This window comes from Pararge aegeria, chromosome Z (genome assembly GCF_905163445.1).
Source record: "Pararge aegeria chromosome Z, ilParAegt1.1, whole genome shotgun sequence".
NCBI lineage: Eukaryota > Metazoa > Arthropoda > Insecta > Lepidoptera > Nymphalidae > Pararge > Pararge aegeria.
The window spans coordinates 23,234,836-23,379,014 of NC_053208.1; the positions used below are offsets into that span (position 1 = coordinate 23,234,836).

General features: G+C 36.8%; 1 protein-coding gene across 1 annotated transcript; it reads left to right on the plus strand.

Annotated features, from left to right (window-relative positions):
* Positions 1–1,008: 1,008 nt before the first annotated feature.
* On the plus strand, positions 1,009–108,918 carry LOC120635992. Its single transcript, XM_039907213.1, has 86 exons — positions 1,009–1,225; positions 6,312–6,476; positions 11,418–11,595; positions 23,121–23,178; positions 24,437–24,627; positions 26,207–26,345; positions 27,004–27,197; positions 29,127–29,302; positions 30,116–30,295; positions 31,052–31,174; positions 32,357–32,520; positions 33,158–33,285; positions 33,956–34,163; positions 35,364–35,596; positions 37,129–37,260; positions 38,460–38,576; positions 39,619–39,676; positions 39,967–40,118; positions 40,566–40,639; positions 41,646–41,771; positions 43,357–43,556; positions 43,879–43,982; positions 44,473–44,747; positions 46,059–46,132; positions 47,349–47,370; positions 51,098–51,223; positions 51,603–51,721; positions 52,069–52,181; positions 52,905–53,091; positions 53,688–53,804; positions 54,779–54,842; positions 54,975–55,117; positions 55,483–55,597; positions 55,678–55,724; positions 56,238–56,358; positions 57,222–57,322; positions 57,462–57,629; positions 58,027–58,139; positions 59,748–59,874; positions 60,705–60,861; positions 61,091–61,222; positions 61,580–61,690; positions 62,784–62,934; positions 63,536–63,657; positions 64,283–64,379; positions 65,025–65,238; positions 66,221–66,401; positions 67,129–67,268; positions 68,014–68,152; positions 68,520–68,646; positions 69,212–69,327; positions 70,048–70,232; positions 70,993–71,133; positions 71,527–71,719; positions 72,413–72,585; positions 73,186–73,262; positions 73,552–73,736; positions 74,645–74,760; positions 75,390–75,478; positions 80,513–80,643; positions 80,960–81,123; positions 81,989–82,114; positions 83,442–83,553; positions 84,041–84,217; positions 84,632–84,787; positions 85,189–85,290; positions 85,379–85,470; positions 86,039–86,231; positions 87,231–87,386; positions 88,555–88,711; positions 89,380–89,522; positions 90,255–90,329; positions 90,787–90,841; positions 91,386–91,495; positions 92,268–92,379; positions 94,436–94,590; positions 95,167–95,401; positions 95,780–95,997; positions 96,683–96,818; positions 98,809–99,016; positions 99,773–99,843; positions 101,709–101,896; positions 102,839–102,997; positions 104,618–104,713; positions 105,687–105,758; positions 106,004–108,918. Exons 2-86 carry the CDS (start codon positions 6,384–6,386, stop codon positions 106,172–106,174), a joined length of 11,676 nt encoding a protein of 3,891 aa, XP_039763147.1. The 5' UTR covers positions 1,009–1,225; positions 6,312–6,383; the 3' UTR covers positions 106,175–108,918.
* The last annotated feature ends 35,261 nt before the right edge of the window (positions 108,919–144,179 follow it).

Genomic DNA, 144,179 nt, shown 5'->3' on the forward strand with positions numbered 1-144,179 from the left:
CAGTAATTATGGCATTCATCGTAATATTTTTATTTCTGCACACAAGCGTTGACGAATTTTATCGGAAGATATCCCTTATTTAAAGGCGTTACGAATAGTATAGTTTCTATTGGTATCACGGTCGACGGTATATTCACAATCTTTTGATAAGAACTTCAATGCTTGCATGTATGTATCAATACTCTCATTTGAACTTTGCTTTCGAATAGCGAGAATATGTCTAGCTAAAATAATATAAGTGGGCTTATATGTATAGTGGGCTAAAAGTCTTCTTCCAATGCTCCCATTCTCTAGATGAATTGAGTGCCGAGGTCTTAAGTATTTATCCATTGTTTTAATAGGATAAATTGTAATAATAATTCATAATCCTATAAAAATAGGTTTATTCTATTAAAATTTTACACTGGAATTAATATTAAATATGACGTTGACATATAATTATTTCTTCACTTTCTTATTTATTACAAATGAGTTTCTATATCACTACTATATGATACTATCATCATCAATTAAAAAAGTGTAAAACGTTGGGAATTTTCTTTATCTATCGAATTACACTTGTTCCTCGACTCCCCTTTTTTCATTACGGTTCCTATTTACAAAGTCACACCCATGGGACAGCGTGACTCGATGGGAAAATTATCCCAACACAGTATGACACGATTGAGTGTGACTGAGAATTCACCGATGAAAAACGCAAGCAACCCAAGACCGTGAATCTTTCCAATAGATCTATGCTGTACTGTACACGTCAAAAGAATATTGAAAAATGACTTTACGTTACACTAAAACACAAAGCCCAAACAATGCTATTTCAGGTGAGACGTTTCGTCATTGTGATAAAATGAATTGTTATGTTGAACATTATTAAATTTCAGTAGATAGACAAAATGTAGACAACTTTGGATATTCTGTGCTATGCTAATGTCACAAATGTCAACATAAAATTGAAAATCCAGTGTCGAGACTACAGTCAAATCGTTAGTTTTCCGGGATAGATAATTTTTGCGATACGAATAAAAGAAACCGCAAAATTTTTAAAATAATGTGCTCTTCTTAGACTTGAACCTGGTGATTGTGATGACATTAGTGGAACAGGACTTTTCAATGAAAATAGTGCAACCATGTTTAAGTACTAGGTACTATTGAGTATTGATATTTTCCTCCCCTTGCTTCAGTGAAGGCATACGGTCTCCAGTGTTAGTGCAGAAAACACCGAAAAATTGTAAGTTTTAAGCAAAGTTTATCTTTACCTATACTTGGCTTTGTATTCTTTCACATTTCACATTATAAAACAAGATAAATCAAGCAAAATTGAGTGGAACAAATATTCTGCACATACATAAGTATGTAGCCAGGACCCCACCCATTATCTTGTTCTCTTAAAATCTGTTGTGAAGAAACAAATGGTATTTAATAAAATATTGATTTGAAAGTGCAATTAACAGCAAAACATCCAAATTAAAGAAGGAAAAGCCCAGCTTAGCTGTTTTCTAAATTGGTCTTACTTTGTCAAAGTTATTGATTTTTTGGGTGTACATTGAACCTTGACATTTTGATGACCTATTTGGTTCTTTTCAAATTATCCCAGAGGTTAATCTTGGAGTTGCTTCCCAATTGGTTAAATTTATTGGTTTTTTTGCATTTCCAATCCAATTGTGGATTTTTGAAACCCTTTGATCCTTTCATCTTAGGTATTGATTTGGGGTGTGGCAGCCATTTTCTATGAATCTTTGTGTCCTATATAAGGCAAGAGGTACTTTACTGAACACCAACTGATAATTTTATAACAGTTTGTTGCTTGTGTAAGGCACTGTGAATCCAGCAGACCCAGATTTACTAAATAAGGATTCATCACTTTTCCCTAAGCTCTAAAATCTTAATCATTGTCATAAGGTAGCAAGTTTTTGAGTTTTTGTACAATATATTTCAGAGAGTGTGATCTTGAGTTATAAAATTTTGTTCCCTCTTCACAATATCACTATCACACTGTAAGTACCAGCCTGGTTTTCATTCCTATGTTCTGAAAGCCCTAAAATCTTGCATAGAGTGTTTGGTATCTTTGCCTGTACATATGGTTTTAGTTTGAACATACATATATCCAAATTTCTGTACGTAGCTATTAAAATATTTTTGGTATAAAGATTCTTTATCCTTGATGATGTGGCCATAGTATAGTCTCTTGCAGTTGCTGTATAGTATACCTGTATGGTATTTCTGTATTTTCTTTATGTTTTCAAAATGTTTTGTACCAATTTCTTTATTACAGATTAGAAGAGACAATTTTGTTAACCTCTACACTTAATAAAACTTCATTTTGTTATTTAGTGGAGTGAATCCCAGGTTAACAGGAGTATGCTAACTTTCCTCACTTTATCTTTTTTGTGCCTTTACTTAACAAGTTCCTAGTCCTAGTTCCTAGGAGAAACTCAATATATTTTACCTCTGTGAACTGGAAAAAAACTGCTATGGCAAAAAATTATCAAGCAATGATAGCCCACTGTACAACTTCTAATTCACTTTTCGTGTTTGAATCCCAGCACATATATTTTTAAGTTACGAGTATTTTAAGCTTCACTTGCTTCAATGCTGAAGGCAAACACCTTAAGGAAACATGCATTGTGGAGAGTTCTCCACAATGTTCTCAAGTGGACTCCACATCCCTCTCCACAATGTTCTCAAGTGGACTCCACATCCACCAATCCATACTGAGCCAGTTTGGTGCATTACAGCCTTAACCCCTTCTTATTGTGGGAGGACACCCTTGCCCTGCAGTGGGCCGGTAGTGGGTTGATTTTGGGTTAATTTCTGTTTTTTGGGTGTGGTCTGCGAGTTTATTCTCATCACACCATCTCTCAATGAGGCACAATGCACCTTCTATGATTTTGCATTGAGTGTTTACAAATTTGCATCTGATGACATCTTTGTAGCCTATTCAATTCAGTTCTCAATCTATTCCTGGGCCTGTCTCCACATTTTGTTGGCCAGAAACAATCATTATGGACTATTGTGTACAATGCCTCCCCATGAGTGTAGGATTGAGTGACATTGACTGTGGCGCTAATCCCAGTGCTTTGATTTTCAAATATTACTTTGTCATAGAGCCTTTGATAAAACATTAAGTACATTTGGTGATACAACTTTTAAATGTCAAAAATGTAGAATGTGATGTGTGGTTTCTTTTAATTGAGATGTTCTGCAGATTTGTAGATGAGGGAAGGAGGAAAATCTCTCTTCAGTGCAGGTTCTTGCAATAATCTCTAAATCTTAAAACAGGATGATTTTTTTAACAAAAAATTCATGCCTTATTTGTTGTATAACTTGACACTGATAAAAATCAATAATTTCTACACTGATGATGGAACTACTACAAACCAATAACACCTGTAGATTACCATACCTTCACTCTGATATGCATCAAATCTTTTTATAAACCAACCACCTGTTTCAAACAAATGCTCTATATGATTCTTTAAATATATTAGGGATGTTCACTTCATTTTATTGACAAAAATTCAGACATACCATATATTTTTTTAGATATCATGATTTGTTGTTTTCATTGTTATACAAGTTTTGTTAATTGTTTGTCCATTAATTATTTAAGCATATTAGTGGTGAGGAAGCAAAAATTTGGTAAATATTGTGAAAACATTTGAATTTAGTGCATGTTATCCAGTAACAGATATTATATGAGGCAGTTAATTGACCACTGCAAAATCTTTCGTTTTTTTATATTTATGGTTTAAATATGACTATATCAGTGTATTTAATATTTAAATTATGTAAAGTAAACCAGTGTATCAGCCTTATAAATTTAGTAGGTATGTATACAGGCAGAAAGCTTACTTGGAAGAAAAATGATCAACTAAACAGATGATGAGCTATACTATAGAAATGGTCGATTTGTTTGGCTTGGATGAAAATTTTGATGACACTTATATGACAAATGTCTGTGGACTTGAGCAGAAGAAAGACTATCAAACCGACATAAAACCAAATTAAACATACAAAAGCCAACTACATATAGGTGTTAGCAAATGGTGACTTTAATATAAAATATTTATGAATAACAAAATTACTTCCAAATAATAATCCAATTCACCAAGGTTTCTGAAATAATTAAGAACCAAAATTATCTTAAGATCAGAAGAGTTGAAGTCACAGTCAATTTACTAGTCTCTACTACAGCAAAACAGACTTGATAGCCACCCACATAACCTGGAGGTGCAAATGATCACACCTGAAGTGGTTCATACATTATAATGATGGCATATAATACTGATTCAGCAAATTTGATCATAATGTTTGACAATCATTAGTCTAAATTCCATAAAGGCCTATTCACTTTATGGCTATGATTAACTTACAAAACATCAGCATAGTAACAACGTCAAAGAATAAAAACTAGTGATGTTATATTTGTTGAAAGTGATATTACTGAGGTCAACTAAATTGCTGCAGGGAATTATGTGCATTTAGAATATTTTTTCCTTATATGCACAAACCAGCGGGATATGTTACTGCTATATTAGCAGCTTACTGTGTCTAGACTCTGAATCGGTCATCTTCTGATACTGAAAGTTGTACTAACTGTACAAAAAATACAAGATCAAGTGGTACATCAATTTCACAGTTTACTCAGTCGAAGCTTACCATCGAGTCAGAGTCAGCACTTTTACCTACTTACTGATGTGAATGACCTGAACTTCCTAAACTTACAAGAGCAAAGATTGCAATGTAAGATCTTGATAAAGCATATATATGGGAGAAAGTTAATTAACAGTGGTGCCAAAATGTTCATGAATGGGACATTTTTAACTCTGCATTTGTTAATACATGCTTCTCTAATGTTATTTTCTTTTTGTTTGCCAAGCTATCCTTACTTATTGGAGCCTAAGACTAGTCTGGTATAATCCTGACAGAATTACTAGGCAAAATAAAACGAATCACAGGTTATGCTGCAATGGCTAGAAACATGAATCGATTTCCTAGAAATTACAAAAGAATTAGAAGCTGTTTTGAAAACTGGAACTTAAATCTGCAACTTGTACAGGCTTTCTTAAGATTTATACATCACTAAGCTAGAACTCAACTGGAATCTTAATGGAGCATCCTGAGAGATTGAAATCATTACTATCTATATAAAATACTAAATACAAAATTAGGGAAATGCATCTGATAAAACTTAACAAGGAAACACATAATATGTACTTACTCAATAGTGAAGAATGCCCTTGGCCAGTGATGCTAAATATCATTTAATGGACAATGAGGATCTATCCGGTGTTTGTGAACTTTTAACATGTCAAGTTCACAGGAAAGTTGACATTTAAAAATTAATAAAGGGGCTTCTGCAATTATTTTATGCTAACTAAAAAAAAAAGGAAATAGTATAGGTTGCATGATGCGTACATTACATGAGAATTACACGGTACTGAGATGATGATGATGATGATGGCGATAACCATATTCGTAAACTTAAAACTAAAGCTACGAGGGTTCCAAACGAGTCCTGGTCTATGAAGAAGCCCACAACGAACTTAGACCGATGTTTTTTTTTTGTTATCACCATCTTACATTATCATTTAAATTATTAGTAATACTGTACTGTGTTAACCAGCCACAAACATTTACTTAAAATTATAAATATAAAAATCAAATGATTTATATTTGATTGCCGCTGTTGATGAGGATTAGGATCAGGATTAAAGAATGTTGCTAATAGAATAGAAAGGTTTTAGCTCAAATAAAAGAAGACAGCAAAAAATATAGAAATGTTTAAAACTAACCCAATCAGTAGATTTGAACCGGTCAAGGTGTTGAGCAGGGTTGCCTGTCTAGTCACTAAGTGTAAAACTGGTAGAGTTTTATTGCATTCTTGAACCAATCGTCTAAATACAATACAGCCTAACTCTGATAGTAAAGAAACAATATAATACAGAACATAATAATTAATTGATTTTATTATCAGAACATTTAAGGAAGTTGATCAGAACAGAATAGATAATAATCCTTTTATTGAATAACCACATACTGAAGAATGATAGAGATATTAGGCAAGCCTATTGGAGAAAGCTGCGTGAAATCAATGGAAACGTTCAATCATTCTTTATTTTTTATCAGTTTAAATCTTTAAACTATCGAAATAAAGTTATCCTGTTAAAATTTAAGTGTATATATTATAATAGTACATTGTATTATTTAAACATATTTAGGGTAATACTTACAGATATATTCAAAGCATGTGATGTATTGAAATTGTATCATTATTTCATGGAAATCTGTGCTAATGTGCTGTAAACTTTCAGGTACTTCTAATTGCAGTGATGTAATCTGAAGAATGTTTTAACATTATCCAAGTTGTGTTTTTTCACTGAAGGATGAATTTGTTAAACGCTGAATCATACATTACACCTATACTGCTTAGCTATGTGGATAAATATGTACGAGATTTCAAACCAGCTGACGCCCAGGTAAGTTTAATCTACTTATTTATAATTATAAAGACAATATTGTATTATGTGGTCTGTAATACGTAAATTCGTAGATCCAAATATGGCGGTTACGTAACTGCCATACCGACGCTTAACTGTCTTAAATCATACATTCCAAAATATTGCTATCCCTCTCTTTATCTCCAAAGTTTACAAATGTATTTTAAAACACTTCTGAAATTAGCACAGCTTGTTAAAAATCAGCAATAACTAACGTGCGGTGGGTTGGTTTAGGAGAAAAGAAAAATTATGGAGAGTCCAAAGGAACAAGCGGCGGTTTTTGTAATATCGGCAAATAGGAACCGTGTTTCCAATGAGGCGATTAATGACCGTGTTTACAACGCGGGGTTCGCCACTCAAATCGGGCGGGTTGGCTGTCCGCTGTTGCGAGTGTACTTGGAGGCTTGCTCGCTACCAATACCCTCATTTATCGCTTCGGTACGGAAATATTTAAATTATTTCCTTTGTATATGAATTTCCAGTCCGGATTTTAATAGGTGTTCTTTTTGTGTTACGAAGTTCACAGGATCATCTAGTCCTACTATCCTACTAATATTATACATTTGAAAGTAAAGTAAATATTAGTAGGATAGTAGATAGTGGATAGTAGATGTTTGTAACTCAATCACACAAAAACAGCTAAACGGTTTTATATTAAATTTGGAATGCATGTAACCTTTGACATGGAAAAGAACATAGGCTACCTTTTATCCCGACTCCTTAAGTAGTTCCCGAGGGAAAATTCAAAAATTGTTTACGAGCTTAGTCGTGTGCAGACAGGCTTGAAATTCGGTATGCATGTCACCTATGCTATGGAAAAGGACGTGTACTTTCTATTCTGATCTCTAATAGTTCCCGTGGTAAGATTAAAAATTGTTAATGAGCGCGTCGCGGGGATAAAAACCTTAATCCACGCGAACGAAGTCGCGGGAATCAGCTTGTCCTATTATAAATGCGAAAGTAGGTATGTATGTTTGTTTCTGTCGTTCACGTCTTACGCAAACAATCAACGTAACTCTGATAGTATAGAAGTACGGTGAGTGACATAGGATACTGATTATCCCGAAAAAAAAAAAACAGTTCCCACGGGATTTGTTGAAAACCGTAATATACGCGGACGAAGTACTCGGGAAACATCTAGTATTTAATATTTTATAAACATACATGACACTAAGAAATAATATATTTTTGGATTAGAATGAAAAAATGGATTTACCTCTACGTAGTTTACAAACAAATGGTTTTTTTTTCAAGGTACAGTTCTGTTCTCGTTGCGGGGTAGAATGCTTCCAGATGATTCACTTTCCAATGTACAATAATATTCAAATAGTTAACATCATCATAGAGGTTTGAATATCGGCCGCTTATTCCGCGCCGTCATTTCGTGCGTGTTGCCAATGCGGTGACACCTGACTACATCATATTGATCTATTACCGGCTCACTACAGGGCACGGGTCTCCTCCCACAGTGAGAAGGGTTTAAGGCTGGCCACGCTGGCCCAGGGACCACGCTGGCTGGTTTGGTGAACTTCACATACCTTTGAGAACATTATGTAGAACTCTCAGGCATGCAAGTTTCCTCACGATGTTTTGCTCCACCGCCAAAGCAAGTGATATATTTAATTACTTATAATGCACATAACTTAGAAAACGGGCACCCGAAACTGAAGTCGAGTTCTTACCCACAGCGCTTTCACCGCTACTACAGCTCCTAACCACTTCGCTATCACTGCTTCTACCAACGTTGGACGAAATTAAGAGATATATTGATTCACGTATCCTAATTAAGTTGCCAAGGTTTATAGCCCGTCGGTCACGTTTTCAGAAGCAGGCGTCTCTGTTTTTTCGCAATACGCAATTTAATAGCGAAATTCTTTGATAGATCGTCACTCGTAGAACGGACGTGACGCAATTTAAAAGTTTAAAGCTTTAAGGGTTTTCCGAAAGCGCGGTCACACGGTCCCCCACGGCTGATGGTGATGAAGATAATTCAAGACTTTTTAATATTATTTTACTTTAATTTTATATGAAGCTATTTTGTATACTTGTAACCGATGGCCGTGTGGCGCAGTAGGTAGCGACCCTGCTTGCTGAGTCCAAGGCCTTGGGTTCGTTTCCCACAACTGGAAAATGTTTGTGTGATGAAAAGGCCTCTCCGGCGCAGCGGTGAGCGATGTAGATTTAATTTGGAGGTCCCGGGTTCAGTTCCCGGTCGGGAAAATTTGGGAATTTATAATTTCTGAATTTTCTGGTAGGATTCGGCCGTGACTAGTTACCACCCTAATGACAGCGACGCGCTAAGCTATTTACGTTCCGGTAGGATGTCTCTGAGAAACTGATTAGGCGTTGGATCTAACAGGTTAGACTGCTATAATCTTAGAATTCACCATCACTTGCCAGCACGTGAGATTGCAGTCAAGGTCTAACTTGTAGTGGTGATAAAAAAAATACTATATATATTGTTAAAGCTCATTATATTGTTAAAGCTCACCCATTGGAAGCTCTGACGTCTTCTCTCCTATGGCAGATGAGACCTGTGCAGTGGTACATTGCTCAGCTGAGAATGCTGATGATATAGGGTCGTCTTCGAATTTACTGCCATCATGCTAATGAGCTGCCATATGACAGGTGTCTGGCGCAGTGGGCAGCGACCCTGCTTTCTGTGTCCAAAGCTGTGGGTTCGATTCCCGCAACTGGAAAATGGTTGTGTGATGAACATAAGTGTTTTTCAGTGTCTGGGTGTTTATCTGTATATTATAAGTATTTATGTATATTTTTTATTAAACTATTCATCAGTCATATGGCGGTGTGTGTATTGACTTACTATTGGAACGAAGTTCCTTATCGCGCGTTGTGAAAGGGGGCTAGACGGAAAAAATTCTAACGAAAAGTTGTCACGACACTTTTTGCTATAGTAAGCTATATTGTAAGCCGTGCGGCGTGCGCATGTTTCTCTGTCTGTCTCTCTCTCTCTCTCTTATAGAAAGCAAGCCAGTTCCCTGATAGCCACACTTACAATAAAAATACTCGTAGTATAGAAAGTTCAGTCAAAGTTAACGTTAAGTTTACTCCAAGACTTGTACAGTAAAATTTATATACAATTTGTGTTGAAATTGTATAGTAACTTAACGTTGGAAGATTTTTTAATGATAAATTACTGTAACTTTTACTGTAAATATCATAGAAAAATTAATATTACTTCAAGTTCTGATAATCTGCCATATCAATAAGTGTTTTGTCCAACTTCACTAAAAGTTCATATTAAGACTTGTACTACAAGATATTGAGAAAAGTTAAAGTAAATTTCCGGTACTAGATTGTGCATAAGTTGGATTGCATTTTAAAGTTAACGATTACGGTTGGATAGCTATCAGGGCTATTTTCGTTTTTTCTTTCTAAATAAAATAAAATTTTATTACAATTCCTTCACTAATTAATCGAAAGGAACTTCGTTCCAAGTTCCACAACTTAGGAACAACTTGCCTCAGTTTACTCACGTCATTCGAATGACGTCTGCAGACCATTGCTTTGTTTTCTAATAAATGTGAAAGTTTTTTTTAATAACTTGTAAACTTTCCCCCTAGCTAAAGTTATTTTTATATTTGCCTCATAGTTATTGCGTTTATTTGAGACAAGCTGTTGCCCGCGACGTCGTCCGCGTTTGCTTTTGATTTTAAAGCTTATTTTTAAGTTAGTGGGTTTTTTTGAAAGGTTACCTCTGGACTCAGTTATTTAGAAAACGGGTTGGTACATTATTTACTTTGTTTGAAATGTGCGGTGCTATTTTCATCAGTCTATATAGTGCAAGATCTATCAAAGGGATCCTGGAGTATTGAGGGAACTCTTCAAATATTATAGGGGCATTTATAGCGAACTCAGTATTTCTTAAAGTATCTTGAGCACTTGCTTTCGAAAAGTGAATCTGACGATGAAGATCACGGGTGGCCACTGAAATTACACAATAAAAAGTATTGCAAGTTTTCCGATTCGATGATTCGATGATGGTATATGTTTCGCAAGCAATTTATGCTGGTTACAATAGCTTCTGGTGGTGAAAAGCCGCAAGGACACCCCAGGCATAACCGGGTTTATGTGCATTTTTACACGCTTTATATTAGCTTCACTTGTATGTATGTTTGTAACCGACTTCTTTGGGCGCGATTTTGACCCACTTTAAACGGTCAGATTTCTTTCAAACTTTGTAGACATATCGAGGACCGATGAAAATACACTAATCTGAAAAGATTATCCCAATTTTCACTTTAAAAAATAAGATTTTTTACTAATTACTACAGCGCCATCTAGACCCAAATGTAAAAAACCTATGGCGTACGCGTACCTAACAAATTCCACAAAAAACATTAAGCTACTAGATAGTAGGGGGCGTTAGCTGTTACTTTTTAATGGCCTGTTTTAAATAATAATTAGAACTTGCATTTCGAGAGACGGGCACACTAAATCAAAAAAAAAATATTTTATCTATATTTTATCTCTTTAATGTTGGATGGGTTACCGATTAATTTTGCTCTAATAAAAATAATAGATCAAGAAAAACTAAACAAAATCGCTGTTTTGAATAAACTAAAAGAAAGAAATCAGTTTTGTTTTTTATACCAAGCGTGTTTTTTAGTTTGTTTGAACTATTTAATTTATCTGATGTTATTTTAATTAAATGCATTTAACATCACTTGCTTTCACGGTGTTCGTAGTTCTTCATAATGCTCTCAAAGGTGTTTGAAGTCCACCGATACGCAGTTGGCCAGCCTTGTGGACTACGGTCTAAACCCATCTCATTCTGAGAGGAGATCCGTGCCATGTAGTGGGCCACTAATGGGTTGGTGATGATACTGAATCAGGTCGTGTTATACTCTTATCTGTAGAATTCTTGCATTTGGCAATAACTTATAATGTTCTTCCCAGGTATCGCTATGGGCTGGCGGTGTCACACTCCACAACCTGGTGCTTAAAGCAGACGTCTTGCAAAAGGAGGTGGCCCTGCCATTTACACTGGTCTCCGGGCGAATCCACGAACTCCGTATACAAGTCCCGTGGACAAAAATTTTGTCCGAACCAATTGTTGTTACAATTAATACTATCGGTGAGTTTTAGTTATTAGTTTGACTATTTATTTAAAAGAGATTTACAACGATTCACGATTTGCTTCGTTCGTTATTTATTCTGTAGGAAATCAACGAATCAGGTGGATAACTGATTTGTTGATCACCTTCATGTTGATCGATTGTTGAGGTCTTTGGTGCGATGTATTATGGCCAACGCACACAAATCGCGCCCGGACAGAGCACTATCTATTTCATCATGATCATCAGCAGTTCAATTCCAGCAGACTACAGTTCGGCTGTACTCCACCACGCTGTTGTGTCTTGAACAGCACAACAGCGGACTTAACACACACTTGATAACTTTATGGAGAACTCTAAGGCATGCCCGTTTCTGCACTATGTTTTTCTTCACCGTTAAATCTAGATAGACGACATGTGTTGGCGCACCTTGGCTGTAATTCTTCACGTATGACGGCGTAACGCTGTAACGCCCCGCTGCCCCTTGAGTGTGTGCAACGACATCGCGTATTTTACGGAAGTGTCATCAATCATCTTCTTCTTCTATCCTATATCTTCTTCTATATATATATAATGAAAATGGTCTTCGTTAGAGGCTCAATCACGCCTAAACCACTGATCGTATCGACATGAAACTACCACCATTCGATGCGAAATTTTTCCTAGATGGTTTATGGCTATCTATTTTTTGAATTCCAACATTCCTTCATTTTTAAATTGCTGTTTTACTTTTATGAACATTTATCCCGCTAATAAAAACAAAAGATAAGCATTTTCTCTTGATTCTTTTGTTTTCATGGATTTCAACAGAGTGTATTAAACGGATTATGGTTTTTTACATTCAGCTAAGAATCTACTCACGGTAGTGGAGGACGGCTGGACCAATTGGGCTTTTTATCTTCAGAATTGTCAGGAGAAAGTTTTGTATGTAAGAAAATTTTAAAAAAGCCCGATAAAAAGTTAAAAATTTCGATGATAATCGAAGAATTCCCATCTATATAGTCACTCACCACGAAATCTCGGAAACCATAAGACTTAGAAACGTGAAACTTGGTAGGAATATTACTTTTGCTATATAGAGGTCAGCTATGAATAGATTTTAAGAAATTCATTCCCCAAAGGGGATTGCGGGGGCGTTAACAATGAACAATTCCCGTTTTTAAACTATAGCTCCTATAGACTTCAAATTTGGTAGGAATCTTCTGTAAGAGGTGTAGAAATAGGCTATGAACGAATTTTACGATAGCTCACCCCACAGGGGGTTGCGGGGGTGGGTATTAACAATTAATATTTTTAATTTTCCAGCTACAAGCTCCAAATTTTGTAGGAATTTTCTATAAGTGATGTAAAAATGATTTATGAACAAATTTTACGATATCCCACCCCAAAGAAGATTGCGGGGGCGTTAACAATGAAAATTTTCAATTTCCAAGCGATAGCTCCTATAGACTCCAAATTTAGTGAGAGTGTTCTATATGTAATATAAAAATGATCTTCGAGCGGATTTTACAATGAATCACCTCCAATAAGGTTCGCGGGGGTGGGTGTTAACAATAAAAAATTTCAATTTCGAAATATAGCTTCTAAAAATTCTAAATATGGTAGGAATCTTTTATGATTCACATAACGAACATCTCAAAATGGATTTCAATAAAGTCTACTTCCGACAGGAATTGCGGGGGTGGGTGTTAAAATCAAAAATTTTTATTTCTAACCTGTAACTTCTACAGACTCCAAAATTGGTGGGGATCTTCGTGTATGTAGGGATATTCGTGTATTTCCTTACAACAATCGTCTTTTTGGCAGCGGAGAAAAAGTCATTGAGAGGTTTCAAAAACTTAACTTTACATGTAGCTATCCAATCAACGGACTTTTGCAGACGACATAACCGACGAATTCTTTTATTGCGGGATCGCGGAAATGTAACAGATTAAAATGAATGCATTTTCCAAGCACATGAGATGTGGAAAAGAAATTTAGTTACTTATTCCAATAGAATTCATAAAAAACATGCACAATTAATTTTCTATAAAAAATTGATGTCACGGAGAAAATTTTAGTTAACAGAAAATTCGTCGCACTTGAACCTAGACAGATTTCAACTTCACATATGAGACTTAGACCAGGGTAGAAGCCTTTAAAAATAATGAAAAGTGAAAAAAAATTATAATAGAATGAAACCCATTAGAAAAGGAGGGAAATATGATAAAAATGAAAGGAAAAATAATTTACGGGCGATCTGAGGTTGGGAAGGGGATGGGGGTGAGTTTTTAAGGGTATAAAACGGTTTTTCTCGATTTCCGGCAAAACTAAAAGTCCTATCGAAAAAAGTCAAATGGAAAAGTTGTAGATAATAAAAAGATCTAAAACTTTTGTATTTACACTTTTTTCACATAACCTCAAAATTTATGTGAAAAATTCAAAAAACCAAGTTTTTGGTTTTTTATTTTTATCTTTTACAAAAATTTTTTTTTTTTAACGAAATTTTGTGAAAACTTACCTTTTTATGTCCCAAATACGCTGTAATTTATTTAATTAAAAATATTTATTTTTTCACCTTATTTTGAATTAATATCGAAAAAACACCCTAATTTTCAATCGAAAATTCACCCGTCAAAATATCAGCTTTTTTCAAAAAGTTGGTGTGGTTTCTGTTCGTTAAAATCTCTACTTTCCGATGGTGAAAAAAAAAAATATATGTTACTATGGTAAATCTTCTCAGAAAACGCAAAAATTAAAAAAAAACTTGAATTTGAAAAATTTTTTTTAATTATTATAAATAATTTTTAGCTATTTATTAAAATTTAGACTTTAATTACTCGAAAAACGTTAGATTACATGTGACGTTGATAACAAAAAAATTGCAAATAAAAATATACTACTATAATTAACAAACAAATAAGTTAATTAAATTAATATTTAATAAGACATCTACAATATTTGGAGAAAGTTGTCTAATTTTCTTTAAATTATATGCGTAGATGCTTATTTATAACTATTTTGAGATAAATTATATATATACCTGAGTAGATATACCTGAGTGACCTACGAAAAATTGTAGCCCATCAAAAGGTATTTCGTGGAGAAGTGGGGAAGGGGCTAGGCGGGTCTGGGTCTTACTACATACATACCTACTATTATATACTATATATTTCGTAGCAGCTGTTACAGCCGCTAGCCTAACCAGTATTCGAAATACAGTACAGTATACAACATCGTTTATAAAAATACACGTGCACGCTGAGTTTCTTGAAGATAATTGTGACAAGTTTACTTAAAAAAACAAAAAAACTTTTCGAATCTGCATAGGAAGGTAAATACTATCTCTATTTTTATCTGTATCAATCAACTCAACCATAAAAAATTTTTCGAATTCACGTTTTTTTTGAATTTTTGCATTTTCTGAGAAGATTTACCATAGTAACATATATTTTTTTTTTCACCATCGGAAAGTAGAGATTTCAACGAACAGAAACCACAACAACTTTTTGAAAAAAGCTGATATTTTGACGGGTGAATTTTCGATTGAAAATTAGGGTGTTTTTTCGATATTAATTCAAAATAAGGTGAAAAAATAAATATTTTTAATTAAATAAATTACAGCGTATTTGGGACATAAAAAGGTAAGTTTTCACAAAATTTCGTTAAAAAAAAAAATTTTTGTAAAAGATAAAAAAAAAAACCAAAAACTTGGTTTTTTGAATTTTTCACATAAATTTTGAGGTTATGTGAAAAAAGTGTAAATACAAAAGTTTTAGATCTTTTTATTATCTACAACTTTTCCATTTGACTTTTTTCGATAGGACTTTTAGTTTTGCCGGAAATCGAGAAAAACCGTTTTATACCCTTAAAAACTCACTCCCATCCCCTTCCCAACCTCAGATCGCCCGTAAATTATTTTTCCTTTAATTTTTATCATATTTCCCTCATTTTCTAATGGGTTTCATCCTATTATGATTTTTTTTGGTTTTAAAAATTATCGACCCTGGACTAACTTGCAATGACTTTAACTTAAACTTTCAATGCTCATTTCAAATTTTTTTCTTCATATCAATTATTATTAATTTTTGGAAGAAAGGCACGGAAATGTTATAATGATTGCACATTGAAAGTTACAATGAATATTAGTGAGAAAAATCACCTGGATGAAAGATACAGGCTAAATCGATGGAATTTGGAATTTGAGTAAGTCTAAAAAATATCGATGCTTACAGTTCTATCCGCGGGGCCTATTTATGTTCATACAAAAATAAAAAAAAAGGAGAATAATAAAAATATGAAAAAATAAATAAAAATGAAACATAAAATGTAATTTATTTCCTTTTTCAATTCGCCCAGCGAAGCGGGCGGGAAACGGCTAGTCATATTATATTATAGAAATGTTGTACACCTCTTAGAGGAGGATTTCAAAGAGGGGAAGATTTTCATTATTTATGAGAATGCGCAGGCCTTAGTAAATCCTTTGTTCTAATGGTGTTATAAATTTACTCTTATTTTTCTATTCATAAATATATATTCTGTATTTATTATAATAAAAATAATTATCATACCATTGAGCCGGTTCATTCTGACCATGTCATGGCTGTTGCACTTAGAGTTAACGTCCAGCGCGCCAACGGCCAACGGCTAAGAGCACAAACGCGAAATTGTACATATGCGTTCAATTTTATAGCCTACTAGCTGTTGCCCGCGACTTAGTCTGCGTTTGATTTTGTTTTTTGATGTAGCATTAAATTTAGTTGTAGTTCTAAAAAAAATTAAAGTATTCAGTATCGCTAAGCCTTAAATGAGGGGTCTGCTGCTGTCCGCTGAGGAGTTCTGTTCTCTATCACCAACCACAGTTTGGGCAAAATTGGACACATATTATAACCTCTATAGCACAAAAAAAAATATCTAAATAATTTGTCGGAATAAGTTATGGTGTAAAAACGTCAAACACTTTCATCCCCTCTCCCAAAGGAACCGAGCTTAATGTCGGGATATAAAATATCCTATATTACTTCTAACACTTCCAAGAATATCTGTACAAAGTTTCAAGAGGATCGGTTAAGTAGTTTTTGCGTGAAAGCGTAACAAACAAACTTACATTGACATTTATAATATTAGTAGGGATTGAGGGAATTTCTCAACGGCTAAAAGCACAGTCATGAAATTTATACACGCATTAAATTGTGATAGTCACCATTAAATGGTTATTGGCTAAGCGCTAACATAACATGGGCACAACGCTGCCGTCAGGGTTAAAAGCACAGACATGTAATTCTGTAGACACATTCAATTGTAATAATCAATTCTAAGCATCACAATGACATGGCTGCTGCCATGACATGAATTCCGCGACGGCTAAGAGCACACACAAGAAACTACGTATTGCCATTGCCCTTTCCAAATACCACCATGACATGGTTGCTCCTCTTATCGTTGGCTTCCAATGAGCAAATTCTCCAACGGCCAAGAGCAGAAACGAAATTACACGCATTCAAATGTCATATTACTAATAATGTTAACGTACATCGGTTAACAGAATCTTCGAATATATAACATAATTTCTTTATTGGTTATTATTTATCACTAGTTGCTCCCAGCGGTTTCGGTCGCATTCACTGTGGTTACAACTTAATATTAAATTACTAATAAACAGCAGCAGAAATAATACTTATAAACGTAAATTTCCCGGCAGGGGAGATTTGGGATATATGTACAGTACCTCTGGATAAAATAGCTTTTTAAGCGTAAAATCATTTATTAAAATTGGTTCAGTAATTTCAAAGTTTATCGATTACAAACTAACAAAGAAAGAAGGAAATCCTTTTTTATAACCTCTTCCATTATTTTTCCTCCCTCAGAACTATGTCATTTGTATACCAATTTGATTTTTTTTATTGAAAGAATATACTTTTCAGATTGGTTGAACAAAATAGTTTCAGACTTCAGTAGTTAGATTTTTAATTTAAAATTACTGGAAAAAATATCCAAGTAGACGAAGTTGTGTATTTTTTTTGGTATCTATAGAAAATAGATTACATTACTAACAATGAAGTCGGTTTTATATTTTTTCAAAATCCTATTGTTTAATATGAAGTCAAGACTATTTACTGCTCGCTTTATTATTTTTTTTGAACTGAAAGAGCCAATTATATAAAGTCTAGGCCACACATTTAATTAATAAATATATGAATAATAGAAAATAACTTGTGTGAACTGTGAACTGTGTGAAAAGTTATACTTCTTTGGCGTGACAATTGTCAAAATATTTTCAAAAATGTGACTTTCGCCTTATTCTGCGTTTGTAGAAAAGACTACACTAACAATAGAAAAAAGTAATTAATTTTAGAAAAGTTTTAGTATAACGCATTATCTAGATAAAATAATTTTATTTACTTTTATCATAGGTACATGTACAAGTAAGGTAAAGTAAAGTAATTATAATAGGGGCGATAAATCGATCAAGCTGGGATTCATTTTTAGAAAATGTAATTTTATACGTGTTTTCCGGTAATAACCGATTTGGTGCAGACGAAGTTGCACGGGTCAGCTAGTGTTTGCTTATATAAGATAATTATATATATATAAATTTGTTTAGCGCGTGTCTGTTGTGTGTGTATGAGTGTGATATCTCTTTTGATTTTATTGTAAATTCTAGAGCTAATGATGTAGTACTGCCTAGTTTACGTATCACAAATAAATACATATCGTGAATACAGTCGTCAGTTCTCATGCAAACATACGTAGATGTCCAAACTTTTACTTTGTTGACTATAGTTAACTTCGGGGTGTAGGTTTTTTGTACGCGCATCGTAAAAGTTTGTTCTCATTATTTTTCACGAATGCGCCAAAAGAAGTACTTATAACACCAAAAAATTAAAAAAATCTCCGACTTCCAATATAGCACACATTATTGTACTAGTCTAGCCCTTTCATTTAATACCCATATTGAAGCATTTGTTAAAAATTCCGAAAATTAAATCAAACAATAAAAAAAACCCGTTCGGAAATTACGATGACACAGAATGACACACAAACTTATAAAACCCCGTCAATTTCGCGTCGGGGGTTAAATCAATGTACAAGTTGATTTATAACATTTATAGACATCAAAAACATAATTTATGTAAAAAATTTAAGTAAAGTTCCATATGATTCCAAAATTTCGTTTCAAAACACTATATTTTCTTTTCTTTGCTACAACATTGTTTGCTACAAGAAAATATATGTTTAGAATAAATAGAACCTCTATATTTGATGTACAACTATTTGACTGCAAAAGAAGAAGTATATATGTATATAGTATATTTTACTATTTTAAAAATTAATTTTACTTACACTTATAAAAAACGATCATAAATCGCTACAATTGCTATAAAACTAATACAAAAGGCATTTAATAATTTCAGAATCGGTGGTTGGAGAGCCGTAGTTTGATGATTAAAGCGCTCAGGCCGTGATTGCTAGAGAGTCGCAGGTTCAAATCCTGTCGGTTCCGAAAATTTGCATTGCATTTGAAATTTATAAAATTGAGGATTCATTATTTGATTTATTTGATAATTTAATTTAATTCAGATTTGGGTCATAGATTTACATAATATTTGTGATTTTGTGTTACTACGTTCCTTAATTCTTTAAAGAACTTTGACAGACGGCCGATAAAATGCGATTTAACCCAAGTTAAACCTAAAACCTCGCTTCGCTAGGTCAATTATTAATTATACTAAACCCTAAGAAAAATATAAAGAAATACGAAAGTGGGTGTTTGCTCTTAAGCTTTGAAAAGCGCTAGGTGTGACTAAAAATCAATTGTTCAGATATAGTTCACTGATTTCTGATGCTTACCATTGTACACAACTACCAAGCGTTTTAGACTTTGATATCTCAATAACCGTTGAGAGCTGTATTTATGAAATTTGGGGCTCTAGTTAATCTTAGGGGCTTCAATAAATAATTGTTAAATAGATTTTTAGTTATTGAGACGACGAAAGTGGCTCATGGTTCGTGTAATATTACACACGGTAGCGGTAGAAACGCTTTGCGTGTCTGATTATGAGATTTGCAGATTACGTATGATTTCTTTTTATGGGGGTTTCGTGCACAGCATTAAGAACATACAGAGACACGACAAATATTGAAACAACTAAAAACACTCCACTTTGTAGTGTTTCTCAAAAATGCGGTCAATTAGTTCACTCCATTTAGTAGTTGACAGTAATTATTTTACCTCTAATGTTTTTAACGTTTACAATGAAATGGGGGAAATGGGAAAGTTTGTGAGCTAGTAAACACACGCGGGTGTGCAGTTAGACGTGCGCTGTGCGATTTCACTGTTTTTTGACATGTTTTGCATTGTGCCCTGCATGCAAAAAAGGTGGAATGAGGATTCTATATGTTCTTAATTCTGTGGTTTTGTGCTACTGTCTGTAGCCTTTTTAAGTCTTGAGTTTTTCTATACACAGCTGAGAGTCGTTGTTTGCTTTGATGATAGGTAGGTAGGTACGTGCTTTTAGGGCAGTTTGAAAAAATAAAAAATAGACGAGGGCTTTTTATGTTTTTGTTCAGCTAGAACAAAAAATATAAAGCCCTTTAAATTCAAGTAACTGAAAATAAGTTTAATTTGTTGTGTAGTTTGGCTGTTTTGCAACTTTTTTTGGTTTCCTTTTGATATGGAAACATAAAGCGAGTGACGCAAATTAGCCGAGTAACGTTAAGAAAGCAGTTTTCATTTGAATAATAATAAAACAATCTAATTGGTCAAGTGTGTGGCGACACCTTGGGTTCCGTAATAATAGTTATAGCAAATGGTTCAAGGTTATATAAAATGCGAATTTATTTTTTTATTTTTAAAACTTGTTGCAAGTTTACAAATAAGACTGGACCCGCTCATCTGTCTAACTTCCATAGACGTTTGACGATACTTGTGATTATATTCATTAATCTGAGAGTGGCATCCATCCAGTACTGTCTAATTAATATAAAGTAACAGTAGGTTTTTTCGAACAACTGTTTATTCTTACACCGCGTCACACATGTTGTGTGAAAAACATGCGCCATGGAGAATGGCAAAAATGGACCGAGCTATTTTAGAAACCGTTCAGACTCCGAAATTATTAATTTGGTATGAATACTTTTCAAAGTTGGTATGAATACTTTTCAAAGTATATTTCTGTGCAAACGCTATATTTTAAGAAGTAAAAGATTTAAAAAAAAAACGTTCTAATTGCAGGGTCAACTTTAGGTTCCAAATAGCATTGTCCAATGTCAATTGTCAACTGACAACTCATTCAAATGTTATTCGTGGTCTTTTCCCATTTTGACTGTTTTGTGCTAATTGCGCATTATAGTGGATTCTTGGAATGTTACTGATTTTGTGACAAATTGGCGTGATTTTAGACTTACGATTTCACAGAATAAAATAAGTTTATTAAGACATTACAAATCTTTGGATTTCTTGCCTTTTCTCTTAATATGCATGTATATACTGCATAATATAAACCTTACTCTTGAATAACTGGTATCTATTGCTGAAAACTGCATTAAAATCCGTTGCATAGTTTAAAAAATCTAAGCGTACCACGAAGGGAGCGACTTTTGTTTTATACTGCGTAATGATATTGTGCCACTGGCAATTAAAATAGAAAAGCAGTACACTAAAATAAAGCATATTCTCTTGGTAATAAGTAGTGAGACAGGTAATAAATAATGGCCATTTCTCTTTTGATGAAAGGTATACGTAACCTTACTTAACAATTATATAAATGTTTTTTTTCTCCCTATTTGCTTTGATTGACTTCTATTGATTTTTTTGTTAGTCCGGTTGAGTACTACTAAGTAGTATAATTTTTACTCGTGAACGTGGATTTTTAATCTTGGTCTAAAACTATATGGGAACTCGCCATTCATCTTTTATTTGGCAATAAGCCCAGGTGGTAGGACTCCGACTTGACTTTCGGGGGGGGGCCGAGATTGAATCCCAGCAGGCACCTGAGAACATTATAGAACTCTCTGGTATGCAGGTTTAGTCACGATGCTTACTTTCACCGTTGAAGTAAGTGATATTTAAGTAATAAACACGCATATAATTTAGAAAAGTTCAGGCGCGTTCTGGCATTCGAACTCGGCATTCCAAGAGTGAAGTCAAAGTGCCACTGGAGTATCAACGCTTCTCAGTAGAACTAACGTTCCAAAATTTATCTTCCACTCGCTATAGGAGTTTTCTCTAAAGGGCTGTCGTAAGACTTGTTGCAAAAGTTTTCGTGCAGATGTAAATGTGTCCTAACGGTGAAATATAGCAGTGTTAGTAGTTTTAATGGCTGTGACATAGGTACAGATAGATCGATGGATTGAAATAAAGAATGGTTCCTCGCTTTACCGTACCCTAAAAATAAGAACTTAATTGTTTTCAGCTCCGTGTTCCAAAAAACAATAGCGTCCCCGCTTACTCAAACCACCAGTTTATTAAAGGCTTAAATTGGGCGTTCAGCTCGGTATTGTCAAAGTATATTTGTGGGTGGCTCTAGGGGGTGCAAAAAGTTAAAGGTGAGGGAGGTAGGAAAGGGGTACATAAACAGCGCTCGTTCGAGGAGTTCCTCACTTTACACCTGAGCTCCGGCACCGGAGCATGATCTTCAGAAAATGCTCCGGTGCCGGAATTTAGTGTGTCCCGGGGGAAAGGGGGGGGGGGTCTGTGGTGCGTAATTTTCTTGTACTAGTGTATACTATTTCTTTTTTTTCTGGTACTTAACTACCGCGGCCTAGTTCTTCCTGATTTCTGACGTCATCCTGTTTTAAGTCTCATCCATGGCCCCGGGAGCGTACGGACATATTCTTAGTCCAGTCCAGTCTATGGAATAATTCTTAGTCCAACTTCTCGCCCTCTGCAGCTTAACTACCTCATTGGTCTCGTGTACCATTCCAACTTCTTACATCATTCAGCCATGGGTCTCCTCCACGGTCGCGTGGGCCTAAGAACTAATTCTAAGTTCAACTCCTATACCTCTGCTGCTCAACTGCCTCATTGGTCTCGTGAACTTCCCAATACTTAATGTCATCCGGACATGGGTCTCATCCAACTAATTCTTAGTCTAAGTCCTTTCCCTCTGTTGCTTAGTTGCCTCATTGGTCTCGTGTACTTCTAAATTTCTATCGTCATCCGGACGTGGGTCTCATCTGCGGTCACGGGGGCGTATGGACTGATTCTTAGTCCGACTCCTCTCCCTGTGCCGCTTAACTGCCTTATTGGTCTCGTGTACTTCCTAATTTGTAACATCATCCAGACGTGGGTTTTATCCCTTAGAATCCTTAGACGATCATGCTCACTGTTAGACCAACGTGGCAGTTGTAATTAATTGCATTTGATATTAATTAAGTGCAGTAAAAAAACAACCATTTAGGTAATCTGACCGCTGCCGCCTACCAGGTCCAATTGTCCGAAACGACCGCAATATGTTTCATAATAGTCTGTTGATTACTGGACCTTGATTGATTATTTTGCTAAAACTACTGGTTTTGATCAGTGAGTGAACATTTTTTTTAATCCACATTTTTCTTTTTACAGAATGCATCCTCAGTTTAAATCCGCCGCCAGACGAAGGCCCCGCGCAGGAGACTATCAAGTAAGTCGTAGGAATCGTGCTCAGTACTTACAAATATCAACTCTCAGGGTCTAGATTCTATTTCTCATGTCGATTTTTAACGTCATCCAGATGTTGGTCGCATCCAAGGTCACGGGTGCGTTTGTCCGAATCCTAACCCGAGGCCCAAGCCTTACAAGAAGCATCCTTAAAGTTAACGTCACCTCCTTCCCCCCGCGGTCGTCGAGCTCTAGGGCTCCACTCCAGGCGTACTTTGCCTCCCGACCCCCATTACAAGTACCAACTCCATCGATTGTCCGAGAAATGTGCCCCGCCCATTGACACGTCAGCTTTGTGACTCTTCTTTATCTGTAACTCTGTTTCTTCTACAAATCTTCTCATTTCTGCAGAAGGGGTATCCTTTATTTCTTGGGCATTTAGTTCAGCTTGATCCGCATTCCATAAGAAGGATGTCTATTTAGCTGTTGACGCCTGCCTTGATTGGTCATGTCTCGGCCTGAGAGGCACTTGCGTTAATTATTTGTTCCTTTTCTGGAGTGCTGGATTCTAATCTTTGGTCACGCTAAATATAGTTTTATGTATTGGACTTTTCTCTCTGAAAATTCTGGACGTGAAATTATGAAATTGATAGTATCCACTGCATTGACTTGCAGAGCATCAACCGTATGACCGCCCTTTGCTGTACATTATCCGACTAGTCGAGTCCTTTTTTGGTACCCATATTGAGGAAGTTGCGAAAATAAGATATATGTTTTGCCATTTTCTGGCGGCCATCTTGTATAATAATCTATTCAAGCCCCTTGATTTGATACACATATTGAGGGAGTTGAGTTAAAATATGTAATCCGCCATTTTGGACCGATTTCGTCAAACATAACTAAGAAATCTTTAGAGTAATTTCATCTATCAAAATCAAAATCGGTTCATCCATCTTGGATTGTTTTGTGGGTTCGGGTTATGAAGTGAGACGTGCGCGAGGCTTTTCACTGCTGTAGACACAATGCACTGTATGCAATAGTGGCTGAAAGGATGTTTGTCCTTAATTCTCTGACATAAACCATGGGCGCTCAGGGGGAAATAATATGTAAATAACATACGTGTAAAAATAACCTGGGGTAAACTTCTCCAATTCCCTGTTGTCGTGCTTTGGAAGGTGGATACGTTAATTTTATCCCTTGTCAGGGGATAAAATAGATAATACACAAAAAGCAGAAGAATAAATTATAAAGATAAGTGCAAAGGCGGCCTTATCGCTAAAACGTTTTTTTTTCTGTTTCAGTAACCGCTCTCAAGTGGTAGAAGCTCCTTCGGGGTACATTCAGGACTTAGTGCGTCGGATCGTCAGCAACATTGCAATCCGAGTTCACTCTCTTATAGTGAAATATGTTCATGATGACATCACACTCTCGTTGACCATAAAACACCTTGCAATTGATAGTGTCGGGCAAGCGTGGAAGCCAACCTTTGCTGGTATGTTCTATTCTTATTAATTGCCTCTTCTCAAAGTTTTTTTTTTTATCAATTATTAGTGGAAACTATCATCTATAAACAGAGCATCGCTTTGAAGAGCATGCTTGGCTTTTTAAGAAAAGCCTGACCAGGATAAAAAAAAACCCGCTCTGGTGGCGCCACCTTTGCATGGAAATACATTTTACAGAGTAATTGTACAAAAAAATAGTTCCATTTTTATCCGCAATATTACACCGTCAAAAAACAGACTTGTCAGAATTATTAAGTAAAGCCTGACCAGGATAAAAAATCCCGCTCTGGGGGCGCCACCTTTGCATGGAAATACCACAGAGTAATTGTACAAAAATATAGTTCCATTTTTATCCGCAATATTACACCGTCACAAAACAGACTTGTCAGAATTGTTAAGTAAAGCCTGACCGGGATAAAAAAAAAACCCCTCCGGGGGCGCCACCTTTGCATGGAAATACATTTCACAGAGTAATTGTACAAAAACATAGTTCCATTTTTATCCGCAATATTACACCGTCACAAAACAGATTTGTCAGATTTGTTAAGTAAAGCTTGACCGGGATAAAAAAACCCGCTCTGGGGGCGCCACCTTTGCATGGAAATACATTTCACAGAGTAATTGTACAAAAAAAATAGTTCCATTTTTACCTGCAATATTACACCGTCACAAAAGAGACTTGTCAAAATTGTTAATTAAACCCTGACCAGGATAAAAAAGCCCCGCTCTGGGGGCGCCACCTTTGCATGGAAATACATTTCACAGAGTAATTGTACAAAAACATAGTTCCATTTTTATCCGCAATATTACACCGTCACAAAACAGATTTGTCAGAATTGTTAAGTAAAGCTTGACCGGGATAAAAAAACCCGCTCTGGGGGCGCCACCTTTGCATGGAAATACATTTCACAGAGTAATTGTACAAAAAAAATAGTTCCATTTTTACCCGCAATATTACACCGTCACAAAAGAGACTTGTCAAAATTGTTAATTAAACCCTGACCAGGATAAAAAAGCCCCGCTCTGGGGGCGCCACCTTTGCATGGAAATACATTTCACAGAGTAATTGTACAAAAACATAGTTCCATTTTTATCCGCAATATTACACCGTCACAAAACAGATTTGTCAGAATTGTTAAGTAAAGCTTGACCGGGATAAAAAAACCCGCTCTGGGGGTGCCACCTTTGCATGGAAATACATTTCACAGAGTAATTGTACAAAAAAAATAGTTCCATTTTCGTATCCGCAATATGGCGAATTATTTTTATTTTCCTCGTCAGGCTTTACCTTAAGAAATTTTTTAAAATCAACAGTTTGTTATCATCATCATCAAGCCAATACCGGCCCACTACAGGGCACGGATCTCCACTTAGAATCAGAAGCTTCTAGGCCGCAGTCCACGACGCTAGTCAAGCGCAGATTAGAAGAGAAGCAGTTAGACTTCGCACACCCTTGAGAACATTCTGGAGAACTCTTAGGCATGCGGGTTCTTCACGATGTTTTTCTTCACCGTTACAGCAAGTGTAATTTAAAACGTTTTTAATATAATTATACCTATAATCCAACAGACATAGACCAAGAGAACCCAGTCATCCGGCGGCTAGTGCGCTTGGATGACTTGACATTATGCCTGGACAAGAGTGATTCCGATGGCAAAATCCGGTTCTTCCACGAGCCGTTGCTTTACCGCTGCCAGCTGGAGTTAAGGTAAGTCCTATTTCATATTTCCTAATATTATTAAGAGGTTTTTCAAGGATAACAGCTCGCTTGCTAGCTATAGTAAAAAAAATATTTGCTAGTTTCTCTGGTACAGCATCAAGAACATACAGAAACCTTGTACATTACTAATATTGAAGCATCAAAAACCGCTTTTTCGAACAGGCTGTTTTTCACTTCATTCTATTTAGCAGTTGACGGTGATTATTTTGCCTCTAATATTCTAGCCGCTTACCATAAAACGGGAAAATAAGAAAAGTTTGGGAGTAAGCAACATTCTGCGGGTGTGAAGTCAAACGAGCGTGGGACGCTTTCGCTGTTTTTTGACATAATGCACTTCATGCAATAACGGCTGAATAAGGGTTCTGTATGTTTTTAATTCTTTGGCTATAGGTAACTTTAAAAATTTACTTAACTTTATTTAAAGGCTAGATACCACCCTAACGACAAAGACGTGCCGCTAAGTGATTTATCGTTCCGGTGCGATGTCGCGTAGATACCGATTAGGAGTATGTTTTAAATGTAACTGGCATACAACCTAACAGTTTAGCCCGCTACCAGCATAGACTGCATAATCACGTATCACCGATTATAGGAAAAAAAAAATTTTTTTTTCATTATTTTCATAGTAAACTTTATTATTGCACAGAGTGTTGACGCGCCTTGCATCGGCGAACACACGTCGCGCACGCATCATCAGCATCCAGCTCTTCTCCAGTAGGCTAGCTTGGGACGTTCACAACGAGCAGCTGGTATTGCTGCTACGTTTACTCAGGGAGCGCAGCCCTGTGGTGCCGAACACACCACCACCTGCACAAGCTAACGTTCAGGCAACGCCACCTCGTATGTACTTTTATACTACTACTAGTTCTAGCCCACGTTCTAAGACCGCCTTTATTACGGTTTTTTTTAAATTATAAAATCCCGTAGGGATATATACAACGTGTAACCGAATTACGAAATACCGTTGAAGGGTGCATATGTATATTTCACAGCGAATCACAAGGTGAAAATATTAAATCAAAAGAAGCATATTTATTTTGCCATAAAAACTAATTCAAAATATTCTAAGTGCTTACTTATGACACGCCTATTGAAGATGAAAGACCGACACGCGCTTAGTACCTGCGCTACGCGACGCGTACCTAATAAAGTGACAGTAATCAATTGATTTTAATTTTGCATTTGATGTCGTTACCTAAATAAATAAAAAATAAATTTAAACCTGTATATTATAAATAAAAAATACATTGTTCAAATCTCAATTACATTACGCTAATCTTCACTATGGAAGATTTTTGTCCTCGAGAGGGTTGCACAAATATATATTAATGTAGGAATGGTCTGGGTGAACTACCGCCTTGTAATTTTTGCACGTACCCTGATTTCTTTCAGTAAAAAGCTATGAAAGTGGTTAACTGAAAAACTATGAGCGTTTGAGTTTCATGGATAAGTCTCAGAGACAGTACAGTAATGTACATCTAAAGCCTGTGAATTATTATTTCGGTTTTCTTTTACACGTTGTATAGTAGTATATGTCACACACCTTCCTTGTAACTAGCTTTTTCCCAAAAATCAACTTTATTGGTTGCTTAGTTAGAACGTAAAGGTAGTACAAACACACACACTAACAAACACTTTCGCATTTATAATATTAGTAAGGATGGGTAGTTCTCAGAAGGGGGTGTGCAGTGTGGTGACGGCTGATGAGAATACAGTTCACCAACCCACTTTTTCCGCGGGTGTCGTACGAGCTGACTAAGGGAATATAACGAAGAACGTGCAGCAGCGTTATTTGTGCTACTACTACCATCTTCTGTGATAACCAACCCGTCGGCCCAGCGATGTGATTATGGGCAAGCCCTCCCGTTGGGAGAGGCCTTTTGTCCAGCATTGGACGGTTTTAGGCTGTTGATGATGAGTTAGATGTTAGTGTAGTTTTTTTTAATAATTTTTATTCCATTGCAAGTTTCCAATTTCACCTTGCGGTAAGTGATTATACACACTTTTTTTCAAGTAATAGACCTATTTTACGACAATTTTAGAAAATAGTTCGCTATGCAGTTTTCTTCACCTACAATCGTCACTGCTCTTGCAGAACCGTAACATCAAGATGCGCTTTTTTTGTTCCACTACAAATATGGTAGTGAGTACCTTAATTATAATTATTTGCTCATTATACATTATTTCGAGAATTAGTCATTAATCAGTATGTTAAATTATTTATCAGATAATTTTTATCGTGCACTCAAGATTTTAAGAAACATGGTAGATTGTATGGAAACATGGCAATGTAATCAGAAATAATGCTGGCTTACTTGGAGCGAATCTGTAGCATCACATGTCTCTGTGTGTCATATATTATCTCAGAAATTTAGCAACATAAAAACACGTTAACGCTATGTTTAGAAAGAGTAAGAGTCCAAAATGTTTTGACCCTACACGGACTTTAACTTTAGCCGGTGTTCCTTGTGTATTGTTAGACCTGATGACAATAGGACCACCTGAGAAGTACACGCTTTTGAAAAAAAAATCCATATCGGTCCAGGCGCCTTTGACAAATCATTGGACGATTCCTGCATTGCTCCGTGAAAGGAGGCCAAAGTAATAAACATAATTCTGTGAATTCAGGTAGGCCTACTTGATAATCACTATTGACGGTTAAATATGTCTGTTGACTCTACAAACGGTTCGGAAGGCAGGAAATATTAGGAACTTCTGCTTCACTGTCGTTTTCTATGTTAAAAATATGATTCGTACCTTCTACCACAGATACCTCAACATCCAGCTCTGCAGACCGCGTTGGAAATGAAAGCTGGTCAGAGTGGGCCTGGTCCTGGCTTCCTACTTGGATGGACCGTGAGGGCGTTGAAGAAACACGGGCTACTGCCACTCCCGCAGTTCTGGCTTTTACCGCATACTTTGAACAAGTATCTTTGGCCTTCTGGGTAAGTGGTGCCCGACAAACTTGTTTCACCGATATAAAAACAAAACGAAAGAGCAATTTTATTTGATGATATAACTCTTCCGTTTATTCCGTTTTAATTTATTTATTAATTAGGTTCATCTGAAACACACAGGTTATACACTGAAACTAGCTTAGGAACGACACAATTGAGAAACATTAAGTTGTAGTGAAAACCCAATTACTGGCAATCTGGCATGCGTATCTAAACAAAACACAAGTGCGGGTTCGCTTTAAGTTTACAATGATACTATTGTTGTAACGAAGGAAACGCTGTATAATGAATGAAGTTTAAAACAGAAACAAAAAACATAACTTAAATTAAAACAAAACAAAACAGTTTAACGAAAAACATATTCGAATTGGTATATAATTCGAACAGTTGCTTTAATAATCACAAAAACGCAGTTTATTTTTCCCGCAGAAACGACGGGGTTTTATAAGTTTGAAGCGCCTAGATGTGTGTCTGTCTGTGGCATCGATTTTGATTTAAAATGGCGCCGCAAAATGGCGGATTACATATTGTTTCACAACGCCATCAATGTATCAAATAAAAGGGCTTGACAATTAGAATAATGTTCATTTCAAATCTAAAATGGCCGCCACCACAAAATAGTTAATTACTTATTTTATTGGGGATTACTCTTTTTATTGGGGATCTATTAATTGGGGCGGCAGGTTTTTAAATTTTGAATGTAATTACTTGCTTAATACCATAAACACTAAACATTGCATATCGTTACGAAATACTGTAGATCGAATAGACGGTAATATAAAAAGGTAATTTATCTTTTAGATTACGGAAACAGATGGCGCCGGTCGCAAACGACGTCGTAGCATCTGCGAACTGACTGCCACAGACGCGGTCATCAATTGTAGAATGCGCTCGCCATCTTTTTTATATTTAAAAATGGCCGCAAGGAATCTAACTCTTGCCTCGCACGGAAAGTGCGCGTGCGGCCACCTCGACAATACGGTAAACATCTTTTTTTTTATTACCAACGAAGGAATAGATGGAAGCGGTATATGAATAAGATATTGATTCCTTACATCATTTGACGGCCGATTGGCGCAGTTTGCAGCGACCCTGCTTTCTGAGTCCAAGGCCGTGGGTTCGATTCCCACAACTGGAAAATGTTTGTGTGATGAGCATGAATGTTTTTCAGTGTCTGGGTGTTTATATGTATATTCTAAGTATTTATGTATATTATATATAAAAAATATTCATCAGTCATCTTAGTACCCATAACACAAGTAACGCTTAAATTGGGGCTAGATGGCGATGTGTGTATTGTCGTAGTATATTTATTTATTTATTTATCATTCGCCTATATATGTATGAATGTAATAAGTATAATCTTTGATTGCATTTTCATACACTTTTGAGATTTCCTACGCCAAGAACTTACGCTGTCCTTGCAATGCAATGCGCTCAGCGATATTTAAAAACGCAGCCGCGAATGTTATCGGCGAAGATGTTTTGAACTTTCTTAACATTTTCTATGTTCTTGCTACAATGAGCTATGTCCAGGCGTCAGTCGTGCAAAATATAGTACCTTTCGTTAATAAACAGGGTGAGTTTTCTTGACGGGATCGTATCGCAGCTACCCAAAACATTTAAGATTTGAAGAAATGCTTTGCATTTTATCGGCTAGCGCAGTAGGAATTCACCTTTAAGTTCACTATTCGCTGATAAACAATGTATTCATTTACTTTATCCATTGGTACACAGAATGATGAAAAACCAACAGTATACCTGGAAAAAATAGTAGATCCCAACGAAGAACCCTGGAGTTGGGTAGAGGAGGAGTTGAGTAACCAAGCGGTTGAGGCCGCTTTGGCCGAAGAGGAAGAGGTAAGTGTAATAGAGAAAACTTTACTACTGAACTTACTTATGTACTTTAAACCCTGTACGGGAGCTGGGAAAATGGGAAGATCTTCCTCCGAGCTGGTATTGTGATCGGGACCTAATGTGGTCGTCATCAGTGAAAACTTCAATAGCGCGATGTAGGATCCTGAGGCACCATCTAGCTAGATTGCAGTGAAGACCGCCACAGGACTCTCCTTCGGAACTGGAAAATAGCAGTGCTTTAGAGATAAACGTCAATGTGGGAGAATCGACCATCGCTGTTAACGTGCCTCATGGTCGTGGAGCGACGGCGATGCGTTGCCGGATCAACCGTCATTGATGTACTTCAAAGATCGAACGACGTCGATGTGCACTTTTTGTGGTGTGACTCTGTCTAACCAATCGTGTGTGTGCGATGTTTGCGTCAGGAGTACATAGTGCGTCGCGCGTGCGTTCGTGCGTTGCGTGTGTAGGTTGTGTGATTCGATGATCACGTCGGGGTCAACAATTTACGGGAGCCATAGTAATGCACTCGACGGTAACAATGGGAAGATCTTCCTCCGATCTGTTGTTGTGCTAGGGGACCATATGTGGCCCTCATTTGTGAAAACTTCGGTAGTGCGATGTAAGATCTTATGACGCCAACTAGCTAGGCTAATGTGGAGACCGCTACTCCCCCATAATAGTAAAAGTTGTATAGCATGTTTTGTCACGTTCCGACATATGAAGGTGCGGTCAGTTGAAGTGTGACAAAACAGGGCGTAACTATTTTGACGTGACGGTACGATAAATAACAAGAGTTATTTAGCAATATCATTTTTACACAAGTGAAAACTTGAAAATTGCCGACTAATAATTCTATTGTCGGAGTTATGTGCCTTTTTAATGTAAGGAATTGAAAATGTCACTTGTTTGTGTGTGCAGTCTACCAATCCGTACTCGGCTCGTGGTGGAATTCTCCTCGTTCTGGGACTAGATCCGTGCCCTCTAGTGGGCTGGTAATGAGTTGATAATGATGATGATGATGATTCATCATCATCACATCAACCGATAGACGTCCACTGCTGGACATAGGTCTTTTGTGGGGAGTTCCAAGTTCCACGGTTTTGAGCCGCTTGGATCCAGCGGCTACCTGCGACGCGCTTAATGTCGTCTGTGAGATGATGATTATGAACTTGTAATTTATAGTTGCCAAGATTTTACTACGATGAGGAGAGTGAGACAGAGGAAGACATGGATCCTTTTTGGCAGGACATGAAGCCTGTTATTTATCTTGAGTTGAATCACGTTAGAGCTCCACAATCGAGCATTTCAATTCCGAACGAAAAACCGATATGGGATTTTGAATACAGGTGAGCTTCTTTATTCTTTTGTTTAAAAACTCTCAAATTTTCAATCTCCCCGACATGACGCAGTGATGTGATTTCGATGTTTTCACATTATACGTAGAAAATGTATTCAAAATGCAATATGTAATCTGGAGTGTCTTTGGTAGGAGAACACATTTGGGTAGCAGGATATATGTAAAACGTTTCATGATTAAATATTGACATGACAGAATTGTAAGGATGTTCGGGCTTTAATACAGTTTTAAATAAGATCAATTGTACTTCGACTTTCTAGTATTGCGATGCTTGAATACGACGTATTAATTGCGTGCAAGCAAGCCTATGTTCTATTAAATATTTTATTAGCTAGCCCTTTACAAAAATCTCTTACCTTTAGGTAAGTAAGATAAATCGTAAGTCGTAGGTAAGTAGATGCAGTCTAAGATAGTAGCGGGCTAAACTTATAGGGGTATGTTCTAATTTATCTTACCAGAGGGCTACATCTGTCAGTAAAGTGGCTAATTATCTAGTAACGTCCGAAGAGCTACCAGAACAGACCAGAGAAAATCGATAACTATATCTCCCGCTTATCAAACAGTGCCCACCAGTGCGTCAGGGGCTAAAATCTAAGGCGGTTGTTATATTTATTATGTTTTTTTAGTGACTGGGAGGAACAGAGCATGTTGACTATTCGAGTAAGACCAATGCTGGTCAATATGTCCAATGGATTGCTGCATCGACTGGCTGTAATACGGGATGCGCTTAGTGAAGTGCCTCCAATAGTCGAAGGTATGTAAAATTATGCTAACATCAGCCTTTGTTTGTCTATTCATACTAATTGCTATTCGCGTACTTCGTCGGCGTTTATGTGCTTTTATATTCCGTAGGAACCGTTCGTTTTCAAGTTATGCCAAAAATCAAGTTGATTTGGTGCTTATTTAGGGCATGTAGGAAGGACATAAAATTTATAGAGTATATTGCTTCTTATGTAATTTATTTCTTCGCGTATATCAGCAAGAGTAATGTTTAGAGGCTTTAGCCTCCATTTCGGAGGAACCGCGTATTTTCGCCGCCACGAGCTCGCCTCTAACTTTTCTGAGTTATGTGCGTTTTTAATTCAAAGCAATTAAAATATCACTTGCTTTATCGTCGTAGGAAAACATTGAGATAATAATATTTTCAAATCAGTGTGAAGTCTATCAATCGGCACTGGGCTAGCGTGTTGGACTACGGCTTAAGATACCCGTGCCCTGTAGTGGGCCAGTAACGTGTTGATAATGATCAGTTAATTTAATAGGAAGACTTTACTAAAAAGCTTAAATATTTCTATAACACTCTGCCATTTTGCTTTGATTTTATGTATTGCTGTTAAATTAACTTTGCACCGACGTTGTTTTTCTTTTCTTGTCGTGCAAATTATAGATAAGCCAGGTAATACTATTTATTTGTTATCCCGTAGAAGTACAAGTGCGTACTCTCACAGTGGAAGAATGCGATGCCCTATCAGAGAATTTGCCTCTAAGGCATATTAACTTCCAATTGAGGGGTTTACATGTCCGTGTTCTGCCTACTGAGCATTCGGAGAAGCTGATCCAATCACCGCTTGTGTTGGACGTGCAATTTCCTTCAGCTGTCATATATTTTACTGAGCCTCTGTATCCTAACAGGTGAGCACACTACTGAATTACAATAATTATAACTATTTTATAATAATTTACGTGTATCAGAAGGTTGCGTGTTCAGATCCTCGGTTCAGAAGTCGGGGTCACCAGTTTTTGGTGTACCGATGATTCCTTAGGTACCCTGGGGTGTCACAGCTAGTACTCGAAATAAAAGATGTTAATGCGACCCACATGTATGATTAATACACCGTGCTTCACAAGCAGAGACGCGCCGAGTACTGTGGTATCGCGCGCAGGCGAATTAAATATTTAAGTACAATCCACATGTATCCACAGTGACTATAGATCAAAATACAGTTGTCACTATCCCGCGGGTGTTGTACGAGGCGACGGAGAACGGGAACGGGCAGCGGGACGTTCTTTGTGCTGTGCTGCAGAGCCTCTTTCTGGCTAAGCCTTCGAGGCCACGCTAACAAGCCCGCGTTACGCTTTTAAAATCATTGAGGATAATCAGCTACACAAAATCCGAAAAAAAGTGCTACTTATTCCATCGATTGCCATCACTAGTGAACCTAACCGACGTGAAATTACTATTATTCTAGTTAACACAATACTCACGATACATAAGAAGATAAAAAAAAAACGTATTTCTTTTTTACAATACATTTTATTATATTTAATTAATTAAAAAGGAACTTGTGTTAAAAAGTACTTGTTAAGTACCTTCTATTATAGAAGAAACAGATTATATATATTTTTTCACAACTTCATCAATATCGACATCAAATCAAAGAGCTTGACTAGAAAATACTATAAACCAAGATGGCCGCCAACATAAAATTATTAATTACTTACATATTCGCAACTCTCTCAATATGGGCATCTTATAGGCTCACTTTGTTAGTATTACAACTTACTTTGTTTGTTATTACTAATAACTAAATATATATATATTTAAATGTAGGTTTATAATAACTTTACAGCACCTATTTGTTCTCGCTAATGTTGTTCTAATCCGATAAGGCCGCCTTTTGTATTCTATTCCAGTCTTTGTGTTTCTCTCTATTCGTACTTTCTTTTCCTAACTGTGTAACAGTATGTAAAGTTTAGATAAAATAATAAGAAATTATATTGATTTCTGATGCTAATTATTCTATATATCATCTTTGGTATGTTGTCCACTTAGGTTAAATCAAATATTCTATCCCAATCGCTTTTACATATTAATATTGCGTCTCTTTGCAGAGTGTCTTCGGCAGCATGTCAGATGCCTGACGACTCGTCTCCGCTACTTCAAGGCGCACGTTTCCACACGTCCTCACGAATAAACTCCATGCGTGTTAGCATATGTTCACCACACGAAGACAACCCGAGGCCTTGTGCTAGTACTTCGCTGGAAATGGGCACTCATTCTTTGATAAACAAAGCACTCTTCAACCACCGAGAAAGTATTCTGTTCAATTACATCGTCGGAATAAGTAAGTGTTTATTCGGTATCTATTCAGTATTTATTCGGTATTGATCTTGTTATTGATCGGTATATGTATTAATTTCGGTAACTCAACCGTAAAAACTGCACGGCCCAGTGACGGTTTTTGCATATTCAATCAAAGTGATGATGCAGTCTAAGATGGTAGCGGGTAACCTGTTAGGGGTGTGGCAGTTACTTTTAACTTAAACCCCTAATCGGTTTCTACGCAGCGTCGTACCGGAAAAGCCCACAAGTCTCCCACCAGACCAGACCAAATGCAGAACTTCTCAAATTACAGATCTCGAATTATCGGAATAAAATATATATAGTGAATATATAGTATATTTATTATAAAATTTATGATAACAGAAAGTAAAACTCTCGAATCCATTAACTCTCAATGTCCATGAAAAAAATGGCGTCATTGCGGAAAGAAGACGCCAAAGAATTTATAATATAATTCTTCTTCTTATACATCCGGTTGGCGCAGTGGGCAGCGACCCTACTTTCTGAGTCCAGGGCCGTGTGTTTGATTCCCACAACTGGAAAATGTTTTCATTGTCTGGGTGTTTATCTGTATTTTATAAGTATTTATGTGTATTATATTCATAAAAATATATAAATATATTCCCATACCACCAGCTATGCTAACTTCGGGGCTAGATCGCGATCTGTGTATTGTCATTGTATATTTATTTATTATTTTTATAATATATATTCTACTTATTGTTAATCTATTAGAGGTTGGCCGTCAGCTTAGCGAACTTCTCGCGTTCTTGCGCCAAGCGAAAAAATGTTTCCACGCTAGCGATGATGATACATTCACGCATGGTTCTTTCTTCACAAACAACCAGATTTTCAAGTTGACAGAGATTGATTCAAAGATAATATGGCCTTCAATCATAAACATCCTGAAAAAACTCATTCTTAAAACATATTTCAGACAGCGGTCATAACGTAGCCATTGATCATATATTCCACACTTGCGACAATGGCGATACATTTGGCGAAATTTTCACTTAGTAATGCTTTATTGTAAAATCAACCTCTCCTGAGGATGCTCCACTGTCAGAGCGGAACGTGCGTAGAGAGCACACTAATAAAAAAAACCTCTACTTTAACCATTAAACCATCATTAATATGTAGTAGTTGGGATCGCTCAGGACGTGGCTCAGACATTCGACTTTACTCTTCTTGATGTTTTTTTATACTATAATTTATTATATGTGTATTTTATTTATTTAATTATAAAAGAAAAACAAAAACCACTATTAAAAGTTTATATAAAAAAAACCACTCCTCTGCTTGAGGGGCTCTTGAGTACCCAAGCAAACGGTCGGGTCTCCAGAGTGAGGAACTCACAGTACTTGCCGTTCCACATTGCCTGCCTTACGTATACGACCCATGATCCAAAAACCAAGCGAAAGCTTCTTAAGATATTGGTCGAAGCTTTTTTTTTTTTTTTTTTAATATTATTGTTATTTATTAAAGGTGGTTTCCGTGAAGAGTTTTTTTTAAATATTAATATTTTCTTTTTAGGTGAAGTGAACGTATGCGGCTCGGCACCGCGCTTACAAGCAGCAATCGAAGTGGCTAAGTCATTTATAAACGAAAAATTGACCAGCCCACTACGTGATACCACGCTCGCAAATGACGCTCTTAACGATAAAGGTGCGTATACTAATTCTACTGCCAATAGGTCGTAGCCCTATCTAGGGAAGCTTTTTGATGTTGTTTTATTTATGTAGTACACACATTATATATCTCTTTTTTGATTTGCGTATTTTCATCAAAACATATTACCGTGAAAATGAAAAAAATCGAAATTATAAAATGAAGTTATTCGTTCAAGTTATACATAAGTATAAAGTAAAATCCTTTCCAAAAAGTTCTTTTAAAAAAGCATAATTTTTATTCTGAGTAAAAATGAAAAAAATGAATCAGTTGTGGTTCTTTATCTCATTAAATAGTGTGAGTGGAATGAAAGCGCAAATTCTGAATTGTTGTGAATAATATACCCAACAAATACCACTTCTTTAGTTTGCCCCCATTAATATTTCCGTCTATAAACTAAATACAATTATATTATTTCTAATAATTCTCCTGCATTTCGCGGGGTATAGCAAATTAAGCCAATTTCAAATTTAAATTTTATAAATTTAAAATGCATATAAAAATGTTCGGACACGACAGGATTTGAACCTGCGACTTTCTGGCATGACCACTAAGCTACGGCTCTCCAACTGCCGACGCCGAAATTAGTATATGGATTTATTAGTATACAGTTTTATAGCGACTAGCGCCATCTAGTAGGAAGCATTGTAGTTTCTATCTCGATTTCAAAGGTTCATATTACAATTTTGTTTCAAAGTGTATCATCACTTTGAAGCAAAGGTTGTCACATTGCTTTTTTTTTTAATTTTTTATCTATGATATTTCCTCCAAAGGCGTTAAAAGTATATGAACAGACACTTACTTGACCAGCGTGGACCACCAGCAAGGCTAGCACGGGCGGGAGTTAAAATATATCCCCCGATAATATCCCCTGACAAGGGATATAATTAACGTGACCACCTGCTAAATCACTGGAACTTGTAATAGGAGAAGTTTACCCTCGTATATGCACATATATTATTCGGATATTATTTCCACTTGTGCGCCAGTGCTCTGAGAGTTAATAAAGCTGTGGGAGAAGATAAATTTATATCCTTTCCCCGGGGAAACGGGCTGAAGACGATTATAACCCCGGGGCTATAATCGTCTTCTGCCCATGCTAGCCGTGCTGGAAGGCTTAAACCTTTCATTCTGACCTGTGCCTTGTAATGGATTGAAAATGATGATGATGCTAAATTTTGTTCTTAATATTCCAGAGTTAGTGGCGCTGGATGTAACGCTGGAGAACATAACGACGCAGGGCTACCTTACGAAATATAACAACGCACATTTCTTCAATTTGGGCTCTGTGAAAGTTACTGCTTTACAAGCGAGTAAGTTTTAAGTTTATGCCCTCACATGCAGTCTGAACTTTTAGGTTCTTATTTTTTCAAATATTTAGACAAGTGCTTGACTGCAGTCACACCTGATGGTAAGAATTAATGCAGCCTAAGATGGGGCGCGCTTGCCTAGAATATGCCTATTCACTCTTGATTTGAAGGTACCCAGATTATAGGTATCTGGGAAGACGGAAGATGGGACGGCATTCTGGCCTTTTGCGGTGCGGTATTTCAACAACGTAACGGTGCAGATTCTTTCGGTACCTCGCAGCTAATTCTGAAAAGCTGACACACTCCGAAATTATGACATATTAAACCAATTCCCCTAACAACATGAGGAAACCTGTATGCCTGAGAATCCGTCATAAACTCCTCGAAGGATTGTAGTGTATTAATCTGCACTCGGCCTGTTTAGTGGACTAGACCCTAAGGATAACGAGGCACCGTGAGTGGTCGATGTACCGCGGACGCGTACGAAGCGCTTTGCATCTTTGTTTCTGACTCGCACCACAATGATCTGGAATGTAATTCCGGCTTCAATTAACCCCAGTACCCACAATATGAGTACCTTAAAATCAAAAGTGAATAGGCATCTTCCAGGCAAGCGCGCACGACCTTAGACGCAGCCTAAGGTCACTTACCAGCAGGTAATTTAAAGTCAAGGGTTAATTTGTAACGGAAAAAAAAATCTTGCTTCAAGGATAACTGGTAGATACTACTGGTGGATACTGGTAGAAAAATCTTTTTGATAGATAGCCTAATTTTTGAGAAATTTTATAGGTCATTTAAAATCATGCTACGACCCTTAAGAGTAATTGAAGTAATATCGTGGGCGGGAAATGCGACGCCCACGAATTTCAGTGTACTCCGCGTGTAGAATAGCGGCTGAAAGTTTGTACGAAAATAATTGTTTATTAGTAATATAAGTACTTTTAGCGGCTAACCGTGCTGGTAAATTAAGTTATTGCCAAATGTCTCAAGTCCACATCTCCTAATAATTTAATTTATGAATTTTAAAGCTTCTAATTATTTCCAGGTGCAAGCGGTGTAAAACACGCCTGGATTCTTTCTGCACCAGAAATACCGAGTATCTCGTAAGTTTAAATTAATTTACTAAATTTTAAAACAAAATTACGATCGCCAGTATTTTAGAAACTGATGTAAAACCACTTTTTTTATGTCCTAAAGTTTTGGTCAGCAATTTATTTACAGCACAAATAGAATATTCGCTTCATAGTAAATATTAAAACGCTTCTGTCACATCAGAGAGTTCGATTAAGGGGGTTCCTAGGTTAAATCAAAACTTGTTTTAAAATCTTAAATTTAGCAGCATTCCAGCAGTATGATAAAAGGCTGAAGATTGATGATGTTTTGTCTCCCACAGATCTTACATCCGATGCGCATTCCAATATTGCAACGACCCACTTCCATCTATGATAGAGTACCTGAACCTGAATTCTGAGTCCATGGCTATCAGTGTCGACCCGTTGCTGGTAGCCTGGTTGAGCTACCAGCCTCGACTGAAGGGGTCTGCCGGTGAGTTTGAAGTATAAAGATATTATTTTTAAGCAGATAGGCCATCTGATGGTGAGTGGAAAACCATCGCATGTAACCAGAGCAGCACATCGTAGGGCATGCAAGTAACAAGTCTTACAAAGTGTCGCAGTTAAACAACCAATCTGAAGCGTAGGTGTTCAGCGTCATATATTTGTATTTACACCGGCAACCACGACTTTCAGACCGGAATTCAGTATTGCAGCAGAAGTAAGCATGACGTAACGATAGTAGTAAACCGGATGACGTCTGTCAAAAAAAGCTCTACCACATATATTTCGACGGCCGATTGAGTCACAGACCACGGTGCTAATCGGCAATCAAGTAGTCGTAATTACTGTGGACATGTTATACCGGCACTTTGTAACAATATTAATATATCTAAGAAGAAGACTCAAGAATTGTTAATGATTTTATTTTCTCTTACAGATACTCAGGCTCAATCGTCGTCCCACACGAAACCCATGCCATCCTACTTGTTAAAGCGAAAAGGGACACCTCCGGTGAGTAAAATCAGATTTTTTTACGTAAAATAATAAATAACCTAATAAAATAGTGTTCTAAAGGAGATTCAGTGATATGGAAGATGTAATATTACTACTTGAAATATTCCATTTTTAGAATGTTTTAAGCAGCTTATTTCAAGACTACATATTCTTGTACGTACGCTGGATTGTGAATGGTTAAAAATATGTATTTATTAATTTCTATTTTGTTTTAACGTACCCAAATTATAAAACGGGGTCCTATTAATAGTAATAGAAGGGACTCCGCCGTCCGTCTGTCTGTCGGTCACCAGGCATGAACTGTGATAGTTAGACACTTGAAATTTGTTGCCGCTATAGCAAAAATACTAAAATTTTTTAAAGGTGCTTCTATACATCAGATGTGACTTGTTTTGGTCGATATTGATAACACCAGGTAGACGCTTGAAATATTCACAGCTTTTTGAGTTATATTATTTATAAATTTATTAATAAATTGTTTAATTAAAATAAAATGTATGTTTAAGGGGGGCCCCAAACAAATAACTTAATTTTTTCCAATACTTTTTTCCCATTTTGTAGATCGCGAGTCCAAATCACACTTGGCCGTTTTTGTTTTGCCCTATGAATGATGAATATGGATTTTTCTTAATAAAACGGCACAAAAATTTAAAGCTGTTTTAAAATTGGTTTCTTATTTAAAATAAAGGATAATACAATTACGTCTCCTCTACTCTTACAAACACATCTTCTAGACCTTTTGCTGGAGGTCTTATTGCCTCTACTTCATCATTAAAGCATCATACTTCTTTCACCGAAACTCTTAGAAGTTTGAAAAAAACAAGATTTTAAAACTACAATATCTTTGCTGGTAGCGATCTTACACCTTGGCTGTAATAATAAAATGTGTTTAGAATGATACGATCTATCGAAGGAATTACTTAATTTTTTTTTTCTCCGGCACTTTATCTTTTTGGTATTTTACTCCTTGTTGGGCTTTAAATAATAATGTTTTGTATGCCAGTCCTCCTGCGGCCGTGGCGGCAGTCGATCAGGCTCGGGTGCTGAGTTGGTGCACGTGAGACACCGTAGCTTGGAGTCGGAAAGTGAACCTAGCGAGAAGAGAGAGGACAAGCCAACTGATGAAAAGGTATGTGCCATAAAACACACGTGATATAACTGTTCTGTGTAATTTATGTATCGATACATCACGTCTTTTGGCACGTTTCGATATCAATCATATTTACTTATCGTATTTATATAAATAACCTAAATGTAAGATAGGTTTTTGACGAGCTCTCTGGCACAGAGGTGAGAGCTGTGGTCTATTATGTAGGAGGTCCCGGATTCGATCCCAGGCAGTTGCAATTTTGAATTTATAATTTTAAAGTTTCTTCAGCCGTGTCAGCCTATTTATCACAAAAGACAAAAACGTGAACGAAGCGTTCCAGTACGATGTCACGTAGAAACTGATTAGGGTTTTATTGTACAACGGTTTATTATTAACGACACGGCTGCTTGAAAGAAGGCTCCGCTCTCATCTCTCACAAGATAGAAAATTTTAAAGATTGTAAACTATAAAATCAAGTTGATAAAGAGCAATCTGCTGACTTTCTCGCCGGTTCTATTCTAGCCTTCTTCCATCTATCTGTTATCTATTTGTGATCTTAACCGGTATCGAGGGCTTAATGTGTTTCGCGAGGCACGGTGGTAAATATAGCAAATTTCGTAACTTTGGGCCGCTACTGCAAATTGTAAGAAAAACCCAAAACGTCACAATTTTCGGGGCCGACCAAGAATCAAACGGGACGAGTTCGTAGTCGTTCCAAATACTAGACCCTCAAGACAGCTTTGACTTTTTTCTTTTTTTAAATTCCGGAACGAGTATTTAACACTAGAATTTATAGTCGAGATGTGGATAGCCCCCCAAAATAGAATAGAATAGAATAGAATACTTTATTGGGCACAAAGAAACAAGTACAATTATAATGGTATACAAAAAGACACATTAGTTATTAGTTAAATGATCCAAGCAATTGTTACAGCCATCTGTGGTTAGAAAAATTATCGATATGTAGAAATTGGAAAACTTCTGCCCCTAGGGAGGCAGTGCTCTTCAAGTGCAATACTTAAGAATAGGTACATAATTATAATTATCTTTATGATAACAGTGAACAAATGTTTAGGTATAGTTTTAGGGTAATAAATAGCAATACAAAGCGTAATTATAGTGGTATGTGTCTAGTGTGCATCTGTTGGTATGTTGAATGTATTTTGTGTGTGTGTTTTTGTACGTGCGTCTGTGTTGTGAGAAATTTAAAGGAAATTCAAACGCTCAACATTTATGAAGGGGTTGAATGTTGGTCGATCATTTTTTGTTTTCATACACGGTTGCTGATAGAACTCCTAGCTGAATGAACTTTTGAACATTGAACATTGAACGGTCGGTTTGTCATATATAGTTTTCTATTTTACATAGAAAACTATATATGACAAAGTAATTTTACAGTTGACACCATATTATGGTTATCGCCATCATCTCACTACCTAATTCTCATGTAATGTACGCATCAAAAGTACCACCTATGGGCCTACTTGAATAAATATATTTTTTACTTTTGACTTATGAAATGTGTAAAGGTTGAATCGTGCCCCTTAACTATGATTTCCAGTTTAAATGTAGTGCAGTTAATTAAGTGCGTGTATTAACTATGTTTTCATCTTTTGCGTTTTAGCCTAAGAAGGTGGAGTCCTGGTTAAGTGATGATATGGTTCTGAAAATTTACTCACGCCTCAATAGGATGTTGCTATCAGTTGGAATAGGGCTGACACAAATTTACATGCCGTCGTCCGTGGTGTCCGCAGTCGACTGTATAAAAATAAGGGACGCAATCGATCGGCATGTCTTAAATTCAAATCGCGTTTTAGTATTGAGGTGAGTTAACTTTCTTATCTAATTCCGTTTATCTTGTTTATATCATCTAATCTCATCTTAAAAGCCATTACTGGCCCACCACAGTGCACGGATCTCCCCCCACAATAAGATCGGTTTAAGCCGCAGTCCACCACGTGGCCCAGTGCGCAATTGATATTTTAATTGTTTAAAACGCACGTACCTTAGAAAAACTAAGAGTTGCATTTTTGAAATTAAATTTTGCAACCAATTGCGACTGGAATAGAGTCGCATACGCAATACCACGTAGATTTGTGTATAATTTTTATATTGGTATTATTCTTTTTCTTTTTTGCTCCACCAGTTTCGGCCATTTCTCCGTCGCCTCTAGTCCCCAAATGAATTATCTGTGGAAAACTATCCAACACGATCAGCCCACATACTTTAGACCTCAACGTGAACAAAATGGTAAGTTGAATTAAGTATAGTAGTTTGACGGCCAATTGGTGCAGTGGGCAGCCAGCGTAGCTTTTGTTAAAGGTACCAAGATGTCTATTGAATGGTTTAGTGAATATAAATATTTATAAAATAAACACATGGACACTGAAAAACATTCGTTTTCATCACACAAACATTGTCCACTTGAGGGAATCGAACACACGGCCTTGGACTCAGAAAGCAGGGTCGTTGCCCACTGCGCCAATCGGCGTTCCAGAATTGGTTGATTTAATGTCTTTTTTATATAATAATTTCTTGCTATTTACATGACGATCATCTGTGTTATGAATGAAATGAAAAAAGTAATTAAAAGTGCAAATTGTAAGAAAAATGTCAGTTCGTTTGTGGCAAAAATTTGGGTGCCCCCTAATTCACTGGTTTCACTAGTTGTTCGACGGTGTGCGTTAGATTTATCACACATACTACGGAGTGAGTTTAACTTACATTTTGAACTCCCCAGTTATTGAAGACTCGTTCCCATGGAAATTTAGTTTGGCCGAGGTCTCATGCTATACACTTGAAGTAAAATACGACAAAGATTCGTGCGAAAGTGAGACATCTACTTCTGAGCTCATGCCTGAATTAAAAATAAATAGTGGAGTTCATCCCCGACCTTTGCTGGACATGGTCATTTCTACTGTCACATTGTCCATTGTTACGAAGCGCTCGCAAGACAAGCAAGTAAAGAAATGTGACATTAAAGGAAAACCATCCGAACATCATCGGGAAGACGACGTAAGTAATAGGTTTTATTAATTATTTCTTGCCAAATATATTTAACAGAACATGCCTATGTTCATTGTAATCGAAAAGTTATTTATTACGTTAATTCTTCAAAATGGAAATTGTGTAAAAAATAATTATACAATATAAAGAACATGAATGCCGCAAAATCCGGTTTATAGATACTAAGTTACGAAATCAAACTGAGGTAACAAGTTTAACCAATAATCAACTCACAGATTCTCTTAATAAGTTGACTTATTTATAACATACCCGAGTGTTATACTCGGATTTCTGTATTGTTCATTGTTTGTTTGATTTCTAGTAAAATATATTTCAGTTTCAGATATTATAACGCGCTAAATCGTGACTATCCGTCACATACATTAGACGCAATATTATGTTAAGAAACGTGGCAATACATTAAGGTCCGTTAAGCTATTTGTACGTGCTAACCTTATATATATAAATTTTCGCTTTTTATAACATCAGCGTCATCGTTGCTACTAAAACAGTTGTACAAAATTCTCATCTAAACTTATAGGAATTAGTCAACCGGCCAAATAATAACTTACTATATTCATTTACGGCTTGTATTTTAACCGCAGAATAGCTAACCCTACAACGCCAAATTTTAACTAACAAATACATTTTACGCTTTGATAGTGGTTGCATAAGAAATCTATCGGACTTGTACTGTCGCCCGTTTTAAAAAAACAGATTAACAGAAGTTTAAAGTTAAGAATTCGTCGGGAAACTTGTAGCATTATGTTGTGCTCAACTTGATTCGTTAACTTGATTGATGAGTCGCAGGCAGAAAATAATTGATATTACATCATCATCATATCAACCCATTACTGACCCACTACAGAGCATGGGTCTCCTACAAAAAGAAGGGTTAAGGCCGTAGTCCACCACGCTGGCCCAGTGCGGATTGGTGGACTCCACACACCTTTGAGAACATTATAGAAAACTCCTCACGATGTTTTCCTTCACCGTTTGAAGCAAGTGATATTTTAATTACTTAAAACCCACATAACTTAGAAAAGTTGGAGGTGCGTTCTGGGATTCGAACTCGGCCCCCCGACAGTGAAGTCGAGCTCCTACAAACTAGGCTATCACTGTTTTGGCTTTATGAAATCTAATTCATTTAAAATAATTAATAAATTCTTAAATAATGCCTTATATCGAAGTTAGGAGATATGATTAAAAAAAAAGAATTGCAACACCTTTATATTGGTTTATGAACTGTATATAATCGAATTAAAATATGTGTTTTTTTAAAGGTTGTAACGAACACTAATTGATGCTTCTTTATTGCAGAAACCAAAGAACTTTGCGACTGGAACCAACTTTCCGCCTCCTTCGATAGAGGAATTTATTCGAGGCCCTAGTAGGTGAGTGATTCTTTGACTAAACTTTATTCAAGAGGGGATCCGCTTTCGAGTATATAAGCCCGGTTTTGACATCAGTTTTGGGTTCCGTACCCAAGGGTTAAACGGGAACCTATTACTAACACTACTGTCCGTCCGTCAGTCTGTTGAAATTTTCACAATACATGTATTTCAATTGCCGCTAGAACAACAAATACTAAAAAACATATTGTAATAAAACATAACGGATCACCTATAAAACAGACAAGTTTCTTTTTGGCTTTTTTATAGATGGTACGGAACACTTCGCTCGCAAGTCCGACTCGTACTTGTCCGGTTTTCTATAGGTCCATAGTACTTTCACATGGGCGTGCATGAGTAGCCAGCACTTCTTGGAAGGCCGTTTTAGATTCGGCGATGTTTAGACATAAGTTACCGATGGAACTCTGTGGCATCCGTGGCATGACCATTGAAGACTGGTTTTCTCCAACTCACAATTAAATGTCACAATACTCACTAAGCATTATCAACAAATTAAAGACACTGACCTACTCTCATATAGGACAGAGGGCTTTGGAGCATGCACCCAACACGCTGCTTGAATTCGGGTTAACGGGCTTATCGGGCTTATCTTCATATTAATTTATATTTTCATTATATTGTGTTGGTGGTTTCGGGTCACACTCCTAAAATATATTCTACTATCTGTCATCAGAGTTGGTCGCCAAGTCTATAAAGTATCCTAAGTTCGGCATTCTTTACATACAAAATTTCTTAAGATTAGTTAAGATGCTAAGACGTGCTTAGTAAACCAAACTTATTTTAAATGAAAATTCCAAATTTCATCGCTACAATTTTATAGGAAAACTCCTTATGTCCGTTTTCACTGCTACGTTCAGTGTTCGCAATCGACTTAATCGTATTTCTAGTGACTTCGGTGATTTCTGGATTAAAAAAAACGTATATATATGCCGTAGTATATTTTCATTTATTTGTTTTATTTTATATGTTATATCTAACGAAGTTAGGCGCCGTCTAAAGTTACGACACGAGGCGTTACTTTTTTATGCATTACTTTGTTCGTCGTTAGTGAAAACTGACATAAATCTCAAGTGAAATCAGAAATTGTCTCCGGACTAAGTAATGTACTACTCAGTTCACATACTATGAAATCTAACCGCGGGCTTGTAAATATGAACGCATGATGTACTAAAATGCTATAATTCTCTTTTGGTTCCAGGCGGGGATTTCCTAATCCAGAGGTTAGTTATTCCATTTTAAGTCCATATAATTAGTTAGATAAAGTTCAAATAACCAAAAGCTATAGTATGTGTTTTTTTATTCATAATAATTTGTAACTCCGATCTGATTGTATATAAGTGTGTTGCCTTAATCAAAAAATTTGGACTTTATCATAGCTAATTCAATGGTTCATGGTGTACTAACAAGGAGTAACGGAACAGCAGGGCAACAATCCTTTTTATATTTATACATATATATATATATATATATATTATTATTTCAACGTCTACAATCTAACACTTACTATAGCCAAACTCGATATGGAAAAAGAAAGTTTGTTGATTAAAAAATATAATATTTATGCTTTGTTTACAGTGAACTTTGTATGTTTGTGTACGTATGGGTGTGTGTGTGCGTGTTTACTCCATATCAAGTTAGGTTATGGTATAGATCAACAACAACATTTACAAATTCACACTCGAAATACGTCCATAGTCCGTTTTTGTAGGTCGTTGTCACTGACATATATTGCTTAATGTTAGGTCTTCATTTTCTAATACAATGCGAGCACCGTCTAATGTCTGATTTTTATTCCGTCTTATTCGGACCGCAGCTATTTTATGACTTTTCAGTTGACCACCATTTTTGTGTGCCTTTTTATGACAAGCGGCATTCCTACGACTACACAAACTTTCATTCAAAGAATCACCTCCCTCAGAAATCAATTATTACAAATATGACTTACCATGATGGGTTCCATAAAAAAAAGAAAAATTGGCTTTTAAGTCGGTGCCCTAACACGTAACCATCAATTGATACAAGAAACGCTAAGCTTCATTTACTATAATCCCCTGCAATCCTACAAATCTGTGTTGTGTAAGATATGTATTTTGCTTAGTATTTGTTTAGTTTTATGTATAAATTTCTTGAATAATAATTGGCGTAAGGGACATGCTAACGTTAAACTGGAACCAGGGAATATGTATGTGATTCTAACTCTCCTGTTTTCACAGTTTTTTTTGGATTAATCATCATGGTAATCTCTATAGCCTTTCTATCTCTAATCGATTTTGATTAACATTTTAGGTAGTTATAGTTTTCGTTACCTTGTCACTTCCGCTCCTGTAAAAAGCTATATATGTAAAAGTAATATTACTTTTTTGATTAATTACTGTTGAATTTTAACCTTTGCTATTTTATCAATTTTCAGTAGAACCTCCCCCAAGTCTTGGTCCGCTTTTTTAAAAACTGACATTTAAATTTGCCTTTTACAAACTTTCTTTCTAAAATCCACCTCTCTCAGAAATCAAATATTTTAACTTTTTTTTTTTTTTAATTAATGTTAGATTCCATAACGAAAAATCGGCATATAAGTCGGAACCCTAACACGTAACCATCAATTGATAAAAGAAACGTTAAGCTTAATTTACTAAAATGCCCTGCAACCCTCAAATCTGTGTTGTGTAAGATATATATCTTGCTTAATATTTCTTTTTTATGTAGAAATTTCCTAAATAATAATTGATGTAAGGGACATGCTAACGTATGATATGATATATGTATATGATTCTTACTCTCCTATTTTCACAGATTTTTTTTAGATAAATCATCATGCTAATCTCTGTAGTCTTTCTGTCTCTAATCGACTTTGAATTACATTTAAGGTAGTTATAATTTTCGTTAACTGTCACTTCCGCCCTGTATAAAGATATATATTTCAAAGTTATATAACTTTACGCATTAAAGTTATATTCATTTTTCATTTATTACTTTTGAATTCTAACCTTTTGCTATTTTATAACTGTCTCCCTTTTTGTCTCCCCTTGTCTCTCGCGTTCAAAACCTATTATTTAAATTTACCTTTTACAACCTTTCATTGTACGACCCACCTACCTCAGAAATCAATTATATTTTTTTCAATTTGGACTTACTATGATGGATTCAAGAATCCATCATAGTAAGTCAAAATCCTACAAATCTATGTTGTGAAGGATATATGTATATATATTTTTCTATTTGTCTTTGTATATATAAATGTTACTTGAATAATAACTGGTGCAAGGGACATGCTAACGTTAAACTGGAACCAGGGAATAAGTACATGATTCCGAGCCCTTTACAAATGTTTATAGATCCTTTCTTGAATTCGACGATACTTAAACCCTTTTTTTAATGAAATGCATCATGAAAATCTAATAAGTTCATTATATTTTCCCTTTACTTGTCCCTTCAGCCCTGTAAAAAGCTATATATATAAGTAATATAACTATACGCGTTATAGTTATGTTACTTTTTCAATTCTTTAGTGTTTGAAAAGAAGAAAGTCTTACGACATATTTAGCCTACTTTGATAACCTTCCAAAGAGTCTGGCAGATTTAAACTAAAAATAATTATCTCCATACTTTTAAATTTAAAATAAAACATAGGCTCTGCACCGTTCTTATATATAAAATAAATTAATATATACAGATGAGCATATTATTCATTTACAAAATTACAAAAAAAAATTTATTGATTTCTGTGAAAGTTTGAATTAAAACTGTCAGACTTTTCTGGACATTCATTAATCATTTTTGATATGCTTGTAAACAATTGATGATTGACTTATTTTAATTAGAAAGAATGATTTTTTTTTCTATGTAAAGGTTAATGAAAGTCATTTAAACGACATTTTAAATAATAATATCAAAAATGTTTACGTCTTACTGTTGGGCACGAACCTCCTCTCTTATAGCAGAGAGATGGTTTGTAAGCAAAGACCCACCATGTTGCTCCAATGCGGGTGTGTACTTAAACAGCTATTATCACAAATAAGTGATAATGACGACGGCTTAGCGTCCTAGGCACTGGTGGGAAACGTTAATTTCCTAGCCCCGAGTTGGCAATGAAAATTTAAGGGCCCAAAGGCCTGAGACGCTGGTGCTATTTTTGTTCTGGATCGCAAGGTCATTTTTCTTTCTGTCAAAATTAGAGTGTTTTTTCCTCCTTTTTCAAGTATTTTGTTATTTTTTAATATATAAATGTTGTGAGTGTTTTGTGGTAAAGTATGTTAATCTTTAACATACATTTATTTCCATGTTTTATCTAGTTTGCTATCTTTTTCTGTGTTTTGTGTGTGGGACTTGTATTTTGATTCTCTTGAAACACCAAAGAGTCAGAATTCCGCGGAATTAAAAATCAGACTAGATACAATCTGCTGATAAAATGCTTTCTCTTGCTGTTTTTGTCGCGTCACTGATGCATCTAAATATTGGTCGATCGTATTTCACTGTTTATATTATCGCTAGCGAGTATGCATCATATGAAAAGATACTTTATAGTACAAAAAATGCATCTTCACTCTAAACTTTTTTTAAGTCCACCAAATTACACCTTATACCTTAATTGCTGTATTGCTAGTATTTTTGTTATTTTTCTATGCGCTGTACAAAAATATCATTCATTCAACCATACATTTATATATTATTTTATTAATTCTTTCCTTTATTCGGATTTCTTCTTTCATTATAGTATTAATGAATTCCTTCCTCCATTCTCTTATTATTCTTCATTCTTTAATTAGTTCAATGTTACATTATTTTCTTCCTTCATTCAGGTAGTCTTCTTAATTAATTCTTTATTTGACTAATACCTTCCTTTATTCAGTTTTTTTTTCTTATTAGTATTTAATTAATTCGATCTCTCATTTATTTTAGGATATTGTTCTCCTGTTCCGTTACTCCTTTTCGTTTCTATTTTTATTACAGGCGGCGGCAATATACTCAGAGACTTCATCGTTCCATTCAATGTTTACCAGCGGTCCAGTGCTTGCCTTGGGAGTTAATCTACATGCTGACACACCACCAATTACTTTAACACTGGACCAAGACCAAGTAATTGTATTAACTAACTTTCTTCATTGAAATAGCTATATTAAACTTTGTTTAAGTTATATACCACTATCTATAAAAAAAGCCTTTCTTATGCATGTAAGATGCATGCACAAATTTGGAATAGATGAGGTTTCAAGTCCAGAATTCACAAATTAAAGAAACAAATTGTTGCACTTCGCATTATTTGCTTTTTAGGAGACTCCAGAGAGACGTGAATGTTCCTACCACAGCCAAACATTAAAAAAAATCCTCCAAATCTTATTTTGAGACAGCCGCCTTACAAAAATCAGTGTAAACTGCCTATTTTTGTAAAAAAACTCAGGTTCTGTTTCTTTTCTATTTATTTTTCTTTCTTCTAATCTATTAATCCTGCTTCCAGTTACAGACTGTGATTGTAGCAATACACGGCCTAGGTCATGTTTGGAGCCTACTACGACGTCCACCAGTGACGCGGGAAGAAAAACGTTCCTCTAGGTCATCCCATAGGCCACTTGAAAGGTATAGGTATCCTTGTTATTTTAACAGCAACAGTATGTAATACAATTTTTTTTCTCGCCAATCATCAAACAATGTTTCAAATATAAAATACGCTTGCCCATTTTAAAGGTAGGCATGTACTTAGATACTGTGTGTCATTTGTTGACTTCATATATAAGTTAAATGAATGTAATAACAATATTCAATCAAAATAGATTTATAACTTTAGATAATTTTTTTCGGTGTTCACTCTAAATTTTAACACTGGGCAAGTCACTGCACGTGCTGCACTGCATTTGGAAAGCTTTTTTCTACAGTATTCATTGACTAAATCCATCAGTTTTGCTAATTAAATGGATTATTTTCAGATCGACATCCGATGTGGACGCAAGACGCACTTTATTTGAAGAGACAACGAGCGAAAATCGCGCCGAACAAAGCACTAGCATAAATCAAACACAGAACGATCCTGATGAGGAAGGTATGTTTAATAAATATTTATTTGCCGCCAGAAAAATGTTTATTTTAAAAAGATCTCTGATTTTATGCTACATTACAATCTTATTGGTAACTCAATTATTAAAATTTTCTAGACTCTTACGAGTACATTATGCTTGCACCATTCAAACCGCTTAAAAATAAATGAATTTTAAAATGTTTTGTGTGTTAATGTGGTTTTTCCATAGTTATTATAATCATAGTAACTGGTGGACGACCACTGCACAACACAGGTCTTGAAACCATATGACGAAAGTATATCTATACGCCGTCCAGTCGAAAACGATTCGGCGGTTTCACTCATTCTTGAAATTTGACCTAATTGAATCATTTGTCCTACGGACTCGTACGTACTCTGCACATGTAATTGTTTACTTACGTCTATAATATGCAAATTTTTCAGCGATTGCGGGTGAAATTTGAGTATCAGATTTTTAATGTCTTGCTCAATTTTATTCTTAGGCCTACCTGTTGAGGAATTCTGCTCCGTTCATTGAGCATTGTTTTAGGTCTGTCAGAGATTTTGACACTATGGCAACATCATCGACAAAACGTAGTTGAGTGGTGTATTTACTGTGTTTATCGTTGAGCGGTAGGCCAGCACTTTCAAATCCAGAAGGTTGAAATAGTTATCCAATGCAGCCGTGAATAGTTTTGATAATTAATACCCGAATATAAATATTTAGTGCAAAATTATGGATTACAGACACAACAATACAAACATTCTTCTGGACACAATGGGTGATAAACCAAGTAAGGTTACTGATCCTCTTTCCGGAAGCCAAACTGGTGTTTAACGTAGAGGACGTTATAAGCACGATTGACTTGCAAGAGAACTACTATCAACTCAAGATTAAAGTGACATCTGCCTCATTAAGACACTTCAAAAGGCGGTAAGTTAAATGATATTGGGCAACAATCTAAATCTGACCTTCTCAAAATGTTCCCTTCGGAAAAGGGCATCTTTTTTTAAACTTCCTAACCGTCTAAGGTTTTTGTAGATCCGAATATTTTTTGTGTAAGCTTTATACAGTTAATAAGGGGGCGCTCTTGCTTGGACTATCTTTATTCACCCTCGATTTTAATTGCTTTTATTATTTGTGGTAGGGTATACGCTAGCGGCAAAAGCATTCTTTGTAGTAGGTGTGAGTGATGAATAAATTAAAATTTCGATATCTTTTATCATATCCTCTATATATAGTGCTTAAATGTCGTGTGATTAATCTAGAATTTAATAAATACATCCAACATCAAATCTTAATGTACAAACGTAATTCGTGCAAGTTAAGACGGGAAAAAGAAGCAAGTTGTAAAAAAATAGCTTTTCAGGACCGTTGACGTATTCAACCTGAGTATGTAGTGCCTTCAGTTGCGAGAGTACTGCGATTATAATTCATATATAAATTGTTCTCATCATAAAAGATAGGTCAACATCGACACAATTTTATATTATCGCTTCTCTAATAAATATACTTTGTTTTTTTACTAGGGATGGATGTTATGAGTGGATGCCTGGATTATATGGAGGACGCATCCTGGAAAGCCGAGAGCCAACTGACTCTACAGATGAGAATAGTTTCCTTGCTGTAACAGTTACTCAAGCACTGTAAGTATTTTTAACTAACATTTTTGTCTAGCTTCTTTCTATTTACATACATATATGAAAATTGCCGTGTGTGTCTTGCAAAAACTTGGACTGGTTCATTTATTTACATATACATTGATTAGGCCTCGCATATTATTTATTTTAAGTTGTAACACTTCACTAGCCCTGTTTTTAACTGGGACCGTGTAAGATTAGAGGTAAATATTTTGTTTATAATTTTATTAGTGTTTTTATCTACACTTGGAGGAATTATAAATTTTATAAATTTAAAATCTCTGGCAATCGCGGCCTGAGCGCTTTCTCCAATTAAGCTACGGCTCTCCTACCGTCGATGCCGAAAATTAGTATATGCCTTTCAAATCAGTCTTATAGCTACTGTAGCGTCATCTAGAAGGAAACGATGCATATGCGATCTACTTTTCAAAGGTCCATATTACAATGAAATGTGTCTCATCTCATTAATATGCATTTTAAATTTGTAAAAATATTATGTTATTTCAAAGATCCTTGTTCCGCTGCTGCTGAAATGCTGATATTTCTTTTTGTTAGCCTTTAGCTACTAATTTACTTTAGTTTCGGTCTACTTTCAAAAGTTCATTTAACAAAGAAACACTTTAAACGACCATTGCTTTTTTATTTGACGGCCGATTGGCGCAGTTTGCAGCAACCCTGCTTTCTGAGCCCAGGGCCGTGGGTTCGATTCCCACAACTGGAAAATGTTTGTGTGATGAGCATGAATGTTTGTCAGCGTCTGGGTGTTTATATGTATATTCTCAGTATTTATGTAAATTATTCATAAAAATATTCATCAGTCGTCTTAGTACCACAAGCCATAACACAAGCTACGCTTAATTTAGGGCTAGATGGCGGTGTGTATTGTCGTAGTATATTTATTTATTATTATTATTATTTATGATTTTTCTCCAAAAATTGCAACTTTCTTTGTTGTGTACTTAATTTATTTGAATTTTCAGGGTTTCCGCTCTACCCACCAGTTGGAAAGAAGAACTTCATCCAAAATTTTTCGAACAAAATGATGTACGTAATTTAAATAAAAGTATTCATTTAAATTATACATAATTAGGGTTAAGAGAGTTGATAGTCTCTGGAAATGCCTCGGATTTTTGCTTTATCCGTTCTTTCAACTATTTGTATTCATTTCCATTTCAGAACTTAGATACAATGTGGGAAGTATACGCCACCCTTGCCCCTTTGGAGATCGCGATGCAACCAGATTTATTAGAGCTTATCATCTTCTGGTCAAACGAATTAATGCCTCCAAATTATTGCCCATTGAACCATATGGAACCTAGGTACGTTTAATATCTTTCATTAAGTTTTAAACGAACTTTCTTGTTCATCAAATTATTCTAACAATGTTTAATTTCTGAGCACTGGCCTCCTGTCTTACAAAGGAGAGTTCTTCTGGAATGTGGAACCAACTGTTTCACAAAATAACAACACATAGAGATATAATAATAAAACACAGACATAGAGATAATTATTAAAATAAATTTGGGCCTCAAAAGATGATCAAACCACTGATTTTAGACTCCAATTAACTTTTTGTTATCTTGCGACCTAGTTCGATAGCCTCTTAACTTTTTGGAGCTATGTGCCTTTTTATATTGTTACAGGAATAATAATTATTAATGTTTAAATAATGGTTCTTACACAGCACTTCTAGTTCACGGCAGTGGCCTTTCTGTTACATCTACGTTGGGGCCATACGGATACTTCTCAATTTTGGGGATGAAAACGCAGACTCCGTGGATGACACTCTCATGTGTATCGTACGTATGCCTTTTATCATGTTCTTTTTTTTACTCTGAGATGGTGCGGGTTTTAGTTTATAAACTGATTTATTTTTCAGATTAACAACATAAGAATCACCCCATACCCGGAAAACCCTATCTGCAGGTACGTAGGTTTTTGTAATAACATTTTCTTCAATTACGCTTGCTTTAATTGTAATAAACAATACATGAAATTATATTTAAAATTAGTTCAATTACTAAGTTGCTTTAAAATGCATTTTATGTCTGTCAAAAGTGGCCTGACTAATCTCTAATTATACTATTCGTTTCTTGATGGGAAATTTATATGAACTGGGTTCTGAAAATCTATTTGAACCTCATTAAGACTTAGTGCTTTATGGCAAATAACTTTTGCCTAACACATCTTTTCAATCAGCTACTTCGATAGCTTCCACTTGAATTGAAATATAAAAGTGTTGTGCGCTGGCCTAGAGAGACCAATACTCCACCAGCGTATGTTTGGTTCAAACATTCGAGTAGTTTCAGTTTGCTTATTCTGCGATTCCATATCATGCTCTCAAAAAGCAATTGTAAACCTCTTTGACCGTCACCGTCTAATATAGAATAGCGATGAGGGTTTTATTTGTCAAATTTTAAAACATCACAATATTTCCAGACAATATGTTAACGACGCCTGGAATACTTCGTGCCCGGATTTAGATGAGCGTCAATACGAGATTATAATAAAGAATATCTCTCTCCGAACCGCGCGTTTGAGTCAACTGCTTGATCAGGAGGTAATTGATGATTTAAATAATAACATTATCTTACATTATAATAGATAACAGATTGATTTTATTGATTGACATTGGAACTTCGAAACCTTACCTCCGTGTCTCGAAGGGCCAAATCCGCTTTTCTGAATTAAAGCAGCGTGGTGGGACTATGAGAGGAGGGATGTGATGTAACTGAGGGCTTATCATCACATGATGAATCAGGCATAACTTTCTGTAAGGCGGAATAGCTTAGCATCATTTAACAAGATATATTTGTAACAATGGGTGAGTTTACGCCACCCTGTGCCTCCGAAATTTGCCGCCCCATATTTTAAACACCATAGACTTGTCCATAAGTTTAATAATATATAAGTTTGATGGCCGATTGCCACAGTAGGCAGTGACCCTGCTTTCTGAGTCCAAGGCCATGGATTAGATTTCCACAACTGCAAAATGTTTGTGTGATGAACATGAATGTTTTTCATAGTATTATTCACAAAAAAAATAATCATCAGTCATCTTAGTGTCAATAACACAAGCTACTCTCTCTTTTGGGCTAGATAGCGATGTGTGCATTGTATTTAAAAAAAAAAAAGAAAACGAAATAAAAATTCGAATTTAATATATTAGGGCTTTTTCATAGTAGAGTATTACTCGAATATATGGGATACATAATGCAATCCCAAGTACGACTTGCTCCAATTCATTACTCAAGACAAGGAAAAGGGCCTAGAGGAATTTCCTGGTTGCGAAACATGCGCCAGTGGTTTAACATGAAAATACGAACGCACTTTCTTGTTGTTCTGTAAACTATGCGGCATAGTGCGTGCTATTTCTATATCAATATAGGTACAATGTTTTAAGATACTCCTTACTTCTTGCAGGTAATTGAATCGAAGATGTTGAAGGGAACAGGAGCTGAAAATCCTGCGCTAAAATGGAGCCAGCAAGTTGTACCTCCAACTGTTACACCAGTGATCCATTCGTATGTAGATCCTGTTTTGATTATGCTCATATTAATACAGAATTTTTAATTTGATTTGTAAATGATAAAGTTGTTTTATTGAAGTGCCGCTCAGCATTTCGACTAGTCAAGAATTTTATTATCTGTATTTTGTCCACAGCGTGGACATAAGCTGCTTACTGGCACCATCTATATACTCTGGTGGTGCGTTAGTCTATGGACCGGCAATAGAACTGAATCTACTCACAGATTGCACGATTGAACTTGGCGTCGAACGATTGGAATTGCTTCACACACTTATCGCACATTTCATAGAAGCGTCTACTAGGTACGTATTATTTTGTCGCACGTTCTGCGTTTAACATCACCGTGATTTGTTAACATTAGATAAGCATTTTCTATTGCTCGGACCCAAGATAGATATTTCCTATTGGTTAGCGGCGCCTATTTACAGCCTAAACTACTTATACTACTAATCACTTCTGCGCAGAATCGGGATTTATCTTTGTACTGTAATAATAAAATCTTTGTGAAACACTAGCACCTACTAACTTTTTAAGGTGCTATACTAAATGATATATTACGACAATGAACATATCGCCATCTAGTCCCAAAGTAAGCATAGCTTGTGATATGGGTACTAAGATAGCTGATGAAATTTTTTATGAATATAATATAATAGTCACTCGTTGTTGGTTTTGGTTACACTGTAATTTTTTTTGCAGGACTGCAATCTCCTACTTTTTAGAGGATACCAAAACTTGTCCATTTGCTAAATTAATTGCAAGCCAACGAATCGATTCTTCAACCGCAGATAGTGATGCAGCCGCTTCCGAGGGTAAGTGTTACGCTCGAAAACAGGAGATGGTTCTGTTTTTTTTTTTTTAATTGTCTACACTGATTTTCCCGAGTGGCTACACTACTAAGGGACAAAACGCTACTCGAATTCGGGTTGACTTTAACGAGTATAACCAACAGCATAATCACCAAACTTTATCATGATTCGTACAGTGGTAGTGATATTTAGAAGTTGTTGTAATGTTTTCTGTGCCAGTATTCGGTCGAGGAAGTACGGATTATTTCTGCCGCCAAACAGCATCGCTGTGTTCCGGTCTGATGGGCGTGGTTGCCGGTGCAATTGCGCGTGCTAAAAAAATATAAAGAATGGAAGGCCAAGGTATTCAGATATTCACTTCAATACCAACAATGTTCAGGATGGCACTTAGATCTTTCATTAATTAACAGTATTATTGAAGCTAAATACCTAGTTTCTCATATTAAAGTATTCATTTTATAAAAGACATCATTAAAGCCCACCAACCTGCTTTAGAGCAGTGTTGTGGGTTGGTACTCTATAAACCTGACTTCCCAAGGAGTGAAATAAAACAACTAGACTGACTCTAATACTGTATATTAGGCTTCTCTATAATTCATATTACTTGTTACCTTCGAATGACTCTACTACCAGTTCGGAATGCTGTCTTCGGCAGAGAAGACCACTGGCAAGAAACTCTACCGTTGCTCTTTTATTCAATCAATTAAAACAACTTATAAACACAATTACAACATTGTCATATGTAATAACGCTAGGCCCTTTGATACAAGACATATAAGACAGGTCGAACATAACTACTATTATCACTTATAACATCAGGACTTTTGGAACAAGTTGTTTGTATAGAGCAACCTCTGCTACATAAACTGTCGGTATAAAGTTATGCTAGGGCTCCATATATGATACCTAAATAAACCAAAGGATGAGATATACTTATCTGATGCAACATCAAGTACAACCATAGTAAGTACCAACAACTTTTAACAACTTATCTCAACACCATCACCAGTATATACGACTCTTGTTTTGCCACAACAATATTTCCTTAAGTATATCGTTTCCATTATAAATCATCTATTCCCAATTTGTAACGTTCTATCCACAATACTTTACTTAATCTCCTTTTCTCAATTCATTACTTTAAATCCGTCCTAACTTTTTCTTTGCCGCCAATCTAACTTGTCAAACTCGCGTCTCCCGCCATAGATCCTATACTTTTATTTGACAGTCTACTAAAGTCCATTATTCTATTTTCAATACATTGTCAATGAGTATACAAACTATTATTTGTTGATATATTTAATATAATCATCGGGTTTATCATAGATAAAGTGCTGTAATTCCTTATTTCCTAACACGCGCATATGGTTTATATGATACGGAACTTTGTAGGCCTTGCATGCCATGCGGTGTGGTGCCGCAGAGGTTGGCCATATGATCGGTCCATCAATTAATGCGTTAAAAAAAATACTCGATCTGGGATCCGAACCCAAACATTTCCTAATGGGAATCGAACCCACAGACAGACAGACTCAGAAAGCGGGGTCGCTGCCCACTGTACTTGTTTCAGCGTTTTGAATTAAAAAATACCATTATCATGCTATTTCACAGAAGCAACAGAAAACGCCGGAATCGCTAGCTGCAGTGCGTTTGATTCCGGTTTCGATACCGCCACATCGCAGTCCACATACAAATTACCGCCCAAGAAGTCTGTGTCCATCGCGTGTCATGATAAACAGTAAGTAATTTTACACTCCATCCTCCATCATTATATTTAGACTAGAGTATTTTTTACATTCCATCTTTTCTTACAATCTACACAATTTCTTTATTACTTTTTAGTGTAGAGTATTTTTTTTAAGTCTTTATATATTCTTGTGTGCGTGTTTAGCCACTGAACTTCTCCTAAACGGCTTTACCGATTTGAATGAACTTTTTGGTATGCGTTTGGGTGGCACCCTGGATGGTTTAGATTCACAAATCAGCCCAACAGATGGCGCTGGGGTCCGCTAGTATAAATATAAAACTAGTGCGATAGAATATATAAAAACTAACAAAATAACATATGAAGCAATAAAGCAGTGATGGTCGATCCCGGCCCTTTTCGGAGTTATGTGCGTTTTTAATTTGAGCAACTTAAATATCACTTGCTTTGAACGGTGAAAGAAAACATCGCGAGGAAACCTGCATGCCTATGAGTTCTCCATAATAATCTCAATGTTGTGTGAATTCTACCAATCCGCACTTGGCCAGCGTGGTAGACTACGGCCTAAACCCTTCTCATTCTCAGATGAGACCCGTGCGCTGTAGTGGGCCGGTAGTGAGTTGATGATGATGACAATAAATAAGATTTTCTTGATGTTCGTAAATTTGCATCATAAGGGTCCATTTTTATTGGTCGATAACTTTCTCGATACACATGTAGGAATTCCCCGCACGCAGGGCAACGTCCAATGAATTTCGCGTCTCAAACGCTATGTCACCCAATGATAATGCCACAAAGGCTACAGGTAGATCGTTGAAAACAGGAACGCAGTTTGAATCTTTTTTTTTCTATTTTTTAAACAGAGCAAAGGCATCGGACTTTTTAGAGGTTTTCGTGACCATGGGAGTAGTCGATATCTCACTGTACGTGGGGGACGATGGATCTCCAGTAGTGAAGAGACTACGACCGCCACCCGGCATATTGAACAAACCAACTAAAAAAGAAGTGCCCAGGTTGAAGGTAGGTAACAAACAATTTCAAAAGATAACTTACAACTTTGGTGTTAGTTAAACGTTACAGTAGAATAGTGCTAAGCCTCACATTTATATCGAAATATCGAATTCGTCCACGAATTTTTTTTTTATTTATATTTTTTTTTTAAATCATTATGCTGTAACTGAAACCTTAAATTACATACATTGTCGCTTAGTTGGTTGTATATATTTTTATTGTTTTAAATGTAATTCAGGTTATAATAGAAGAACCTAAGGAAGAAAAAGCCGAGAGAAGCAAGGACGAGGGGAAAGATTCGATGAGTGCGAGCAAAAGCCTCACTGAAAACACCAGAAACGCAGACATCGGGAAAACTAAGTTACAAGCGGTAATAAGCAATAAAATCTTTCACTTTATATATATTAATATTAATAATGTTCACCCAGTGGGTGACTCATTTCGCGGGTAGCATGTGTGACAGTATATTCGAGACCGACGGCTTAACGTGCTCTCAAGGCATGATTTTTCTGATTTTATTAAATTTAAAGGTTTTCTAGTCTAAACCGTATTTAATCAAATGGATCACTTTTTAATTTTTTCCATTGTTATTTGTTGATATAATATTCTTTACCTCTTCTTTTCTATCTTGACTGAAAAATGCCAATCTGGCGATTGTAATAATGTTGCATTTTATGATGTATGCGGTCAGAATTAAAAATTTTTATTTATGCGTTATAATTTTCAGGTCGTCTTACCATATGCAAGTAAAACCGAGGGGAATATACCACTCATGCACGCAACACTGCATCAACCTAATTTCTATTACTTGAAAAAGAAGAATCAGAAAACTATCCAGGTAAGTTTTCCTTCTTAATTCAAGTTTTAATATCCTCTACCGGCCTATAGAACTCCTTGCAATAGAACCAGCTTCTCTGAATATTATCTCTGAGTAAAGGGTACACGAAAATCATCATTCTAAAAGAATAAAGAATTTTATAAATTTAGATGTTTGAAAACTATTGTAGCCAATACACGTAATATACTGAATATCTCTGTCATATTTTATGACTCTTCGCCCACTGTGTTATTCTGAGATTTCTTATAAGGTATAGGTAGGGTATAAATTAAGGAAAATCTCTTTTCCTTTTGCCCTCATCCCATGTTGTATGGGGTCGGCACATGTGCGAAACATTTTAGTGGAATAACCGCCACCCTTTGATTGATAGGGTTAAGTTTTTAATCGCAAAGTAAGACAGTCTCCCACGGCATCCGCGGAAGTTCGTCTTCACAACAGAGTCGTATATCACTAAACAAATTCAGTGAAATGATTTAAATACAGAGTTTGAGCTAAACGAAAGCTTTTAAAAAGTCCTATTATAGTATCAAGAATTACGTTAATGATTAAAAAGTGTCGGTTTGAAATGACAATGTGAGATGATGATAATAAAAAACACCCGGCTGAGTTAGTTCTAGGCTTCTTCTAAGACTAGGGCGCGATGAAAACCCATGTAGCTTTTGTTTTAAGCTTATAAATATAGTTACTGCAATCATTTCACTACCATGTACACATTTTTGTATGTATTATAAGTAACACGGTTGTCACGGCAGATCAAAATACAGTGTTCACCACCCTCCCTCTTCCCGCGGGTTTAGTACGAGGCTACTAAGGGAATATAACGAAGAATGGGCAGCAGCGTCCTCTGTGCTACTACTACCATCTACTACGATCACCAACCCGTCTGCCCAGCATTGGCAAATCCTCCCAGAGGGAGAGTCCTTTAGTCTAGCAGTAGAATGAATGTTTAGTCTATCAATAGCATATACTGTTGATTGATTGATTGTACGCATCAAAAGTCGCGCACGCACCATCTATGGAGCGTCTTGAATAAAGATATTTTTGACTTTGCCTTTGTTCGTGTGAGTGTATACATTTGTAATTTGTCGTGCAGATATCACTATTTGACGCATGGTTCGGGCTTGGATTGGGTCAGGAGGAAGGTCATTGGAACGCTCCGCTGTTTAGAACTAAACGGGGTTTGCCTGATCCCATCAGTGAAATTCCACCAGCACTCGCCACTCTACGTGTGGACCTTTTTTCCGGTAATATCTGATTTCTAATAACGTTTGTTTTCAAATCTCATCAGACAGCCTATCACCATCGCTTTCGCAATTTTAATACTAGCAACGGTTTTAGGGATGTCATGGTATAAAACTGCCATTTAAAATACTATTGCTTTAAGTAAGCGATGACCACCGATTAAGTACAAATACAGACTTTTGTACCTTTTATTATTAAAATAATGAGTTATCACCGCCTTACATTATAATGTTTTAAAAATATACCTCTTTGAATATGTTAACGTATCAGAATTCTGATCTGAATGAAATGAAATTTCTTAACTACTTATGATCCTATGACAATTTCATCAAGCCATGTTGTGCCATGAACCAAGAAGATCACAAAATGTTCATGTCAGTTGATAACGTTAACATTGTTGGTGTTAACGAAAGCTGGCACGTACGGACGACGTCACAGTGCTCACACAGTTTTATTATACAATGTGTTTTAAAAGATATAGTAACGCGCAGCATTTTATAAAATAGCTTTTGTTACCTTTGTGCGGCTTGATCGATTACCATAGCCTGGAGACAAGTATAGGATAATTTTATCTAGTTGAATATGAATGAATTTTGTACACAGGGGGTTACGTGCCGCTGAGTCATACGAGCGGTCGTGGTACAGTACAGCTAGATGTAGAGAGACCTATTCTGTTGGAAGTGTCCACCGACAGATTGCGAAGAATCAGAGGCATCATTGATTTGGTAATTATACACATTTTATTTGCCTACCTTCTTTTATTGCTGACTTTTTAAAATATAGAGTTAAAGGCGCAGTGCATCGCAAAACAAAATCTTCTGTGTCCAACACAGGTGTTGGATATTGGATAGAAGCTGGCGTTACTTTGGGAAAGTCCATCATGTACACCTTACAGATATCTCAAAATAGGATGGTTGACCCCATATTTGACCAAATATTAAGAATTCCCTTCACTGTCTATTTATTCTTACATTCGCTATATTTTGTAGCAACTTAGACAAATCAACCAATCAAGTTGCCGCCGCCCGAAAGAGACAAATAAGTTAACCTACCTCCTTTGTATCTTCTTTAGTTTGGCTCACAGAAACACCATCGAAAAATTTGGTCAAATCTAGTTTTTGTAATATTATGTGAAATAATAAATAAGCCAAAATGGATTCAACGTTTTTCTTTTTAACTTGGACTTGGGAAATTGCCGAGGTCTAGCCACGTGCTCCAGAGAGGAAACCAAGCAGACGGACGGTATAAAACCCACCAATCCGCGTAATTTCAGCTTGGAGAGTCCAAGCTATGCAATGGGGCATGGTGAGGATAGCGATTATGATATATAGTTATATATTTTTGCTGCAGATTAAAAAGAACAGTTCGTTGCTAAGTCGTCGTGAGAAAACTGGAGAAGAAGAGATCAATCCAACGCCTCTTTTGTACAAAATTAGATGCTTTTTGGGTTAGTAATATTTAATTATTGATAATTTATAATTTTTTTCATTATTTTTTTATTAACTGTTACACTCTGGCCTTTATTGCTGATAGAAAAAAACACGCAACAAAAGGTCTTTCGAAAATTTGTGCTCAGTAGGTCAGCTTTATGTTGTCCGTAGGTGAGAGGCATACCAGAAAGACTGCTGAGTATCTAAATTCGAGACATATTGCATTGTTGCGCAAATCAATAGTAATAGTATGTAAGCAATATGTATGCTAATATTTAAGGGGTGTAACATGTGTCTGGGTGTTTATCCGTATAATATAACTATTTATGTATATTCCTTAAAATATTCATCAGTCATCTTAGTACCTATAACACAAGCTACGCTTACTTTGGGACTAGATGGCGATGTGTGTATTGTCGTAGTATTTTTTTTTTTATTTTATTTAAATATTCATTGTATTCTGTTTTTAGATATTTATTTTTCTTGTAGCGGCAACAGAAATTAATCATCGGTTAGAATTTCAACTGACTAACTTTTATGTTTCATGAGATTCAGCCTCGTGACAGACAGACAGAAAGGACAGCGGAGTCTTAATAATAGGGTCCCGTTAGACCCGTTGTGTACTGTACCCTAATAAGGACTAACAAATCGAATCTTTACAGTGAATCGGCAAATCGAGAGCGTGACTGTCCTAACCGGACAAATTGGCGTTAATGGCCCCGAGGGAGCTATAGGCTGGAGTTCATTAAAGTTTCAAGCCGCGGCCGGCTCGCATCCAGACCGTCTTCGTTGTCGGGGATTACTCGACGCCATCGTGGTATCTGCCGGACCTCCGACTGATCAGAGGCGTGTGGTGTTAAACCCCTTGGTGGCAGGGTGAGTACCATCGTCGGCCACAGACCTGAGTCTGGCATCAATAGACATGAAGACAATAACAATTAATCCCTAAAATATTTTATTTATCTAATTATATATCAATAATATTAAAGATTTTAAAATAATGACAGTGTATAGTCAGTACATATTTGAAAATTTAATGTACGTTCATAAAAACATTTCTAAATTTAAGAAAAAATGTGACTGCAATAATTTAAACATTAGAAGTAAGAATAAACTTACAGTGCAATATACTAGGTTACATAAAATTCATAATTCGTTTAAAGGAAATTGCATACAATTCTACAATAAACTACCAATTGTCATCTTGGAGATGTCTCTTAAAAAGTTCAAAGTTTGTATTAAACGTAAGCTTATAGAAAAGTCCTATTATAGTATAAAGGACTACGTAAACGATAAAAAAGCTTGGGTGTAAATTATTGCTCTAACCAGGTTGCTCTTCTAATAATTTAAAATGACATTGTGAGATGGTGATAACAAAAAAAAACACCCGGCTAAGTTTGTTGTGGGGTTCTTCTTAGACCAGGACGCATTTGGAACCCTCGTAGCTTTAGTTTTAAGTTTACGAATGTGTTTATCGCCATCACCTCACTACCGTGTGGTTCTTATGTACGCATCAAAAGTGCCACCTGTGGGCCTACTTGAATAAAGATATTTTTGACTTTGACTTTTGACTTTAATGTTTTTTTTAACTCGAAATGAGATTGGTATTTATTTTCAATTTATGAATCTGCAAAATCTAGCGATCCGCCATGACACAGCTAGAAATGTCAGCTGTAAATGTCGTCTCGTCTCGACTATATCGTATCACCAAATACTTAACTCCGGGTTCCGGTAGTATATTTATTTAAAAAAAAAACCCTTACAAATTTTGCCCGACCCGGTATGCGAACCAACTAACCACTAGACTAAAGCGGCAGTTTCGCCCGAAAGTTAGCTCAATGTTTAAAAAATATTGCAGCGTCCTATTAGACGCAACTTGGGAAGCTTGGCGTAAGGCAGAGGGCGGTCCCGCGGCCCAAAACCCTTCAATACGAGTGGCCATTGATGTGGATCACATAAGTTTGGATCTCCGACCTTCCGATATGGCTGCCTTGGCCAGAATCTATGATGCTGTGCAGGAAGTTATGTATTGGACTCAGGTATGTTATCGTTCATCTTACGATGAACATTATACTATTAACCCATATGTATAACCCATTTACCCATTATGTATGTATTATATTACTGAAAAGGTCCTCATATTATGTAGCGTAAAATTAAAAATTATAAAAATCCCAGACATTAACGAAATTTTTTAGTTTTCATTTCGTTCGTTAATATGTTCCTCATTCTCTTTCAAATAGTGTACATTAGTCTACTAGTCAAGTCCCTTTCATTTGATACTCATACTGAGGGAGTTGAAGAAAAATAAATTTAATACGCCATTTTGTGGTGGCGGCCATTTTGTGTTAGAAAATAATCATAGAAGTAACTTTAGTAACTTCATCTCTATCAAATAACAACTTTAATATCAAATTTATATTTATCGCTAAAGAGATCTCTTCCAAACAACCTTTGACGTTAGGAAAGAAGTAGGAACGGGTTGGTGCGGCAATTTTATTAAAAGTGAAATTTAATTTTGGTCATTAGAAGGAAAAAATAATAGAGCGGTTTCCTCCCATGTTAATTATCCTTAACCGCCTTGTTTCAAAAAAAAAATGAAAAAAAAAACTTTGATGGCATTTTTGTCACCCTCTTTTCGATTAAATTTAACTATTCAAATCCCTTCGAAAAGTAAACTGAATTCTGTACTGACTGTATGGGTTACAAATCACAAACGATGCTCTAGTTGTGAAAACATTAGTCAATCTTTGCTTAAATTTTTAGCGCCCTTCGAGCCCCGCGTATTCTTCAGCTAGCGACTCGGAGCCAACAACGGAAGGACCGAGCGTATCAAGTGACTCAGTTTTCGAAAGAAATGCTACAAGCAGTGACTCCGACCACCATTACTATAAAGATGATTTGAGGTAGCTAATCAATTATTTCATCTAAAATTACCTAAACCCAAAGAGTATTGCTGTGTTACAGTAATATTTTAATACGTTTAAATAATTTGACTTTTGATAACTATAACTTGATGTGTGCCAGATATTTTACTAAATTGATTAGCGTTTTAACAAATCATCATCATCATCATCATCATCATCATTATCATCATCATCATCATATCAACCCAAAACCTGCCCTCTACAGGGCACGGGTCTCGAGCGCATGAGATGGGTTTAGGCCGTAGTCCGCCACGCTCCGTGAAGTCGAAGTCTGCAATTGATTGAATAGTTTGCAATGATTAAAATAATATTTGAAGTTGACAATAGTATTCTGTATAACTACGTTTGCATTAGATTTTGCTAATATGCACTTTAGTCTTCCATTGACACTCAGATGATTCAAAGATACCTAACGTTTATAGATAGACTAAGGTCTCTGCCAAGGTTTGCTCACTTTTACCACGCCTGACAGACGGGTTAGTGATCGCAATAGATGGTTGCAACGCAGAAGGCGCTACTGTCTGTTCTCTGCGGCATGCCCTCAGTCGCCTCGTACTACACCCGCGGGAGAAGACGGGGTGTTGACATCTTTATTCTTATATGTTTCTAACCTGGTGTCTTAGTCGTTATCAGTAAATAATTTATTTATTAGTTCTTCGGTTTTAAATCTTAAGTTTTACCGTAGCAAATACTTTTGACCCAAAAGTATTATTTGAATCTACAGGAGTGGTGCATTCAAAATTATGTCAGGAGGTCAACTTCCAATGGCATATCAAGTGACTTTACACGGCAACACGGTGTCTTGGCGGTACCCCCATCCACGCGCTGTCACTCGCATAGTTGCTTACCCTATACCTGGGCATGTGAGTACAGAAACTATTTCATGACATGGCTAGAGCATAAATTGCTTGCATAATTGATACTACTTTTTTTTTTTTTGGTTTATTTATACTATTAATTGACGGACCAAGATACGGAAAACCAAGTGACTTGTAAATAAAGCAACACTTTGCATGGCATGCCAGGAATGCGTCCTGCAACGTTCAGGGGCTAACCCCATTTGCCTGCAACCACGCCCTTCAGAACGGAACATAGCGAAGCGAAGCAAACTGCTTAGCGGCAGAAGTAATCATGGCGTTAGTACTTCCCAAAAGCTCGGTCACAAAATTATTTTGAATGCAAATTACTTATTTTGCAAATTTTCTAATTTCTACCTTGTACACTCTGTAGACCGAGAAAGAAGTGGAATGTGCCCTGGAGTTATACTGCCCATTGCTGGCCCGTTGGGAACCTTACACCTACTTCAAACTTCCGATCTCGGAGCCTCGAGAAATTCAACTGAACTCTGCCACATCGGGTAAGTATTTATTTTTTGCTCCACTAGATGCCGATATGAGTAACCGGCACCTTAGGACCCCAACGTCCATCGGTTCTCTGAGCTATATGCCCCGCCCATTGACACTTCAACTTTGCCAATCGACGACCTATGTCAGTAAATTTGGTCCTTATACGGATCTCCTCATTCTCCTGACTCGATTACTTAGAGATATTTCGAGCCTAACTCTCCATCGTTTATTGTTTCACCATCGCAAAGTGATGAACCAGGCGGGTTTTCATCGCTATGGTGGAAACATTTCACAAACAGACGCAAGTCGATTTTCGTCTTTTTTCATATATAATATACAATGGCAAATCTAGTTTGGAACACTCTTTCTCGATTGAGCCTCCTTATTCTTATTACCTTGGCACTTTTATGCCAGTTTTCACTAACCATATTTAATACTCTTTTGGTAAAGGCCTCAGAAACTTAGGTTTCTGTTTTTATATTGTTTACATAATCGCGAGAGTGTAGAAAAAGGCAGTTATTCTTTCCTAAAAAAAGGTCTTATATTTTAAATTATATTCATGTTTTTCTTTCGCAGATGCCATATTTTCACTTACCTGGCGAGTCCGGGCCTGCTCTGATGTTGAGGGCACTAAAACAAGACCACCTTTTGAGTTCGACACTAAGATATTCACTCCAATACCAGATCCCTTGGTAAGTGAGATGTTAAAACATTATTTTTTTCATTCACAGGTTACTAAATGTTAACAGTGCTTTGTCGCCGAAGGTTCCACTTTATCTACACACAATATTGAATTAAAAAACTCACTTCTTCCGAGTAAAAGTGAGTCTTAGAAAATCATGATTGAAAAATCATTTATGAATTGCCCCTTAGGTTTTGGAATAATATAGAGGACAAATAAATGCCGAAACTCTAAATTTAAAAATGGGGAAGTCAGTTTGTCTGTTAGTTGGCCCTTTTTCGCACATCAATTGACGCCCTAACTTCGGTCAGTCACTCCAATCCAAAATCAACAGATATTAGATTGAATTCAGTAGTTCCTACTCTACCCTGCTCTATTCAATTCAATCTGTCATTCACAAGTTTACAGTAGTCATTATCATCGTCATATCAACCCATTTCCGGGTTTTCGGCTCTTACCACAATAAGAAGGGTTGAGGCCATAGTCCACCAATCTCGGTGGTCCACTACCTTGAGTGCATTATGTCGAACTCTCAGGCATGCAGATTTCCTCACAATGTTTTCCTTCACCGTTGAAGCAAGTGATATTTTAATTGATTTAAACGCATTAGAAAATAATTACGGAAAGTAAGAGGGATTTAAATTGGGCCCCCCCGTAAGTGAAGCCGAAGTCTTAACCACTAGACTGTCACCGCTTACAGGAGTATTAATAGCTTAATTTTCTTCCACAGTCCGCTGATGAAGCCCCCGCCAGTGATAACAACAGTCAAACTTTCACCGTAACTGCAGAGGAGCTATCGGGGATATTGCGCGTGGACTCCTATTTCGCTCCGCGCCACATGCCCCGTGCGCGGGTCGCCTTACGTTTTGTTAGCCTGGAATTAGTTGCACACAACGAGCTTCCTTCTCAGTCTAGGCAAGTTTTTCTTTTATCGATAACTAGCTTCTACAAGTCTTTGACTGCACACTTAATTATTAGGCTCGTTGCAGTCGAACGACCATCATCATCGTCATTTCACCCTGCGGAAGTCCACTGCTTAACATAGGCCTTTCGTAAAAAGCGCCACCACACCTGATCCTCCGCCTAACTCTACCCGTCCAACCACTCCAAGTTACTCTGTTTATATCGTCGGCCCATTGTACGTCGCAGACTCACACTTCATTGGCTCTACTCTAGAACTTCTCTGATGCAATGACCATCGCACCTAAGACAAGCATGACCTGCACATTGTTATTTCAACTTGCTGATAGCTTGGGCTATATCAGCGGCTTAAGTTATTCGCGGGTCTATTCGTCGTAGTAGCACGATAACAGACCGTAATGGCGGCATCACAGCAGAACTCTTGAACGTTACAGGAAGATAACCGTGACTTTTAGTGCTCGAGCGATGTTTTACACTACAACTTAGATAACCGAGAACCGTTAATCGTTTTGTGGCAAGTCTTTGTCGGTAACTAGCCAAGTCACAACTAGTAGAGGAGTATACGCTTAATTGTATATTTTGTTTTGTTATACTTTTATTTTTGTTCTATGTCCTTTTTGTGGTGTGCAATAAAAGTATATTCATTCATTCATTCAATTCAGTCCACTGGGAAGAGGCTTTAAGTCCTGCAGTGTACTGTTATAGGCTTATGATGATGATGAATTTCATAATTAACCTTACATAATATTTGCAGGCCAGTCAAGCCATTAGAAGGCTACTACGTGTCAAAGCCGCTAATGCGCAGCCACCGTGTGCTAACCCTTTCTATGAGAGACACTGCAGCGCAAGCCATCCTTGGCGAATCCTCGAGATTACTATTTGACACCTATATCTCGTAAGTGTATTTCCTTAATTACTAATTAATGACGTATATGAAAATAGATAATTTTAGAAAATTTCACTACTGTGAATATATTTTTTGTTTTGTTTATACAAGATTTTGCTTATATAATCTTGCGCTTGACCAAATAAAATGTTTCTGTATGTGTGTTTGTCCTGATGGTTTCCTGGATGGTTTTTAAACATCCAATAGGTGGCGTTGAATGTTAAGCATACAACAAAATACCATGGTTTGCTTGATTGGACTTTTTTTTTTAATGGTTAAGGGAAACAAAAAAAACGACTGATTTTTTTTTTATTGGGGACAAAAACAATGTGAGTGCAACCGCTCAGTGGTAATAATAGAGGCTCTCCAAGAGTTTAACGCAACATCTTATTTAACTTCCAGAAGCGACATCCTAAACAGTTCCACCGGTTCAATGGAGCAGCTGATAGAAGAGTTTCGTATGCAAGGCACGGTGTCCTTGAACAATGAACAGAGATTGCTATTGCGCGCGGGTGACATTCGCGCAGCCATGCACGTCCAAGGAGTGTGTACGCTGCAAGCGCTGGCCCACGACTGGATCGATGTTTATAAATCTGTAAGTTTTAATTTTTTGTACCTTTTTTTGGATAGAGGTTTCTTAACACGCATTGCGTTAGACTGGTAAACATAGTCACGTAAGGAAAAGCATTATACGCCCTCAATGACGGTTGAGAGTTGTTCAATCCAGCGAAGTTATGATTTTATCGCCAAGAGCTAGCCGCTATACTGGATAACGTTGTGGCTTTTTCTGACATTTAGAGTAGAGTACAGAACTAAATTTCCGACGGGATTCCCCCGACCACGCAATTTTTTACTAAGGTACTAAATACATGTACTTGACAAGTACTTCGTATCATGTAATTCCAGCGGAATTAGAATTAACTTCCTGAAGGGATTTACAACTATTTCAGCATTAACATTACTCTTAGCCGTCTAAGCACTGGCCTCCACAGATATAGGAAAAAGGTATTTAGAACATATATGTTATGCTGCTCCAATACGAATTGACGGGTTTTATTTGTCGGGGATGATCAAAGCATGCATATGTTTACAAGAACCGACTTAATTAGTATACTGGTTCTTGTTATATCGGTTAGTTTCTGGTAAATTCAGACATTTCTTGGCAGAAAACCTCAAAAGTCTCGAAATTTGGCGCCCCAGACCAATCCCACTGAGATATAGTTGGGCTCACTGACAAAAATCTACTTCTCGAGTTGTTTATATATATTTCATCTGTCTATCCATCTAGGCTTTACAACTGGATACAGACGAGACAGAGCCTGTTGAAGAGGACGCTGCAGTAGCTTTGGAGGGGCTAGTTTCGCTCTGGATTCACAACAACTGTTCGTCGGTGCTGCTTATTGGACAAGACCAAACCGATGAGATCGTGCCGCTCAATGGAGGCGCATCACTTGCGTACAGGTATGCTTTCCAACATTGCAACTTACTATCAACGAAACGGAAAGAAGACATCGAAAGAATTCTCGCGCTCCGCCCTAATTTGGTATATACCCCATGGACACGTACGAAGCGCTTTGCTTCCTCGATTCCTATATGCACTATTTCTGGAATGCTCTTCTTACTAACTTTTCCATAGGTGGTGAGGACTTATTACAAAATATCTCTTGTTGACCTTATTCCACGTTATGAAGCATCGGCAAAACATGCATTCTTCATCTGACTGCCTTTCTGACGTCACCTTTGAAGATTTACTTCCACACGAGATGAGTTATACCTTAGAACCTAAAGCGAATAGACATCTTAACAAGAGCGATCATCATCAACATCAGTACGATCAGGTTTGGTTACAGCCAAGCATTTATATGCCGTGGTTTATGAAAACTTATTGTACAAAGGGAATATAATGGAAAACGGGCAGCAGTTTCGTCTGTGTTCTACTACTTTCATCTTCTGCCCAGCAAACGCGTAAACTCTCCCGTTGGGAGAGGTCTTTATCCCAGCTGTGGACTATTATAGGCTATTGATGATTGTACTAATCGTTGTTACTATTTGTTTGCGCAGATGGCGGTCACCTACGGCACCGAAAAAGATACGCTTCTCAATAGCGGGCAAAGCAACTGACTGGCGCTGGTCTAACAGTATGCATATTTTATTCATTTATTTTAATATTTAATCACTAGTTCCCGTTTTTCTGATCTACCATAACTTCAAAATGTATGTGTTGTGAATATGAATGATTCTCAGTGAGTCACACATATTCATGAGTTAAAGTAGTACCCATAACAAAAGCTACGCTTACTTTGGGGCTTAATGGTGACGTGTGTATTGTCGTAATATACTTATTATTATTATTATTAAAAACATGCGTAGACAATACATATTTTTGGAAGATCAGTTGTTTTTACGATAACAATTCATTTTCTACAGGTATCACATTCTCCGTTGGATCATCTCGAGTGAGACTCGAAGAAGGCTACGTCAATAGCGACATCAGGGGCTTACATGGGACATATTTATACGTCGTCGTGAAAGACACCGGTGTTCGACGCGACATGTTCCTATCCGGTGAAATCACTCTTGCGAATATGCTACGTCACAACTTGCTTTACAAGGTGAGCATTCGACATGTTAATTTCAAGCTTCGGTACCCAAAGGGTCGCACAATCCAGCTAGGTAGGTCCAATTTAGGGAAAGAGATGAACTGCCGAAACTTGGATGGGTAGCGTTCGTGAAACTCCGTGACATCTTCTCGTCCAATATACAAAATATATCTCGTCAAATATAATGTGTGTAGTGCCTGAAGACCAAAGTCTTCGAACAGTGGGTGTTGCCAGTTATGACTTACGGTTCTGGAACGTGGTCGCTAAATAAGAATTTCATAAGATGGCTCAGTGGACGATAGAGAGAGCTATGCTTTGAGTATCACCACGTGATCAAATCAGGAATGTGGAGACTCGTAGAAGAACCAGAGTCCCCGAAATAGCTGAACGAATCGCACCGGTAAACGCCGAGTTGTCATATCAGCAAGTGAGTCGTAGGGAGCCGCTGCACCCAAGTGGCACAAGACCCTGAATCAGACCCCAGACCAGTCAACGTCCATTGGTTGACATGATGATGATGATGTACCCAAAGGGTGGCTAACAGGATAACTCTAACCCTCCAATGTCTTTAGGCTCCTTAGTAGAAATTTTCTAAACCAGAGCGCTTGAAATCATTTATTATCCTTCTCTTCAATTCTATTAAATTTAAATGTATTCATCCATGCCACTAATGCATGACCTCTATAAAGTAATTAATTTGGGTTCGATTTTTTGCTTTCTCTCTGGCGCAGTGGTGAGCGCTGTGGTCTTATAAGTGGGAAGTCCCAGGTTCCAGTAATTGAAAATTTGGAATTAATTATTTCCGAATTTTCATGTCATGTTTTATTATAATAATTGCAATGAACAAAAAAAAACCGTCTGGAATATTTGTCTTATATATTTGTGTGTATATGTCATACAATTTCTGCATTGTTATTCAGGTGCGAGTAAAACGTCGCGAAGAAACTGTCTGGCAAACTATAAGTTCTGGAGACTTTAACTCCGAAACTATGACTTGCAGCGTGCTCTGCAACACTGAATATGAAACTGTGCTGAAGTAAGTATTTTTCTCTTATCTGTTAATATTTTTATCACTGTCTTGTACTATTGATATATTTATTAATTAAAAAAAATTAATGAAGAAACGTTTTATACGTTTATGTGTTTAGCATCGTAGGTCCTTAAAGAAGAAACTAATTTTGATGCGATTTTTTTCTTGGCTAAAGTTAATGAAGGTCTGTTCAGGCGTTGGAGATAATCAGCCCTTTCCAACTTTTACAGGTCCGATTGAATCGGAATGTGTACTGCACTTGTGCGGTATTTCCATTACATGCTTTCTTTGAATTTATGAAGCACCATTAAGTAGTCTACGAGATACCCAACTCCTTAGCATCAAACAGCAGAGTTAGTCGTTTGGGCTCATTCGAATCATCTCAATCAGTAGGGTAAAGATGATTATCGAGGCCTCATCGAGAAAAACAGTATCAATATCAGTATCAGCTTATCATATTGTTTTCTAGCTTCAGTCGGGATTCAATTTTTAATTTGATTTTACCTTATAACATTACATATATGTTAAAACTTGTGACTGAAAACTTATAGTGCTTTAGTTACCTAAAGTCAACTAAAGTTAACTAAAGTCGCACTAATGTTGTATGTGTTTAATATATTTTAATATATTTTTAGGTTAAAATATAAGACATCAGGGAGCGGTTGGTCCGGTGACATCCCATTAAAAGAATGTCGGAAAGAAAATATGCCGTGGCTCGTCAAACGTATGTATTAAATTTTTATTGATAACAAGCTGGCGACACAAGGTTTCCTAATGCGAAATTTCGGTTTTGGTGTTAGGGCCTCGATGGGCAGCGCCCGCCCCAGAGTAATTAGCTCATTAGAAGAAAGTCCGTAATGCCGAGAATTTAAGAAAACATTAAATTAAAAAAAAAAATTAAGGACGTATAGGTTGTATCAAACGAGTCGCTGGGAGCCGCTGAAAACAAGCGGCCCAGGACTTTGGTTTTTGGAACTCTCTACAAAAGACCTATGTCCAGCAGTCGACTTCTATCGGTTGCAGTTATGAGCTTGTATGTATGATTAAGATGTCAAGCAATGCTACAAATATTTAGGCAGACCTTGAAAAAATTTCGAAGGATTTCTATATTATTTTTTTTTAATTCCAATGCCACTTTCTGTAACCCTCTACTAAGAGCGCCCAGTTTGCCCATATTAACGAGGCGGCCCTATGCCAGGGATAGCAAGATTAAAAATAAAAAGTCAGAATCCGGACGAAAAGTATTTTATCACCAGAGTCCGAGCTATTTTTTAATTGCGCAAGTACCCTACTGACTGACCTTACTACTTAGTCCAGTTTCCTTGCACCGAACCGTCATAGACGCAAGATTTCTCCGTCAAGATGGTTTCCTCGACCGTCTGTTTTTCACTATTCCAACTTTGTGATAATACTCTGTGCGCAGTGGCGTGCATAGCCCTTGAACCCAGGGTATGCACAAGGTGTTCAGCACAAACATAAAGTAAAATTTAGATTTTAGATATGTCCGTTTATAATCAAATTACTTTACGAAAGTAATATCTTTGATTGATTTAATACTATCGTGTATCTACTGCTCATTGAATAAAAGTACATACCCTGATTTACGTCACAAAATTATGACACACCATTCGGCAGCATTTTCTAAGCACACTGATGATGATAATATTTTTCCAACATATCATGTTTTTAACGTCTTTATGAAAATTATTAAGATCACAATATCCTTTATCATTCCACACTTAACGTATATTGGACAATAAAACAAAATGAAAGCAAAATAATCGATTGGTGTGTACAAAGCCGCTTAGCCAAGAATAGTTTTCGTAATATTTATTATTAAACATACGTGTTACTTTATCACCTTTTTTTTGGGATATTTGTAACATTGGTACACACCTTCCTTTGCGAATGATTTCAAATTTTACGATATAGGGATAGAAATTAAAGTTTTCTCTAAGTACTTTTTTTCCAAGCACACTGAACCCAAATAAAGGCCGCACGAATATGCTTTCATTATAAAATGAATGAATAAACTATAAATTAACACATTAAACTATCACTACTCAAACTTTTATAAGTTACTGAATTTATGCACTTGAACCGTTTATTTATCACCAACGCCATAGAGCATTGTTCGAAGGTAAACAATAATGGCGATTGAATATGCCAATGAAAATATTGCAATCGAAATTAGTCAAAATATGTTTTTAATTTTTTTGTAAGTATAGGCTAGAACGCCATTTTACTTTGATATGTAAACAATAAATAAAAACAATATTTATTGTTAACTTTCTCACTTTCCAATGATTCCTGAAAAACGTAAACTATTCATTCGTCATAATTAAGACAGCGTTTGATTTCATAACTCATTTTTAAAACGAAAGACTAATTTGATAATATTAGTTTCTTAATTTTCTTAAAAGACACTGTAAGGTATTTACACTTGTTAATGATATTTTTATTTCTAAAAAAGAATAATGGCAGTATACAACAATAACAAACCAAGCAAATCATTTTATTCATAAAAAAATCAAACACGTAATTGATTATCCACTTCCGTAAGCAGTGCTTATAGACACCTATACTTAGAGAATTTATGAATGAAACTGTTCCCACAAGACCGATGCTAATCTTGTAAGTACAAGCGCACGATTATAACATTACACGACAAACACTACTAACTTGCACGCACACATCTAGCAGAACGATTCGTTCTTTGGGCGTGATTATTTTATTTGATATTTCTATGCAACAGTAGATGGCGTCATATGTCGAGTGATTTATAATAATTGATTTACCCTGCAATCGATAACATGAGATTTAAATAATAATATAGGTATTTTTACGTGTTTTAAAAGGTAAATGTTTAGCATTTACGGTTAGAAATTAAAATACGAAGTAGAAGATTTTATTTTGTACGCTATACCTACGCCTCGCACGCGCTGGTTGCGCTGTCGCCTGTCTAGCGACAATTGACCTAGAAGTTTGGCCGCTCATTACTAGATGGCGCTTTCATATATTTTTTACTTAGTGTTTTTTTAATTACAAAACTTTAATGGTCCTATCTGAAGGCTCTTTAAGACCCTGAGGGTAGGGTATGCACTGCTTATTTGCATATATGCAATGCAAGTTTATAGCATACTTGTGGCAATCGATTGCTTCCACTTGTGGAGTAGGGTTGCCGACTGTTATAGTTACTCAAATTATTAATATTTTTAATGGACTTCAAAGCTGGCGAGGGATATGAAGTTTCTACAGGTGCGTAATATTTCAAAATGCGCAGGTGCAATGAGAATGCAACTTCCTTCATTTATATCTTGTTTCTATTTGTAATCTGTTATTATTTGTTATGTTGCGAGAGAGTGTAAAAGTTCATTTCGCATAGTTATTGTGATGAATTGAAGTAAATGTGATGAAATAATATGACTTGTGGGCTCAGATTGTTTAGAAATTGTTTGTTGTACTTAACTGGTCTAAGATATTGTGTGCAAATATTATTCGACGAACGAAAGATAACTTTAAAATTAATGGATAATAAACTGCTCATAACTTCACCTACACAAACAACTAATACCTACTTATGAAATTCTATTTAAAAGGTCGGTATGCAAGGCTCTTGGGATTATTGCGTGGGATTGTTAGTTATTTTGCATTGTGTTCCATATATATGCATCGGACATATCTTCCTATAATAATTATTTTGAAAATCACGCTTGCGCTCTAAAATATTTAATCATCGCAAATAATGGATTTAAATGTGTTCAATAAATTATCGATATATTTATTATTTGCTAAACGAACACTGATAACATAACTATTGCATTTAACAACACACAAATATTTATATGGTAAAACAACGCCTCTTCAATTTCATATCCTCCATTTAATCTCTACTTATCAGAAACGCATTCGTTCAACGACCGAAGTATAGTATTTTTTTTATTTATTATTAAAAAATACCCTTTTTGACGATTCAAGTAAGGTCTGAGCACTTGGTTATTTAATTGCTTGTAACTCGAAAAGTGCAGGCCAATTAGACCGTAGTCTGGTTTTTGGTTCTTGCCAAGAGGTGCGGTGTTTGTTGTTTGTTGTGTTTGTTATATTTTTGAGCTTTTAAGAGTATGTTTACGAGTCGCTTAAACTTTGCGATCCACCGTAACGGTGTTGTAACTAATGTCGTTAGACATCGCATAAGAATTCGTGATACGTTTTTTTTTGTTTAGGAATCACCTAAATTACTAGGCATCCGATTAAGGCTATTCCTAGGTTTATTGAAAACGGGCATATAATGTATACCTACCAAGTGTTCTAAATGAGACGCACTTTGTGTAATGATGTTTGTCGACCACAAACTATTTTTTATAAAAAATTGTGAAGCCATTTTAAACGTATCTAATAGAGCAGCATAAGTTGTGTTTTAAAAACTCACATCCAACGAATGCAGTTGTTTTTCGTTCAAATAGTTTTTTAATGTATGTACACCAATATCACCGTCATTCCTTGGCGGATTTGCATTTTTGAAGTGAAACTTCTTAGGCGGCGAAGATTCTGTTTGGATAAGAGTTGAGAGCGCTGTTTCAAGGTTACGTCTAGACAAATTTCATAACATGAGTCAACGAAAAAACGTATAAAAGAAGAAGAAAGAGAGTTTTACATTGTGAATCGCATTTACGCGTCTCCAGCGTCTGACGCTCAGAAGTGTGATGTGACACTGATTTTAATGCGTTTTATTTAAGAAGTTTCACTTCTTTCACGAATTCGTTTTACGTTGCTGCACGTGCAATTTCTTTTTATTTTATTTCGTAAAAGATGTTTCTCTGTAGTACGTGTACAAATGAAACAAATCCAACGAGCGTCAATACGACAAAACTATCTTGTTTGCTTGAACAGTACTTCTAGCTTCCTTCCGGCTCCACCATCATTATCATCAACTATATGGCACTATATTATTGTATTACAAAAGTTCCCGAGTTTCCGCTCAATCGGACGTTATAAAGTGCTTGAATAATGGTTTATTCATTTTGAACCTAAATGATATTAGAAAAAAGCATATAAAACAAAACATGTTTATTACTAAGTGATTTTGTAACAGAGGCCATATGGCCAGAGGAAATGTATTTCAGAACAAAAATTAAGCTTAATTTGCTATAATCCGCGGCAATAAATTCAATCTTAATAGTATGTTTTGTAACATTTTTTAATCGTCCACGTACTGTCGAATATAAGCTGAGTAAGTTATGCCTCATTATTCTCAGAAGATATTACCTTGACGCACTACTAATAATTAGGAACAAAAGATCTAAAGTCCATACTCGTAAATGCGAAAGATTGTGTGTTGGTTTATTCATCTTTCACGCAGCGACCGATTGACATGAATACAAATGTCACGCCAGGAGGTCTCTCTGCAGAAATGTAGGCCATTTAACCTTTGAATCGTTTAACGTTTTATAAAATGCATTTTACTCGGGGTATTATCGATAGTCGAAAGCGACTCTCGATTAAGGACGTCGAACATTCGTACAAATTTGAATTTTTATGAAATTCTAAATGAAAAAGAGTATTCATTGGTATGCAATTTCACGCTTTAACACTTTCGCATTTATGACCAAATTACGGAAGCTGGTATAATAACAGAGCGAAGTAGTCGGAAAAAATATAATAGAAGCAAATAAAGCTTAATGTTGTATATCAGGCACTTACTCCGATTTACGGCTACTTGTGTCTAAAATCTGCAATAATTAAATGTTTGTTTATTCAGTGCCCAGTGGCGGTGAAGTTAATTTCACGTCCGTTTGGTGCCGCGTAAATCGCGCCCGCGTCGACAGACGCATCATAGCGACAGTTTGGCCGTTTTACTTGCTGCGCTCGCATCTGCCACTTGACGCGGACGTAAGTTTGTAAAATCTTATCACTATTAACAGATTCATATCTTATTTCTTAGAAGTTAAGGTCCGTTTTAGATAAGCAGCGGGCAAACCAATAGGTTATATACAGCTTTTAAAGAAAGTGAAGGTTCTACCAATCCGCATTCCGCGTTCCAGGAGACCAGTGCTCTGCATGGGCCGGTAAAAGGTTGATTTGATGAAGGTTTGATGCCTACAAAGAGGGACATAAAACTTTAAGCCAAAACCCTCGAGCCCAATTACTTTACGAGACTAGCTTGTCTTGTTGAGGAGTTAAGTTAAGGTCACCTCGTCATTTTCAGGTGTCGATAACATCACGGACGCCCGTTGAGGAAGAAGGCATATCGGCACAGCAAAAAGAAAGACTGCCGCCGCTCATACAGACGGTGACCGGACGCGGTGCTACCACTCACCTCATTGCACCTGGCACCACCGCTACCACCCACGCACTCACCTTCCAGTACAGGTACATTTTTATTGGCACTGATGGCTTACTAATGTCGCGTATTTATTTTATAATTCTATTTGACATACCTTGATGTCCTAAATATAAGGATTATAATACTGTTACAGGAAGTCGTTAATATTAAAATAGTACTGTTTAAACGATGGTATTGAGTCTAAAGTTTTTCTTCGTAGCGCGGATAATTTTCTTTTCATGAATGTTTTCATTTTAATACTTATTATCGTATTTCGGTCTAAGAGGAATCCAAAACATTCAATATCATAAAAATTGGTCCGGCCGTTCTTGAGTTATAAATGGCGTAACTAACACAACTTTCTTATATAGATATTTGGGAGAGTGTGTCGAAAAACATCTTTCATCTGGTTTATTAATATATTTAAAAAAAATTGTCCCCGATAAAGTTTCAGCCCCATTTCACACTTTTTGAAAATAATCTTACAATATTTAAACCATGAAGCTTTTAAGTAAACTACAAAAATTCTTTTTTTTGGAAAATTGCTTCGACGATGAAGGAAAACATCGTGGGGAAACCTGCATGCCTGAGAGTTCTACATCATGTTCTCAAAGGTTTGTGGAGTCCACCAATCCGTGAGGGGGCCACTGGGCCAGCGCGGTGGACTTATGCCTTAACCCATTTTCATTGGGGGACGACGAAAGGTGTGTGGAGTCCGCCAATACGCACTGGGCCAGCGAGGTGGACTACGGCCTTAGCCCCTTCCCATTGTGGGAGGAGACCCGTGATCGATATGAATGAAAGAATGAAAAAAAATTTATACTAAGATAATTGTAGTTAATGAACAGTTCCTATATGTAATTGTAACTATTCTTAAGAATTATTATAAACTATTGAAAAAAAAATTCACAGCGACATCGACTGCCCTGTGACTCTCAAAGCCGTTCCTCTACACTACGGAGTGACGGAGAGCTCCGTGTTCGAGAAACCAACACCCGTCACCAACATTGAGGAAATCATTGAAGCCTTGAAAGAATGGTAAGTTTTGTATTGTTTTTTCATATTCCAATTGTTTTTTTTTCTTGTCCCGGGTTCGTTCGGTGTCAAGGGTGATATGGGATTTATAATATATAGATAGTATTTGGGGATATTCGAAGTTCAAGCGGTACTAAATTATGTCTACACTAGCTGTTGCCCGCGACTTCGTCTGCTTGTTTTTGTTTTTTGAGACACATGGACATTAAATTTAGGTGTAGTTGTACTGACATTTTTATGTTGAAAAATTCAAAATTCATTTATTTCAAGTAGGCCTAATACAAGCACTTTTGAAACGTCAAGTCTGTCCGTGTGTAGTGACTCTACCACCGGTTCGGAAGGCAGATTCTACCGAGAAGAAGCCGGCAAGAAACTCAGCAGTTGCTCTTTTATAATATCAAAAATTTACATTTTACATTTTACATTTTAACATTCATTTTTCTATCTTGTGAGAGATGAAAGCGGAGCCGGATGCTTCCAAGCAACCTTGTCATTAAGAAACTCATCAATTGTATAATAACCTCGCTGTAATAAATGTGTTTTAACACATCCTTTAAACTTATGCATTGGTAAATCCAAAATTACCTTAGGAATCATATTATAAAAGCGTATACTCAATCCCACAAATGACTTCTGCACCTTTCGCAGACGATATGCAGATGTCACTAATTTATGACCATTTCTTGTAAGTCGACTGTTTATATCCACTTTTTGTTTATAAAGATTAATATGTTGTCTTACAAATACTATATTGTAAATGTTGTGTGTTCTTATAAAAAAAAAATTCTATTCGAATAAACAACATCTGAAAAGAACTGTCTGACCAGTCTCAGCTCCTCCTGTCACTTACAAAACATAGTAAACGTTATAGGATCGTTAAATCGCATTGTTAGTTGATTTATATGCTAAAGGTTAACAAAGAACATTTCTAACATTTTTTATATAGTCCTTGTGTAAAATCGTCAAACTTTTTCATCACCTCTCCCCAAAGGAACTGAGCTTAATTTCGGGATAAAAAGTATCCTAGATTATTTCTAATACCTCCATGAATATGTTTTAAAAGTTTCATGATAATCGGTTCAGTTGTTTTTGCGTGAAAGCGTAACAAACAAACTTACATTCACATTTATAATATTAGTAGGAAAGTAGGGATAGACGTGACGTTATAATTTTGAATTCGGCGTTTCACCTGTCATGGCGGATCGCAAGATCCTGCTGATTAATTTATTTAAAATAAATACTTCGATTATAAATAAAAATACGTTTTCGTAATCATAATATATGTAGTGTGCTCATGACTATTTTATTACTTGAGTATTTTGTCATCTAGGTTGGAGAAGTCTGGCCGCGATGTGCAATGCAATTGGCCGTACTCTATAGTGACCAAGCACTGGCATGGCACGTGGCACCCGGCGTTGTTGCAGCCACGAAGCGATGTTAATGTGAGTACTTTGATCTTTGTCGAACAAACCACCCAGATGTGATTATTTTGATAGCCTCTCTGGTGCAGCGTTGAGTGGTGTAATTTTCAGTGTGAGATCTCAGATTCGAACCCCGGTGGGGGCCAATTGGGTACTTATAATTTCCGAAATTTATCCGGTCTTGTCTGGTGGGAGGCCTTGGCCGTTTCTGGTTACTACCCTTTAGACAAAGATGTGCTGCTTAGCGATTTCGGTTTCCGGTATCGATTAGAGATATGGGTTAAATACAACTGACACACCCCCTAACAGTTGAGCCCGTACCATCTTAGACTGCATCATCACTTACCACCAGTGAAATTGCAATGAGGGGCCTTGACCTTGGCGATTTGATGCGGCCAACTGGACTATTTGCTGTCCTGCACATTTCTGTTTAGACAAAACTGATGAATCTAACTTGATAATTTATATTTGTATTTGTATTAGGTACATGAAGTTTGAATTTCCCCAGATGCGCTATCAAGCGATTCGCATCGGGGGCGGTTGTTCTCTCGAGCTGCAGGTTCGCCCCGTGGTTCTGCTTGCAAACGCGTCACCCGTTGCGTTGACACTGCGCGCACACAACTCCACACCTCTGTGCAGACTCGAGCCCGGTGTGGCTATGTCGCCACAAACAAATGTATTACACGTAAGGATTCATTTTTATTTTATAACAAGATATAATTTTTTTTTGAAGGCCGATCGGCGCATTTAGCAGCGACCCTTATTTCCGTGGGTTCGATTCCCACTACTGGTAAATGTTTGTGTGATGAGCATGAATGGTTTTCAATGTCTGTTTATATGTATATTCTAAGTATTTATGCATATTATTCATAAAAATATTCATCAGTCATCTTTTTACCCATAACACAAGCTACGCTTACTTTGGGGGTAGATGGCGATGTGTGTATCGTCGTAGTATATTTATTTATTTATATTTATTTAACAGAAAAGAAACGCAATCATTGCAATATCTACCAACTCAAAAGTAAAAATCAAATTTGAATACTACGCTGTTGGTGACGAGTAATGAATAGAATGTAATGCTATTCCCAATTTTCAGAAACCCTTCTTCTTATCTGTGGAGATGGCTCGGGAGACTTACGTGAGTAGTCAGCTTCAAGTTTGCAAAAGGGATCACGGCCAGTACGGCAATCCGCCGCCCGGACACATCGCCCTCGACCGTGCAGCCAAACTAGCTATACACTGTGGCCAAAAGGTAATGCTGTTTAATATTATAAATGTAAAAGTGTGGATGTTTGTTATTCAATCACGCAAAAACGGCTGAACGGATTTGGATGAAATTTAGCATGTAGCCTTTCCCGATTCCTTCAGTAGTTCCCGAGGGAAAATTGGAAATTGTTAACGAGCGAAGCTTAAGGCCTAATTCTGCAGTCCACGCAGACAAAGTCTTTCGAGAAGGCCTAGTTTATAAGCACTTCTCAGACGTTTAAATTTATGGTTTATTAGTGAATCTATCACGGATTCTACGCAGTCGGCTACCTACCTCTTCTACCAAGTATATTTTTATCAAGCGCAAGTCAATCTAGTAAAAAAAAAAATTAAGTATTCCCCACACTGAGTCGTACGATCGTGCTTATTCTCTTTCTCTATTTAAAGGTGGCGCTTTTGACGTTCTGCTATGAAATACAAGAAGATATCAACGTCCTTGGCATCACGTCTACATACATTTTGATCAACAGACTACCTATTGATGTTGTGGTGAGAATTACTAAAATATTTATTTTGAGTTTCTAGTATAGATCATGTGCTTGGAAATGGAATAATAATTAATTGATTCTGACTGCAGGTGTCACCAATGGTGGTTCCCAGACCGTCGAATGACAGTATCCTTTTACGTCCGAAGATGTTCAAAGCCATTCAACCAACCAAGGAAGAGAGGTAATGGAAACTATTTATTAAGTTAAAATCTATACAGATTTGTTAAGCCGACGAGTATAAATGGGTCTTGGTTAAATATAAATTATACTATAGTAAATTTTCTGTGAGATCCGCGTGAACGCGTAGAATCGAATTGTTCGGTTTTTTAATACTTCACGCTATACATTCGCGTTCTTTCTTCTTCTACTTAGTCGTTGCAGTCTTGACAGACCGGTCGTGGTCGTCATCTGGGTGTTGTGGCTCGCTTTACAATCCGTCGCCACTCTTTAACGCTTGCCTGTCTTGCGCATTAATGTAGAGGAGCCTCGAGTGCGGTCTTCACTTGGTCTGTCCATCTCATCGGTGATCTACCGCGTGCTCTAGTGCCGTCTACTTTTTACTGGACACGTGACCGAATAAACTGAGAAATCGCGCTTGAACTGCAGAAGATAGGTGCTATTTAATACTGAGTTCGTCGAGAGTTGATTTATTTGTATCGAACATTTTCAAGGTCACTCCCAAACGAATATTCCGTACATTTTACGTGCTCGTGATGTGTTTTAATGCTTTATACTTTATTTATGTCCAGGGTTCAAGGAACACCATTATGTAGTTTCTGGATGCGAGGTCGTTGGCGTGATACGGACGCCGAAGAAATACGCACCTATCTGTGTATCGCGCTACCATCGCATGTGGACCCTACCACCTCTTACGTACCCGTGCGACTGGACAAGCCACCCGTTAGAAGATCTATCGCGCTTAGACAAGAGAGGGGCCACTCCGTAAGTATTCTTTATGCACTTGGTAGCGGTACTCCCTCGGGTGCACTTGAAAGGTCAGTCCTACTCTAACTCCGTACTTGTACGTGGTGCGTCACTTAACCCAAATCTATTAAGCTACTGATGTTAACGATGTACCGATATATATCGGTGTGTGTGTGTGTGTGTGTGTGTGTGTGTGTGTGTGTGTGTGTGTGTGTCTTGTATTTACAAACGTGTAATATACATGTTCTAAGGGCTCTTAATAAATATCAGGAAGAGCGTGGTGGTAATCTGCTACATATGGAACAGCGAGGAACTTTCGTTCAATTAGATATAGTATACAGTGTAAATGAAGTTTTGTTTCACTATTTTGGCTATAATAGCTTCCACATAAGAGGTATATATATGCTGCCGGGGATTTTTTATGAACTATTTAAGTGAACATAACTGTCCCACTATGCATTATCTTAGCCTTACTCTTAACGGTTTATGCAGCGCACGGCAAGATAGCTGTTATTAGATTAGATTGTTGTATTTTAATTAATATACAAAGAATATATTTAAATTATAGCCTATATGCTACTCTGATATGTAAACTACATTGCTGTTTTATCAAAATTTGTTCATAGTTTTTACGTGCAAAAGTAACAGTCATCTATTCATACGTCCATATTAATCTTACAAACTTACACGTTTACAATATCAGGTGAATAAATTTGATCATTTATGATGATCATCATCATTTCAAATAACTTTGACCTATGATACGAAGCGGTCATAGGCCAGTGGGTCGGACTTCGACTTCACTTTCGGGGGGCGAGTCCAAATTTCAGAACGCACCTCTAACTTTTCTAAGTTATGTGCGTTTTAAGCAATTGAAATATCCACCGCAATGTTCCAGCTTGGTGGACTACGGTCTTACCCCCTTATCATTATGGGAGGAGACCGGTGTAGTAGGCCGGTAGTAGGTTGATATGATGATATTGATGATGATGATACTAAGGCATAATATGTTTGCAGATAGCCGCCGTGGTAACCCAAGTGCGTCACGAATCACGCTGGGTGATAACAGTGGCCGAAGACCCGTGCCCGCAATTTGTGGTGCGCAATCTTACCGCTAACTCATTAGCTGTGGCCCAACCGATTTTCGACGAATCTGGTCAGGCCAATGTTCAGGTATGTTGGAGTTGAAATATTTGTAGAAATTATTCTGTTTTATGTGTGTTATTTTATTACTGTTATATTTAGTGGGGGTTTCTTAAAAACATCCTTAAAATGCACCGGTGCTGACCTTAGTTTATTTTATATATTTTACTATTATGTAGATACATGAGACAGGGCGTTGCAAATATAATTATTTACTTTTCTTTATTCATTTTTACACTAAAAGATGGCAATATTATAATATTAAATGATAACGTATTATACAAAATAGAATTATAAAATTAAATGAACCTTGTACCTGCACTGAATTTTGTACCTCTCGTACTTTGTTGTATAATCCAAAGTCGATTTGAACTCTGGTAATTTAAACCATCTGCCGTTAAAATACCTGCATCATTTTCACAGCTTTGATAAATTCTCGCTTTAAACTTGAATTAGATTTTCCGTTTCCAAATCATTCGAAAACTACGAATCTTACGAATTCTACTTTAAGAGTATTTTCTTATAATGTAATGTCGAACCGTACGTTTTTTACGACTAGTTTTGTTGTTCGCATACAGTGCAGAGGTTTCATGGAGACTACATTTTAAAGCTAATACATGGCCTAAACTGGGACACGGCGTTAGTATTATTTTTATTACTCGATTAAGGCAACGAATGAGCGCCAGCAGAAACATGAGTGCTATTTCAGAGCTATGTATGTCTCCTCCTAGCGCTTATTATTAAGGCTCATAATAACATGCTAGAAACTGGTCGGGGGGACTCTGCCGAATATTCACTCGAATCAATTGTACAAGTCACGTAGCTAAAGTTTAAATGTCTTTAACAATCCGCGAAATATGCCACAAAGTAATCCGGCCCTGTAGTGCAAGAATTGCTTGAATTGCAACAGATCCATAATGAAATATCAGTTTTCTTGGCATTACCTAAATCAGCGAATACCAATAAAACTGCGCGGTTATCACCAGGCCAGATAAGTTGTGGAACTATATCATTAATAAATTGCCGGTGTAACTACAGACACATGAGGCTTTACTACAGACACATGATGGATACAGGACGGCACGTTACATGGCGTGATCCTAGCATGCTCTGCTTATGTTTGCCCTGTTTATAGGCGTTGTAGGGCCATCTGATTGCTCCGCTAATTAGTATTATAAAAAAAACAATTCTGTGCCAGCCGGTGGGAGAATGCTTCGGTGTGAGATGGTTTTGCGAAGTGGAAGCTTGCGGGTCGACCCACTACTCGACGCCTGACTACGGTAATCGTTATCCATCATTGGAGATATCATCCAGTCCGCCTGTACCGTTCCTCACCGTCGGACAAAAGATTGCAGGTGAGAATTGATACGCTTGTTTTTCTGCATTCCATACTTCTTCAAAACTGACATATACGTCCTAGATAGACCGCACTTGTAATATTTCAAGTTCGTAGGCTTTATATTTCCTGACATTTCAGTCAGTCAGTCAGTGACCTTTCGCTTTATCATTATTGTGGTATTACGCATTACACTATTGGCTCAAACACGCAATTTAGAAGAATGTTCAATAATTCCGTCAATAACTACAAAAGCGATAATGATCATCATCATATCAACCGATAGACGTCCACTGCTGGACATAGGTCTTTTGTAGGGAGTTCCAAATTCCACGGTTGTGTGCCACTTGAATCCAACGGCTACCTGCGACGCGCCTAATGTCTTCCGTCCACTTGGCCGGGGGTCGACCAACGCTGCGCTTACCAATGCGGGGCTGTCATTCCAGCACCTTGGGACCCCAACGTCCATCCCTCCTCCGAACTATGTGCCCCGCCCATTGCAACTTCAGCTTCGCGACTCGTTGAGCTATGTCGGTAACTCTGGTTCTTCTACGGATCTACAGATTTGATCACGTAGAGATACTCCGAGCGTAGCTCTCTCCATCGCCCGCTGAGTGACTCTGAGCCTTCTTATGAGGCCAATACCGATAATCGCAATGCACTAATCACAACTTTCGCGACTCACAGGTGATTTCCAATACGAATGGTCTCAACCGGTGGCGATAGCGGATGGCGAGCATTTACTGCAGATGGCGGGTGGCGTGACGATCAAAGTCCGAGTGTGCACGAATCATCATTCCACGCTTGTCGAACTTCAGGACGTTGACCAAGTATGGAATCTAAAATGAAAGAACCTCTCGCTCTCAGTATAGTGTACATTATTCTACTAGTCGAGCCCTTTAATTTGATACCTATACACATTTGATTGATTGAGGAAGTTGTGTAATCCCTACTAATATTATAAATGTGAATGTAAGTTTGTTTGTTACGCTTTCACGCAAAAACTGTTAAACCGATCATCACAAAACTTTGTAAACATATTTTTCATTGTAATATAAATGTAAAAAATGTTATGTATAGTTTTATATCGGTCCAGTACTTTCAGAGCTACAGTGTGTAAAAACAAACAAAAATCTTTCCTCTTTATCTATGAGGATAGATTTTTCAATCATAGAATAACTCATCCAAGGAATAATATTGTTATTTACGATATGAAAAACTTAAAACGTCTCATTTATCCCTCGGTTGTCGATTATCATGACGCGATTCGCGCAGTGGGCAGCGACCCTGCTTTCTGAGTCGAAGGCCGTGGGTTCGATTCCCACAACCAGAAAATGTTTGTATTATGAACACGAATGTTTTTCAGTGCCTGTTTATATTTATTTTATAAGTATTTATGTACATTATTCATAAAATTTTTCATCAGTCATCTTAGTACCCATAACACAAGATACGCTTACTTTGGGGCTAGTTGTAGTAGTATGTTTATTTATTTTATTTTTTTATCAAGCGATTTAGGAATCCAATAGAATAAGAGATATTAAAGTTAATGTTTCTTGCAGCACGACATATCAGCTAGCGACATACGACGGCGATTACTCGGTGTCTCGGATGAGTCAACATTATTTCAAGAAGACGTAAGTTTTCAATTCAAAATTCCTTCGGGCATTTGTATTTACAACTATCGGTTTTCTTAACTTTGTCCGCGTACAGAATCAGATAAGTTAACTTTTTCAACCTCTAACTTTCATACGCTATTCTATATAATATACCCCAACCCACCGCGTTGCATCATCCGCCCGCGTAATTAATCCGTAATTGGCCGTAATACGTTATTCTTGGTTCTTAAAAGTCGTAGCGTAATGTTAAATAGCCTAACACAAGATTTCTATAATCCGACTGGTAGTGGCGCGTTCAAACAAAAAACAAACTATTTATTATTAGTACAGACTAGCCGTTACTTTCTCTTCGTAGAATGTCTGTTTGCCCTATTGTCGCGATATAAAATAAGATAAATACTAGCAAAGTCTTCTAAATAACATTTATACCCAATTACAAAAGAGAAATAGAAGTGTTTCTATTTTATTATTTCAGAATAAGGGTAAATCGCCAATCACAGAAGTACGTCGAGTTAGCGCATACGAAAATCGTAAGTAAATAAATAAAGTACTCAACTCTTTCTGTTTTAATTTTATAAATGTTTCCCGTAAAAAATCTTTTAAAAAAAATCGGTTGTAAATAAATATGATTACATGTATTTTAAAGTTCGATTATGATACTATCGTCCAGTAATTTCATAAACGCCTTATCCTTAAAATTGTTTCCAATGCCATCATCACACACCGTATATTAATGACCCGTAAAAAAATCCTAAAATGTCTTAAAAATAAGTAACAAAAGCCTAAAAAACAAAATACCTCTTACAAATTACTAAAAAGTTCCAAAACAAATCGATTAAGTCTTTCGCGCAGTATAAAGTGGCCTAGATTTATCTTTGCAAGCATAGACAATACTTGAAAATCCCGTCAGCCGTTCTGAAAATTAGCATTTTTTTTTTTGAAATGCTATAATCATTCAAATAATTAAATGAGTTAATATGTTGCAGTCTTTCGAAATTTCACAGTCAGATACTTCTGTTTTAATTATTTATATAGACATTGAGTTCATTGTCTAATACGATTTCTCTATTTTAGTTATGGAGGCATTCGCTCAACCGGGACCAAGTACATCCAAAGAAAATGAAGCATTGCTACGTGTCGACACACAAACCAGTGCCCCGTCGGCTTCGGAAGTCGAATATGGAGTAAGTCCATTTTTTCAGACTTTTATTACAATGTAAAATTTTTGTTCATCACTGTTCCGAACATCATAGAGCAGCCCAGAGTAAACAAAAAGCCACAATTCGCTGGTAAACAAGCGGGGAGGATAGCCGTTAAGCCTCCGGCCAGCTATGTCGTAGGGTCGGCGGCTTTTCTGTATCACAGACCACTTATGGACTGAAGTCTTCTCCCAATGGGACCATAATCACCACCCTAGGCAGACGGGTTCGTGATCGCAGTAAATGGTAGTGGTAGAACGGAGGACGCTGCCCATTGTTTTGGTTGTATAGACTCTTTTGGAAATAGCAGCGATGTGAGCGACCAGATATGTAGAAATAAACCATAATATACTCTATGCGCAATGGGTAGGACTTTTACACTAAATTTTCGGGAAGCCGAGTACGATTTCTACCACGCATTTCTAACTTTTCTAAGTTATGTGCGTTTTAAGCAATTAAAATGTCACTTGGTTCAACGGTGAAGGAACACATCGTGAGGAAACCTGCATGCCTGAGAGTTCTACATAGTGTTCTAAAAGGTGTGTGGAGTCCACCAATCCGTATTGGGTGACTACGGCCTTAAACCCTTCTTATTGTGACGGGAGACCCGTGCCCTGTAGTGGGTTGGTAATGGGCTGATAACGATAACGATAATGATAATTACTCTACGGACTGGAATCACAAATTAGGCATAGCGAGTAATTGTTTGTATTGCTGTCATCTGGTATTAATATATATATTTTTTTTGTATGAACAGAAACCGGGAACTCAAAACGTGGAGCAAATTGTGATGCTGACTGCACAGGATGCGTCCCTCAGAGACTCGTCCCTTATGAAACTTTCTACAGCTGTCAGGAACGATATTGCAGGTACGAATTAATGAGACAATCAAACTAGATAAGTTAGTGAACTTCGTACAACCTGAATCAGGCCATCTTTTAAAAGAAATCCCAAAATAACGTTATTCAAATTATTAATTAAGTTATTCGATCGTTTTTTCCTAATTTAAGTTTGAATTATTTATTGGTATTATCTTAACCATTTTTGAATATATGTTTTACAGAATCGTACAAGAGTGAGATACCAAGCGTAATGTCAGTCGCTCGTGATCTTTCCACAGATTACTCTGAAAATTCCTTATTGTTAAAAGTTGAGGAAAAAGGTTATTTTCGTATTTTCCCGGCTGCATCGATGCAAGGTCGTTGCTGAAACGATATATTTAGTGTCATTATTTATAGATTCCGTAATAATTAAATATGTTATGATCAGTACCTCGGCAGTAGTATTTTTAACGAGTTGGTAGCTGTAGCGAAGTTTTAGTTTTTAACTCTGTATTGTATTATAAATTCAAATTCAAATTTAAATTCATAAATATTTTATTCATTTAGACCTTATCACAGGCATTTATAAAGCGTTCATATATTTAACTTTAAACTAAACCTAGGAAGGTTCCAAACGTGCCCTGGTCTTCTTAGAAGAGCCCACAATAAACTTAGCCAGGCTTTTTTTTTCTTATCACCATCTCCCAGACGAGTTAATGTTGAGCTATGAAGTTAGAGCAATTCAAACCCAAACTTTTTTATCATACATGTAATCCTTAACATTATTATAGGATTTTTCTATAGCCTTACGTTTTATGTAAACTTCGAACTTATTCAGAGACATCTCAAGGATTTCATCTGGTAATTTGTTATAAAATGATATACAAATATATTGTCATTGTTCACGTCAAAGTTACGTAACTTTTAAAACTTTTGACGACAAACAACTTATGGACTTACTCAGTAAAGGCGGCCTTACCACTTGTCATGATCTATGAGGGAACTATTAGGCGTAAGGAGGATGAGCGTTCTTCATACATTTTCCATCGTTCGCGTTTGTTGCGATTTAATACAAATCCTTTCTTTTTTATATAAGCTTAGTTGTAGCGTTAAGGAAGAACAAACAAACAAACAGACACACTTTCGGATTATAATATTAAGTAGGGATTTTTTTCACGAAGCACACATCCTTTAAATTGAAAGGAATGCAATTCTTAGGTACTAAGAGTACGTCTATGCATGACCGAGATATGCATAAGATGTGGATGGTTCAAAGTGCATCCGCCTATTAATTCAGATCCCGTTGATTGTATATATTTTCTAAATTGGCTCCTTCCTAGTATCGCCTTTGTTGGGAGTTAACATTCGTTGTGTTGTGGTGTCTCGTATAACAGTGTTTAAAATTTAAAATTGACTATTTTATTCTTTTATTTTTAGTCTTATTATTTACACTAGCGGTCGCCAAAACCGTTTTTCAATTATTGATAAAAATTAAAAGCGTTTCGCTGGATATATGAATGTCATTTTTATTGCGTGTTAGATTACGTGTTAGGTATATTTCGTTCGCAAAACTTTTTACTCGCGGTATTGCATGTCAATAATTGTTTTTTTTTCTTGGTTATCCACGTGTAACACTGTTAAGTTCTCGAATCAATCCATGTACTCCGACATATACTATATTTCATTGGGTAACGGTACCTACTTCGATTAGTTAAAATCTTTTCAAATAGACAACCTTAATGGACAATTATAATAAATCTGACGACCTCCTTGATGCAGTGGTAGACGCTGTGGTCTTATTTAAGATCGGCCCCGGATTACATCCCCGGCGGAATTCCGAATTTCCACCTAACATTTGAAACTTTACACAAAACCGAGTTCATGATCATACGAATCATAAAGAAGGATCAAAACTATCATTCATACGTAACTAGTAATGTAATATCGTAATCTCAACTTGTGTAGTAACTTTTTCAAAAATATGCTCATGCTAATTAAAAGTATGTACAATGCAGTTGTAACTCAACAGATTGGTAGTTCTCTCCTCAAAACATGCTCATCATCAATTTCGAAGCCGTCAATTAATACTCGACTTTTCCCCCAGAGTGGTCACGGAGCAGCCAAATATGGAAAGAAATAGAACGATTCAGATGCGTCGTGGGCAGTATCACCCTTACGCTCGGTGCTTCAGCTGACGAGCTACCCTTGCTGGCAATACATCTACAGCGAGCGGCGATCCGGGTGCAATCCGACTCTAGGGTAAGTCACATAACTTCTTAGCTTCTCCTTACAAAACCATTTTTATCAGCCTTATCTCAGGCACAACGCACAAGCTTCCGCTCTCATAAGAAATCTTGGGCCCTTATGCGAGTCTACCATGCTTTGAGGGCCTTCTATAAATAATAATAATATCTGACAATACCTCGCAAAAGTGAAGCGGTGATAACGCATTGAGTAGGAGCTCGACTTCACTTTCCGGAGGTCGAGTTCGAATCCCAGCACACGCCTCAAACTTTTCTATGTTATGTGCGTTTTAAGTAATTAAAATATCAATTGCTTCAACGGTGAAGGAAAACATTGTGAGGGAGCCTGCATGTCTGAGAGTTCTACATCATGTTCTCAAAGGTTTGTGGAGTCCACCAATCCGCACTGGGCCAGTGTGGTGGACTTATGCCTTAACCCATTTTCATTGGGGGACGACACCCGTGCTCTGTAGTGGGCAGGTAATAGGTTGATGTGATGATTATGATGAGTGTACAGATAAACAATGCTATAGCTCAATGTACTTATCTGGTAAGCTAGTGACATTAATTCTATATCGCTCTTTCTAAACAGAAAGTGCGCACCACTGTTTCCGTAGCCGACTTGCAAGTCGACAACACGCAGTATTCGACGGAAATGTTCGACTTTGCGGTCGTGGCCGCGACTCGAGCGGTAATAGAAGAGCCGGAAAAGTGGTCGCCACTGTGGGGAATGTACAATGAAGTGTTTCCAAAGAATTCTGCCGATGGCAGGCTATTTATGCACACATGTCATGACAAATGGACAGTTGCCGGGTGTAGTTTTCAAGGTAATTATTTATTTATTTATTCACCAAATATCAAAAATTAGCATAAAATATGACATCACGTGCACAAAAGCAACTTTACTCTGAAGTGATTTCTTCCAGAAACCCTCGAATTACTCGAAACTTCTTAGTTTCTGTCTCATGTTTAGTAGGATTACTTTACTCACCATTACCCCAGTACTTCTACTCTGTATCACATTATAAAGAAGTTACAATAGCTTGATGCCTGTATTGGAGTGAGGAAAGAATCACTAGCCTCGATTGTATTTTTTCCTTACTCCGCACCACCCCCAACTTACTCTGACCTTGGCCTGGGTATCTTCACATGCTCCTAGCTACTTACTTTTGTGAAATAGTATCTCATGGTTGTCTTTTTCACAGAATTGACGGAGATCGAGATCAAATTGGGTCCACTCGGACTATACATCGAAGACGCATTCATCGGCGCCACATTAAACCTCCTCCAAGTGGCTGTACCGACAATCCCGCAGACTCCTGAAATGGTCGCAGTTGCCGAATCCAGATCCTTGCAAAAACCAATCAGATTCAGGAAACTTCTCCTTCACCCATTGGATTTGACCTTGACACTCCACACAGCGGTAAGTTAAACTATTTATTGCTACGTTTTAAAGTTCTCGTATTTATAAGGCATGTTCGCATGTAATTTACAATGTAGATAGTTTCTTATAACTTTTTAACGGAATTTAATCATAACCGACCGATTTTAATCATATGCGGATTATGAATTTAAAGGAAACGTCAATTGGATTTGAAAACGCCTACAAGAAATAGCCACTGTCTTTTTACGCAAACACAGACGCGAAGCTGTGATAACATAGTGGTCGGTTCCTTTCGGAGGACCGACTTAGATATCCGGCACGCACCTCGTAACTTATCAAAGGTCAAAAACAACGGTCAAAGAAAACCCGAGAGCCTGAGAGTTTTACATAATGTTCTCAAGGGCGTGTGAAGTCTACCACCCTACACTTGGAAATCATGGTGGGCTCCGGCTTTCCTATTCTCAGAGGAGACCTGTGCCCTGTAGTGGGCCGGTAAAAAGATGATAATGATGACGTAATCAGAAATCGACACCTATACAGGTTAATATAAAAAATACCAGTAAGCTCTCGGGCTTGTAGTTTTTTACATTAAAACTAACAACTTTTGTTCTACGACTTTTTCTTAAACTCTATATAGTTTTCTACGTAATAAAGTCGAAAGTCAATAAAGCCATTGCTTAGCTAAACGTATGATTGCAAATTTGACTTGTTTTTTTTCTTTCAGGTCCGCATATACATAGCGCTGGACGAGAGCCCCTTGTGTCTCAACAAATTCCAACTTGAAGACGTGATGACCTCCTCGGCGAAACTGACTCACGCGTTGACAGTACATTACCTATCCGCTGCGCTACTTGCTGCAGGTCAGTTGTGTAGATTTTGTTAGTTTTTTTTTGAATATATTCTCCAATATCACTTTCTCTTACTCAGCTTAGCTAGCAAGATCAGGAGACATTATTCTAGGGGAAAGGACCAAATTTTAATCCTCTCCCACAGCTTTATCAACTGTCCGGGCATTGGCACAAAAGTAGAGATAATATCTATTGAATATTATATTCTATATAACTCCTCACAAATGTCTTAGAGAGGGCAAGAACCTTCTAGAACGGTTTTGTAGTAGTTGAGCTTTTTGCGACAGAGCTCGTCCGGGGAAGTACTATCGCCGCGCATATTTCTGCCACCAAGCAGTATTGTTGCAATTCTGTGTTCCGGTCTGAAGGGCGTGGTAGCCGGTATAATTATAGGGACTTGAGGCTTAACACCTTCGTCTCGAATTGATGGACATAAGGCGGCATGTTGCAGGACGTAAAGTGAAGTACCATCCGGTGGGCCACCTACTTGGCAAAAAAAAACAACTAGCGAATTTTCAGCTGAAGCTAGTTATCACGATACCGATTGAGGCGTGCCTTCAAGCGTATTAGCGTTTTGGTACGATCTCGTGCAGATACCGATTAGAGGTATGAGTTAAATGTAACTGCCATACTCCTAAAAGGTTTGCCTGTTACCATCTTAGACTGCATCATCGCTTACTACAATGCAGTCAAGGGCCAAAAACTTTTTGAGGAATAAAAAGGAACGGCCTCGCCTTAAACATAAACTTCTTTACTATGCATTTTTTTTTTTTCTTAATTTTATTTTTTTCTCATGAAATTTATACGAGGGTGAAATAAAAAATTCACTTCGAATTTGAATTGAGAACCTCCACTTTTATTTTAGGTCAATTATCATCCTTAAGTTAGCTTAATTCTCCGCCAATGTGAGCTGCAACCATTGAATTATACGAACGAAAAATTATAGAACGTACTTACTAATATTAAGATTTAATATTTGTTAGCAGTTCCGTTTCAAAGATATTAAGATTTTTTCTCTTAAAGTAGGTGTTTAATATTTCTGGTCAAATTATATCTTTATAAGTAAACCATTCGAACCAAAATTTATTTTTATTTATTATGTAAAATGAGGTTAATAACGTTTTTTACATAATCTAATAAATAAAAGATGGAAATAAGGTAAAAGTAACAACACGAAGTGTTGTTACTTTTATATAGATTACTACTATCGCTCTCTTTGTGCTTTAATAATCAATGTTCAGTCGAACGTAATATTACTGTTTTTATAAATATTTTGATTCGTTGAAATAGGTATAAATCGATACTTAGTTTAGTTTATGATCTATTACGTATGTATACGGTAAGCGCAACCTTAATTATCTAAATCAATATTGGTAGTAGGATTTTTTGGGCAGAGTGTCGAATATGACCAGTAAATATTTTATTCCGATGAGCATTTTTATTTTATTTTATTAATATTAGGTTGCATTTTCACCCCATATCTGCAAGGATGTTTAACAAAGTGATGGTGAAATTTTGAGTAGTATTATTATATAAGTCTGTCATTTTCTGACGCTTGATTTATTTTAACATGGCTTGTTGGCTTGACCTGTCAAAAACAGTTAGGGGCTATAAAGTCTTGGACAGAACTATCTAATAAGTAAGACTTAAAAATTGTTACTTAGTGGTTTCAAACCTACCGCTACGCATTCTCACTTATATCGGGTGGTAAAGCAGCCTTAGGATGCGTTTCAATAGAAGCGGAGTCGAACGGAGCCGAGTGAAGACGTGCCGGGCTAGACCAATCCGTGTAAAGTCTGGTTGCTCTCTTCTTGCACGTTCTCGTTCCGCTCCGCTCATCTCCGGTTTTGTTAAAATGCACCCTTATCGTGTGATTCCACTCAACGGAACAGAGCTGTGATGAGCTGCAACGGAGTCTATTCGTTAACATCTCAGCTTCGATCCGCTCTGCCTCAGTGGAATCGCACTCCTTTATTTTTTGTTTGGGGTTTTTCCTATACAGGTTGGGTAGTAGGCGGTTTAGAACTACTAGGCGCTCCGGGTGCGTTAGCTGCGAGGGTAGGAAACGCGGGGGGAGGAGTCCGCGGCGTGGCTTCGGCTGCGGCTGGCGCCTTGCTTAGATCGCTAAGTGCAGCTGCAGGCTCGCTTGCCAGGAACCTTGACTTGCTAGCTGGCGATGATGACCATGCGCGAAGAGCTGCGGCTGCGAGGTAACTAGTCTGGGTTCTTAATATTTGAAGTTAGGTTTGATGGTAGGTCTCACCTGCCTTAGAGAGGGTGGCCTTAATTCATAATGTACTTCTTAAAACTAATCTTATTGTTCTTAATTAGTTTCTAACACTATCTGACTGACTGACGTGCAACGGACAGCTTAAACCGGTCTCGGGAGTTCATTTTAATACTACAGAAAACTAGGAACAATCAAGAGGAGATTTAAAGCTTGTATTTATTGATGAATATATTCCGAAGGACCAAATCGTTTGTTTGTTTGTTTATTTTTTAACTTTATTGCACAATTACAAAATAAGCATGTGCATTTAAGAAACTCAACGCCTAAAGGCATTTTCTACCGGTCTAACCTTTGTTAAAGTGCACAGTATTAAAATTAAGCGTAGGTATTGATGATGTAAAAGAAAATCAAACGCTCTCTTCTGCCCTACTCTCTACTCAAAATGATATCGTAATCGTATTGTACTAAGAGTGTTTCGAAAGATAATTTCGATAATTTCAAATTCCTATGCCACGAGTCAGATGAAACAAGAATAAAAGCACTCGCAGGCATGCAGGTTTTCTCACGATGTTGTTCCTACACCGTTAAATCAAGTGATATTTAAATTGCTTAAATAAGAAGCGCACATAACTCTGAGTAGTTAAAGGGAACAGGATATCGACAAGAGGCCGGATTTGTAGCCACAAGGCACTCTCCGATACTGGGTACAAAATATTCAAAATTTCCGTTAATACAGGAGGCGACCGCCCTCGAGTTTGATGGCCGGTCTCGTGGCAGGCATTACGAATTTTGCCATCAATATACTTGGTAACTAAGATTTTCTTATTATGACTAAACTTAACTTAACTAATCCTACTAATATGAATGCGGAAGTCTGTAAGGATTTATCGATGGATGGATGGATGGATGTTTGTTACTCTTTCACGCATAAACTACTGAACCAATTTGACTGAATTAAAACATAGGCTGCTTTTTATCCCGGGACAATGTACGCTTTACGCAGGATTCATGAAAAATCCAAAAATCCGCGTACAAAGCCGTGGGCAGGAGCTGGTATTATAATAATTATCATAACTTAAATTTTTTTGCCATGCGTTTATTAACATTATAATATTCCGCGTCGTTTTTTTTTTGAATAATATATCCCAACCCACGTTGGTTACCTGAGAAGAAAATGTATAAAAAGGTAGTTATTCGGTATAGCTTTTTATTCCACATTCTCGAAAGATTTTACCTAATAACTTGTTGATTCGTGATAGAAGCAATAGTTACGTATATGCTGGGAATGTTTTTATTGGCTACCCATTAAGTCAGCCTTCTGTCTGACAGACAGACACACAGATTGACAAGGGTATGGTAGTAATAGGGTCCTGTTTGGCAACATTCATGTAACCCTTAAAAGGCTGAAAATATGAAGAAAATTGAAAACAAAATCACAATCCTACAATGAAGTAGAAAACTCTAACATTTCTATATTTCAGATTAGACAGATAGAGCAGTATTATGGTTGGAATATTATCCATAGTTTAAAATAATTAGTATATGAAACTTCACCTTTTAAACATTAACGCTATTCACTTCAATTAATTAATATAGTTTTGACATTTAATTATTTCTTTTATATAGTTTTTTAGAACGAACATATATAATCACCATTTTGTATATCCTAGCCATGCATCCAAAAGTTTTGCACAATCTGTTGGACAAAAATCTATTTACTAAACTAATTTGGCAAGTCTAGAAATATTGCTATCCTTTTCATCTTTTCGAAAAGGATGGCACGATTTTAACACTTTTTGATTTAGTTTAGCTACATATTTGCGTAGAACAGTATTGGCAACAGTATCGAAGTTAAAGTCAAAACAAATTTTTATTCAAGTAGGGCCCATAGGTGTAACTTTTAATACGTACCTTTGTGATTCTCTTACTTTCATCTGTTCATAATTTCATAAATATTATTTTAGGTTTTGCTGTCCACTTTGCGTGAGATAAATTCGGCGTGGACGACGAATCTTATATTAAAATTTGGAAGTTTTACATTCCAATGTTTGATTCCGAGGTGCGTGCGCGGTGCTCTCTTTTGCATAATAGACGTACTTGCGAATGTTGTGCAATGAGATAGAATGACCTCTGCAGAAATTTGTTAATCTATTATTTAAAGGCGTGGATAAAAAAATTCAATTCATAACCGACATTTAAAAGAAGGGGTTCTCAATTCGTAGCCAATTTATTTATTTATTTTCCTATGGTATTCCACTTTTTGTTTTAACTAAACGATCATACGGTATAATTATTTCATTAAAAAAGGTGTACCCTACGAAATCTTAGAAACAAAACACTAGATATGTTGCTTACGCGTCAATTTACCGCCGAGTACGTGACTCATAACACACAAGTAGTTATTTGATACTATAAAAACACTTGTAACAGTTAGCAACTTTATTGTAATTTTTGAACCACATTGCTACATACGCTCTAAAACTACTGGTGTATGTATATGTAAAAACTATTTTTTAATAAAAAAACGATTTGCTATACTGTCAAACCCTTTAACCAATTTTAACACAGTAACTGAGTTTAGCTTTTAGTTTCAACGGTGAAATCGGGCATATACTAACGGTAAAAGGCAGAGAATTGTTTCATTTTTGAGGTTCGATTTGATATATTCGTAGGTGCTGTTGGGGGTCTCGCTCATCACCCACTAGTGGGACCGGCCGTGGGAGAGAGTGGCAGCGGAGCGACCGGACTACGCAGGGGCATCCTAGGCGCCATCACTAAACCACTCAGCGCAACGGCTGATCTAGTTGCGTACGCTGGACACGGCCTGCTTTCACAAACTGGCTGGGATCCTGTTCCACAGGTAAGCTAACACACAACCACCTCACTGACGCACAACTTACCTCGTGAGCGTTGCAGTCTTATGCATTAAGGTCACGGGCTCAATCCCGGTCAGGAGCAATTTAGGAATTTATGATTTCTGAACACTGCACTTGTCTTTTGGGAGGCTTCGTGGCCATGGTTGACCCAAACAGCTAAGACGTGCTATCAAGCAATTTAACGATCCCCTGTTTTGCCGCTTTATACAACGTGTAACAGAATTACGAAATAATATTGAAGGATGCATAGAAATCGCCCTGTATTAAATGAAAAATAGCATATTTATTTTTCCATTCAAACAAATTCAAAACATTCAAATTGTTTACGTATTACGAAGATAAAAGAGCTACGCGCGCATAGTACTTACGCTACGCGACGTGTACCTAATAAAGTGACAGGAATCATGAATATATAATTTAAATTCTGATGATTTTGATGACATGTCATGCCAGGTCTGTATCTGATTTATTTCTGTAAAAACTATGGCAGTGGTTTACTGAAAAACTTTTACGTTTTCGGTTTCACAGACAAGTCTCAAGACTCAGTACATAATGTACCTCAAAAGCCTGTGAAGTATTATTTCGGTTTTCAATAACACGTTGTATAACAGATATGACGGTCCCGGAAGGTCCCGGCTTCCTTCACCGGCAGCGACAATTTGAGAATTTATAATTTCTGAATTTTCTCTGGACTGGTGCGAGCCTTTGGCCGTAGATAGTTACCATCCTATCGAAGAAGTGCTGCAAAGCGATTTAGCGTTCCGGTAAGATGTCGCGTAAAAAAATATTAAGGATATATTTAGCCCGCTACCATCTTAGACTGCACCGTAATAGCAGAAGAGAATGCAGTTAAGGGCTAACATGTAAAAACGTCTTGGAATAAGGCTCTGTCGAGTGGTTGTGAAAATGTTCTTATTTGTGCGCAGCCCCGCCTAGGTGGTGTTCGCCCGATCGATCAAGAGGTTCTCGCCCGTTGGCGGCGTGACTGTGTGCGCTGGAGTTTCCGACTTGCAGAAATGACGGTGTTAGCGGGCTTCGACGTACAAATCAACGATGCGCAAACACATCTGCTAGTCACTCGTAAGGTGCGTATAATCTTTTCTTACTTTCAGTGTAAAGTTTTTCCAAATTGTTCAGGTAATTGTAAAAGCACACTTGCATAAATAGAAGCTCATTCTATTGTGTTCGTTTAATGTAAATAAGGAACAAAAATGGTCCTAATATAGACCCCTGTGGGACAACACAACTTATACATTACACCGTTTTCAATTCACGTCCATTTATTTTATCGCTCTTCTTTGTTATATATATATATATATATATATAGTAGTTGTGTTGTAGTTAACGTTATATATTAGTATTCCCGGGAAAAATAAGTCTACGTTAGTCACTGGATCTCAAGCTGTCGCCACAATCGATTAAGCTATAAAGCTGTGCATATGCACCTTATGTTCATCACGATCATTACATCGGTTGAGCAAAGTATTGGTAACAAACAGACACAATTTTGCGTGTATAGTATTCTTGTTTAATTTATTTATTTATTCAATTACAAGTCCATTACAATGTCATATAGATTACATAATTATTATATTTTTCAAAAAGAATGTCAATCTAATGTTTACATTTGAAATGGAACCCTGTGAGGACGCTGTAACCAGATCGAGAGGCGGACTTATTGTCAATATTAAATATTCTCATTTAGGCAGTCATTTATTTTATAATAAGCTTTCTCCAGCAGTTAATGTTTTAAGGATTTTGTAAATAAGTTTATACTTTCTTTTTCTTTTATATGTTCCGGGATTTAGTTGTATATTTTGGTGCACTGGGGTTTGGGCCGGTGCTGTGGATTTAAAATTTCGATGGCGGACCAAGTTGTGTTTGCGCATGCGCCGCCATGTATCCTGCCGGGCATGTCTTGGAGTCTTAAAAAAAATTCTGGATGTTTTCTTACAAATTTGCATGTTTCTAGTATGTATATACAAGTTTGTTAACATTCAGGTGACTTTCTTTACGGTCTTAATCGATACTAGACGATTTTGTACGGTAAAACGGTTGTGTCCACTGCGAGACACCTGATGTCGTCCGTCAACACAGACTGCAACGATACGACTGCCAACAGGGTTGATCTTCCAGAAAGTTAGCATCATCAACATATCAACCCATTACCGGCGCACTACAGAACACGGGTCTCCTCTCACAATGAGAAGGGGTTAATGCCGCAGTCCACCACGCTGGCCCAGTGCCGATTTGTGGACTCCACACACCTTTGAGAACATTATGTAGTATCATGTTTTCTCACGATTTTTTCCTTCACCGTTGAAGCGAGTGTTATTTTAATTGCTTAATAAAACGCACATAACTAAGAAAAGTTAGAAGTGCGTGGGATTCGAAATCGGCCTCCTAAAAGTGAAGTCGAGCTCCTACCCCAGTGGGTAGGATAGCCCAGTGGCTATCACCGCTTAGAAAGTTAGCGTCGATTCAAAATGTATGTTGCCGCGGAGGCTGGAGTGTAGCTTCTCGCAGGTAGTCAACTGTACCGGCTCTCTGATTGGCTCATTCCGAATATTGAATTCTGCGCAACGTGACGTACGTAGTTTCGATTAAATACCCTTATGTCAGAGCTATCCTTTGAGCAACGCAGAAGATGACATTCAACACATGCAAAAGATCTCAGCTCTTAATATTTAAACTTTTCTTTTCAGTGTCTGGTACTAGTCGAGCCCGAGACAGACCAAATAACGGAAATGATAGAATTAAAGACTTGCACACTCAGCCCCTACCAAGGTCATGTAATCGAGGTACGTATCTTTCATCTTAACACACTTATTCACAAACATTACTAGGATGTCTTAAGACACGATCTAAACGCCTATAGGTTCCACTAATTCATGGACTAGAAAGACAAGATAAAATCATCACTGCCACTAACCCCGGCTTAGCACGGGTGCAATGTAGATACTAATGGCAGTTTGTAGTGATTAATAATACAATTCCGTAGTAAATTATTTTTAATTGCAATTTAAGCGCACAAAATTGTGCTTGTTACGATAACACTTTGTCTTTATCTGTTTTTGTCTGTTAATGAAATGCATTTAAACTAGAAACCTTCCTCTTGAATCAATTGCTGAAAGATTAAATAGAATTCATTGCGTAGTTAAGAAGATCTAAGTGTACACACAGCGGGAACGACCTTGTTTTATAGATAGATAGTTAAAAAAGATAATGTAGGTAAATATAGGAAAAAGAAGAGGAAGGGGATAAAAAAAGACTGGATCTTTCTGGAAAAATAAAACTAAAGGTTGTGGTAGGGACTCATAGAAAGTTGCTGGTATTGTTGCCTTCGCGTGACCCAGTCACCAGGCGACGAATTCGAACACCGTGGGGTTTTAGTCGGTAGGAGGCGTCGTTAGTCGAGGTGTGGTGGTATCCATGAGGATTTCGATTTCTCGCCACGAGAAAAAAGGGGCTTTTAGAGATGAAAAGAGAAGGTTATATTGAGATGGCTATATTGACAAGATTTTAGCTCTTAAGCTAAAAGAGATGAAGAAGATTAAAATTAAAATTTTACTTTAGGAGAATTATGCCCGTGTTCATATAGTCATCGCCTAAATCGAACGCCTAATGACTAGGAAAAAAAACGTTTTGCTAACCCTTAGGTTAGGTTAATTATTGGTCAACGGTTGATGTATGCCTAGGAATCTCCTTAGGTGTTACGAATTGCCTTGTTCGTCGTTAGTGAAAGCGGGCATTAAAATAATTACCTTTCCACAGTTAAGCGTGGCACAAAAGAAGGCTACAAAAACACCTGAGTCCCGAAACGTGAATGAAGACAGCGATTATCAGGTACTTACGCTCGCTCGAATTGATTTTTGGCATATACTTAATTGAATGGTTAGGTTCTAACGTACCTTGCCTACTTGAATGTTAATAATTTTAAGTTAACTCTAAAATTTCTCTTTTTTTTCAACGCAAATGTTTTAGAACGTCGTGTGGCGTTACTATTACAGCGCAGTCTCTTGTAACAGCTCTAATTGCAGTGTTCATTATTTCTATGCGAGCAAGTGTAAAGTAAGTTTTTACGTTATCAGGTAAACGCTGCGGCTATGGCGCGAGTAGCGCGATACACTGGTGCCGAATATCGTTTCAACAACGCCCGCGTGCTTACCATCCAATCACAACCAGGAAAATCGCACGCACTCCACGCAGTGCTGTCATTGGCTCTGCAGCACAATAATTCTTCGCATTTCCCGTTATTGTGAACAAGACGAAGAGCGTTTGTATTAGTAACATAAACAGTAGTTATACATTCTTAACAACCGTGTAACTCCCATTATGTTAGCGCACATTTGTCTCTTCTTTTTTTTTCTTTTTTTTTTAACAATACCATAGTCTAATTTTTAATTCTAAAGCCCCTAGTGTAGTGGTAAACAAACTTTACTTTTGAGTAACGTCAATCTGTCAAAAATTTAGAGTTTTCCAATTTTGACTATAGTTTACATGAATTAATACCAGGTACTGGCTTCCCAGTAAAATACTAGCTGATGGTGTTTCTAGCCAGGATTAGGATACAATTGGCGAATCTGGATCACTTATTATAAAATGTGATCCGCATATGCCAATTATAATTACGCTGAATACTCAGTAATGAATATATTCAAAGATTTGAATATGAGTACATCTGAATAATTAATAATAAATATATTCAAAAGCTTGAATATACATCTGCGTGAGTAAAAGGAATATACGAATGGTTGAATGCATTAGGTACTTAGTTATAATTTTTCTGGAATGGTTGAATAAACACCTGAATACTGAGTAACGAGTATATTTTAATAATAAATTGAATATAAATATATGGATACGAGGGAATGAAAAAATTCGAATATTTGAATATACATTCTAATACTGAGTAATAGCTATCTATTACTCAGTATTCAAATTTATATTCACTAATGCGGATATTCCTATAACCCTCTGTATGCAGATGTATATTCTATTATTTTTCGAATATAACAAATGACTCAGTATGCAGATTATATTCAAGCTTTTGAATATATCCATAACGCAGAATTGAGACGTACTATTTTTTTGAACCTTTAAATATGCTAATTACTCAGTCTTCAGTGAAATTACAATTGTAAGATCCGGGTTACTACCATAATAAGTGATCATACAGATATGCCAATTATATCCAAATTTCATAACATTGCATATTTTCCGATAGTACAAAGCATTAGCATTTCATATTACTATAACATTAATTATTTTTGATGATAGTCGATACTCTATTGCTCATGTTGAGTATGTCTACTTACACCGGCGGTAATTTAATTTATCCTAACAAAAGTAACTCTGGAATATAATAATGCAGTAAAGGCTGATTGAATTAAATACCCATTTACATATCTTTTCGCTTAACTAAATGGGCAGGTTGAAAAACTTACTATCAATGCTGGATCGTTGTTGTGAGCCAAAATTAAATTCAACGTTTATAGGGAAGTCTATCAGCTTAGCTTGTGCGAAAATATGATACTCGCAATCGCTAAATACGCATTTAATGAAGTCCGGTCTCTCCCTGACGTCTTTCAGTTGGTCATGTAAAACAATATAAACAATTAGCATGACCTTGTAAGGACAGATCAGAATGCATCGTGGCCGGACTTTAGTACATAAAAGACAAAATTACTTAATTATAATCACGCGCCATACAAACACGCTCGTGTTTATAATATACAAATACGCGGTGGTACACTGCTAGTCACCTTATTGATTCACATTTTAGACTGGCTAGTTTTGAACGAAGGTCTTTGTTTTTATTAACTTTTAATGAATATATATTTGTCTCCTTACCGTTTGGCTCAACGGAAGAAAAATATATATTTGTTGCCAAATCCATTATAATAAATTTCGTTTACTTTCTTTCTAAACTGACCGTCTTAATGAAAATCGATAACGAATGTAACACTCGGGACTTGAGTCACGTTATACGTTCTGTGTTGCATATTGCGTGTTAAACAAAAGTATGCAGCTATTGAAAACATTATGACATACAAAAATGGAGAAATGACCATCTCTTTAATGACAGTATTCATATTTTAGAATACATAATCGGCTTTTACCGATTTTTGGTCTTGCTTAGACCACTAATCTGTCGTCGTATAAATGCGCGCGGCCAACCCCGGTAACAAACATAAATCGCTTATTGATTCGCATTTTATATTGGCTAGTTCTGTATGAAGAGCTTTTTTCTGATTTAAATGAATATATATTTGTCTACTTCTTCGTTTATCTCAACGACAGAAAAATATATATTCGTTGCATTTTTATCTACAAGTTCAGACTTCAGAATCAAATTGCCGTCAAATTTGATTCTGATGTCTGAACTTGTTTTTCATAATAATCACTTAATTGATTTGCTGTTTCTATCGGCCAGTTTTATATGAAATACTTTCAATCTGATTTATAATGAATATGTATTTGTCTACTTCACCGTTTAATCAACGGAAGAAAAGTATATATTCGTTGCCAAAGCTATTAGTTTCGTACTTTATAATGAAAATATACATCTGTTCTTCCAATCTCTGGCTGAGGGGAGGAGCAGAGCTATGCTGATTTCCGTGCAGGCATAGTAAATGCTTATTGTAACCTACGTAGGGGCCACACGCATTGTATATTTTCATTTTTCTCTTCATCCGAATTATCCATTGAAATGCCTAATCGATTGTAACAAAAGTGATTTCACTCGGAACTTACGTAACGCCTACAAATAGTTTTGTCGTTTAAACGGACGAAAACGGCCTAATATTTAAGATATTATGGCCTCTAAAAATGATACTTCTTTTCTCTTATCAATTGTTAGAATTAATAATATGCTCTTTCGATATACTTGTGTCTACTTACCATAAAAATAACGCGTCTACTTTAATATCTTGTCTGTGTAGTTTAAGTAATGGCTATTTAGGATTATAAAAAAAAACAAAAAATAATACAAAAAAACCGAAAAAAATAATTCAAGAAACCCAAAAAAAAACTTAATTAACTTTTAAATTAATATTATCTAGAATAACACTCAACTCTATTAATTAAATTTTTATTTAATATAATACATAATCATCGTTAACTTCAACTTAGCCTAGAAATAACTTAAAAAGAAAAAAAAAGTTAAAAAGAGAAAAAACAACAAAAAAAGATTATAAAAAATATAAAAAGAAATAAAAATAGATCGAAAAAAAGGAAAAAAACATAAAAAAGGTAGTTTGTAGGTATCTTGTATTCTTCGTAGCAAACGAAATGCATAAGTTATTCATAAGTTTATTATTATATTAATGTGTGCTTCGCTTTTGGTAGAAATAGTTACTTATAAGAACCAACAAGCTTACTTTGTTATATTTTGCTTGAGGTTTGCCGCTAATTGTGCGCATACAACTGCTGGATCTAAAGTGGCCTTTACACTCTTCGTCTCTTTAACTTTATCCATGCATAGTTGTTTACAAAAATGTTTTCAACATTTTTTTTCCTCGCCGATAATATCAGAGTAAGCTTGTTCTTATCAAATTTATTTAGAATAAGTACTTTTAGGATGCGAAATCACATGGCACAGCTGTCGTGTCAGTTGATCTAGCATATATTATAGGTAATGAAACGTATAAGTATCTCTACTAAGAACGTGGCACGTCTTACTAGAAAATAGTTGTATTGAGTAAATGTCGACTACCAGTCATCACTACAATACATAATTAAGTCGTGTGTTTAGGTGTATAGTCAGTCATCCGTTTTATAAATTTAAATAAAGTAATTAGAAATAACTCGACTGTGCATTTTTCTTCGATGCTTCCTAGAATAAGCTATTCTGTAGGGTAACACATACCTTTAAGACAAATGTGCTATAGACAACTTTGTATGCGAGACACACATCAAGGAGTCTAAACTAGAAAGGGGTTTGAATTCAATACAAACAAGAATTGTGGAAGATAAATTCTTACTGAGTGTCATATTTCGGAAACGTCAGGCAACATTTCATAATTGAAACTATAGTCGTAAAAATGTAATAGGCCCGTTTTGACATTTGTCATCGCGACGTAACTAGTTATGGAACCATAAGACTCTGTACTCGATACTCACGATAAATCAATTCAAGTTTGTATCAGTACTTGATTGATATTATTATGTATTGTAAAGTGTTCGTTCGTTCGTTTAAAGTATTCCTTTAACTTCACAACCAATACGCGTGACTGGCTGTTGATTATACGTCCACTTTTCAACATGTTGAAACACAGTTAGTACTATATAACAACAAACACAAAAATCGAGTCAAATCACTATGTTTAAATTAATGTCCAAAATAGAAGAGCCATAGTTAACGTAATAGTAAACAATATATATCAAACTTAAACGAGCGCACAGTCAACTTTACAAGATGAGGAACGAAAAACTGCGCAGTGCACGCGGGGACGCTTCAGTCATGTGCCGCTTGGTCAGATACATCATCTCAGACTCATTATTTAGAACCCATTTTGAGAACCAAGCTCATTCTTTGCAGTAAAGATAACTACACAATATTTAATTTCGATATTCAGTAAAAAAATGGTTACAGCTCTAGTATAAAAAAAAAAAAGACTGAGAACGTAACTGTTTTCGGAACGTTTCGCAACAATTATAAATTGCATGGTATTATAAAGTAAGCGCATAAAGAATACTCGCGATATATTCTTTCATATTATTTAACGTCCCAAAAAAATTTACGTATTTTTTAAAACACTGTATGTAATTGATTTTTATTTTTTTGTTTCTTTCAGTTTCGTTCCAAGTTACATTCTATGGTCTTGCACAAATGTCAAAACGGGCCTATTACATTTTTCCGACTATAAGATGTAACGTACGGATTTCCTCAGTTCCTTTTTTAAATTTTCCTGATTCATACAACGACACAGGTACGTTTTCCCCCGAGGTGACCTTCTTAGGGGGAAGACATACTTTAAAAAATCATACACATCCATACAGAAAATACCACTTTCTCTGACGGTCGTTCTCTATGATCTACTTTATCTCTGAAACTTGACACTTAAAAACCTTATCTTACATAATACTTATTTGTAGCTATTGGTTTATAAAAATAAAAATGGCGGAGTAAGTAAGCGAGGCTCTATATTCAAACCCCTTTTCCGATACGCCGGCACTGCACGGCTGTTATGTTGCCGGCTTCACGGAATTTGAGAAAAGTCAGGCAAACGAGTTGCGAAAAAGAGCTGCTAAACGGAAAGCAATCGCGGGCGATAGTTCCTGACTAGTATCTCAAATTAAGCCGCCGACATTAAGCCTAGCTGTATCGGCGGCTTTGTCTAGTAGCAGTGGTTCAGCTGTTATTCCGGTTGACCTCTGTAGTCCGACCCTTTTAGTAGCAATTTATTTTTTGACATGTCAATATTTTCTGGAACTTCACGATAATGATATTGATTGACATGCGCCTGAGTTGACTACCTTTGGCTTTAACGGTGGTGTAACCAATAGCTACAGTGAAGTCAATTCAAAATAATTTGGCATTTTTTAAATATCGATAAACTCTTTATCCCGTACAGATAATATTGTCATGTCCTTTTAAAAGAAGAACTATTAAGCGAGCCAATGCCACTAAAAGCTACGGACTACTTGGCCTAACGGTACGGTACTGGTACGGTCAACCGAACTAAAAACCGAAATATTGTTACCAACTGGCGGGTTTGGTGTGTAGACTCCTTTTGTAATGGGGTTTAATTTTTACATTCGTATTTTAGTTCTCAGCAGTATTTTTCTGTGTTATGACTATTAGATAAAACTAACTTTACAAAATGAGCTCTTTAGTAGGTTTTATTACCGTTCTCTAAATAGTGCTAAGAATCTTCATTTTTGGATATGGTTTTTCTTCGGATTTTTTTTATAATTAGGTGTCGTAAGTGTCGGTTTCCAGGGTTTTTATTCTTAACTGTTTTTGACAGGCCGGAACAAACTGTGCTATTTATTATAATCTTATACTTAACCTACACATGGTGCCAAAGAACATTGGCATGATTAGGTCCAACATTTATGTCTGGACAGAGTCATGTTGGTTATATTTAAAAGAAAAAAGCGTTTTTCTTTTAATTACATTTGTGACATAACGTTAAACGTCATGATCACGCTAAAGTCTTGTTAATGGTGCCGAAAATCCTTTTGCTCAAAGAACTAAGTGAGAAGGATTGCTACTATTAGGCTTCTCGATTTAGATCAGAGATGGCACCATTATCTGCGTTTAGTAGCCTTTACCGTAAGGGGGCCTCAATTGAGGTGGAGTTTCGATGTATTAGAGCTTTTTTCAACAGAGCTCGTCCGGGGAAGTAGGTAATACAGCCATGCTTATTTTTGCTGACAAGCAGAATTGTTGTTTTTCGGGTATAATTACGGGCACAATGAGGCTAAAACCTACTGTGTTCCTTGCATGCCCTTGTTCTTGTTCTTTGTTAAGGCGATGGTTTATTCATTATTATTGAAAAAAAAAGTGGCAAAGGTGTTCTGCGGCATCTCCGCCTTCGTGTGGGATGTAGTAGTACTTTTTAAAAATTTTATGCATTAGATATGTTCGTGTATTTCGCCTATCTGGCCCCGAGTTGATTTTGTAATAAAAAAGATTTAATCTTTTTTAAATATCTACATATTCTTCTCACTTAAATAAAAGGACGCCCCCTTATTTCGGAATAAACGGGAAAAAAGGATAGATGATAAATAATTTAAAAAACATTACTGATTTTCACCAGGGTCTGCGGACTTTTCTTAATTGGGCTGAATCAAATACGGGGTTTTACCAAACCCCAATATTTTGTAGTCTGTTTAATGTGCTTACCGTGGGATGGCATCCACTTACAATGACCAAACGTTCATAATGACTTATTGGTATAAACTATTTTCATAAAAAAATCTATAGCATCGGGTTGGGCTAAAATTACTTTCAATAAGCCTTTGAACTTAAATAAATCGTAAAAAAAGGTCAACTCAAACTTTAATTCTTAAATAATTTATTTATTTATTTTGATATTTAATCTCGTTACGTTGTCTAGAATCTTGGAACATGATTGGACTGAATAGGATCTTTCTTTATGTTGGAATGAAATGTCTTACACTCCTGCCAAAAAATCTTGTATCTGGATGTCTCTTATATTTTTTTTATATGGTTAACCATAATAATTTTCTAAATCTTTTGGAAGAGTCTTTTTGTTTGATGATATAGTTTATTTTTAAAATGATATATTATGTAGTAGTTAATGATGTTTGTGTTTCCTAACGTTGATTCTCACTTGTAATATTGACATATTTTTTTGGTATGTATGAGCATCTGATGAATTCAAATTAGGATTCTGGGCTGCATTCAAAGTTTAAAGAATGCGTTGGGGGAAAAACCGCGAACAACGCCTCCTAAAATCTCATCAGTTTAAGGTGGCCCAGGAGAGAAGTTCAAACATTAGCTCGTTTAAGAGAAAATGTTAGAATTTTTAAATTGCTATCATACATTCCTTACAATGGTTGATGTCTCTGAAATATAAGTCGCCATAAATGATATAATCACTTCAAAGTATTATAAATTTTAAAATGATATCCATTTTATAGGCAATTGAATGAGCTTTGATTTTCAAAAGTGTTTGGCACTTTTTCAGTACCAAACTCCTTAAGGCACCAGGATAAATGGCTGGATTCGATTTCGATGAGATTTTATTAAGCGTAGATCGGGAGACACCCCCACAAATTCCTGAAACTTTTATAGCTTTTGATTGAATGCAGCAATCCTATAGCAGCATTTTTTGGTCTACAATTATTATGAATTGACTAATAGTTTAAGGTTTTTGTATAATTTACAAACATTCCATGATCAGCTAGGTAGTTGGTGGCATCTTAGATCTACTGTTTTGACTTCCCCACGACTAGCTTATCCGGCAAAGATACCTCCAAGCGTTCCAGTATGATGACGCGTAAACACCGACTATGAAGTCGGTGTCTACGCGTCATCATACTGGAATGCTTGGGTTAAATGACCTCACTCTTCACTCACTCTTCTCAGGATAGCGCGCTCCCACCTCGAATCAAGACTTAAATTATGGCCAAAATAGTTTGATTATCCCTGGCTTATATACTTAAAACCACTTGTTAGACTTCAAAGATTTTAGTATTTTTTAAAGTATTTAATTAACAATTAAGTACTATGCCTGCCATCCCAAGAGGTCTGGGCATAAGCTATTGCGTATTCTCATAAAGACTCTAAAAATAATTCTTTAAGAATAAGGCATTTTGAAGTCTTGACCAATTGAGAATTCAGCCTTCAGAATTCAACAAACGAATGATTTAGTTCAAATTTCTGCCACCATCGCCTAGCTCTATGTTTAATTTATACTATTTAGTTTTTAATAATGCGCATATTTAATTGTTCTTGCCTAATAAGCTTCATCGCATATATCATTTCAACAAGCAAATCTAGCGTGTTATATTGCAGACGACGTTGTATGCAGTGCTACCCGAACGCGCTGAAGTAAGCGGATTGATCGCACATTGCCACATGAACCGCACTCGCATTCGTTTGACAGTTGTTTAATGTGGTCTAGGTTTGCTGCTTAAAGTCGCGTATTTAGGGCCCTGATGCTTTCTGCAAGCTGCCTTTAAAATCACTTCTATGTAAAACTTAAGTTCGTAGCACTATGGATGCAGGCGCTAAACTGTTGAAACAAACTGTTGGTGTTTTCTGTGATCTATCTTGAGCATTCGATTGAGTTGATCATAAAAAAATTGCCTCTTAAACTTGCCCACTATGATATCAAAAACGTTGCTCTTAACTTACAAAATCCTAAGGGTATGCATAAAAGACATTAAGTCGCAGAGTTAATATACGTCGTTAGGTGTCCCACAAGGTTCAATTTCGGAAAAGAGCTTTACGGTCAAATAAATCGTGGTTACCATACTACTGATGAATTTCTTAACGACAATGTCAACACTGGTCATATTAATAATATAAAGGACTACGTAAACGATAAAAAAGCTTGGGTGTAAATTATTGCTCTAACCAGGTTGCTCTTCTAATAATTTAAAATGGCATTGTGAGATGGTGATAACAAAAAAAAAACACCCGGCTAAGTTTGTTGTGGGCTTCTTCTTAGACCGGGACGCGTTTGGAACCCTCGTAGCTTTAGTTTTAAGTTTACGAATGTGGTTATCGCCATCATCTCACTACCGTGTAATTCTTATGTACGCATCAAAAGTGCCACCTGTGGGCCTACTTGAATAAAGATATTTTTGACTTTGACTTTGACTTTGACTTAATAATAAACGCTTAATAATTTGGCAGTACTTTTGTATGGGAAGTGGAAATGTAAGGGTTGATTTCAGTACGCGACCAATTAATTAGGAACTTTTGGAAAAGCTACTGAAGTCCGAACGGGGCCTATTGGAATGCGCATAAAACTCCTGCAGCACCGTTTGCGGAGCCGTTTGCGGTTCCTTTGGCAATGTGCTAACTCTCTTTAAATGTTTATTATTCGTAATTAAATGATAAATGTGTAGGCAAGCTTAATAGGTCAAATATAAATGTAATTCTGAATGTGTAGCCGCTATTTAACCACGCAGATTTTTAAATATTCTTGGTGTTTAAATTTTAAGACTGTATTAACTACAATATCTAAATGTTAAATGGAGTAGAAAACTTTCATGTATCCGAAACGGAATGTACCTACCTAGTAGAATGTATTTTATGGCAAAATAAACCAATCTAATTGTGAATAAATTTGAGTTTTATTTCGGCTCGTAATCCACGGAACTTAGGTTTAAAGTATAAATGTTACTTAAAATTTTATTTTTTCATAATTTTTTTACTTATTTCTCGAAGTTATGATATGCTATCTGTAACCCATTAATATTGATGGGTAATAATTAACCCCAATACCTTTCAACGTATGCATCTATGATTAGAGTATTTTGGTGGGTCCTGTAAACTTTGGTAATTCGACTTTACAGTATTCTCAGCTATGATAATGATTGTCTTTATAATGCTGCATGGAATAATATTGTATGACATATTCCGGCCAATTTTTTTTTCAGATCAACTAAAGACCAATATTTTTTTAGTACTACATACACCGGCATATTTAGAGGAACACAAAAAAAGGTTTCATATCAGTATCATATAAGGTCGCTGGCTGGTTTATACGTCATTTAATTTATTAAGATTTTTTTCAAATTAAGAAAACAACTGCACATCACATTTTATGCAATTGTTAATTATATTTAAATACACCTTATCTGAGGCGAACTTCGAGTATTTCTTCCTTCTGAGTTTGATTTAAAATGTTTTTGAAATACTGTTTTTTGTTAGTTTTTTTTAATCGCGTATCTTTCTGGAGTTGAGGACTGAATTATGCCTGCCATTGGGGCACTCGAAATGCGTAATAAGTAGATTTTAAAATTAAAACCATATTTTTGTAATTATTGACCTTTTTTGTGTTCCGCTAAATATGCCGGTGTGTATATGTATAAGTGTGACCACTAACTTATTTAACGAATTATTTCTGGTTTGCCTCACAATTAATATATTCAGCCCGAAAATATAGCCTATGGATCTTCTTTTATAATAGCATTCAAATGGTGAAAGAATTATTAAAATCGGTGCAGTAGTTTATAAGTTAATCGATTAAAACCAAACAAATATTTCCTCTTTTTATTAGTATAGAAATATACATATAGATGTACACCCCAATAGTAGATAGGTTTCCGAACTGAGACTGAACAATTAAGTGTTCGTCAGACTTCTGAACCTCCATTTAAAGTACGATGTTTATGGTTTTGTACACCGGCCTACAAATGTACAAACTAATTAGTGTAAATTACCGGTACCTACGTATATTTTGGCGTAACGTAACGAAAACTTAGGATGGTTATCATATTACACTTTGCGTGTTAAGGTCCAAACTCTGAATGAGCGTTAATAGCTAAATCGTATGTGGGCATGTACAATGGAATAAGTACCTATCACTGCAGAATTGCAACAATGATACTAATCGAGGTCTATAAAGCGCCTGTCTATCTTCATTCACCTCTGATTACAGGTGACTTGTTGAAATCCTTCATACACTACTTACCCGGAAATAAGTACCTTAGATACTTGTACAAAATGGGCTCCAGGCGCCCATTTTGTACAAGTATCTAAGGCGCACCTATTTATACTCCCGACGACTTCCGACGCAGGGGCTCAAATGATCATGTATAACCCGCGCCAATAAAGAACGGATTTTTTTAAGGCGGCCATTGTAGTGCACTCTCTTGCGCACAATTTATTGCGTTATCTATTATATCCTAATCTGAGTAATGTCGCACTGCTGGGCAAAGGAACAGCCCTAAGAGAAAGCATCTCAACCACGCTACCCTAGTAACGGTTGGCAGGTTTTAACGACGGCATGACTAAGTATTTATGTATGTACGTATAAAAATATTCATCAGTTATCTTAAGTAGTACCCAAAACACAAGCTACGCTTACTTTGGGGCTGGATGGCGATATGGGTATTGTCGTATTATATTTATTTCTTCAATGCACATTGCTTAGTGGGTAGGAGGGTATCTACTAGGTTCCCGCTAGCACTACGTCGTGCCTCGACTTGGTGCACAGTTGGCCTGTCGCCCGGCGCCGTGCCCGTCGCCTTGAACCGGTTCATACCGCTGCGAACTATTTGCGTCGCCAGCGCGGAAGCTAGTGTTGCAATCCCATAATCTTTTAGCTAGGGTTGGCACCCACTAATATCTAATCAGACGTTTCAGGGCCGGAGCGCCAAGCTTGTAGGTATAACTTTTGCAGTTAAGATGTCATGACCGAATTCGATTTAAATATGCAACATATTGCCATTTTTTTGTAGTATTCGTCTATTTCAGTATAAATTAAATTATATCAAAGTGTATTAACTTACCCTTGCAGAAATATCAGTATAAATTAGTAAAACAAAATAATGTTAAACAATCAATATTATATTGTGACCCAAATATTGCACTATATCTCACTTTATAATGTAATTCCCCCAGTGCCTGAAGACTTAAAGTCTTCGAACAGTGCGTGTTACCAGTGATGACTTATGGATCTGAGACATGGTCGCTAACCATGGGCCTCATAAGAAGGCTCAGAGTCACTCAGCGGGCGATGGAGAGAGTTATGTTAGGAGTATCTCTACGTGAGCAAATCAGAAATGAGGAGATCCGTAGAAGAACTAGAGTTACCGGCATAGCTCAGCGAGTCGCAAAGCTAAAGTGGCAATGGCGGGGCACATAGCTCGAAGAACCGATGGACGTTGGGGTCTTAAGGTGCTGGAATGGCGACCCCGCACCGGTAAAGGCAGCGTAGGTCGGCCCCCAACGAGGTGGACAGATGACATCAGGCGAGTACCTAGGAACCGCTGGAGGCAAGCGGCCCAGGACCGTGTGTTGTGGAACTCCCTACAAAAGACCTATGTCCAGCAGTGGACGACAATTGGTTGAGGTGATGATACAGAATCTTCTTGCACTTAGTTTTTTTATATCTAAATCAGTATCTTTTAAAAAGGTGACCCTTGTAGTTTCTGAACTGGTTACTATTACAATGACAGTAGGTAGGTTACGGTCAAATACTGAGCTGGTAGGTGGACTATCTTGATAGAATTTTCGAGTACCTAACACATTTTGTCTAGCAGGGGTTTTCTAATGTCCGTACATCTTTTCGGAGTGTTTCGTACTTACGACATCATAATAAAAACACAAAAGCGCGCGTGACAAATTACACACAAGTACTTAACTGCCATAAAAAGTTAGCAAACATTTTTCCACATAAACAACATGTGTGACAAATAGGTACGAGGTGCCTAATCACATAATATCTACTCATGTGATCATTATAGGTAGGTAGGTACCTAGGTTTATTACCTTTGCAGATCGTCATGGCAATTCGTTTTATTGAGAATACTAATTAGCAGACTTGTTATATATATGTGTCAACTTAGCTGATAGGGAAACGATTCCGTGGAGAACTGGGACACAGAAGTGAGCACAAGTGAGCACATAATCACGTGAAATAATGAAGGAACCCTTCAAGTCTAGGTATAATATAAGTCCAATAACAATCAAGAAAAAAATAATTATATAATTAACTATGATTCGTAGAGAGTAACTACTCTCAAACTAGAAGTAAGTGTAGATACAACAAAGTGTAAACCTATGAGGATGACATGTTCAGTGTTGAACAAACCCTTTAATATAAGAAAAAATTATTACCATACCAATGTCGATTATTACCATATCTTTGTACTTTGTGTGATACCATATCATTACTTTGTACTTTGTATGATACATATTGTAACAGGCAGAACTCAGCCCGGAATTAATTGATTAAAAAAACAATTTCAGAAGTGGGATCAATAGTTTTGGGATAATTTTATAAATAACAAAACTGAATACTGCCATCGTAAATGATTTATTATTTGCTTTAAACGTTTGAAATGTATTGGAACGCATTGTATTTTTATTCTATATTTTTACTCGTTTATCGCCGAAACCAAATATATTTTTAATATTTAGATTTCAGGGTAGGTTTATGAAATTACTCTAATGACTACTTGTGATGGCGGCAAGTGCGAGTTGTGGCCAACCCTGCGGGTTCTTCTGCGGGTGTCGTACGAGTTACTTAAGCGCACACTTACAATATAATGCAGTACATGCAGCAACGTCCTCCGTGCTACTAGTACCATCTACTGCGATCAACCACCCGTCTGCCCAGCGTGGTAGTTATGGACAGTCTCTCCAGTTGGAATTATATATGACACTGATATGATAAATAGTCTCTTTGTTTATTGTTTCTCTAATGCTGAAAAATATGTTACCTGGATGCTATCATTATAACAAAAATACCTACCTAAATTAAGGAAAATAGTCTAATTCTTGTTCTTACGACCATTAGTCATCAATCATCAGTCTTTCGGTGTGAATCACAAAGAACTGATTCGTTTTACAAATATTTATATCAACCTACTTATTTCATATAAGTTTTTCTTATCTAATTTTTAGTTTAATTTCCAAATAATTATTAGGTTTATCGCAATCGTTTATTTGTTAGCTTACTTTGCCACCACCTCTTTGAAGCAGGGCAAGCATAGGCAGGACACCAAAATACTATCCCCTGATTATATCCCCTGACATTGACTATACAATACCTAATTAACGTGTCCACCTGCTAAAGCACGGGAACATGGAATAGGAGCAGTTTACCCCCGTTTACTATTTCACATATATAATACTAGCGGACCCTCGCGACTTCGCGTCAATCGAGAAGCTAGAATAGATCTGATGCTAAAATCATAATCATGGCTAGCTATGTACCTACTATTATTTTACGATGTATACTGAGTTAGTTAAGTTGTCATTATTTTAGTTGATATATATACATACATACATCCATACATCCATCCTCACAAACTTTCGCATTCATAATATTAGTAGGGGCCGTTTATAAAAACGTGAGATGTTTAAGGGGGGGAGGGGGTCGAGTCAAATCTCATCTGATCTTACGTTGGAGAGAGTGGGGGTCTCGGCAAATATCACACAATATTTTTTCCTGATTGAAACAAAAAAAAATATTATTTTGGTCCATTGGTCTTTTAACAATGACAATCCAACGCGTTAACGTAAGAAACCCACATTTTGAGAAATGTTACGTGACAATCTAACGTGGGGATGGGGAAAGGGGTTGAATAAAATCTCACGAGGGGAGGAAGGAGGGACAGATTATTAAAAAAAAAAACAACTTACATGATTTATGAAAGCCCCCTAGGATGCTTCCGATCGTTGTCCCATATGCCTTGTGACTTGCTGTTCAGACAGACACACAGACAGAACCTTGAGTACTCTATTGTTAGTGTTCCTAATCCTTCCCCAAAAGGATGCTAAACTAACTGTAACAATACATTAAAAGTCAGGCAAGCTCGATTCGGCGAAATTGTCGAAGAGCTGCAATAACGCGGTAGGCCCATGAGTATGAGCCCACGAAAAGCATCGTTGTATTGCACTCTAATGCCAGAAAAAGATATTTTTAATATAACTGAAAAGAAATAAAATACTTAACCATTTTTGCTCGATCCGGAACTCGAATCTCCGACCTCGTTATCCGTAGTATCATACTAACCAACGAGGTAGTTATTCAAAAACAAGTGTTAGTTCTGAAAGTTCTGTAGAAATGAAAATCTACGTTTATACTCGTCTTTTTTTATTAAATTAAAAGTTAGCCCTTGACTGCAATCTCTAAGATGATAGCGGGCTAACCTGTTAGGGGTATGGCAGTTATATTAAACTCATACCTGCCCCTAATCAGTTCCTAGGCGACGTCCTACGCTAAATCGCTTAGCAACACATCTGTGTCAATGGGTAGAAACTAGCCAGGGCTGAAGACCAGGGGGAAATCAGAAATTATAAATTCCCATATATACCCCTGTCGAGAATTTACTCCCATTCCACACACTTCAATCCACCGCACCGTGAGGCCAGGCAGGTCACCAAAAAGCAGCCTTCAATACAATAATCATCTACTTTATTGTTTGTTAGTTTACCTAGTGGGATTCAATGTAGAACGGAGCTGAGTAGGGTGGCCATATAATTTTTTAGATTTCCGAGTATAAAGGGTGAGGACATACTGCGCCAATTGCAGTATACTTAAAAACTGTACGGCCGAAAAACGTACTATTATCATTATTAATACTTACATTAAGTTTTCTGAATCTACTAATAAAATGAAATCAACAGAATCAGATTTTTTAAAGAAATACACTGCATTTCACTGGACTTATAGGATGGATTGAATGGGATTGACGGCACAATATCTAAATTGTGAGCGGTTTCATATTGGCTGCACCATATTTGCCATGCCACTTACCTAAATATTTATATAAAAGTGCTAAAGTTAAACAAACAATAACTTTTCAAAGTGAAATGTGCCGCATTGCGCACAGCCTCCCACTTACTCAGTCTGTCTGAGATGAGATCGCGCGGACTGACATAACCTACGTTTTATGTCAGCTGTGGTCTCCCAGTTATCGAATTTTAATAAATATAATCCTTGTTTATTCGTGTTATGTAAACAGAGCAAGTATTGAGTTTCTTGCCGGTTCTTCTCAGTACAATCAGCATTCCGAATCGGTGGTAGATTCACAGCTTTAGCGTCTCGGTTTTAGGCATAGGTACGTTTGCGGGGTCGCAAATAGTGGCCAGGCATTTTATTAAATTGATTAGCATTTTTACAAAAACGCTTATAATTATTAATCAATTAATAAATGGTTTCTAAGAAACAATTAAAATTATATTTGATTAACAACCAATGTTCATGACATTGAGTTAGTGGGTATTTTCATACGGGTGCATTTTCGATACAATTCAGTCCTACGTGGACTCGAACGTTGCAAAGATACCTCCCGGTGTCTCAAACTACGCTAAATTCCGGGACTATCCCAGATTTCCCAGCCACGTGGCAGCCCTTGAGCTAAGCGGCTTCAATTATCTGTAATAAGTATCTTTAATTTACTGGAAAATCTTAAATTGGTCATGGAAGTTTTGTGTCCCACAATCCTCTTAGCGTACTAACAATAATTGAACTGCTTTATATAATTTGATTTAAGTAAACGCTGTATTTATTTACGCATGGCATTATTAAATGTGGCCTATTATTATTAAAATATTCATCAGTCATCTTAGTACCAATAATACAAGGCTACGCATATTTTGGGGCTAGATGGCGATTTGAGTGTTGTCGTAGTTTTTATTATTATTTATTTATTACTTACCGTTCTTCGTATCGTTGTTTGAAATGGGAAACGTGAGGTCCACTTTTCATTTGATCTGTACTGGCACTAAAAATGAAATCCATGACCTAGAATATGAAGCGCAATTTTCCAATGATTTTACATATAAGTATAACACAATTTTGGGTCACATCTTTTGTATTTTGTCCGAGAAAGTATTACCACGATTCACAAACAACTTTGTTATATGCTTTGTTCAAATATCTAGACTGATATCTTAAGTAATTTAAAATTTTTGTCATAGGTTACCTTATTGTATTTGAATGTTGAATTTGAAAAACTCGCTATTTGTTTTATTTTTTAATTTCCGTATATTCGCTATAAGATTTTATTTTAAATTTGCATGGCGGCCATGTTTAATGATTTTGGTATCACGGTTTTTTATCATTTGTACACTGTAAAAAATCTAACTCTCCAGTTATTACAATGCAAGAGTGCATGATAGCCCGGTAATAGAGAGAAAGATGGACGGAGGGACAAACTTACGGAAACGGATGTTAAGTAATAAAAAAACATCGTGACAGGAGATTTATATATATTAAGATTATAAAAACTCTATGTACCTACATTGTTGTGAATAAATTATTATTATTATTATTTTGGTCACTGGTGCTGGATTGGAATGGCCACCCTGCACTGGTAAGCGCCGCGTTGGTCGGCACAACCAAGTCCAGGACCGTGGAATTTGGAACTGCCTGCGTCCAGCAGTGGACGTCTATAGGTTGATATGATGGTGATGTTGATATCGTTAGTTGGTACCAATTACTAACCTATATATATATATGTATATATATATATAGGTTAGTTATATATATATATATTATATCGAGAGGCATAATGGCAGTTTCGTGCAATTCATACCTGCAGAAACACACTTTATCGTAGTCGCATGGGCGTATTTCACGTAGAGCCAAAAGGGCCATGGCCCCAGACGGCAGGCTGCGAGAGACGCCGCAAGCAGAAGTTAAAGTGAACGTACTTTTATCCGATAGAGCTAAACAATGCTTAAATTTCTGGTAGTCTTTTGCACTTTCCGCAGACGATATTCAGTTATCACTTATTAATATCCACTTCTAAAGATGTTATACCTACCTACCTTCCTAGAGGTACCTAGACCTACGTACTACGTATTTAGAGCTTAGTTAAGATAGTCTAAAACAAGATCTTTGCGGCAGAGTTTATGTTAATTCATCAAGTAGTTGTGGGCCTAATATGCATAGATAACATCTATACGGACATGTTGTATGATGAATACAAAGTCAAATCGTACCTGAATAAAAGGTTAATTCCCGTGAAGATTGTAGGTGCCCTCAAGGCATGCGAGGTCACCGAATTATTTCCAGTAATCTGTATAGGAGAAATGGATATGGGTAGAAGGAACAACACAATGTTCTAAAGCGAGCTTAGCGTTCTCTGCGAACAAACGTCCACCAATCCGCCCTGGCTAGCCCAAGGCGGATTGGTCGACCTTCGCTCCTTAACGTGGGAGGAGATCTGTGCAATACAGTGGGCCGATAACGGGTTGATATGATGTGCCCTGCGAACCTACTGTCTTAGACCGACGTTCCATAAATACCGCATTTATTTAGCATCATAAGTATCGCATTTATTTCAGTTCTTATTTACCACAGTCTCCTCTAGAAGCCAACATTCAAAATAAATTCGTGGGTTCGATTCCCAAAACTGGAAAATGTTTGTGTGATGAACATGAATTTCTTTCAGTGTCTGGGTGTTTATATGTATATTTTAAGTATTTATGTGTATTATTCATAAATAAAATATTCATCAGTTATCTTAGTACCCATAACGTAAGCTACGCTTTCTTTGAGACTAGATAGTTGTGTGTTTTGTCGGATATTTATTTATTTTATTTGTTACGTTGTTGGATTCTTAATAAATAACGCTCTACGCGACTACGCCCTCTAATAGGCAATTTAACCCCTCGTCTATACCACAGGACTTTCTTTTTTGGGACAAAACACCCTCTACTAGACTACTGTACCCACCCTTAACCCCCCTACTAAGCCACACGACTATCTCAGACGACTTAGGCCTTTGCTAGACTAAAAATCCTCTACTGAACTAATTCACCTAACGTACTTCACCCTTTAAAAGAACACTTTAACCCCTCCTTTGAGCCACAGGGCCCTATACTGTACGACTTCATCCTCCGCTAGACCAAATAATCCTCTTCAGCACCCTCTCCTTAACCCGTCCACACATTACTATCCTAGACAACTTCATCCTCCAATAGGCCAAAATCATCAAACTAGACTACTTCACCCTCTATAACACCACTTACCCCTCCCCCAGCCTTATGACCTACTTGGGCAATATCACGCTGAGTAGACCACATTCCGCTCAACTAGCAACATCACAATATATCTACTGGAACACATCAATCTCTACAAATAATCACCATCATCAGAGCACGAGGCTTCTCCCACAATCAGAAGGGGTTAATGCCGTAGTCCACCACGCTGGCCCAGAGCGGAATGGTGGACTCCACACACCTTTGAGAACATTATGTAGAACTCTCAGGCATCCAGGTTTCCTTCACGATGTTTTCCTACACCGTTGAAGCAAGTGATATTTTACTTACTTAAAACGCACATAACTTAGAAAGTTAGAGGTGCGTGCTGGGATTCGAACTCGGCCCCCCGAAAGTGATGTTGAGCTCCTGCCCAATGTGCTATCCCCACCTTATAATTTATATACTGATAATAAATTATCTGAAATAAAAAAAACAGTCATTATTCGAGATTCAAATATTATACCCGCCAAGTTACGCGAGTTTGGTTTGTCAAACTCAATATCATCTGGAAGTATTCTTGCATTTGTCTCTATTTAGCAAAGGCAGCAGGACTAGACAGGCAGCAGGACTAGACAGGCAGAAGACAAAAAATATATCCCCCTATTATATCCCCTGACGAGAGATATTTAACGTGTCCAACTGCTAGCACAGGAGCATGGAATAGGAGAAGTTTACCCCCTTTATTACACATATATTATTTGGATTTTATTTCCACTTGTGCTCTGAGAGTTGATAAAACTGTGGGAAAAGATAATCCTTTCCCCGTGGAGATAATTGTCTCCTGCTACTCACACACTGTACGTCTGTCTGTGGCATCATAAGTACCGAACAGTTCAACCGATTTTAATTTTGGGAAATTAGTAGGGCGTATTCTTAGCTGTGTTTCATGAAAATCGGTCCACGGAGGTAAAGTTAAAGAGGCTTGACTGTACATACGTATATAATGTAAACATTATGTACGTATGTACAGAATAATGTAAACATTATAGAAAGTCGAGGGTTTTTGAATTCTGAATTTCTAAATTTTTTATTGTTAGGTTGGTTAAAATACCTAGGTATTATATTGTGTTATACTTATATATACATATAAGTATAACACAATTTTGGGTCACATCTTTTGTATTTTGTCCGAGAAAGTATTACCACGATTCACAAACAACTTTGTTATATGCTTTGTTCAAATATCTAGACTGATATCTTAAGTAATTTAAAATTTTTGTCATAGGTTACCTTATTGTATTTGAATGTTGAATTTGAAAAACTCGCTATTTGTTTTATTTTTTAATTTCCGTATATTCGCTATAAGATTTTATTTTAAATTTGCATGGCGGCCATGTTTAATGATTTTGGTATCACGGTTTTTTATCATTTGTACACTGTAAAAAATCTAACTCTCCAGTTATTACAATGCAAGAGTGCATGATAGCCCGGTAATAGAGAGAAAGATGGACGGAGGGACAAACTTACGGAAACGGATGTTAAGTAATAAAAAAACATCGTGACAGGAGATTTATATATATTAAGATTATAAAAACTCTATGTACCTACATTGTTGTGAATAAATTATTATTATTATTATTTTGGTCACTGGTGCTGGATTGGAATGGCCACCCTGCACTGGTAAGCGCCGCGTTGGTCGGCACAACCAAGTCCAGGACCGTGGAATTTGGAACTGCCTGCGTCCAGCAGTGGACGTCTATAGGTTGATATGATGGTGATGTTGATATCGTTAGTTGGTACCAATTACTAACCTATATATATATATGTATATATATATATAGGTTAGTTATATATATATATATTATATCGAGAGGCATAATGGCAGTTTCGTGCAATTCATACCTGCAGAAACACACTTTATCGTAGTCGCATGGGCGTATTTCACGTAGAGCCAAAAGGGCCATGGCCCCAGACGGCAGGCTGCGAGAGACGCCGCAAGCAGAAGTTAAAGTGAACGTACTTTTATCCGATAGAGCTAAACAATGCTTAAATTTCTGGTAGTCTTTTGCACTTTCCGCAGACGATATTCAGTTATCACTTATTAATATCCACTTCTAAAGATGTTATACCTACCTACCTTCCTAGAGGTACCTAGACCTACGTACTACGTATTTAGAGCTTAGTTAAGATAGTCTAAAACAAGATCTTTGCGGCAGAGTTTATGTTAATTCATCAAGTAGTTGTGGGCCTAATATGCATAGATAACATCTATACGGACATGTTGTATGATGAATACAAAGTCAAATCGTACCTGAATAAAAGGTTAATTCCCGTGAAGATTGTAGGTGCCCTCAAGGCATGCGAGGTCACCGAATTATTTCCAGTAATCTGTATAGGAGAAATGGATATGGGTAGAAGGAACAACACAATGTTCTAAAGCGAGCTTAGCGTTCTCTGCGAACAAACGTCCACCAATCCGCCCTGGCTAGCCCAAGGCGGATTGGTCGACCTTCGCTCCTTAACGTGGGAGGAGATCTGTGCAATACAGTGGGCCGATAACGGGTTGATATGATGTGCCCTGCGAACCTACTGTCTTAGACCGACGTTCCATAAATACCGCATTTATTTAGCATCATAAGTATCGCATTTATTTCAGTTCTTATTTACCACAGTCTCCTCTAGAAGCCAACATTCAAAATAAATTCGTGGGTTCGATTCCCAAAACTGGAAAATGTTTGTGTGATGAACATGAATTTCTTTCAGTGTCTGGGTGTTTATATGTATATTTTAAGTATTTATGTGTATTATTCATAAATAAAATATTCATCAGTTATCTTAGTACCCATAACGTAAGCTACGCTTTCTTTGAGACTAGATAGTTGTGTGTTTTGTCGGATATTTATTTATTTTATTTGTTACGTTGTTGGATTCTTAATAAATAACGCTCTACGCGACTACGCCCTCTAATAGGCAATTTAACCCCTCGTCTATACCACAGGACTTTCTTTTTTGGGACAAAACACCCTCTACTAGACTACTGTACCCACCCTTAACCCCCCTACTAAGCCACACGACTATCTCAGACGACTTAGGCCTTTGCTAGACTAAAAATCCTCTACTGAACTAATTCACCTAACGTACTTCACCCTTTAAAAGAACACTTTAACCCCTCCTTTGAGCCACAGGGCCCTATACTGTACGACTTCATCCTCCGCTAGACCAAATAATCCTCTTCAGCACCCTCTCCTTAACCCGTCCACACATTACTATCCTAGACAACTTCATCCTCCAATAGGCCAAAATCATCAAACTAGACTACTTCACCCTCTATAACACCACTTACCCCTCCCCCAGCCTTATGACCTACTTGGGCAATATCACGCTGAGTAGACCACATTCCGCTCAACTAGCAACATCACAATATATCTACTGGAACACATCAATCTCTACAAATAATCACCATCATCAGAGCACGAGGCTTCTCCCACAATCAGAAGGGGTTAATGCCGTAGTCCACCACGCTGGCCCAGAGCGGAATGGTGGACTCCACACACCTTTGAGAACATTATGTAGAACTCTCAGGCATCCAGGTTTCCTTCACGATGTTTTCCTACACCGTTGAAGCAAGTGATATTTTACTTACTTAAAACGCACATAACTTAGAAAGTTAGAGGTGCGTGCTGGGATTCGAACTCGGCCCCCCGAAAGTGATGTTGAGCTCCTGCCCAATGTGCTATCCCCACCTTATAATTTATATACTGATAATAAATTATCTGAAATAAAAAAAACAGTCATTATTCGAGATTCAAATATTATACCCGCCAAGTTACGCGAGTTTGGTTTGTCAAACTCAATATCATCTGGAAGTATTCTTGCATTTGTCTCTATTTAGCAAAGGCAGCAGGACTAGACAGGCAGCAGGACTAGACAGGCAGAAGACAAAAAATATATCCCCCTATTATATCCCCTGACGAGAGATATTTAACGTGTCCAACTGCTAGCACAGGAGCATGGAATAGGAGAAGTTTACCCCCTTTATTACACATATATTATTTGGATTTTATTTCCACTTGTGCTCTGAGAGTTGATAAAACTGTGGGAAAAGATAATCCTTTCCCCGTGGAGATAATTGTCTCCTGCTACTCACACACTGTACGTCTGTCTGTGGCATCATAAGTACCGAACAGTTCAACCGATTTTAATTTTGGGAAATTAGTAGGGCGTATTCTTAGCTGTGTTTCATGAAAATCGGTCCACGGAGGTAAAGTTAAAGAGGCTTGACTGTACATACGTATATAATGTAAACATTATGTACGTATGTACAGAATAATGTAAACATTATAGAAAGTCGAGGGTTTTTGAATTCTGAATTTCTAAATTTTTTATTGTTAGGTTGGTTAAAATACCTAGGTATTATTCAGTGATAAGAAGAGTGGGTGAAGGGCAGCCTCAAGTTTGTAGTATCGTCAAGAACTCTTAAGTAGCAATTGAATTTAAATGAAAAGTACTTCAATAGCTCTTAACAATAATTTTATAGTGAAAAATACACTTGCCTTGACGGCGAAGTGTTTTGGGGATTTTGACTAAGATACGGCAGTTCTAAAGTGCTGGAGTTATGAACCCGCGACCAAGAAAAGATTTGTCATAGAAGGTGGGTCCTATTATCACTAATTTCCATTTTCACCAATCGATTTTCACTAGGCAACTCAACCATATAACCTAACTTATTTATGGTCTTTGCCACAAGGTGTGCTGGATTTAAGGTCATTAAAAAAAAACAAATTTAATTTTTTTCGTCTGTTAAGTGTTGCTTTAGAAGTTCCCTAAAAATTATGCATCGCCGAATCGGTATTTGGTTGGTTTAGATGACGCCTAACGTCGTCAGTCATCGTTCGAGTTAGTGAATCGGTTTTCTTCTCTGTGCATCACCCCAATCATTAGGCATCAGATTTAAGTGTTCCCAAGATTTACTGAAAACGGGCATATGCAGTATTTTGCTACTGAGCTCAGACCCACCTCCAGCAGGGCAGGGCATAGACCGGAGGCAAAAATGATATCCCCCTATTATAACCCCTGACAGGGGATGTAATTAACTGCGAAACCACAGGAACATGGAATAGGAGAAGTTTACCCCTGTTGTGCCAGAACTCTGTTAGTTGATAAAGCTGTGGGAGAATACAAATTTTTATCCTTTCCCCGGGGAGAAAATTGTCTCCCATGCTAGCCGTGCAGTACGTGTAACAAAAAGCTAAATGTTGGTAGACCCGACATAAGGCACTGGTAGACACAAGAATCCCAAGACCGTGGTTATCCCTATCACTCCCCACATATTACGAGTTATAGTAAGGTATACGAGACTATAACTTTTCATTTGCTGTTGATATTACGCCCACCAAGCCACTTTGTTTTAACACGTGTATCTAAACGTGTAACTTTTACCCGAAGGGAGTCTATAGAAGAGTAACAATTTAACATTATAATACACATTATAGAAATTTCATTTCTAATCATAATTATTTTATAGATTCTCATTACTATGAGTAGTAATTATCTAATTTTGAATGGATTTAAATAAAGATTATTATTTTAAGTTATATATAATGGGTTCAATAACGGTTGTTGCTTGTAGAATATCTACATTATGTTAATTTTAAGGTTTTATTATGAGATTTGTCGATATTTCGACCCAGTTGCATGGATCGTGGTCCCGACTACGGGACGGGACTCGGGATGTGTTTTAAATGTTGGGTTTCAATCGCGTTCCTTGGAGCGAATGGTAATTTGTTAGCGTTACCGGCTCACTATAGGACACGGGTCATAGTCCCCCAAACTAGTCAAGTACGAATTGGTATATACCTCACACACCTTTGAGAACGTTTTGGAAAACACTTAGGCATGCAGGTATCATTTTCGTTCACTGTGATATTTTAAGTCGGTACTTTAACTAAAAACTTAACTCTGTAAAGTTAGAGATGCGTACCGGGGATCGAACACGGGACCTTCGGAGAGAACAGAAGCTCTAACAACTAAGCTCTCACGGCTTCACCCTATACACACTTTGAATTACTATTTTGTAACCTACGACGTTCTAGTTTTGTGCGGAAGGCGCGCAAGATTGGACACTTTGTGAATCGGCTGAGTTATCAGACGTGAGGCGAGAGGAGCGCGCAAATCTCTGGATTTCGTGGGTGGACATGGCCTTATTCAGTACAATCCACTGATTTGCAATTAGGCCAAACCATTTCCGAAGTATAAACGGTAGAAAGCACACGATGATAAAATAATATTGAATAATGTTAGTTCCACATATATTTCAGAGACTTTTAGAGGAATCCATATCTTTAAATAAAAAAATATACTCGGACAATACACACATTGCCATCCAGCCCTAAAGTAAGCGTAGCTTGTGTTATGGGTACTAAGATTACTGATGAATATTTTAATGAATAATATGCATAAAACACCCAGCCACTGAAAAAAATATGTTCATCACACAAACATTTTCCAGAATCGAAGCCACGGCCTTGGACACAAAGGGCAGGGTCGCTGCCCACTTAACAAACTACCGATAGAGACATGCTAAGCGATTTCGTGTTCCGATGCGATGTCGCTCGGAAACCGATTAGGTGTATCACTAATTCACTACCATACTAACCTAACTGGTTAGCCCTCTACCATCGTAACTTACTACCAGATGAGAATGTAGTCACGGGCTAGCTAGTAGTGGAATATAAAATGAAAAAAAAACAATACCACATCAGCTAAGTGTACATTAATACTATGGCCAGTCTTTATTCCCATCAGTGGCCCGTAATGGTAGGATGATAATTTAAAATCTAAGTATCACATTCTCTTTTTGCCGATCCCAACTGGCTATCTGGACAGACGAGATCAAATTCATGAGGCATATATCCTCAGGCACATAAACATCCTTAAAACGAGGAAATATAACATTAGTACACTTTGTGTGCACCTATTTTACCTTACTATTTTTCCTCCCTTGAACTATGTAGTAACCATAGCTGAAGTTGTAAATTATAACTTTGTATTATATGGGATAGTTTAACAGCTACCTTATTGAACGTGTAAATGAAAACCGAAATAAAACTTCACGGGCTTTAGAGGAACATTATGGATTGTCTCTAACACTTATCTGTAAAACCGAAAACCTGATAGTTTTTGAGTAAACCGCTGCCATAGTTTTTACTGAAATAAATCAGATACTAACATCACATGCAAAATTAAAATCATGTGATTCCTGTCACTTTATTAGTTAAGCGTCGCGTATCGTAGGTTATGCCCGTGTCGGTCTTTCTTCAATAGGATTTTCATAAGTAAACACTGAGAAAGTTTAGATTTCGTTTGTATGGAAAAATAAATATACTTCTTTTGATTTAAAATTTTTACAGGGTGATTCGGTATGAATTATCCTTCAACATTATTTCGTAATTCGGTTACACGTTGTATAATCACGTTTAAAGCTTGGAAATGTTCAACTTTGGAGTTTCTTGCCGGCAGTTCTCCTGAAAAGTGGTACAGTCATTACAACAAACAGACGTTGAAGCTTTCAAGGTACTTATATGACTTGAAATAAACAGAACTTCAAAATTATAGAAGCTTCGAGTGTAATAACAATGATAAATTTAAAAGTTAGAATAGTAATATTAGTTGGTAAGAAAATTACTATGCGGAAAATTACTATTATATTACTGCTATTATTTATTTGCGGTTATATTTTTTTACTTATATAGGGGTGCTAGTATCTTGAGCCGCTACTAGTTTTTGGGCTGGCGTGAGTTTTATACAAAAAAATATTGAAGAGATTTGATTAATTTTTTTTTTTTATTTCTACAAGTTAGCCCGTGACTGCATTCCCATCCGGTAGTAAGTAACGATGTAGTCGAAGACACGTACGGTAACGAACTAACTTTTATAGGTATGAACCATACCACACAGCATCACCGCATCGTACCGGAACGCTAAATCGCTTGGCGGCACGTATTTGTATGAAGAATGGGAACTAGCCACGGCCGAAGTTGCTTGGAATTTTAGTCCAGGGTAGTAGCAGTGAACTAATAAAGGCTATTAAAAAACCTTGTAAAAATGTAGTAGGTAGGTATACAAAAAATTTTAGATCATAGTAAATCTTGTCATCTTGTCTGTTGTATTATAAATAACTATTTGACGGCCCATTGGTGCAGTGGGTAGCGACCCTGCTTTATGAGTCCAAGGCCGTGGGTTCGATTCCCACAACTGGAAAATGTTTGTGTAAAGAACATGTATGTACCTATATTATTCATGTCATCTTAGTACCCATAACACAAGCTACGCTTACTTTGGGGCTAGATTGCGATGAATGTATTGTCGTAGTATATTTATGAGAATAAAAATGAAAACACGTTTATTAACAATAATAGTATTCTACTAGTCAAGCCTCCATTTCACCTTTCATTTGATACCCATATTGAGGGAGTCTCGAAAAAAACATAGTTCGCCATTTTGTGTGATCTGATTTTCATTAAATACCTCCGAATAATTCACCTGTCGAACAAAGACGGTCCATCTGTTCGAGCTACGATGCCACACACACACACACAGACACACACACAGACACACACACACCCACACACACACACACACACACAGACACACCGACAACACCCCGTCGTTTAAGCGTCGTTATTTAGTAAATAAAACAAAATCGTAGCAGCGATAGAGGTTTAAATCTCTATCTCTCACTGCAATGAGCGCCCTGTGCCACAGTGGGACATTGGGATATAATTCGCGCATAGGGTGCAGGATCGCAGGCTGGTGCGCTGACGTCACGATCGCAAGCATTATAAGTGCGCCCGCGCAATCCCACGCTCATTCGCTAGTTTGCGCGCCCGCTGCGCACCGCGTTCCGCACCGACCGTGATTTTTGCGCACGCGAATTTTGACCAAAAAATAAATAGATTGTCCAAGTGATATTTTTTGTGCTCCAAAATGCCGAAGAATATTTTAGCAGAGATGGGCTCCCAGGTGGGGCTCACAGCGGCCCGCCAGAACAAAAAGGTAAGCATATTTTTGAATTGATCTATCAACATTCGGAGGAAAAGGAAGTGTATTTTTAAATGCATTACAAAATTTGCAGATTCTTTCGGATTCGAACCCGTATCTCTCTCAATATGGAGGACACAGTTTTATTGCCATTTAAGTCACACTCCTCTCGCTTTTGATCTTGTTTTTTTTTTTCGCAATTTCCTCCAAGTGTTGGATAAACACACCAATATTTTAAACAATGTAACCTGCATTGTTTAAGATATTAAACAATACGGTTTATTTTAAGTTTCTTCTATTGCATCTAAAATTTTCATTCGACGGGAAAAGTTTAATTACATCGATAAGCTCATTGCGATGTATTTATGATACGGTTTTATGGTTTTATTAATCTTATATTATAAACCAAAGACTCTGCGAATTACTTTTATTTTCATAACCCAAAAAAAACTCTGAAATGAACGCTTCCGATTTAATTTTTTTACCTTTATCCATAAAACAGGAGCGGCTTATTATTTTTTTGTAACTTATCCTCAGAGTAAACCTACTCAACAAAATAATATTTAGATGCAAAAAAAAACTTTTATTATATTTTCCATTCCCCTACTCAACTCAGTAGGTAACTGATTGCGATCTTACCTGCGATGGTTGGTACCGATGCAGTTTAAGATGGACAACTGATTTAATTGGACAATACGCTAACTTATATACCTATAGTATACAGAAAAGTAGTAAATCAAATCAAATCATCTTTATTTGCTAAATGTGATACAGTTTTGGTGTTTGTTCGTTTTAAAATGCTCACATTTTGTCATAGGAATATGGCGTGCTATTATAAAATAAAATTACTGGATATTATTTACAACTAATTATTTCATTAAAATTATGTATTATTACTGTGTATATGTAAACAGGGAGAGACAAATAGTTGACTAAGCACCTGTAAAAAAATTGGAAATATCTATTTTTTTACAAAAGGTCGAATAATGACCCCTTCTTCAATTAAAGCGGCCCCAGAAGTTGAGGCTACTCGAATATGATTATTTTTTTTTTAATTTTTAACTATTTTGTAAAGAAAATGTGTGTGGTTAGAGTCAGCAATGGTATTTTCAGCTAGGCTGCTACTATGCACGAGTGAACGGCTAGTAGTCTCATGGCCGGACGTAAATAAACCACGCGGACAGATGCCGAAACTCAATGTCAATACCGCATTCAGATGCTACCATCACTGCTTATACAAAGGGCAATTTTTTAACAAATACTAGTCGAGGTTTACGTGGATAAACGGTCAGGGAGATGTCGCGCTAACTCATTCCTCTTCCTAACCTTAAAAATTGGTAGTTCTTAAACAAAACAAATTTTGGTTGTACCTAATCAATGCGAGAGAAGCTTTCTAACGATATAAGAACACGCCAGAAAATTTCTTCTTTACAGATAGAATTTCTGTATTACTATTCATCTTATTAAGATGAAACTGTGTTTGAGTCGCTGACTGCATTCTCGAGACTCGAGGTACAACAAGAAAATCATTTGGAAGCATGCCGAACCACTTTTTTTGTGCGAAATTATACTATTCATTCAATTACGATGCGAATTTGATGAATTCGGTGTAGATAAGACGATAAAACACGGCCATTATGCCGGTATATGTTAAAGCGCTTAAAACTGTCCTCAACGTTCATCAGAGCATATTTGATGTAAGGAAGATTTGTGATAGAGCTCGTGGTGGTATCTAGACTATTGTGATGGTATCTTCTTTCTTCTATTCTATTCTATGATGGTTATTTCTGTCCGCTAAGCAGCATTAGGCAATGCCGTGTCCCGGTCTGATGGGCTTGGTTGCCGTTTTAATTGCAGGCACATGAGGCTGAACACCTACGGCTCAAATTGATTGAAACAGGGCGGCATGTTGCGGACGTTCTCCATGTTACCTCCTCCGGCGACATTCTGTAGACGTCATATCCAGTGGCGTGCACTTTATACATGCACAAAAGTACTGCATACCCAAATTATTTTATATAACACGTATTGGAGGGGAATTTTTCCATTTTATGCCAAGCACCTGCTTTATGCATACGCTGGTCAAAAACCCTGCGCACAGTCATATCATATCATATCAACCAACCGGCAGTGGCGTGTACTGGGTTTCTTACCAGGGTATGCATACGGCAGGAAAATTGCATAAAATGGAATAAATCCTCCTGTTATACGGGCTATATTCCAATTTTAGGGTATGCAGTGCTTTTGTGCATCTATGAAGTGCACGCCACTGATTACCGGCCCACTACAAGGCACGGGTCTCCTCTCATAATGTCAAGGGTTTAGGCCGTAGTCTTCCCCGCTGACCCAGTGCGGATTGGTTTTCAAATTATGAAGAACTCTCAGGCATGCAGGTTTCGCCATGATGTTTTCCTGCATTGTTGTAGCAAGTAATATTTTTATTGCCTAAAACGCACATAACTTAGGAAAGTTATAGGCTTCTTCGAACCCCGAAAGTGAAACTGAAGCTCTTACCTATAGGACAACACCGCTTCATGAAGAAGACGTAGCCGTGGGTAAACGCTATAAAATTAATATTAAGAACTTAAGTTTAGGTATTAGCCGTATGGTGACGCAGATCAGAATACTGTTGTCAACAACCTTCCTTTTCCCACGGGAGTCGTACGAGGCATTAAGGGTAAAAAACGGAGATAGGCAGCATCCTTTGCGCTGCTTCTACAGCTTGGTGATTATGGTGACAAACCCTCCTTTGGGATAGGCTTTTAGTGCAGCAGTAGACTCTTATAGGCTATAAACAAAGTATAGGCACCTTTAGGCAGGCTAGGAGTCAAAAAACAAACTCTCACAGAGTTGCTTAGTTAAAATGTACGCATTGAAATATTCCAAGTTACAAATCCTTTTGAAGCATCAATACACATGATATCTTCTTTATTGTTGTGAATATTTAAGGACAGATAAATGTTGAGGAAAACTTATTTCCGCCCCGATTTTCCTATAATTATGTAGCTTCCTATACCTATTTTGCTTACAGACAGGCAAAAGTATAATTCAAGCTCAAGGCTCTGATGCGGTATGACATTGAAGACGCCACTACGCGCAAAATGCCTTTTATGACGTCAAATTTTTGGGTTCGTTATCTGTACATTTTAATCACACTATGATACTACAATTTATGAAAACTGACATTCGTTTTATGACGTCAAAGTTAAAGTTACAAAATGCATTTTCTACGCTACAAGATTTCAATGTCATATAGAATCATCGCTTTATAGATTTACACTTTCGACGTATTAGTACTGAAACTTAGGACCTCATGACTCTTAACATAAGAGGCAGTATAAAGCACGTAACTGACAAAAAAATGGTACCGATGCGATTTTCAGTATATCAGATATTACAGTAATCGACAGCGCTAATTTAATGGTTCAATACGCAGTTCAAATTTCTCGAGAGAAGAATCATGAACTTCACATATTTTAGGCCAGCCTGCGATTCGAACCTCTCGATAGACCAACACTAACCACTAGACCAAAGGCACAGGTTAAACGGATTTACCTAATCGAAATCGCAAAAGGGATATAACAAGGAAGAGTTCACGTTCTCATAACTTTAGCATAGTTATTTCACAGACCAGGGTTTCCCTATGGGCGATAAATACGTCATTTACTACGTAATATTACGCAGGTAATTGTGGCTATTAATTTATGGTGCATATTTATTTAATGAACTAAAATACTTAGGTGCTAAAGTAAGATATAAAATATGCTGAAGACTGCAGCCTCCATTTTGGGCAACGGAACTCGATTGTCGACACAAACACCTCTAACTTTCCAGAGTTATGAGCGTTTTAAGGAATTAAATATCAACTGGTTTAACGGAGAATGAAAACAACGAAAATCTGGACACCTTAGAGTTCTCCTTAAGACTTAGATAGTCTCAAAGTCGTTTGAAGTTTACCAATCTGCACTGGTGCACTATGGCCTTAACCCTTCTTATTCGTAGAAGCGCCCTGTGACTTGCAGTTGGTAATGATGCAAATGATAGGTTAGCACTTAGGTAGGTAGGTTTATACACTTTGGTAGACATAATTTTCTGGAGATGGGCATGTTAGCCCTAAAGGTAAGATAGCCAAAGTCTAACTTTTAGTGGAATCATAAAAATAAAAAACAGGTATCTACTTTTATCTGAGTGTGCGATATTTGAAAACATTGTTTTGTATGAAGATAATGCAAAACCTACACTTGCACCCTGTTGGAAAAGAAAAGCAAGCTAGAACACAAATTGTATACTTTAAGTAACTGGTGTTTCTGCACCGTGCCTCGGAGAATTATTAAAACTCAATCCCAGCCCTCTCTAAGTAAAAGAAGGGGCTTGGGCTTGCAGTGGAAAATGATAAGGCTAATGACGCTTTTCCGAAAACACCACAAAAATAGTATTTTGAGGTGTTCATTTCACATACTTGGTGTGGTTCTGAGTACACCCTCCCTGCCGGTCTCCCCCCGGGAAATAATCCTGCTGGCGCCCGGCCCGCAACGTCAGCTCCCAACAAAATCACAAGCTAACTCTATTTAGTGTTATGATTAATGGTAAGATCACAAGTTCCAAAGTACTCGAGCAGCGTGTACTGTCTAATGTATTGAAAGGCTATTTTTACCCAGAATCTAAACATCACCATTGCCAAAATCGTTAAAGGCAAACACGTTTGTTATGACTATGAAATAGAAATATCTATTAAGCGAAAGTTGTACTGGGACACTGATTTTTTATCATAATTGTGGAAACTTTCATAAACTTTAACTGTTCTTTTTTAATGAGGATTGTCACAAAACACACGATTCTACGATGCATGCGCAGTTTTTCATGATGAGCTGGTCAGTAGTTCAGGTTTTTGTGACGTAGCTCGTTGTGAGAAGTATTTTAGCCCTGTTTATTTTTGTTGACTTCTCTGTGTTCTGGTCGAAAGGGCGTGGTTACCGGTTTTATTACCGTCACATGAGGCTTAGAAACTAAAGGTTGATGCTGTGTCCATCAACCTTTAGTACCGGGAGCACTTTGTTAAATGTGTTCGTTGCATGTTCCGCGAAGTATATGCTCTGTTGATAGGCGATGGTATTATATTTATCATCGGATGGGCCATCTACGTTGACCGTCAATGATTACTATAAAAAAAAACTAATTCCACTGATTCCAGCACAAATATCAGGCACAATAAACCGAGAAACGTAACAAAAATATTCTAAGGCCAATGCTAAAACACGCACGGTGCGGGCGCGATGGACGCGAGGTGTAAAAACCCATCGCACCTATTAAGGCCACAACACGGCGTCAAACCATTCATGTTTATTTGTTGATTTACCTAATAAGTTATTACTCTACTGACAAAGATATATGCCAACAAGTGATCAGGCGTTCATTTTCGATGCTGCATAGAAAGAGAAACTGATGAAAGGTATGGGTTTAAAATAACTTTCTGGCAGCTAGGTTAGCCCGCTACCATCTTAGTCACCATCACTGGAGATTGCAGTCGAGTGCCTACTTGTAATTTATCAAAGAATATATTTATTTGCATTCATCCACGTGATAAACATAAAATAAAACTCCCTGTCAGGGTTCGGCAATATAATATGTTTGACCCTTTATAATAATTTATGTTAAAATAAATATTTATGTTGCGTGATCTTAGGATTTCATTCAAGTTTGCATCACACGTACCAGTTGTCACCTATCACAAGAACTGACACTGAAATGTTACAAACATTTTGTCGCACGCAGAAATTGAACGCCTCTAAACCGCGACGTTAATCTACATAGCGCCGTTCCAGTTTGCGTCCTGCGTATAAACAATAACATGACGGTCCGGTCGAGCACTCAGAACGCAAGATCTCCCAACAACACCCAACGCAATAACTCTTTAAAAACGGTGGTTTTGCCAACGTTTAAGTAAGGCAAGAGCAAACCGCGGCGTTCAACCTGCGACACATCACAAGATGCGCCAGTTTAAGAAAGTTGTGATTGAGAAGGACGCAAACGTGAACGCTGCTAAGAACGCCGGTTAGACGCCAGTGGTCACGTTCTGGCCTACGCTTTATAGCTAGTATTGTTCAAAACAGACACGCGAGCATATCCTGCGCGAGTTTAAGCATGCAAGTTAGATCAAGTGGTCTTAGTTTAAATATTGTTTTAATTATAGGTATCTGGTATAGCTTAGGTAAAATTATATATGGTAGCACAATTTTCCTTAAGCGGCGCCCGTGACAGCAATTAACGTTTAATTGATTTAAAAATAAATACTTACTAGTAAATTCTGTTAAATAAATTATGAGCCTCAATTTTCTTAATAGTATTTATGGAATTGTATAATAATGAGCGCACTGGGTAATCAACCAATATGCATATTTTAATGCGATTCAGTTAGCATATTATCTTACCCTATAGGTATTAACTACAATTAAGTAAATGATTGGTGACTTTGCGTTAACTACGTCGATGGGCCGGTAGTTTTCCGAACCATCCAATCGTCATCGCCTTCGATCAATAATAATCTGAGTCAGTAATATTCTAGTGCTATCTGTGGTCAAAAAAATTCCGTAAAATTAAGTTTTCAACCACAAATTCGGTGCCTATTTTCGTTTGCAATCTTGTAAACAAGCATGTATTGTTGTCCGAAAAAATAGTAGGAGATGAATTTATGACGCTGGCTGGCGTCAATAAAATGGGATTATTTTCGTATAGTATCTTAAATTTTCAATATAAGGGCATAATATTAAAAAATATTTAAACAAACAACAAAAAATCAACACGGGTTTTGTGTAAATATTGTATCCATTACTTTTAGCCTAATTACACGATTATTATTATTACATATATTTATTTCGCTTTCATTTATTGATTTCAATTTTTTTTTTAATTCTTAACAATGCTAAATCATATTAATAAGAACAACACTATTAAAAATTTATGAAAAAAAAAAAACCACTTGCGGGGCTTTTGAATGCCCAAGCAACCGGCGGTCAGGGCTCCAGAGTGAGAAACCTCCTCACAATATGCGCCGTTTTAAGGACTACTGCCTTCTGTATCTTTGATTATTATTATTTTAGACATTACAGTAATACAATTTAAAAATCAGACTGGATTTTGTATATGTCTGGACTGCAAATCTAGTATCGAAGAAGGAAACCGTTATGAATAGGACGGCGGATTGGCGCAGTGTGCTGCGACCCTGCATTCTGAGTCCAAGGTTGCGGGTTCGATTCCTTTCGATACTGGAAAATGTTTGTATCATGAACATGCATGATCTGACTTTGATACTAGATGGCGAGATGTGTGTTGTCGTGGTATATTTATTTATTATTTATTTGTACGGTACAAATTATAAGGCGCAGTTAAGCGCAAAATCAAAATCCGACAAGCAAGTAGTTATAATCTAATATTCTTAATTTTCATACCACAGCAAGTTAATGCAACAAAAGAAAAATATGAAGAAACTCCTTTCTACCTTGTGGGTAGAACCTTTTTGCAAACGAAAATACGTCTTATTTTCTCTGTCTAATCACAAATCAGAAATGTAATAAAAACCTTAAGAAAACTCTATCACAGAAAGTAAAAGACGATCAATACTAAGCTACAAGACAGCTTTTTGTATCCTAAGTAACCTAGGTAGAGGAGTACCTAGGTTACTTAGGACACAATAGATGATTTGTGATTAGACAGAGAGAATAAGACTTATTTTCGTTTGCAAAAAGGTTCCACCCACTCTTCCGTTCCCCGCGAATGTGACGGGACCTAATAAAGGAGTGGATTTAAGAGTTGACACAGCGCCAACTTCCTTATTCCGGACTGGTAGTTGCAAGTATTGGGTTTTTCTGATAGGAAACTAGAAAAACCCGATACCTTAGAATTTTTGGCACGACTTAGAAATCCAACTACGTGATCCGAAGTCGAACTACGAGGCAGTTATAAAAACAAAGACACATCGTGGTAAAATTATACCATTACCTACTAGATATAACTGAGCGCATGCGCTATTACTTGCGCTTTAATTGTAGGAGGCTGTGGGTTCGAGTCCCACAAATCGAAAATGTTTGTGTGATGAACATATGAATGTTTATCAGAGTCTGAGTGTTTATCTGTACATTTTACAAGTATTTTTGTAATGTAATATAATTCATAAAAATTTTCAGCAGTCATCTTAGTACGCATAACACAAGCTTCGCTTACTAAATTACGCCTACATTAAATGAAAAAAAAATAGCTGTCACTTTACGTGTGGGGCAGATGTTAAACATCGATACTATTTCATAAAGAAAATACACGAAAGCAAATAAATACGGCATAATCAAAAACAAAATATTAAGTGGTATTTTTAAAAGAATATAACTGATCAATTTTACGCCCATCGTGTGAGGTATTTTCCATCAAAACAGTAAAAAATTCTGTCTTTACGACAAATTTCAAAGTGTGTTTGGTTTCTCGGTCATGAATCTTAAAGTTGCCGAAGTTTAGCAACAAGACTCCTTTTGATTCCAAAATTAAACGCACACGACGCGCGGCGTCGCGGGTTACGAGTAAAGACTGTTGGTATAACGTATAAGATTGATTAAAAAATCATAATTATAATATAGGTGTATAGTCATTTGTCTTTCCCAGAATAAATTATTATCGTTAGGAAAATATCTTAATTTGTTTTAGCTTTTCAAATGAAAACACCAATCAATATATTTTTTCTTTAGTTTTATTTAAATCGATGTTTTTTATTTTTATTCTTGAAGGTATAGCTCACTGTGGGTCTTTTATCGTCACTATCATTACTTATGGCGAATCATATTGTACTGATAACATTTTAGTAAGAGGTATTCTGAGACCCAGCGTTTTGGGTGACCGGTGGAAGGATATTTAGGTTATTTATTTTGACGACTGCCTCGTTGGTCTAGTGGTTATCATATTTCACTTCAGATCACGAAGTCGTGGGTTCGACACCCGGCACGGGGCAGTGACTAATATTTGGTTTTTCTATCAAGAAATTCTTAGACACCAACGCGGAGTTTGGAAATTGGCGGGGATATTGACCTCGTGCCTTGGAGAGCACGAGTGCCTGATTCTTTCCGATCGTGTCGGATCTGCCGCCACATCGGACTATGAGAATGAAAGAACTTTTTGTTACCGTTATCGACCGGGAAAGTACTACTACTTGCTTATTTCCGCCGCCAAACAGAATTTCTGTTTGGTGTGTTCCGTTCTAGAGGGTGAGGTTGCCGGTGTAATTACAGGCACCTGAGGCAGAGCATCACTTCGCAGAACTTGCGAAATGTTGCTCTTTTTATTGGCGATTGATTCGTTTGCCATCCGAAGCCCGTCGGCTTGGTCCGTCGATTATAACAATAAATAAATAACTTTCGGTAAAAGGTTACAAGAACACCCCCTATAAAAAGCATAACTAATAGACTTGTACTCCATTTAGAAAAAATATTATTTATTATATTATTACACTAGGTTATCGTTATCAAGGTAGTCAGGTTTATATGAGATACTCGTAGTTATGAGAGAACTAAAGCGATGAACGTTTATAATTCTGTGCACGCGATATGGTCTGCCACCAAGGGTCGAGGACGGTGCTAGTTCTACTTAAAGTGCCTTTGGTAATTAGGGTCAGGGCCTAAATTCAGTTTGTGTATGCCTACAAAATGCCCTCTTTTTAAAAAGGTAGACACACTTTTTGAATACTTCTTCGACTAAACGTGATCCCATTGTCGAAATATGTTTACAAGCAAAGTTATGGCCACGTTTTAATCTTGTCAACTTTGTTCGGTATTCGACCCAATGCATCCCAACCCACTGCGCCGACTCGCCCGCCTGTTACTTCATTTGACTCCTTGGAGACGCAGCGTTGTGTTAAATACCCTAAAACCTTTCTCAAAAAAAAATCGTTGGGCAATAAAATGCAAAAATGATCTTTAAATCGTAGTGATATTTATTTCCTGATGATTTAAGTGAGTTCTAACAAGTAAAATTTTGTCCCCTTTGAGGATGAAATTCTTATAAATCCTGAAACGTGTATTTTACTATTTTAATTATTAACCTAAAACTATATCATTTTACTATCGATATAACTTGAAATATGACGCACTGTCATA

Bases quoted from the DNA above. Each gene is read 5' to 3' on its own strand.
- LOC120635992 (XM_039907213.1), top strand. From the start codon at position 6,384: ATGAATTTGTTAAACGCTGAATCATACATTACACCTATACTGCTTAGC. The intron at 26,346-27,003 runs GTAAGTCCTATT...ATTATTGCACAG, and splicing joins CGCTGCCAGCTGGAGTTAAG to AGTGTTGACGCGCCTTGCAT. The intron at 71,134-71,526 runs GTAAGTGTATTT...TTTAACTTCCAG, and splicing joins CTATTTGACACCTATATCTC to AAGCGACATCCTAAACAGTT.